The following is a 140,450-nucleotide window of genomic DNA, read 5'->3' as shown; positions in this document are numbered from 1 at the left end:
TAATTAGACTTTTTCAATAAACATTCAATCACAAAAAGTACTTGCTCCGCCGGGACAATTTTATATATATATATATATATATATATATATATATATATATAAATTTAATTTCAATAAATATTTTTGAGAGAGAGAGAGAGAGAGAGAAATAAACAAATATCATTATGTATAACATTTTTAAAACAAGTTATAATAATTCTTACACTCATGCTAATTTAAATAAGTTAATTTTTATTCTTAAATTCAAACAAATGGGTTTGACAAGCGGACATTTTAACAAATTAAAATGTATTACTACGGAATTCGGTTTCTACAATTAATTATTCAATGTGGGTTTTATTTAAGCATATGGTCGTTAATGTGACCCACTACAGAAAGTAATCTAATGGTGATAAATCATAAATGATAGCTGCTCTTCTACCTATCCAGCGATTGGGAAAGGGAATGGCGAGTACACATCCCTGAATACAAATGGCGAGTACACGTCGGAATAATCTAATGGTGATAGATCATAACTGATGGCTGCTCTTCTAACCTATCCAGCGATTGGGAAAGATGGCGAGTACACGTCACGGAATAATCTAATGGTGATAGATCCAAAATGATGGCTGCTCTTCAACCTATCCAGCGATTGGGAAAGATAATGGCGAGTACACATCCCTGGAATAATCTAATGGTGATAGATCCAAAATGATGGCTGCTCTTCTACGTATCCAGCGATTGGGAAAGAGAATGGCGAGTACACATCACGGAATAATCTAATGGTGATAGATCCAAAATGATGGCTGCTCTTCTACCTATCCAGCGATTGGGAAAGAGAATGGCGAGTACACGTCACGGAATAATCTAATGGTGATAGATCCAAAATGATGGCTGCTCTTCTACGTATCCAGCGATTGGGAAAGAGAATGGCGAGTACCCGTCACGGAATAATCTAATGCTGATAGATCATAAATGATGGCTGCTCTTCTACCTATCCAGCGATTGGGAAAGAGAATGGCGAGTACACGTCGCGGAATAATCTAATGGTGATAGATCATAAATGTTGGCTGCTCTTCTACGTATCCAGCGATTGGGAAAGAGAATGGCGAGTACACGTCACGGAATAATCTAATGGCGATAGATCCAAAATGATGGCTGCTCTTCTACCTATCCAGCGATTGGGAAAGAGAATGGCGAGTACACGTCACGGAATAATCTAATGGTGATAGATCCAAAATGATGGCTGCTCTTCTACCTATCCAGCGATTGGGAAAGAGAATGGCGAGTACACATCCCTGAATAATCTAATGGTGATAGATCTAAAATGATGGCTGCTCTTCTACCTATCCAGCGATTGGGAAAGAGAATGGCGAGTACACGTCACGGAATAATCTAATGGTGATAGATCATAAATGATAGCTGCTCTTCTACCTTTCCAGCGATTGGGAAAGAGAATGGCGAGTACACATCCCTGAATAATCTAATGGTGATAGATCCAAAATGATGGCTGCTCTTCTACCTATCCAGCGATTGGGAAAGAGAATGGCGAGTACACATCCCTGAATAATGTAATGGTGATAGATCTAAAATGATGGCTGCTCTTCTACCTATCCAGCGATTGGGAAAGAGAATGGCGAGTACACGTCACGGAATAATCTAATGGTAATAGATCATAAATGATAGCTGCTCTTCTACCTTTCCAGCGATTGGGAAAGAGAATGGCGAGTACACATCCCTGAATAATCTAATGGTGATATATCCAAAATGATGGCTGCTCTTCTACCTATCCAGCGATTGGGAAAGAGAATGGCGAGTACACATCACGGAATAATCTAATGGTGATAGATCCAAAATGATGGCTGCTCTTCTACCTTTCCAGCGATTGGGAAAGAGAATGGCGAGTACACATCCCTGAATAATCTAATGGTGATATATCCAAAATGATGGCTGCTCTTCTACCTATCCAGCGATTGGGAAAGAGAATGGCGAGTACACATCACGGAATAATCTAATGGTGATAGATCCAAAATGATGGCTGCTCTTCTACCTATCCAGCGATTGGGGAAGAGAATGGCGAGTACACGTCACGGAATAATCTAATGGTGATAGATCATAAATGTTGGCTGCTCTTCTACGTATCCAGCGATTGGGAAAGAGAATGGCGAGTACACGTCACGGAATAATCTAATGGTAATAGATCATAAATGATGGCTGCTCTTCTACCTATCCAGTGATTGGAAAAGAGAATGGCGAGTACACGTCACGGAATAATCTAATGGTAATAGATCATAAATGTTGGCTGCTCTTCTACGTATCCAGCGATTGGGAAAGAGAATGGCGAGTACACGTCACGGAATAATCTAATGGTAATAGATCATAAATGATGGCTGCTCTTCTACCTATCCAGTGATTGGAAAAGAGAATGGCGAGTACACGTCACGGAATAATCTAATGGTAATAGATCATAAATGTTGGCTGCTCTTCTACGTATCCAGCGATTGGGAAAGAGAATGGCGAGTACACGTCACGGAATAATCTAATGGTAATAGATCATAAATGATGGCTGCTCTTCTACCTATCCAGTGATTGGAAAAGAGAATGGTGAGTACACATCCCTGAATAATCTAATGGTGATAGATCCAAAATGATGGCTGCTCTTTTACCTATCCAGCGATTGGGAAAGAGAATGGCGAGTACACGTCGCGGAATAATCTAATGGTAATAGATCGTAAATGTTGGCTGCTCTTCTACGTATCCAGCGATTGGGAAAGAGAATGGCGAGTACCCGTCACGGAATAATCTAATGCTGATAGATCATAAATGATGGCTGCTCTTCTGCCTATCCAGCGATTGGGAAAGGTTTCAAGAGAATGGCGAGTACACGTCCCGGAATAGTTTAATTGTGATAGATAATAAAGTATATCTGCTCTTTTACCTATCTAGCGATTGGGAAAGGTTCCAAGAGAATGGCGAGTACACGTCCCGGAATAACCTATTGGTGATATATCATATATTATAGCAGTTCTTCTACCTATCCAGCGATTGGGAAAGGTGCTAAGAGAATGGCGAGTACATGTCCCGGAATAACCTATTGGTGATATATAATAAATTATAGGTGCTCTTCTACCTATCCAGCGATTGGGAAAGGTGCTAAGAGAAAGGCGAGTACACGTCCCGGAATAATCTGCTAGTGCAACATTCCCAGACATCGCGGAAGTTATGATGTATTCAATAAAAATGTCTCCAAAAGGTTGACCTCCTACAATGTCCAACCAAACGTTTAATTTTCCTGGACACTTCTTATGTTGCTCTCTCGTCCAGCGAGGGTTCACATAAGACAGTTGTGCCGGTTTACATTTCTGTGTAGCAAAAATTACGTTTCGTCTCTGAAAACGAATAAAAATATTATCAATATTTCTCATCTCTCTCAAAATTTGACTCGACGATCGAAGTCGTCCTCAGAAAGTTCAAGAGGTAAGTTGATGTGGTAGGTTTATTTTTTTTTTTTTTTTTATTGAGCAAAATTTCACATACTAACATTGCAAAACATCAAATTGACAATTTCATTACTATTGGCTGACTTTTGTCTCCCGGTTTTAGGAAGGGCCAAAACCTAGAACCTCTTCTTTGTCTTTCTTCAAAACGTCTTATGGTGTTTTGCACTCCTGATTTTAAAATAGGATTGCGATTTGCAAGGGTAATTGAGTACGTTTTTCACGTTATTTAAAGACGTAACCCGATCTACTCGCATCATTCAAATACAAGTTTTCTGTGCACGTAAACAAGTTTTTATTAATTACAATCCTAAACTAAGCTTCAAATAATGAGAAAAAGCCATTCAATAATGTCACAATTCTTATAATCAATTATCTTTAAGTTCAAAATGTATAATTTAAGGTTTTTTCTGTTGTTTCTTTTTCATTTGTCTCATATATTCCCTCCCAAGCTATAGAACGATACTTCGATGAATTTTAATGCTCTTGAGAGTGTTGATTGGTTTTAACTTTATTGACAAAGAATTGAAAGGTTTGGGTCCACAATAATATATTAAATTTGATCCAAGTGACGATTTGAATCCATTCCAAAATAGTAACATCCCTTTGCAATTAGTAGAGCTTTAAATATGAAGATGCTGCTTTAAATAACGCATCTCAAGCGTTTCCTGTCCGAGTCGAGTGGTATAACTCAGGACGTATATTGCTGAATTAAGCCGTGTGCTTAAGTTTTTGATTTGTGTATTCTGTTTAAATCCGGGTCATAGCTAATCGTTAAGAACTTAGTAGATGACACGTTTTTTAGTATTAGGTGATTGATAGAAAAGGGTATTGTGGTGATTTACTACTGAATTTTCATTAAATTTTTTCGATAAGTTGAGGAAAGTTTGTATGAATATAATTGGCAGATTACAAGTTTACTGAAGATACCGTTAAACATATCAACAAGATTGTTAAGAGGTTTATGATTATATTATAAAAATAATTTATTATGCAAAAAACGAAAAAAAATCCAACTATTTTTACAAGTTGAATTCATAACTTTAGAAAGATTGTTTATAAAATTTCAAATCAAAGAGAGCCAAGCACTGACTCCTGAGAAATTTCTGTTTAAAATAGATCAATCTGATTTTAACGGACCTTTTGTTCTATTTTGACATACTGAATGTAACTTTTAAAATCAAGCCTTAAACCATCGAAAGGTGATACCTCGAAAATCTTAATTTTTCCAGTTTACTAAGAAAGACTTCATTACCTACGATCACGCGCTCTCCCACATTTACATAATAAGCTTATAGTATGTTTACTAAAGTCTAAGGCAGGAGGCTGTGCCTAGACATAAACCACTCAGTAACTCTCAGTTGTGCACCTGATGAGACAATGAAAATTCTTCTCCATCTAGATTACACTATATTTTTGAGTCTCGGTGTCTCTTACGTTGGAAATGATGTGAAGAGTTCATTTTGAGCTTCTTCGCCGCCGACTTTTTGTGTCAGGTTCGTTATTTCTTCAGACGAGAATGACTCCAGATTCCAGGAGTCAAGTCTGTGACAGCGTCAGATTCCAGACTCTGGATTAAGAGGAAGGTGAGATAAGTGCCTGGGGCTATTCTCAACATTCAAATTTAACCAACCCATCCCACCTTATCAATATTATGTGAAGACATTGTTTCTCCAAATAGTTTTACAAAATGTTTAATAAAAACGATAATAGCATTGATTGATATAATTTAAATCACAGTATATTTTTATAATTCGTGTTGTATGCTTGTTCCTGAGTATACACAGAGTATATATTAGAACTATATGAGCAATAATAAAGAGACAAAATTCGACCAACCTAAATCACATACAGGAATGTATTGTGGTTTAGGAAGTAACAGGAATGTCAATTAAGCATATGATAATTTATTGTACTATTTCATTTTTTAAGTTTTAGGAAATAACAATAACGTGTTCATGTAAACCCCAAATTTTTTATCTGTGTAGTTTGAAACGATAAAATATTTTTGAAAATAAACTTCAACAATGTGCTTTTTTATTATATGGAACTCCAAAAAATGTGCCACATGGATTATGTTTAAACTTGAAAGTTGCGAGATTTGACCTTGGGAACTCCTGTTGTGGTACACATCATTCATAAAATTTGATGGGAAAAATTATTATTTATTTTAATTAGTCATACATTAGCTGTCATTTGGTGGTTAAATTTTTCGTTACGAATCTAATTTTCCTAACATACGGTTAGGTCACATGACTCATCTGTACTTTATTTGAGTTACTTTGATATATACTGGAATTACCTTCAATCTGTTTTTTTATAATCTGATCAATTAATAGATTAAAATTAAAGCCACAGCTATAATTTGCTGATATATGAATTTTTAATTATTATATTACGACGCGCCCATAAACCGGCGTGCCCCATGTAATATTTCATTTTTAAAACATTTTCACTGTAAAAAAAAACATTTAGACATGCAGTATAACATGTATTTTCAAAGTTTTAGTTATCCTTGCGAGAAGCAAGTCTACTTATTAATAATTTGTATCTAACAGAACCCATTTTTCTATTCTTGTAATGAAAAATGGTCAAGTTACAAACTAAGCAGGCTGTAGAAGTTTTCTAGATTAGAATAAATTTATTATAAAATACATAATTTTAGATCGTCACAATTTTGTGGCGGATATTCCCCTAAACAAAAAGTAAGTCACAGTATTATGCAAAATACGTATACATTAAAAAGATTTTATATGGTTTAAATTAAAATTATTTAGTGTTGAAATTCTGCAATAATTGGTATTTATTATTGAAAATCTGTGTTTATCTCATTTTCCATAACCCCTTGGATGGATGGTAAATTGGACTTTAGAAATTGGAGGTAGCATCGCCTAAGATTGTGTTCACGATTTCGAAACGTAATTCTTCAGCCACCATTTGGGTGATGTGAAAATGTGGTTAGTCACTCTAGCCTCCAGTGGCCAGATTTCCTTCCCTAGTGATTGTTTATTTGAAAAATTAGTCATCACGCAAGAATTTCAAATGGGTTTAATCTTATCTCCAATCTTTACAACCAGAGCAGAGCTGACTCAACTATTTAACTACGTAGTTAGCTGTCATATAAACCGATGAATCGGACAGACAAACAGGATGGTGCTAACAATCACGATGTGTAACTTTTTCGGGTTGGCAACACTACTTCTGTCCATAGCGGTGGCAGTGATGGGAACCAAAAAGTTGGTAAGAAATATTAATTATAATTATATATTTTCTTAACATTTAGAGTAACAAAATTATTTAAAATTTATTTTTGTTCAGTAACCCACATATGTTTAGTTCTCAAGGTCTCTTTACTGCAGTCAATAATTGCAAATCTACTATAGTTTTGTATTTATTAATGTAGCTTACACAATTTCAATTAGAACAAATTTTGAATTGTAAGTGTGCTTGAAATTTTATTTTAATGTATTCACATTTATATAGAGTTTATTAAAAACTGTTTCAAATATTTGGTAGTTTTAGTAACGCTGACAAAACGACCGATTGAGCAAATTACGCGTAATTTAACGTGAATTTGGCTCGTCCTTCTGGCCGAGGGTCGTTGCTGATCTGTACTATTCTATTCAAATGTTTCTTCTTGGTACTCAGTGAAAGAAAAGGAAAATATTAAAGGCATGACTATATTTTAAGGGTTCTTCATAGAACGTGCGAAAAAGCTCCTCAAAACAGTTTTGTCTTAGTTAGAATAAATTAACTAGTAAATCAATTTAAAATGAATGAGGTATACGCCTTTAGCCGAATCCGATCTTCTGTAAGGGAGAGACACAAATAGGAGTCTTTACAATCACATTTGATGCCATTACATATAATTTATTCATAAATATATAGACTTTTGAATATATTAAAAAGTGTTACAGCATTTTTTTACATCAAACACGAAACAGTATAATACTGATTGATGAATGAACTCTTAGATTTTGAATAGTGAACACTTGTACTTCATAAAAAATAATGTATCTTTACCTCCTCTGCTCTATTGTGACTGTACGTATACCCAACTTGTACGAATTTTGAAAAGCGTTTGAAAGAATTAGCGTGTATGTTATGTAAGACTTTAATCGTATTCATGGAATTTAGGCTTGTACTGCAGTTTCCTCCACATATATTACAAATGATATTGATCCTACGATAGTACCTTTTTTAAGCAATTTTATTTTCTTAAATTTAATACTGAGTAGTTTTTGAGGTATTTGCGAAAACCTGTAAAACTGTACCTATAAACACCCTCCCTCCCTTAGGCTGTAATGATGCTCCACTAAATTCCATAAATGGAGATTCTCCATCATTGAACTCATTCTTATCTTTAAAGAAATAAAGTTTCATGCAAAATTTAAAGTTAATCAATTAAATCATTCTCGAGATATCTTGCGAGTAATTAGGCTACATACGTTATTGTACTGTCAACTTAAAACGTCTCATAATTGTAGTCAATTTGTCTACATATTTAATCAGTCTGTGATTTTCTAACTGTCACTATGGTGACCCATAAGACCAATGAAAACATTTCAGCTACCCCATACGTATCAAACGCCAAAGAATTACATACACCATTATCGAACTCGTTGCCTATAAATAAACGAAGCTTCGTCCAAATTTCAAATTTATATACCAGGCTAGAGAATTGATTCCTTGTTTAAAGTTTGTTATTTACGATGGAATATTTTAAAGGATAATAGGATTTCGGGCATTTGCCATCGTTATGTTACAAAATGTATAACATTATGTTACTGCTATCTGATCTCTTCCTCAGGTGAATAAATAACCTAATACATAACTACAATCTGTTAAAATAAATAAATCATACCATAACAGTTTGGAGTCCAGTCCAGGCGTTGTTACTGCCAAGGATGAGATCAGATCCTGCGTTTTCACTGCGTCTCTCCGCGGATCTGGACCCGGAACCAGTAAACAAATCAGTGGACTTGGACTTGCACCTCAAGTCAACTAAGCATTCCAACCATCTAACCTTTTTAAATAAATGTTGGGATGACAATCTAATGCCCACTTGTTACTCTCTCAAAACGCAATTTTACAGTAAGAAATCCGGCAGAATTATTTATTCCACGCCTAAAATCGTTAATCTTTTTTAATTGAAAGAATCGCCGCCAGGAAAAACATCCTACAAACTAGTGTTGAAGTTAAAACAAAAATCCTCACAAATTTCATTTGGAACAAATTCATCAACATCCTTCAGAGCATCCAAAATAGATACAAACAAATTTCAGATTCAGATAAGAAAAATAAAATCACCCAACTTGAAACATCAACAAATATTTCCATCACAACAATAAAAACACGGATGGAAAGAATACAGAAAATGACCAAAATCTGTCATCTAGAGTACGGTACTAAGTCCAAAAGAACTGCTGTTTTATCCAAAGGGTACAACTTTGAACACTCGGAAGAAGTAAAATCGCTGGATTTCGTGACTGAAATCGAGTTGGCTGTTTCTCAGCTATCTGAGGACGTACCGACGGGACGCCACCGCTCAGTCCTTGTTCAGATGTCCAGCTTAATGTATCTGCTATAAGCTGTTTCTCAACCCACCGCACTAGGCGGTTTTTATGGGTTCCCCCTCTTAGTATTAGTATACTTAAACCTCTGTTTATAATGTTAAACATTATTACTTCTCAAAACCCCTTTTTCAACCCCTACAAACAATGATTGAGCAAGTGTTATAAGCAACATGACTTCTGAAGACTTCCGCGCGGGACTACCGCGACTGTTTTTTGTGAACCGACAATGTGCTTTATTCGTTCATCTGTACTCTCAGTTCTACATCTCATCAACCCCTTTGGACACTCTCCCTGGTGTGGACTCGGCTCACATTACTGGTGACAGACTGATCTATGGTCCTCCGAAATAAGGTACTGTTACTAACCCCTTTCAAGTATGCCCTATAATTGCATATCTCTTATTATTCTTATTTAAATATTTGTTCTCACGAAACATATACTATAATGATAATTAAAAAAATATTTCGTTTCATCAGAAGTATTTCATTACATGTTTGGAAACGTTGGTACACATTCTCTAAAATCCCTTTATATACCATTCATCCGATTTATTCAATGGCGTATTATATGATGGGTATGGGCCACCAACTGACATCACGGATGTACCACTGACAAAAACATGACTTTGCGTTACGTTGTGTGTTACTCCTGTGTGCTATGTATGGAACCCTACAGGTCCTACTAAAGCCGTGTCGTTGTCTATCCGTGCGATAATCCATGATAGGCCAGAAAGGTATTACAGACTTGAAACTCGATATATGGTTACCTCTCAATCCAAGGATAAACGCTATTTATTTTGGGGTCAAACGTTCAAAACTAAAGCTACAAAAATTCTACTTTGTATTTGTCTTATCCGTAACCGTGTTCGAAACGAGAAAATCGCAGACTAAACTAAACTAATCTTTAAATAGACTCAACAACAATTATACGAGATGGTATCATACATCATAGGTACAGATGTGGAAATTACTTTGATACTACTGTAACAAAACATGTAGTGGATACCCAAAGGTGTGGGAACGTACCTCGACTTTTATGTAACCTATTCTGCTGAAGCGACTTTATAATGTATTTTAAAATACTCTAGTCGATCAAATATTTTTGTATACTAAACTATAAATATACGTTTATTGCTCCTATTGAAATTTCATTAACATTATTCTGGTATTCTAGTTATGTAAATTAGATTATTTATCAGTATGGATTGATATTTGTTTTTAATATTAATCATTCATAATTCCACTAAATTTATGTAGGCCTTCCTGAATGGAAATTCTTTATTTAACACATTAAGTATTTCACAAACATTTTTTTTTCAGGATACTGCTTCAGTTGGACTGAAGGATAATAAAGCACCCAAAGCAGACGATGGGCCACTTACAATTTCCCGAAAGGTAATTTTATTACACATATTTTGTATAGTCAATTACTTGATAAGGCCTCGTTTTGATCTCAATCTCATACATCAGTCTTTAAATTCAAATATCTTGATTGCCCGAGATATAAAATTAAGTATAGACTAAGAATCGTCAGATTTTTTAAAATTTCTACGCAATTGTTTAAAACTCACAACATTCAAACATACACTATATGCTCTCATTCCCCACACATTCCTGCCAATATTCCCACATTCAGCGCTGGTTGTCAGTCAGCTGATTGTTCTATAACCCAGTCGTATGCAACACATTTGTCAGCACTATAAAATGTATGGAACACTAAAAAGCTATTAACGTCCTGTATAATTAACGTATGTATTAACGTCCTGGGCGTTGTCAGATTCTTTATTGAATTTAGCAACTCGTTGATAAAACGAACCTCTGCCGCTGAGTGTCCGAAAACAACCTTCCTGAGACTCCCAGTTCGGTAGTATCTACACCTCTTATCCCATATCCATGTACGAGTATATCTCGGCTCATTGTCAGGGCTCATTTAAACATACAAAATATCAACGTATTCTTCCCAAGATACTCTGAACTTAATAACTGTGCAACTAACCGAACTACTTTACTTTTGCGTTTTAAAAACTCTGAAGAACTCACCTTGTGTTGGCTCCCCACAACAAACCATAGGTGAGGTGTGGTGTGGAGAAATCAAACCACAATATGCCGTCTTCAGGTACTTAATACTCTATATTTCTCTAAATACTTTAAAACATAAGTACTCAATGCTTTTCAAAACATAAAAGTTAAAGGTGCATACGAGTATAGTAAAATACTACATTGCTTACGAGACATTTTGTGTACTATTATATACTATAATGCGTGATTGTTATATTTTCAGGAATTAGATATCATTTTCGGTGAAGGCATGTACAATAACTTTAATGAAAAAAAAGGAAAAGCTGTTAAACATCCTTCTCACAAGGTAAGTATGTACTTTTGTTGTTTATCTTATAACACCTTTTTGTTACCGTATTTTAATATACCTTAAGTGTGATTTTTTCTACAAATTATTCTTTAATTTTGTATATTTGTGAGTGATGTTTCTATATGGCCCTAACATTAATGAGGACGATGAGAAAAATTAAATAGCATTAAAACCAATTTTAGTACACGATATGACAGCTTCAATATTGATCGTTAATTACTTAAATCGTCCGATTCCCATACTTGGATATAGGTGGACAAGCCAATAAAAATCCCTCCTACAGAAAAGGTAAAACACATAAATAGGTTCTTTAGAAAACCTTAATGGGCCCGACTCATCCCTTTAAGAGGAATCCGACTCCCATAAGAACGCAATGTTAACTATATGTTGCATAACTTGAAAACTATGTAAGATAGCTTACTGCTTTTGGTTTTATTTTGAAGATTATGTATTTTTCTAGCGCCCTAGGAGAGATTTTTAATTTTTTTCTTTTAATAAATAAATTATGAATTTTTAAAATTTTTGTGTTTATAAATTTAAAATTTTTATATATAAATATTTTTAAATCAAATTAGGATAATTATATCCTAAAACCCTCTCCTAGGGCACTAGTATTTTAGCCAAGGAATGTGTGTTAAAAATTTCATTAAGATATCTCAATCGGTGTAGGTTTTATACAGTTACAGTTTTAAAAAATTTAAGTTTTGGTAAACATCAAAAAACAAAACAATATATGTAATAAATACATTTTCTTACTTTTAATAATGTCCAGCACAGTAACTAGGATTGTCTGGATCATCTTCTGCCTCATACAAGTACTCTAATTTCCTTTTGGCAACATTTCTTGACTGTCTAATTTGTTTTCCACATCGGAAACAGCTTTTTCAGCTTTGGAAACACGGTCGAAATCGAGACGTCTTGCAGTTTGAAGTAAATTCCTTCCAATTTGTAGGCCTAAGTGTTCCATTAATTTTACTTTAGCTAAGTGTCCACTGTTGAATGTCAAAACAGCTTCAAATACACCAATTTCAGGGTTTCAATATTTACAAATGTTCTTTTAGGTATTTTACTCCAGATAACATTTTCAAAGATTCATTGGGGTTTTGGGATTTACCTCTGAGACATTTTTGCAACAGTTCTGGCTTGGCAAGATCCTTGAATATAGGTATGATCTCTTGAAGTATCACCTCAGGCAAATGGAAGTGCTTGGTGTGGTCATAGGTATCATTTTCACGGGTTGCTTTTATGAGTCTGACTATAGTAGCGGGGCTGGATCGACTTTTTGGCGTGCAAGGTTATTTTAAATAATTTTTTTCACTTATTTAGAATTTTCTGTACCATATGTGTTATATATCGTTAGAAAGAGGAGATTCCAAAGAAAAATAAAGTCTTATAAACTAAAAATCACACAAAAGAAATTTCTTCGGTCAGACTGCCTTTAATAGTACTAAGAACTGCATATCTATAATATCGTATCATTTCCAACAGCTATTTAACGAGTCACAAATTTGAAATGCAGCTACATAGCTCTCATACACAAATCTGGATCAACTTCCAAAATCAACAATTACAGGCCGATTGACTGCTATCGCCAAAATGTAAAAAAAAAAATACACTATCAAAAGCATATTATATCCTAATCAATGTGTTATTATACCAGTGATGTCAATCTCGTTGAATATGGTTGTTCTCTGGTAGTATATTGTCAAATAATTAAAGGAAAACAAGCAAATTGACCATGTATACCATTCTTTATTGGTCAACAAATTGGAGTCATATATCATGCATGGGCAGCTTTTGGAAGGTAAATATAATCAGATGAACCAAAAGGTGTTTCAGTTTCAATTATGAACTGCAAATGAGATGTTGATATTTACGAACTTCTAGTTCGGAGCACGTAATAAATGTTGATTGTGCCATATAGACACCGAAGATCTATAAATAATTTTTTGGCCACAATATGTTAATTCCAAAATTATGACAGAAGTGGACCGTTATTTAACATTTAATTTTTCCTGTATTCTGTTGTTCAGGTCCAGCTAGGGGCACTAGGTCACGTGGCACCAGGTCATAGAGACAAGCCGCGTCGCAAGGACCAAGAGCTACCAAGGATGGTTCCTCATCATCCAAAAACCCAACCGAAGAAATTCGGCCTTCACACACGGAATTCTATTAACGACAACCGATTTGACAGGAAACATATGAAGAGGTCAAAAGGTCATTAATATTCCTTGTCACGTCAATGTGATATATTTTTGAAATGTTGATATTTGTAATATTAAATAATTACAATATAAATACTTTCGATGTTTGTGATGTTCATTAAGTTATATAAAGTGATTTTATTTAGAACTTAATTAATAAGCTGAGTCATCTTTCATTCATAACAAACTATGAAATCGAAACATCTAGATATGAATTCATAGAAGAGTATTATAGATTCTAGTTACGTGTTATTACATTTTTTTCAAATTATCAGTTACCATGACAAGTATAACAGTAAACATTATACAGTATAGCAGTACGAAACAAGTATAAAAAATCCACAACATAAGATTTTTGTAAATGAAAACTATGTTTAGTCGCCAAAACTGTTAGGGGATTTTTCATATTTTAATATTTAGATTTAACGAAGTACTTGGAACTAACCTATAAAAAAAATAAAAGGCAAGTCATATTAATAGTATCAAATAAGAGGAAATCCGATCTGGGTTTTGTTTTTTGTATTTCTGGTAAATAACCTAAATCAAAATCAAACTTGTCTAAATCGAGTTTTTAAGATGAAACAATTCTATAAATACATATGTTACACTTTTTTAACTTTAAATTTGCAACTGAAATGTCCACAATTTTTTTTGTTGTAAGGGGTTTTTATTAATGAAAATATTTATAAAACAGGTAAGCTTAAAATATAAAACGGAATGTATACCATCTAATGAAGGAGTGTGCTTGCTCTTGCGGCAGTCAACAACTGGAACATGAAAGTGGAACAACAGCCTGGTCTCATCTGGGTACGATGTCTTTGGCAGCGTGACCAATGATAGCATCATGATTGTGAAATCACAGTTTAACATGTGACACATTTGAACATGTTCTTATCGATCCAAGAAAAAATCTAATGGTTCTGGAATCAAAAATTCTTAATTAAAAGTAAAATTCTAAAATATTTACATTAGTCTTATGGATAACCATAATAACAACGAGAAACCCTCAGATTAAACAGATGGGTACAGAGAGTACAATCATGTAACATACATGTGCTGAAGGTTTTTTGTTGGCTTGGTTTACTAACCAATCTCTTACTAGATTTTTGTTATGTTCCGTGAGTTCTTTCTGTGCACATTTGTATCTGTATATTGGAGCAAAAGCTGTAATGAAAAACAAAAAAATCATAATCGTTTATATAAAATACTAAATACATTATTCCAATTGTGAATAAAAAAAGGTTTTCAATTTGTTTAAATCTCAAAACAAATTGATTGATTGATGTTAATGTTGCACATCTTGGATCAGCTGATGTGTTATGTGTGGTTTCCATAACACCTCCAAAAACTGAGCATTGTAGCATTTGTACTTAAGTAACATAAAGTTTAAATATGTAAAATGTTATAATATCCATGATGCAAATAACAAACGATGCAAATATGAAGAAAGATTGTAATCGTTGTGGAGTTGTAAACAAGAATAAACAGTCGATAAATATTGAGCAGAGAACCTTAATGTTCTCAACCTACCAAGACGTGATTATTATTGATTCCATATATTTCTCAGTACAAAACATTTTTTTCTTGAGCTGCATAGGTTGCGAGTCCTTGATTTTTTAGGGTAAGTGGCTTGGGGTATAAAAAACCACACCTCGATTACTTATTCCCTGTTTTTACTCATTTTTTTTAATTACTGTTAGAGGAGCGTTTTCTGGAATCATGATGTACACTAGGAAGATTTCCACAACAACTCTGATGCAACTTCAGTAATTGAAAATATTCCAATCACTAATTTTTCCAGGATTGTTCTAGGACGGACTTCGCATTGCCTCATATAGGGACGTTACTGGTCATTACTGCGAACAATGATATACTCCCTAAGATGTGAGGTTAGTGGTGTTGATTGAAAAAAAAACTCTCGGCAACTTAATTCGTCTCTCATGCCATATTTCAAAGGACTCTATAGCTGGAAAGCTTTCCACAGCAACTAAAATTCCAATCCCGAACTCAATCGCATTGCTCTATGACGGAATTTTTACACTGCCTTCACAATAGGAACGTTCATCCCGAGGCCAAATACGACACTTTATTACCTACCTAACATTTCTGAGATGTATTGGAATAATTTTTAGAATTCATCTATGCAGTTTCTTTGTCCACATGAAAAACTTCCTAAATGGTTTCTTGGCCATAACTGGCCCAAGACTTTAAGACCATAAATTGGGGCTACTGTGGCCTATTCCTTTTGCATTTTTTAAATAACTCGTCAAATTTAGTAATTTCAGACAGATCGATTTACATACGTAGAGCCAGAAACTATTGAATCGTAAGTTCCCTCTTTTTTGATATGTGTTAAATAACACACACCTACTGTATTGCCACCGTATGTTGCCCATACACTCTAAACAGCATTAGACAATGTACCCGTACGTATGTATCACTCACAGCGGCCGTGCTCTAGCCACGATACGGTGACGTGGTACTTCGTCCACGGAGCTTTGATTACAAATATTAGATTGTTTGTTATGAATGTGAGTACAAATGTCGACACTGAGACGCGGCGCCTTGCACCAAGCGCCGTGTGCACTTAAGCGCCGAAGTAATATATCTGATCTGTCGAATAATGTGATGAATCCAGCGCCGCACTGGTCACCTAGGCGTGAGGTTCAAGAACATGTACCAAATCTATTCCTTCAATGGTTATTTAGAATCTTTTATCTTCCAAACGTAAGAAACAGAGTATGGTACTGTTTCATGGGGTGGGAGAAGGGAAGGCTTAAATTTCAAGTTTAAAATTTTACTCGTCATTAAACATTATATCGTAAAAACTAAAATAAAGGGTGATAACATATGTTTCACGTCTATACAAGCGTAGAGCTTTTGTATTTACTAATAAAAATAAACTATTCTATTTATATAAATAAAAACCTGTGTGATTTCTAAATCTAGTAATCATACGATAATAAGTCCTTCACATTTTAGATTTACCATTCTCTAGATCTCTCAGATACGCAGACAGAAAAACACACATTATTGCTTTATAGATTTAGTGTAATTATTCTTCTTCAATTAACTTAAGTCATGAAAATGTTAGACTTCAACAAAATATTTAGTTTCTTAAAAATAAAAAGTTTAGATATTTCATTAAATGTTGAATAGAATTAATAAATTTCAATGCAATTAATTTTGTTTGCATGTATTTCTTTCTTTTTTTTATTTGATTTACCGAACAATGTGTAAAAACACTTCACTATCTAATAATAGAATGGGTACCTGAAATAATGTTTGTATGGTCTTGGCCTTTTAAAAAATCTAACAATTTCCAAACGCTGTGCTACGGTATACTTGGTGTACAATGGAAATAATGTTTCCACCTGGCTACTCATGAGAGTGCAGTAAGATTTGGAATATCGTAAAAAGGAGTTACACTGTTATTTAACTGCTGCTCTAAGTTGATTTCCTCTCAGTTCCATTTCTTCTTTCTTAACTTTTTCCTTATACTAAATCGTTGATTTTTATGACAGAGCAAATTAATAAAATATTCTTCAATACAGTTGCTATGATGTATTAACATATTTAAATAGCGTCTAACTATAATAATAATAATTACAATTATTTTAATGGTAAGTCCAAAAATGTAACTGATGACAACAGTGTAATGAGTGCGTTCATGATTTTACTTACATTGACTCAAGCTGCGAGGATTAGTGATTACAAAATATCATTTAAACCTAATCGTGAAAACTGTTTACCAATGCTAATATATAAAAAATTCACTTTAAAAAGATAAGGCAACATATTTACTCGTAATGGTGTTAAAGCAAATAAACAAGAAGAATTTAAGCCTATTAAATTGTTTGTAGGCACAAAAATATGAGTTCAACGCGTTACGGTATTCAATGGTAAGTTTTAAATATTTTTCTTAAATACAGGGTCACACTTACACGTTTCGCAGGCTAATTCCATTGTGTCCTCGGCCTGTAGCTTCGGGTAATAGACTACAACACTGAATAAAGAGACTCTACAGTACAATCAGTTGAAAATAATCTAGTTCTTAAGTTTGTAAATAATTAGAGATAAAATGAATGGCAGTGCCTTTAAGCAGATATCCTTGTTTCGAACTGAACACAAAACATACTAATGGAGTATTAAATAAGAGCATTATTAAAATAGCACACTATGGAATATTTTATATATATTGTATTTCCTATGACTAAGTTACAATGTGTCAAAAAATTAAAACTATACAAGGGTTTTTTTAATTAAAATAAACAAATGTGTGAATCATGGAAAACAGTATGTTACAGCACTAATGTGATAGATGTGACACTCGGGGGAATGGACTTAGTAACACACTAAATTTATCACTTTCGAATAACGACGTTGTTTGTCAGACTAAATGACTCATTGTGCAAGATAGTGTTTGCCAACATGAATTTCAAAATCTTCAAATCAAATATATTATATTGAACAATAACTACTAATTTATAAATGCAAATGTTCAATTGAGTTGAGAAAGTTATGACTATTGTAAGGTTTCTTTGATATCTATGTTTAGGCCATAGTTGGTTTAGTTGTTTTCAAATGTTATTGTAAAATTTATGTATTTAAAATTGTAATTTACGAGATTCTTCTTGTTACGGTAATTTATTGTATACGGTTTTTGCATGCATCGAAGTTTCATAATATATCTAAGTGTTCGATAGTGGCAATCGAATAATGAATCTAGGCCGCTTACTAAAGTCTCTCCCGAAAATATATTTATTCCCTTAAAAGCCAAGATACATTTTCTGATATTAGGTACATATTGCAGTGACTTCACTTATTATATAGTGTAGATAAACACTTTTTTCTTTATCAAATCGCTTATTCAGTGATATATTGGTGACAAAACCAAATTGATGAAACTTTTGAAATTACCTTCGGGAATTGATTTTAGGCTTACCTAAGATTGTTTATAATATTCAAAAATGTGTCAACAATCCAGTCACAATTTCGGCGAGTTAGGAATGGAGGTAGTCTATGTGCGCCTGCGGTCAGAATCCTTTCCCCAATAAGGTGTAAACTGCGTCTGTTTATTTAAGGAGTTAGTCATCACATAAGAATCTCATAGTACTTAAATTTAATCTTATCTGGAAAACTTTACAATCAGTACAGAGTACTCCCACTTATTGAAGAATATAGACTATCGCCAAATTAATTAAACAGAGAGAAATAATTCATCTATGTAAACTGATAGTGTTATGAATTTTCTGAATCAATGACTTAGCACTAATATATATAAGTGTAAACATTCAAACATGGTGCAAACGATCAAGATGTGTAACTTTGTCAGGATGGCGACACTACTTCTTGCCACAGCAACGGTGGTAAATATGGAAACTATTGGGGACAAAGTATTAGTAAGTAAATACTAAAGTATGGTTATATAATTTTTAATTTTGTAAGTATTAAGCCATCATGTATTTTCAACTCATTTCTGAATATATGTATTGCAGCCGACACGGCTTCAATACAACAACCTGTTCTAACATTTGTAACAATATGATTACAGGAAATTATTGTTAACGTATTCATTCTCTTACAAATTTAATTTAAAAACATTTTTCAAAGCTTTAGGAAAATTTTTGGGAGTATGTACAAACTCTAATTGTCTACCTTTATGAAAATGTTAAAGTCCCTCTAAGAATAGGTGGCAGCATCAACTACTGAGATTATTTATAAAAGAGCCGAACCTCCTCCTAATTGTCTTGAAGTATGAGCTAAAACTGTGTACCAATAATCAGAATGCCTTCTATAATGAGGTATAAACCAAGGCAGCGTTGCAAGGTGTGCAATCATGATCGTAAAATATTCTATAATTAGTTATTGTCTTACCATACAAGTAGGATAATTTAAAAAATCTTGAATTAGAAAATTATATTTTGACAGCAACATAACTCGAAGTTATACTACAACTTCCTTTTCAAAAACTGTAGTAAGTTGCATATACCATCACATTTTCCTTTTATTTCTGTTTTATAAATAATTTGATCATGGTATAGACTATGATGTGATTGAGCTAACAGCTAAATACAGTAATTAAACTGATCGTTACAATTTTTTTATATACGCGTACAATTCTTTAAAACGGACAAAAATAGTAAAACAATATGCCACATACAAAAATATGCAAAGAAAAATTTAAAAAAATATTTTTAAAATTAAAAACAAGTAACTTTGGGCATAGGAAACGAATACTTCATGCATGAATCATCACCAATCTTGCACCCACGCTCTTTTGTCTTGACGTGCGCACTTGGTTGGTGATTTATTATCCGTGCATAACGTACAGTTTTTATGCTTCTCGGTTTTATTGGTTGAAATATCATTACACATATTTAGTACAAAGAAAATGGTCTTATGAATCTGTTTGAATTTTAGAGAATTGAATTTAGTCCTTTTTCTGTTTTTCAGCTTGTTTATAAAATATTTTATTAATTCAGTAATTTTCGGTTTTTTAAGTGCTGTTTTATAATTTATTTTTTATTAAAATTAAAATAAAGTAGCAAAGAAATTAGTTTTTTTTAACATTTATATTTACTTCGATTTTGCAATAATTTAACATATTCAAATAAAAGAATTGAATGGTTAATTAAATTGTTCAGAACTAAATTTAAATGCGTATAAGGTTCAAACTGAAACTTACAGGTGAACCTGGCTAGTTCACAGTTAACAAACTTATCGTATAGCATTTCCTTGTGCATCTTTTGCATACGATTAGACACAAGTTGCGAAACCATGCAACTGAATAGAAACTACCTAGTGTGAGTTATTAATTAGTTGGCAGAAACTGATAAGTTATTTCAGGTGTTTCTTTACGTAACGTTGCCACGCTACTTGAAACTGTGGCAGTGTAATTCCATTACTGTAAATTATAGAAATTGTATTTTAATTTTGGAATACATTTATTTATAAATTATTATTATAGTATATGCGTGTGTTTTATACAAATAAATATTTGTTTATTATTGCATTGATTATAATTCTAAACTATGTTTACAATTTCAAGTCTCTAGTACGTTTAAAAGTGAGTTTGAAATTAATTGTACTCAGCAGATAGATAAGAAGTCGCATACCTACCCTACATGGGACCCATGCCTTGACCATCCCATTTTCACCAATAATCCCAATGAACAATCCACAATAAGAAATGGCGGGCCTTTGCGTCTAACTTGTAATGAAGGCAACATTGCGAGTTAAGTTAACAATGTTCAGGATTTACATGAAATTAACCCATCAAATAAATAACTTCATTGCATGTGTTGGAGACTTATTGAAAGTTTCATATGATCAACCTTCACAGAATACTCTGTTTACAAATTTGTATATCCTGCGTTTCTCTCGTCATCCACGTTGGTTACTTATAAGACCAATGTAAACATTTTAAAACGTTATTTTTATTTTAAAATATTTGTACTTGCATTATTATTTTATAATAATATGGCATTATCGTTCTGAGCTATGTTAAAAATGCCAAGTCTACATTTTCGCAAAGAAGACTTCTTAAAAATATCTAACTGAAAACGTTTTAAAAACAATACACCTTGTTATTCAAAACACACTTGGAATCAATGTCTGCCACAGAACCACGATGATGCAGTTTACTAATTACTAATTAATACGGTACTAATTAATCGGTCTCCGTAGAGATGTAGTTCACCTTTCACTCCTGCCCAGTGACACACAATGTCAATAAACAGTCCCTGTCTTGTAGAAACAATATGTTGGAAACAGTGGAATCAGCACCACCAGTGAAGGAAGTTACAATGGAACAAAGCATTTATTTTAGATGATGACGAAATATAGATCTAGATCATTTTATTTTGTTTAGTAATTTACTTAGTATTTTGTGCGCGCGTTCCTTGAAAATAAATAAAATGGTCTCTACGAGCAGAGAAACACGTAATGAAAGCAAATATTAATAAAGTGGTCGGATCTGTCTTGTTCAAACAAGTTGCTGGAAGTAGTAGGATCAGCTATAGAAGTGAAGTAACAGCGTAAGGACGTATTGATTTAGAGACTTAGATGATAACAAAATGTGTTTTATATCTTACCTTTTTATTTTTATTTTATTTTATTTTTAGTTTTATTTCTAATAGCAATTGGCTTAGTATTTGGTGCACGTACTCCCTGTAAATGGTATTGACGCATTTCCCATTCAGAACGAAATAAATGAAATGTAAGTGTAACGTAATAAATTTTTTTACATAATAAATTTTATTATGTAAAAAAATAGATTTCCTAATATATACTTGTAAGATATATCCAATGTTGGCAAAATAATCTATTTTTGTTCAATCCGGCAACCCTGAAACGAGCCAGCGGTCTTACTTCCGAGGCCGGCATCAGAGCAGCGATCAACCCAACTTGTGTTTCTCTTTGAGTTCTATTTCTACTCTCTAAATTCAGAATTTTGCAAGTTCGGTACCTATAAAAATAGAACAAAGACCAGAGGCAGAGCTTTTTTAGTCATATTGTGGCATCCTCATGAGTCAATGGTGTGTGAGAATCTTGTCAAACAGAATAAGGAGCACAGGTGATACATTACAGGATCGTAAAACAGACCTATGCAAGTCCAACATTCTCCAGACATCTCGGCCACCTACTCTTCTACTTATAGTGTTTTTTGTTTTTTTTTTTTTTTTTGTTTTTTTTTCTGTTCATAATTTTATCCGTATCAACAGTATTGTCCAGAACATAAACTCATTTATTCGATTTAATCGAATTTTTTGCAAACTGTGGATATTTTTAGAAACTGTGGATTTCCACATTAATTCCTAAATTAGTCAGATAATCTTGTTGCCTTCAATTAAAACAAATTTCAATAGTTCGTTTATATTATTATCTCAGAAACGCATGAAAACTGTATTTCTTGTAACATAAAAAATGAAATTGTGCAATTCCCATTGATTTATCCACTAATAATTCGTTTGATAAGGGCTGATAACAGATTGAATGTAAACATGACCATATTTCAAAAATAATCAGGAAGTCTTAAATTGTCTGATAATGTTATTTAATTAGTTCATATTGTTTAAAAATCAACCTATGTTACGTCAACCAGTTAATGACAGGGGGTTGAGAGACCTGTGTTACAAACTATAATTACATAAAATATTCTTTTTCAGAACTTTTCAATTTGTTAAACCATTTAGTTTTAAAAATCCCTTGCCTATAAAGTTATTCAATAGTAATTTTGATATTATTATAGAATAGTCATAAATATATTAGCAGTTACCCGCAGCTTCGAACGCAATTTCGTAGGCTTTGCAAGTGTAAGAGAACTCCTGTTTCGAGTCACCAATTTTGAGATTGACTTGTTGACACAATCAATAAAATATGTCAAAAACTTTATATTTATGATTATTGTAATTTTCTCCGGTCTTAGTTCTTTTCTTTGTATCATAGCTTTTCCAATAAAAAAATATGTATAAATGTCTGAAAGTCTACATCGGTCAAATACCGTGTACTAGCGGACATTGTAGTAAGATATTTCTGGTCCCATAATTGCATTCGCTTTGTTGTCCTGATCGAGAGGATAATATAATACACAGACATACACATATACACGTAGACATACACAGGTCTGAGAATCCTACATCAGTCAAAAAGACAACTAATAGTTTTATAACAGTCTTTAACTTTATTTTAAAAGTAAGATAGTAACTTTATCTTCTATAATATCTAGATTACAGTTCTGACCAAGCACTGCAAACCTAATATTTGCTACAATGTACAGTGAAAAGTATATTTATACTAAAACTTTTAATTTTCTTACCTGGATATTTCTAACTCTGTTATCAACAGCAGCTGCAGAAAAGGTTGAAATAAGAAGTGTTGTCATTATCAAACTAACTCTATGCTTTCAAGTATATCAATGTAAACAAATTGAGAATAGTGGTTAGATATATGGTTATGCTGTCATCAAACAATGTTTACACAAAACAGTTGATTACATTTAACAGGCTCTTTCAATTTATAATATTTTCTTGTTCTATTGTAATTTTAGAAAACAATATTGTATCTTTTCCTGACTTTAGAATCCAATGGGCGCACCTTCGAATTAACAATAGGCATATATTTTGACTAGGTACCTTGTGAATTTATATGTCAAATTTCAGTTAAATCGTTTGAATAGTTGCGCATAAAAACGTGGGACACAAACAAACTCACTTTCATATTTATAATACTATTACGATTAGGATTATAGAAATGTAAAGGATTGTGTAGAACAAATATCTCAACATTGTATTATTAACAAAAATAATAATACAAAATTATTAATCATAATAATCGTTTCAATAATGAACATAATGTTATTTAAGTGTTAAATGCTTTCAATATTGTTCATATTTCTTGTAAAAATTGGTACCCACTCGGTTCTTGGTTTCTTCATGTTGGGAATTATTGAGCAATCTCAAGATAATTATAGGAGTGCAAAATACTTATTTATTTTATTTGGAACAACTAAGATGTAATCACCTAAAGCTTCTTGATTTGGTGGTAGTCATTCTGCAGCCAATGCTTGCCTATTGTGCCGGCGACATTGGATGTTGGGTGGGGGCAGTCGGTATAAAGAGCAGGATTCGAGCGCATTTTGGAGTAGTTGTTGCTGTAAGTTGTATTGGATTATCAGTACAACCGTGTGTCATTTTACGTAAGTATTCAAAATGTGAAATAGTTTACCACTTTAAGTTATGTTAGTAATTCCTTTTGGTTTTGTCAGTGTTTAATTTAATTTTACACAGAAAAATAATTCAATTTAATTTAGCAGCTTATAGAAGGACATTCCATACTGTAAAATTTCGAATTTTACCGTAACAGTCAAGATATTATTTAAATATTCATTAGCTCATCATACATATTCATATATTGAAGGGAATTTACTATTTTGAATTAAATATTTAATTTTAAAAATGTGTATATACTTTATAACATCGACCCTTCTTGTTAATTATTTATGCCAACTCATTGATTCTGAATCGAAACTTGATTTAATAGAAATTTTAAAACTCAACCTCCACTGTATTCGGGACGAGTAGCGCCCAAATTGCATATAATATTTAAAATAGTCTGTGTGCGTGCGTCACAGAATAGAGAAGTTTCATGCATTTCACTATTTCTAAAGGTCAATGAGAAAACATTAAAAACACAATCTGTCTGTTTTGTTGCGTGCTTATGCTTATTACTATTAGTATGGGCTTATGTACTATAATATGGGCTTGAGAGCACACTAACAACCTTAATTATTAATAAATTCTGAATAAATTGCTTTAGAAATAGTGCTTGTGTACCGGCCGTTTGTTTCAAAGTTTTTATCTCGGCTACTGCCTAATATAAACACAAAACGACGTTGTTTTAGAAACTTTAGTTGATTCTAAAGTACTTATACTTGTTCAGATCTCTCAATATCGTTTTAGGTTTAAAGGTAACAACCGTCCAAATTTTTGAAAGGGGTGGTTTTGCATAAATCATTATACATCATATAGCGGAATGAATATTTTTTAATTCTCAGGCCAATTGCAATGATTTTTTCCATATATTTTATACCTCGTAAGGATGTATGATAGAAATCAAACCTAATTGAGAAGAAACAACTGGAACACGATTGGACACGATAATATACGTACATAGTTTCTAGCGAATTCAGACTGAATTTATTGCAAAGATAATACATATAGAGGGCCTTAGAATGTTCGCTATACAGCCTCAGCCAATAAAATTGGTGGGCCATTTACATTTGTTCAAAAGTTTTGTCTGAACTATTTCCCAACATAGACTCATAAGCAACTTTTATTTTTAGTAAGCAGAAACTAATAAGCAGCTGTATTTCGAGCCGTGATTTGTTGCCGCAACATAGCTATAGTTTTTTGTAACAGGGAAGATTATTTTGCAAAGCTTTCCTTGTTCATGTTTTGCTGTATAAACTATCTTACCCTAACGATTTGTAACAATTTCTCTGTATTTTGCCTTTCAGAACCCGGAATTAAAACGTTTGAGGGACAGGATGACTCATAAAATGCTGAATGAAGTAAACCCGAAGATTATCAGTCAAGAAGTTAGTGAAGAGGAGAAAACTAAACACCAGGTAATGGTCATATCTCCACTTGTACGGGCAGAATAGGCTGAGATACATAGTGCATTAACTTATAATATACAGATGTGAAATCTAGACTCAATGTAGAACATAGTGGTTTATTTCTAGGTATATTTATTGTGCCAATACATGACATATAATCCAGAGATTTTTACCAAGAAAAAACTAAACAAGTTTAATAAGAAACTTACTGCAGTATTTGGCAAGTTGGCACGAATACGGATGGAGGTTATTGCTTTAGTGAGGATATTCTTTATCTGCCGGCAGTGCTGGCCTGCTCCTATGGCCGTCCTAAACCCAGATTCATCGGGTTTCGCGCGCTGACAGGAATACAAAACATCCCTCGATATAGTACTCAAATATAGAAAATTATAGTATTCAAACTCAGGTCGCGTTAGCGCTCTAATTGCAATTGGTATTTCGTTGATTGATTAAATAAGATAAGGATAAATTTTCACTTTTATCCATCTATAGGCCCCCTATCACGGTCCGGACTGATTTGACAGTGTCCCGTGTATGGTAGTGATAACGTAAGGCCCCTGAACAACAATGGCTTTCCGACTCTTAATTTCATGTTTCTCGTCATACCAAAATATAAGAGACTAAGTTGACCCAACAATTCGTCATAAATACCCGTGTACATATAGATTACGCTTATCTATAATTCTTTTTTTATATTTTACTGACACATACAACAACAGAAGGTTTCGATAAATACAATAATTTAGCGTTGGATGCCCAAATATTTAGATACAATTTTTAGTTAATATAACTCAAATACTCGTATACTATAAATTTATTTACATTTCAACAATTTGTGAGCTCATCCCAGTGGCGCTAACAAAATGTGTAAATAATAAAAGCAGAGATATAAGAAACCGTAATATTTACAATTCAAACAAAGCAAGATTAAAGATACACAGGAAACAATAGAGTTATGAGGATAAAAGCCTAAAAATAGCACCGAAAGTTATCCTAAGCATATAAAAGCGATAACGTATCATATTGATAACGCAGGTCAAAACCATCATAACAAACATACTTCTTCGTGAGAGATAACACAAAACATATCTTGCAGTCTAAATTGTATACATCTTTCGTAATTGCAGAGATATTCTGAAAAAGACCAAAAGCTTTCAATATGGCGCCTGTTGTTTGTATCGGCTGCTTCAAAAATGTTTATTTATTTTAAGTGGTGTATTTTGCATTATTACATAATTTATTTAATGTATAAAGCAAAAGTATGAAGTGAACAACAAACACTACGTTTTTAGACACTATGTACTTGTGTTCTTGTTCATCATTAAAACCATAGGCCTACCCAGGGAGTGGTTTTGGGTTTTATAACCCCTCTCTCCCCATTGATACAAATATCCCAGATATATTCTATCTTGCGTTGCCCTGAAAGTATGCTCGTAGTCGAACAATGTATCATAATTCAATTTTGTTTTAATTCGTCTTGATATTTTAACTATAACAGCTGACATGTAGTAAACCACAATACTCATTCTTCGTAATTTTTCAGAATGACTCCGTATGCGACCCGTGGGGGTTGATAAATATAATGCATACTTCACTTCCCGCGCTTCGGGCGAGAGAGAGCGAGCAATGGCCAAGAACGCCTACCGGTCATCTCCTTGAACGGCTAATTTTCAATAGTCGACAATTATTGTGACAATTCTTGTCGCTTTTTGTTGTTGGCGCTAGTCGTGTATTACTGACGTGTTATTAATGAATACCGATAGTGGTAGTACTAGCAAAAATAAAAAACAAGTACAAACCTCTATGTTGCTGAATTTACCATATTAACATTCTTAAAAGTGATTATGTTTTACTTGCTGGTACTGTTACATTTCTCCGGTATTGTTTCAACTAGAATTGTGTAAGACGTATACAAAATTAAATGCTTATCAAAACGTGTTTTATAGTTTACCAATAAAATAATAATATTTCAACCCTTTGGTAGTAAACTTTTGATATACGAGTACCTGAGGTTATGGAATAACCGATTTGATTTATTTTATATTTTAATCAAATTTTCACAACAACCGTACGTTCACAGACAAAGTAAAAAAATGCCGTGGTCTTTAAACAATATCTGACTTAAGTTTGTAATGTTTTATTTTACTCACTAGAACATGTTTTCTTTACATCATACATCAATTGCAAGAATAAAACATATATAAATAATAACAAAATATAATGGGTGATAATTTTCTACATTACCCTCAAAGAGTTGCCAACAGTAACAATCAAGTCCCTGGCATGGTCAAATTTTACTCTAGCAATAATTTTTATGTTCAAACTCCTTTAATTTATAATATCTATTAATTCTGGTGGGCCATTGATATGTAAGCATCTTGTAGATCTCGTCTGTTAATTTGTAATTAAATGATTAAAACACTTTTGCTAAAAAAATTAATGATTTGTCTTTAGACATCTATTTTATTGAATATTTTTTCCCAATTTTCACGTTTCAACGTTCTTTAATACTTAAAATACTAAAAATTATCAGTTTATTTTTTTCAAGTTCAGCGTACTTGCTTCTAAGGAACTATTTTTTTATGTGAAATATTAACAAAAATTATGTCTACACCGTTCCTCCCTTTCCAGATCTCAGGCTGATTCTTATAATATGTCTATAAATGTAACCCAAAAGAATGTCTAATAATGGCAATAGAGTGTTATCACTAGCATGATGAAATTAAAATCACCTAAAAAGTATAATACATTTTTTTGGTTGATTTATATTCGTGTACGTTTATTAATTATTTTTTATGTTAAACTTTGTGTATAAAACCGAAAATTACACAACCAAAATAACGAAATATCGTGTTTTGTAAATAATATTTTTCGTGAAGTTCATATTTTGTATTTGTTTATATTTGTGCACCGCCTGCTTTGTACGTCGCCTGTTGCGTCTATGCTCAATGCACGTAGCTGACGTCAACCGCTCAGCCGCGGTAAAAACATAATTACCCATATTTTTAAGTAAAATATATGTATACTGGAAGCCCATATTAGAATGTATCAATTGTAGGTAAAAATTTGAGGATGTGTTTTTAAGTTCTTAAGATATAGCCAAATGGCTATATGGCCATCTTAAATGGAAATCCCGAGCCTCTGTTATTCTCATAATACTCATTGTCTTGTGTTATTCATCACATTTGTGTTATTGTGTTATCGGGTGTTATCTCCAAAAGGGAAAATTTTCTCTTATATTATAGCCGTTTGTATAAAACCTAAATTAAGTATACTAATAATGCTCTCAGACGGTTTTCTTAAACTTACATTTTTAATACTATTAGTATTTAACATATTACGGGTGAGGGGAATAGGGTAATCCCGTGCCCTAGCTTGACTGTAATTTCACTGTTTTAAACTACAATTTCAGCGAAATCACAAATAACATAAAAATTGTTGGTTTTGATGAATTAGTAGACAAATTGTCAATCTTAAAATTCTTCTTTTCATACAGACACATGCAAGTAATTGTTTATGTATCTCACTAGAGTCAGTAAAACAGTCCTTGTTTATGTTATGCCACATTATCGTAACTATTTGTTTGTATTTTGCTTTTCAGGACCTGGGAGCAATGTGTCCGAAGAGAATGATGGCTAATAAACAGATGAATACAGAAAATTTGAGGCTTCAAAGTCAAATAGTTAATCAAGAGGACAAACAGAAACAGCAGGTAACAGCAGTCACTTCCAAACAGTATGAAGTGGTATACAACTTTTGCTTATTAAAAGGATCGTGTTTTTTATTTTATTTTTTTATGACGATGGAGAAAATATGAATGTAACGTCAGCGTATTCGCGCCCACTAACAACTGCGTCGGAATTGTTCGTATTACTTCATGAGGGTTCCAACTTCGCCCGACAGAGAGTTCCTACAGTATCAGTCCATCTGATGGTCTGCAGAATTGAGGCTTTATTATCTTTATTTTAATTTCTTGGTTTCCAGCACCCCACTACATATACAGGGACACTGCCCCGAGCCCGTCTGTCATATTCTGAACAGCGCTGTCCTATGATAATTGGCCTATAGTATTCTATAGCCCCTTCTTTAGTCTTTCCCACCGCCTGCAGAATAAAACGTGAGGTTTGCGTCGTATTGCTCCTCGTCCCCATTGGAACTCTCCGAGCTTTAACACTTCCCTGGCTTAAACAGGTACGCTCGAAAATTTCAAGGACAATATATTGAACAGTGTATGATATCACTATTACATAATTATGTTACTACATTTTTTTTACAATATACCTATTTTACACAGTTCAAACATTTTTCTAGATATTATTATCTACCTAACTATACGAATATTTGTGATTGAATATTCATAAATGTCGAATTATTTTTTGTGCGATTAATTTATTCATAATATGAATAAACTATTATAATAATATATTATAAACTTTATTTCTGTTATCAATTTTTACAGTATTGATACATTTCTCTTCTCAAAGTGCTACTTGGTATTAATTATTTTTAACATTTCTAAATTTACATATGATTTATATGATGATTTTATTAGAAATCAAAGGATAAATAAAAGATTCGTATTAAATTTTTGTCAGAAAACTTTGAAAATATACATTTAGACAAATGTTTTTATATGAAAAAACTTCAAATTTTTTTTGTTTTTTCATATTTTTGGATTATAATATACTTATATAATTTAGTACTATATCGAAATCTATAATATTGTAGTTGAAAACTATTTACAGTAAAATAACTTGCTTTTGTTAGTAACATATTTAATAACAGGTTTCTTAATGACAAGAAATAGATAAATAGTATGTTTACCTAATGATAAAATTGTTTTTATTGCGTAATATTCTTTTCTTATTGTACCATTCTTTAACAACTCTTACAATTTGTACACAGATAATTATTTGAATGTTACAGGATTTATATGCACGAATCACAAAATCCTTCTTTATTGTAATTTACTTCAAAGTGTATTATGTATTTTGAATCTGGTATTTCAAGTTTGTTTAAAGTATCCTGAGTTTGAAAACTAATGGTTGATTTTGGTTAAATATTTCATCTTGAAGTTCTACCTTTTTATAAAATGTTTTAAATTGTTTGTTACTAAGAAGTCGTTCTTATAATACATTTCTAAATTTCTTTTTCTCTATCAATATTTTATTTAATTCACGGGTCTACTTGAAATTCTTTAAACAACTGTCTGGTTTTTTTATAATAATCGTTGTGTTAACATTTATGATGGTGTTTTAACAGCAAACAGTTTGAGATCTTAATGTTTCTATTTCAATAATCTTTCATTTGTCATCAAATAATTCACAAAACGGAGGCAAAGAATAACAGAATTTTATATTTGTTATTTGTACAATAAAAAGGGTTATAGATTTTTTTTGTTTATTGTAGACTCATTTGTAGTATTTTGGATTAGATTTTCCATAGATGTTCTGTTGCTGCTAAAGTAAGCTAGGAACGGCATTGTATTATCTACTCGCATAAAAGTATACCAAACTATAGGAAACTGTGTTCATCGTTTTTTTTTCATTACTTTTATAAAATAGTTAACAATTATTTGTATTTTTATGATTTTTTTTAAATAATGTTCAATGTTTTGAGCTGTTGTGTCCGAAGGCATTTCTAAATACATGTATGTACATATTAATAAAACTAATATTTTTTTATTGTATAGTACAAACGTTTGGTTGTGTAAGTAAAAGCCCATATTACTGTTTTTGTCAATTTTTAACATCTTAATCCATTGTTTAAAACTAAAATTTTAGTGAAATCACAAAGAAAATAAAAATGGTTGTTTTTATGTATTATTATATTAGTTAAAATGTCAGTCTTCAAATCCTCCTTTTGATACAGACAAAAGCAAATAATTATTTATATATTTCATTATACATTTCTTGTTTATGTTATGCCACATGAACTATCTTATCGTAAATATTTGTCCGCATTTTTCTTTTCAGAACCTGGGATCGATGTGTCCGAAGAAAATGATGGCCAATAAACAGCTGAATACAGAAAACCAGATGTTTCAAAGTCAAATAGTTAATGAAAGGGGCCAAAATATACGGCAGGTAATACTCACATCTAACATTATGAAGCTGTAGACGACTTTTACTTAGCAGGAGGTCCGTGTTGCTTTTTTACGGAGAAAATCACGAACGCGTATTCCGCTAGTGAGTGGGACTCACTATTAAAACCCGCATCGGTGCTCCCTCGGGATTCCTCTCCGTGTTACTTCATGAGGGTACCTAGTTCATCGGTTCGCAGATAGTTCGTTAAGTATTTGGGATTCAGAATGCCTCCTTTCTCTGCTTTGCCACCATATTTTGCCTGCCTATTTGTAGCACTGCTGACGTAGGTTCACTCTTATCACTCACCAGCGCCCGTCAGAAGCATGGAATACTTGACTGACATGAGCAACCACCGCTTACTCGCCACATGCATCCCAATATTGCTCTTCATCGGTTCAAAGTAACAAAAGCAGGCTTGTTTGCCGTGCCAGAACTCTGGTCCAAGAGCGTGAGCTTGGTGACAAGCTTCACGTTGAGATATGTTCCCAGCGCTCCTCCCGGCCCACCCAAATCTAGACGACGGTGTTTATCCTCCATCTGGTGAGAAGAACTATCTCTGTCTTCTTTGTTGCCAGATTTTATCGTGTGTGCTCATCCATCCAAGCTATTATTTGCAGAATAAAATTACTCTGTCAAGCAGCCATTTTTCCTCGTCGAAGATCCTCGCAGTGATTACCGCGGGAAAATCGTTGGCGTTGGCGTATCCGAAGAGGAAACTGTTTTTCAATTCTGTGGTTCTCGTCGAGTGATATTCCACAGGTTCAGTCTCAGGATCGAGCCCTGAGTAGGTTCTGTCGTGATCTCACAACAGCGTGTTTCGACAGCAGTTGTATGGGCCAGTTGCCTATTTCTGAGATAGCTGTTAAACATTCTCGGGAGTTAGGGCCCATCTGCTTGAGTTGGCTTTTTTGCACGTCCAGCGTGGCTAACATGGAAACGGAGTCTGCTCATTGCTACCCGGTAACACACTGTACATGAATTGTTGTTCATCCCCTCTGTTAAATTGTTCCATTTATCGCTTGCTCATATAGTGATTATTCGTTTCAGAGCCAGCCTCAATGTACGCGGCGGATTCGGGAACTCTTCGCCCTTTACACCGACCGCGGTTAATCATCCGTCTCAGACTGAAACACTTTCTGCGGAGCGGTGTGAGATGATATCATCGTTCCATTAGTACACTGGTGTTTTACCGTGTCCCGGGCGTGTTTCTGCATTGAGGTGCAGAATGAGTGCGTCCTTCAAAATGAGAATTGCTTTTATAGACTTCTTTTTTGAGTTAAAATTTGATAAAAATCTATTTTTTTATTCCTAAAAATACCAGTTTTAATTGAACATTGCTGTGCAGTAAATATTCCTCACAAACAGCGTGAATACGGATGCCTGGCTGACCCCTAGCTTCCGAAACAAGTAGCTTTGTCCTGGTTGGGACATAAGACACACGGACCAAGCAAGATGTCATCCGAAAGGGTTCCAGCCTGGGCCCTCCGTGGCCCGTAGGGGGTTTAGTGGGTAGTCCGCAAGGGAGTCCCACACTCCGTGCGCAAATGCATTCCCCCTACGTTAAATAAAATAATAAAAATAAAAAAATAAAATTCCTCACAAACATGTTTTGGGCTGTTGCGTTTGAAGACATGGTATTTTATGTACTTACTAAAAAAAATAATATTTAATTCAGTAATATTGTACAAAACTTTTGGTCGTGTAAGTAAAAGCTCGAATTACTATTTTTTCAATGTTTTAACATTTCAATACACTGTTGTAAACTACAATTTTAGTGAAATCACAATTAAAGATAATACCTATTTGGTTTTGATGTATTATTAGATAAAATACATGTGTTAAAATCCTCTTCTTGATACAGACACATGCAAGTCTAATATGCTATACAGCCGCATGTGAAACTGACTGACTGACTGATATATGTATACAAATTCTAACCTACTTCTAGAAGTGCTAGAAACTTGATATTTTGCACGCAGGTACCTTTTGCCGTATAACCAACAGGAAAAGTCTGAAAACCGGGAATTTTTCATTTTAAACCCCTCAAAAAAATTCGCAAAAAAACGCGCATTTTTTGTATGCGCGTATTTTGTAAGGCCTTGCAGGCCTTTTTTGTAAGCCCGATAGCGGGCGAACCATTGGAACTAGCTCGGATCTGATGAAAAATCGTTAGTCAGGAATGAAGTTATCTACAAAAAAGGTCTAGTGACTTTTTACTCTATTCTCCATGGTTAAGCGACAAAACGCTGGAATATTTGACATTACAGAGATTTTTTCGCTAAAAATAATGTTTTGAGCCCGATAGCGGCCGAACCGTTGGTCATAACTCAAATCTGATTGACCCAACAAATAAGCAAATTGCGCGATCTACAGGAAAGGTCTAGTGACTTTTTGCCCTATCTCCATTGGTTTGGCAGAAAAACGTGATTATGTGCATTTTTTTTTTTTTACGTGAAAATTTTGTTTTTGGGGTCGATAGCGGCGAGGTCAAAACAAAACAAAGGTTAGATTTAGGAAATAATGTGATCTACAAAAAAAGGTTAAGTGACTTTTTGCTCTATCTCCATTGGTTTGGCCGCAAAATGCTATTAAGTGAAAATATTTGGAAATTTTCCGGGCTTGATAGCAGCTAAACGGTTCGTCGTGGCTCAAAACATGTCATCTAATAAGTTTTAGTAAATGACGTGTTCTACAAAAAAGTCTTGTAACTTTTTGCCCTTTCCTAAATGGTCTGGCCGAAAAACCTCTTTAAATGGAAATATATTATAATTGTTACGTGAGAATTTTGTTTCTGGAGGCGGTAGCAGTCGAACCATTGGTCATAGTTAAAATCCTAAATTTTCAATATCTAGACAATGTAGGGATCTTAAAAAGGTTAGGTAGCTTTTTGTCGTATATCCTTACGTAAGCCCTATCTCTCTTAATGGCAAAATCTTGGTCGTAATTAGCAATTTCAGAAGTTGTAAATATGATGCGCCTATAATATGTGCAATCCGTTCAGGTTCCGGATTTAACTTGTGTTACTACGTTAACGAGTAACTACAACCCCACATCGTCAATTGTCTGAGCGTTAGCGAAGCGCCAATAGTAAATAGGGACAGAGTAGTGTTTAATTAATTTAATACTGATTCATTGTCAACATTCTGGTATGGAATGATAATTTCCTAAGTAATTTAAACCCTCTGATCAAGTTTTTATTTTGATAAAAATTACTGTACACATCCTCTTGTAGCACAGATACACATTTCCCATAAAAGTACTTTGCGTACTTATAGCCCCCCGATATCATAACCCCCCTCCCGCGAATTTCCTGGTAGATGAATTCCTGATTAAATTAAACCCCCTGATCAACTTAATAATCTGATAAAGGTAGTTTTTATTTTGTTTACACTAAACAATTCACCATAGCTGGCCAGTGCAGTCTTTTCTCCCAAGCTCTGTACTGCCTAAACCAGAGGTAGTAGCCTAAAATACGACAGCAGAATCGTACTTCAATTTTCAATTTCCTACAAGAAAGGTCCAGTCACTTTTTGTCGTATCTCTAATGGTTAAGCCTTAAAATGCCATTGAAGTAACAACTTTGTTTAAAGTTAAACACTCTACTTTCGTAAACGACTGACTATAAGTATACGTCTACTAGAGCACATCGCGATTGGCATTGCGTTACCGAAGGACAGTAGTAAGTAGGGACAGAGTGAATTTTAATTACGCTCACAAACACAACACCCTCCGAAAGAGACTCACGTGTGTCTTAACCCCCGGTAACACTAACCCCCCCTGGAATTTTCTTGTTTGACCAGATAACCTCCTGAGGAAATTAAACCCCCTGATGTCTTAACCCCCGGTAACATTAACCCCCCCTGGGAATTTCCTGGTATGACTACATTAACTCCTGAGCAAATTAAACCTCCTAAAAAACTTAAAAATACAGACTTAAGATCGGTATTTATTATATTTATACTAAATAAATCACGATAGCTGACCAGTGCAGACTTTCCTTCCTTGCTCTTTACCGCCTAAACCAGAGGTCGTAGCTCAAATCTGAGGTCACAATTGAAGGACAAAATTACATTTCCGACAAGAAAGGTCCAGTCACTCTTTGTCGTATCTCTAATGGTTAAGCTGCAAAATACCCTTAAAGTCAAAACTTTGATTAAAACTGGAAAATTCAACAAAATAGGTCTAATTTAATTCCGAATTCCGCTCATCCCTGAATTCGCCCAACATCCAAAAGGGGGCCTGGGGGCATAGCCCCCAGCGAGCCGAAGGCTAGTCATTATTTATGTAACTTATTTCTTTTCAAAGTCCAATATTTCATTAGAGGCAGTAAAACAGTCCTCGTTTATGTTATGCCACATTATCGTAAATATTTATTTGTATTTTGACTTTCAGGACCTGGGATCTATGTGTCCAAAGAAAATGATGGCCAATAAACAGTTGAATACAGAAACCCTGAGGCTTCAAAGTGAAGTAGTTAATGAAGAGGACAAAAAGAAACAGCAGGTAATAGTCACATCTAAACAGTACGAAATGGTATACCACTTTTACTTATTAAAAGGCGCTTTTTGGGGGGGGGGATGGGCAAAATTAAGGCATCCCCATTGGAACACTCCGGGTTTTGACACTTATCTGACTTGAACAGGTACGCTTGAAAATTGCAATGACAGCTGAGGGCCTTCCCTAGCTCAAACTGCAACTTGGTATTAATTATATTTAAAAATAACTATAAACGTAACAAAGTGTTCTACAAACAAATATTTTGCTTTCTATTTTATATTTCGAATTAATTATTACAAAATAGAAGGTTGCCATTTCAATACTTGTGAGTTAGAGATGATCCTCCTTCAGTGAATGTCTTCAAAACTTTGAACATGCCATAAAATAGTTTAGAAATACTTTCCATGTTTCCTTGTTTAATGACATTATTCAAAAATTATCAAGGAAGGAGTACACTGTATGTCTTAAACTAAAGTTTTCTTGTATTCTGTTGTTCAGATGCAGCAAGATATAAACCATCACATATCATCTGGTTTAAAACTGGTTCCTGCTAAACCAAAGATTGAAACCAATGTGTTTCGTCTATTCCCTCCTGAATGTATCAACCGATATGACGAAAAGTTGTTGAAAACATCAAAAACTTCTTGAAATAACTTATTAGCTTATAACTGTAATGTGCTTGTACTTACCATGTTTAATTAATGAAATAAAGTGATTTGAATTAGCATTTAATTAATAACCTATCATCTTTCATTCACAGGTATTATATCAGAAAACCTAGATACCAATTCTCTTCGGGAGCACTACAAATTCTAGTTTACTGTTACTGTGTAACAAGTTTATCAGTATAATATAATAATTACCCACCATTAATAATAACATATTGTCATAAAAAATAAAACTCAACTTTGAGTAAATTGTCCAAAATATATAACATTTTACATACTTCAGTATTTATAAATGGTTTACCCAGTGCAATAATAAGCAAGACCATCAAGAGAAATTTATATTTGTTTAGTTCACAGAGTAAAATATGATAAAAATTGAAGTACAAGTAGAATTAAAACTGGTCCACCCAAACATCTTAAAAATTTTTTCATTCATATACATTTCAAACATTACTGCAATGACAATAGTTTTTTGTATTATAACGAGTTTGTTAACAGCAATATAGGAAAACTGGACTTTTCCAAAGTATATATTAAAACTTATACTAAAGATTTGAGCCTGAGATGGAATTCTAGAAAGCTGCGCATCTGAGGCTCTGCTTTTAGCATGAGGCTAAAGTGTGAAACTGAGGTGTTCGTATGAATCTATTTGGAAAAAGCATTTTAACAACCCAAATAAGTAGATTGATAAACTTGTATAATGCTGGAAATAATAAGGAATTTTGAAGCAATAAATCTATTTTATTTCATAACAAAGATATCAACATTATTGAGGCTAACATGTAGGACATTATCTCTAAACTACGCAATGAAGTATTGCTTACTCTCACGCCATTTCAAATTATTTAGGGGAAGATAAACACGTTTGAGGGAGTTGCTGTTGTTTTCACGAGAGCATTTGGTAAACCCTTAGTGACAAACTGTGTGAGTTCTTACTTGACATACCAAAGGGAGGATGCTAGTACTGAAGATTATGGACTCATTACTAAACCTATATATTATACTGTAGTATATCAAATGACTATAACACTCCCTTTGAACAATTTACAAAAGATCTTCAGGAAAAAGGATGTAAACGTCTCATATTAGACTTGAACACTTCATTGATAATCTTGTCAAGTTGCAGCAAAAAACTGGTGATGTAATCGATATAATATCATACAGCTAAATTTCACACACGCTTGAACAAATTACTACACATGAGGGGTTTGTGAACAGAATAAAGGCTCTAATCAACAATAACTGCAACAGATATGATTTCTGGGAGTGATCTACAGTGTTTAACAATTCAGAAGGACGTTTCCCTGTTCTCAGACGGTTCTCTTTCACATGGAGGGTCAACTGTTGCGTCTGCATCCCACTTTGCTGGCTCAGCTGATTAAAGTTGCACCAGGTGAACTTTCCTATACAGAAGCAGTTTCATCTCAGTGTTTAGAGGGGGAAAGTCGGTTTGGTGAAGATCATCGGTCTGGGTCTGTGGGAGATGCAGTACTTTTCAGTGGGTATAGCATGGGTACTGTTGGCTGTTGAGGCGAGAAGCGACTTCTGACAGAGAAAGCAATCTCTTATTGAATCCAAAATAACAAAACATTTAGATATGCAAATAGTTAATTTTCTTAATCAACATAAAAATAAGTATATTACTATTTTTCATCAAAATATTCAACATCTCTTATCAAAAATTGACTCTTTAGTAATAACCATAGAAGAAATTAAACCACATAGTAATTCTCTCTTAGCACACGTTGTCCCTAAGTAATGTGGACAGGGTTATTATTCCAGGATATACTGTTGATGCTTGTTATGTGCGTCAATGTTACCAAGGAGGAGGAGTTCTGATTTTGGTTTCCAATAAAATAAATAAGGTGTAAATCTTTTATACAGTTAAATACTGATAAAGTCTGAGTGTTGTGCAGTTGAGATAAGTGTTACAAACTTCAAATTTATTACTTTCAGACAATGGAAATCTTTTTTCAAATTACATTACTATAAAGAAAAGGATACTTGTATTTATTTCTATGTGAAATGAAATTTTCATATTTTTGCTTTGTTATAATGTTTTATTTTTATAAACATTTTCCTAAAGCTAATAAGAAAAAATACACTGAAAATGCAAATAGCATGATGAGATAAAAATTAAAGAAATAAATTCATTAATAATCACTACAGTACTTATAAAAGCCAGTCGTTCAGGAAAAAATACAGACAACAAAGTAAAAATTACAAAACAATGTTACTTAAAAAAAGCATAGCTACTTTATAAAAAAATTAAAAAATCAGCCAACATTGTAAAAACTACCTGGCAATTAGTGAATTCTGAAATTGAAAACAAAAAAGGCAGATCAACCAATACCTTTTTTCTCTTAGGACAAGAAGCTTATATATTGCACTTAGTCCTGTAAAAACCTTTGCGCTGCTTTCGGAGTGACAGGATATTCAGGATAGATAAGGTTAGGGGGTAGGGGCCATCTCCTATCAAGATCCAAGAGGAAGAATTAGGGCACTAATCTCAGTCATGTCCTCCCAGAAGAAGGGGAGGATAACTCGGAACCAGTCTCACCAGTCAAAGCAGGCAGGGGGTGGCATACCCTTGTTGAGGCTAGCAAGAATCTCTGATATTTAGAGAAAAAACCCCACCAACTCCAGCAGTCATCTCCCGCAGTAGACTAGACCTATAGACCCTTGCGCCCCAGAATCTCAACATTTGCGGTTAGGGATGTGCCGCTCCTAGACATCCATAAGGTTGCCCAGATTTAAGTGACACATCGGTTTTTGCTGTGCCCAGTGGTAGGTTCAACTGGAAGGTACATACCGGACAGAAGTGATCCCTGCTACCATAACCAATACCATAGTTTTAAAAGTAAATTATGACTTTATTTGGGATCCAAGAGTTGTCATGTTAACGTGGTAAAAAATTGCACTAATCCAGAAATTTTCAGGAAAAATACTGAGTCTGTCATTAACATTGAACCTTGATCATTAATTTATTTTCGTTATACACGTTTGGATGAAACAAAATTGCTGACAATTATTGGTTCGATTATGCCTAAGTGGTCTTCTGAGTATGATGAGATATCCACAATGTTAGACTTACAACACAATGAAGTTCTTGTCAAACCTCTGGTACATGTAATAAATAGTTCTATTACATCTAACACATATCCTACAGAATTAAAAGTTTCTTAAACCATTACTTTGTTTAAGAAACGTGACAGCACTGATACCTACAACTAAAGACCTGTTGCAGTCCAGCCGGAACTATCATAAACTTTTGAAAAATACATGCTTAATTAATTAACTGAATTTTTTATAAAATCAAATATCACAGAAGCCTTAGATAAAGACAATAATGTCACTCCTGTTTTCTTGGATCTGACCAAGGCATTCGACAGTGTATCCCACAACGATTTACTAGACAAATTATCATATCTAGGAATAAAGAATAAGGAACTGTTATGGTTAAAATCTTATCTTGAGAATCGCCAACAAAATGTTGAAATAAAAACTCTTTAGCATAATTTTTTTACAAAATATAAAATCAAATATTAAAGAAACTACCCAGTTCTACAAGGATCGGGGTTGTGATCTTTTTTATTGTTGTGCTACATAACCAATATAAAACTTCTTTAAATTCTGTATCATGTATATTAAATTTATGTGTATGTATGCTGATGACATAAGCTTGTTACTTCATGATAAAAATCCTCTACTAGCAAAAACAAATGTAGAATCTATTAATAACTTTTTGGTAGACAAACATTTGCTGTTAAACCCAAGTAAATCAATATTTGTAAACTTTACTTTTAGGCTTTCTCTAAAGCAAAACAACAATGTAAATGTACCAGTATCATTTTTATTAAATAAGCAACCGGACTCCCAATCTGTATTTCTAGGCATTATCTTAGATGAAAACTTAAACTTCAGACTAAATATTGATAAAATATAGAATAAAATGAGTTCAGGACTGTTTGCTCTTTGGAGGATGTCACATGTGATTGTAACATAAGTGTTTCAAAACAATTTATTTTGCTCTCATACAACCTCATATACGTTACGGAATAGAGATGTATGGAAGTGCATCACAATCAAAATTGGATTGAATTTTACAATTACAAAAAAGTGCTATTAGAATAATTTTTAAACTTGACATAAGAGATTCTTGTAACACATTTTACTGGAGTGGGATTTTTAACTGTTTACTCCATATTCATATATAAAACTATTATACATTTTTAAAATAACTTGAATTTTTTGATAAACCAAAAGACATTCAAAATTATAATACAAGAGGAAAATATATCCCAACTTTTAAGATATCACATAAAAGTTTTTACTAATAAAAACAACTTTCTAGGTTTGAAATTTTATAAGCACTTACCACCTAATTAAAAAAAGAGCAAAAGATGAACAAATTTTAATAAAAATGTGAAACTATATCTAATAGGTAAGGCATTATACAGTATAGAAGAGTATTTTCTGTGACATTTAATTGTTGAATATTGTTATTGGTACATACACACATAATAATAAATTCTATAAATAATAAATTATGCAATATAATTATTTTATTTGTTTTAATTCATTGTTTTGGCGCTATTTGATCTATACAATCTTGTATATTGTATAAATAGATCTTCAATTCAATTCAATAGATTTCAGAACATGCAGTTTATGCCACAGTCTTTAAAGAATTTGGAAGTGTAAAAGATTGTCCACACAGTAGTAAGACTTAAACAACGACCTGAGATGAGATGGCTATTGATGTGCTTCAATGTTTTGTTGAATGATCCACACTTTTCACTTACAAAAGTTGCTACTGAGCATGACATAAGTAACAGTTCTTTGGTTAATATTTTAAAACGTAACAAATGCCACTCTTACAAAGTACAACTTGTACTTATTAACTATCTAAAGACGATTTTGATCGGCGTATCGAATAATGCAATACAACGATGCAAAAATTTGATGCAAATTAAAATGTTGTGAAAAACATACTTTTTACTGATGAAGCAAAATTTATGTTAAATGGAAATGTCAACTGACAAATCATTAGATATTAGGCTGATACAAACCCTCACTGGATGATAGAGGTCCACACCCTGCATCTTCAAAAGGTGAATGTGTGACATACAATTAAAACTTTCAAAGGTCTCTTCTTAAACCATTAGCGAATGTGGTGTAGTTATTCACAATTCAGAAAAGTTGTTTTCCGTACGCTGTGAGGTTTTTGAGGTTTCATTATTTTAACTAACACAAGAAATGACAACTAAGGTTTATTCCACGAGCTCAAGTTTGTGACTGTAAACCACTGCCATTTTGGCTAGAGTGAACCTTATGAGGTTGGATTTTTGGCATTGTGTTCTCCCAATAGAGAACTTCAATTTAATGAATAACTCAAGCTATTCTCTCATTTAAGATTTTCTTCTTTCTGGACCGTCCCCAGTATGATGGAACAATAGGTATTTGCTTAAAAATGTAGATTTTTAGGTATAGTACTTATGTGTAAATTTCCGTTGCTTAATCTGCGTATTTAAAAAAATGCAGTTTTAAGATTTGTAGTAGACTTTTTCAAAGTACTATACTACTCTAGTCCCATGTGGGATTAATTAAGAAAGCGGCTGTTGTACTTAAAATTGTAAATGCATCCAATTCAACCCACTGTGATATAGTAGATAAAACAATGCATAGGAAAGAATTACAACTGTAAAAATTTAAAGGTATATTTGTATAATTTATGACAAACATGTTACTATCACTCGGTTACAAAACTGTCACAAGCAGTTCAGTAGACAGGTCTATGTGTACAAGTCCCAGCTCCTTGGTCCTGTTTGGCTAGCGTAAAGTGAAACAAGGCTTCAGATCAACAATATTACAGGTTCCAACAATAAAAATCATACCTTTTCAATGTGAATGTGCAGAATAGTTTCATGTAAAACTATTTCTGCAATGGGCATCCGCAGCAAATGACCAATTTGGTTCTTAACCATCTAAAAAGCACAAATTATTTTTTTACATTTTAATAACAAATCTAAGTTTTATATTAAAGAATATTCTAGTTAGTTAACTTATATAATTGCTGTATTACAATTGTCAATAGATAATTTTATGAAGACTATGACACATTATAAAAGATTTTTAAATTAAACAAAAAGAAAGTGTATATAAATTAAACAAAGATCAATTTGGATGATACAAACCAAGAAATATCAAGTTAAATAAACTTAAAAGTAAATTTAATTTTGCATGTCTTGTTCATAATATGTTACACATAGTTATTTCTGTTACATGTCTGAAGAGCAAACTTTTTACTGCTGTTGAATAACCACTGAACTTGTGGCAATTCTCGTAAGTGAATCCAAGGTAAAGTACTTTCTTAGCAAGTAACATACATAATTTGTTGTTGATGCCATATTGCAATTAACATTGTAATGCAACTTCACAGGCTTCAAGTAAACTTTTTCTTCTACCTGTATTTCAACATTTAGAATATCAAAATATATATAACTACTTTAAATTAATTTTTTTAACCTCATATTTTTCTATGTTTAATCTTTAAATTAGCTGTTTTTAATATTTAAAAAAACTGTAATGAAAATGTATTGCAATTACAAATATATCAAAAACCCATAAAAAAGGTTGAAAATTATTGTATTTCCACAACTTTAACTTTAAAAATACTTTATGTACTCTTTAGAATTATTATACAAAATAGTAAAGTATAAAATCCTTAGCTGAAGAAGATATAATTAATATATTGATATCTTGGTAAAATTAATATAATATCAATAATTTTGCACACAAACTATAATTTTGCCTGTATCTTCTAACTACTTAATTAAAACGATGAGATAAAAGCAAAATTAATCTTTCAGTTATTGTATAATATATCAGCAGTTAGTTCCTGAACATACTCATTGCATATTCTGTGTAACTAAATTGTTTTTACTTGCTCAAACTACAAATATTTACTCACATGAAGAAGCGTTCTTGAGATACAACTAATACAATTTCTAGTTCCATTGGGCACAGGCATTACAGTTTAAGTACAAACAAATACAAGGTGTCACATGAAAATCTTGTACACCACTCAACATATAAATAATATCTATTTTTCAAATACTTTTTGCAATGTCTGTCTCCTGGATTGTTATTTTTTAATTGGAAATTTGTAAAATGTTTAAATAGTTTGAATGACAATTTTGTAATTTTTATAATTATTTCTCTCAAAAAACTGTAACTGCTTCATCAGCAGCTTGTTTAAAAACTATGATGTTAAATTCAAAGAATCTCAATATAACTACAAAAGTTTTCTAAAATATGAAAAAAAAACCAAAAACTAAATATTGGTATTACCTGTATCATAATACGGATTTTAAAAATCAAAAACCCTTTTGTTATTTTTGTCAAAACCAAATGAAAATAACTTTTTCATCTAACCACATTAATATTTGTGATATGTCTGATGAAGATAACCTTGCTATAAAAAATAATAACTTACAAAAATAAAAATGTATTAGTATTAGTTGGTGTGTTCTTAATGTAGTTAATAGCCAATACAAGCTCCATCTTCAACATTAAGAGTGTTCATAATGGAGTTTATCAATTCAAACAGTAAAATTAAATTTTTACAGTATTTCCAATTTTGTATTGACTGGAGTTTACTTTTTTTGTAAAATTTAATGACAAAGTTTTACAAATAATTGTCTTTACTTTTACCCTGAAGCAGAGCAGTTTAAAGACAGCCATACAATAAACTACAGCTCTTTTACTCAAGCTTTTTACGAGTATGAATTTTTAAATAAATGATAAATCGACAGACAGACATTTACCAAATATATATATATATATATATATATATATATATATATATATATATTGGTTGTATTTGTAGCTCCAAATTATGTTTAAAATATAGTTCTGTATAATGCTCTAAGTTTCTTGATTGACATATTTTATAGCTAATAATATATAACACAAAGACAACAATAGAGCAGATACAATATACAATCTAAAGATATAGATGGTGATCCAAAAAATTAAACCCTCAAGATAGGAGTATAGAAAATGGAAAGGCAGGACATATTCAAGATATTGAAGGAATGTCCCTGAAGAGGGAAAGTTCTGTTCAACTTAAGCTCTTCAAATGGTAGCTTCCTCGCCCATCACTTTGTTAATACCCAGGATACATCAATGAAAAGATATGTAAAAAATCAAGCATTAGCAAAAATAGATGATCTTTATTGTAATCCATTTTCAGATCATTTTAATTTTACGTATTTAAAAAGTCCTAATAGATGTTCTGAAAAAGGCAGAATAGATTGAGAAATGCTTAGTGTTTCTAGTACAACACACACTAAGAATTGATAATTCCCGACATAGAAAGTCTATTAAAAGTCAAGTTGTGGTGCCTCTGTTCGGAGTTAATAAAAGTAAAAGTAAAGTAAAGATGTCTTATTTTACCAGGCGAAGTTAGGGCTAAGAAGCCCTCTCTAACACTTAACCTGGGGACCAACGGCTTAAAGGTGACTTCCGAACCACCACCAATGGCCGGGCAGGCGGGCTGCTTGCAAGGACAGGATCGCTCAGCGGTCACCCATCCAAGCAGCAGCCACGCTCGACATTGCTTGATTCGGTTATCTTGCGATAACCGTTATACCACAGCGCTGTTATTTTTAAATCTATTAAATAGATCTAAAAGGGGTTTTTTCTCCGCTATTTTTATCTTAAAATGTTTGGTAATCATTTTTAAATCATATTTAAGCTTTTTCTGAGCAGTATTTAAAAATAGGACTTATGAATATATAAAAAAAGTCACAATACAATTCTTATTTTAAATTGAAAATGTATCACAATAAATACATTCAGTTTGCACCCAGTCTTAGTTATTTTTCACTCTCTGATTGTGCACCCCACAAAGGAGGAGGAGAGAGAGGAATTATTTGAAAATATATCTTGAATACACCAGAATGTAGTTATCACTGATATATTCCTTATAAGTTTCAAGTTGGTAGAGGAACAGACTCGTACATGTCACACTGTATAAGCCTTGTTTTAACTCAACACAGTGAAGAATAAATGGAAGTGATATGGTTATGATCCAAGGAAACCTGACTTACACTAGATACATATAAACCTTAATGCATTAGCCCCATCCTTTTACAAATTTGCATGTATAATAATAAACAACGATGTTTATTATTATGTAATCGAAGCGTAATCGTACTGTGAAGGGGTTAGTATTTACAACTATCATAAATTAACTTTTTACAATCCAGGGAAGGGCCCCAATATACAAATTAAAATTTTCAAAAAGCTATATACAACTGGTGTTTTCAATTAGCAGACACAACACATCGCCTGCCATTTGTGTGAAAATAGCATTTCAACAAACAGAAACAGGATCCTTTTCACAGTTGAGAAAGCCGAAGTCGATATAACTATAACATAAAAATCATCATTAAGAATACTAATTAAAATGTATAACTGTGATATAAAAGTACTTATTAGATAACACACTCACTGCTTTCTTTTTTTCTTTACTGTCCTGTGTATCTCCTTATCCAAATACTTAGTAATCCAACAGATTTTCCAAAAGTTCTAAATAGCTCTTTACTTTTTTACTTTTTAACCCTTTTTGACCCCATTATGTGGTTTGATGTCCACATAACGTGCAGTGATATCCCATCATGTGATTCTATATTGTGGCTATAAATCTTGAATTATTCCAACTAAATATCTATAAGAAAAGAGTTGTAAACAAAACAAGGAACATATTTTTGTATTGACGTTTATGTTGTTTTATTTCACTCAATATCATCAATATCCAGCAAAGTTTCTGTAAGCTGATTGCAGTTTTTTTTGTGGCATTACTAAACAAAGCAGTCATATTGTCCTACCGGGATGTATTGGTGGATAATTTACTTTCATGGAATTGATATTAATTTAGAAAAGTGTTTAATATTGTTATATGTTATGTCAAAGCTATATTAAGTTGTACAAAATGATGCTTAAGTTTAAGCATACAAAAATATTAAATAAAAATATTATTATACTAGAGTTATTGCAGGTTTCATTATGTATATTTAAACAGAAAAAAAACATTAGATCTGACCAGAATTAGCTATGATACGAGGGCCGTCCTGAACATAAGAGACGTTTTTGAATGGTGTGGCAGTGGTCAGTGCTACAGCCGCCATCTTGGTGTCAAAACACTCTTGACGTTAAGTAGGCTGTGATTAATTAAAATGTGTGCTGCAATTGAAAATCCCACCATTTGTGTGTTTGGTGATAACCAATCTAAATATCGCCAACTGTGTGAAGCTTATAGAATTGGAATAATGAGTAATAATGAGTGAAAACAGAGTAAGGAAGAGGTGTATTGACTTTAAAAATGGCCACACAAATGTTCATGACAATAGTTGCAGCGATCGGCGTAGCCTAGTGACAAGATTTGATGTTGAAAATCAATGACAAAGTTCATGAAAATCATCCGTTTCACAATGACTAAACTCTCAGAACATTTTCCACAAATTTCACAAAGTTTACTTCATGAAATTGTTGGATACCACAAATTTTGTGTCAGGTGGGTTCCAAAAATCCTTATGAAAGTTAAAAAACAGAGACTCGCTGAATCGTTACCTTTCTTTGATGAATACGACAAACATGGAAACGAACTTCTCGATCATATCATTACTGGTGATGAAACATGGGTGAAGCATGTCAATTATGAAACAAAATTGCAGTTTATGGAATGAGGACACATACATTATCCTAAAACCAAGAAAATGTCTCCAAACTGTAAGCGAGAAAGATTATGGCAACTGTTTTTTGGGATACTAAGGGTGTTATTCTGGTTAATTTCCTTAAATGAGGTTCAACAATCAATGCAGAGATGAACTGTGAAACATAGCAGAAGCTATAGCAAGTGATACAAAATATGCGTAGAGGTAATCTTTGGTCACAAATTTTGTCTTCCCACGAAAATGCACACCCCCATACAGCCAATCGTACACGACAAGTCATGGATGATTTTGATTGGGAAGTGTTTGATCATCCTCCTTATAGCCCAAAATCTGGCACCAAGCGACTACCATCTCTTTCCAGCGATGAAGACCTGGCTCATAACACAGCCCTTCGATAGTGACGCTGAACTTCACGCTGGCATTATACAGAGGTTAAGATCTCAGGCGGCAGATTGTTAACATGCTGGAATCGAAAAACTTGTGTCACGTTATGATAAATGTCTCAATTTGAACTGGAATTACGTTGAAAAAGCCTAAGAGTGTAGCTTTTAAATGGATATAATAAAATGTTCCTATTTCAGTTGGTTAATTTGTTATTTCTAAACACCTGTTACTTTCTAGATAGCCCTCGTATTTAGGCTTCACTATAATAGCTTTTTTCAAAAATGTCTTCCTTCACACTCAGGAACAACTGCGTCAAAGGGTTAATAAATAGGTATTTACCGCATAATCCATTTGTGTGTTATTTTTATTTGTAATACTAGTACATGATGTCAACTTCCTTATTACACTTCCAGGGAACAAATTTAAAGTTCATCTTCTACAAGGCTGTGTGAAACTTAAAAATTTTTGTTTCAATCTAAATCAGAATAGTAACACAAAACAGTTGCATGTGGTGGATGTAATATTAGGTGAACAGCAATGTTGCTTGATGCAATTGTCCTCAATAAAAATTAAAAGGAGATAAAGTGTGGGAGCATCTGGGGATTAGAGAATATCTCTCATTAAACAATGGGTACGGAGATCCACCCACGAAAAGTTTGTATTTCTGACCTGAAAAACTAAAGGATTTGAAATTAATTCCTATTTAAAATGCAGTTTGAAACTTAGCCCCATGTTAAAAGTGAAGCCTCAGATACTCGACCGGTAGCTGACTAGCCCTCCCTCTTAATATACAGAAAACATGTTACATCTTTTCTGAAGGTATTCTACGCCAATGTGAAATGTCATAATATACTTCAAACGACTCAGTAATTAATTTTAAATTAATATTTAAATTATTACACCACAGAATGTAAGACCAGGACATGAGTAAATTTATAAGCAGGTTTTCTCACTATGTGAATACAAGAAAAAAATATATTTCTGACCAACTTGACTTTTTCATTGTTATACACAAAATTGTGGATATTTTTATGGGTTTGTTATGATTACATAAGAAAAGGATATTTTTCTTTGATCCTCTCAGATATTTAGTTTTCAGGAGTTAAAATCTAGTTATTTAATCAATCTTCTATTTAAAATTAGAGTCAAACCTATTGTTATCATTAAAATCTAAATATGAATCCAGTTTTATTATTTAGTTTACTTTCTCTATTCTCATAACAACCAGATAAATACCTTTACTAAATAGACTCAAATTCAGATATTTCATGAATCTTTGATTAAGATTCTATTCAAACAGCCTTGAGAAAAGGAACATGGAAATGACTATTTCTGTGAGACTTACAACACTGAAGTGATACAGAGTGGGTTCAAGTCTAACAACACTTACTACCAGTACTGTCCACTTCGTGCTGTTCTTTGTCTTTCTACACAACTCCCTGGCTCATAAAGATTGCATAACGCCATCAAGGCTTTTATTTTTAAATAGCCAACTTTATGTCCTTCAAAGACATTTTGAATAATCACTGTATATTTTGTTAAGGACACCAAGAATCTAAATGAGCGGAGTAGTAATAATTGAATCATATTTTTTTACAAACTTGCACACACATAATTATATAACCCACAAACGGATTGTATCTAAGACCTTAGCACCCTGATACTTCAGCTTCTTACATCAATGTACATTTATGTAACTTAAATTTAATATTCATATTGAAAATATGACATCACTTCTTTTACTGACCTTTCTAGTAATCAATGAGATTAAAATTACAAATAAAAGATCTGGCATGATAAAAAACAGGAGAATAGATAAATCAGCATAGGCATAGTGTTACAATGGCACTTTCTGCACAAGAGGTAAGTAGACCACAAAGCATTTTACAGCACATGATGTCGTAATCAGTCTAACGGACATCTTATAGGGATAGGACAGCTTACAGTACAAACCAATTTAATGATGGTTTTACTTTGTTTACAATTTTAACACAGTGAATATAGAGTATATAATTAAGGAAAATTATACACTTAAATATTAATATCAAGACATAAAACTATATTAATTACGCTAAAAATATATTTCAGCAGTACTAATTAGAATTATTAACTTTTATTACTAATTTCTTCTGTAATATTTATCATAATTATAATATCTATTATAATTATTATCATCATTCTGGGACCAGTTTCATCATTGCATTGAGCCTTCTTTGCATATATTCCTCCACATCATTCTTTCTCTTATCACCTTCTTTATTCTTGTCTCACACAAATGTTTTTCTCTTCACAAAAAATGCCTTCACCCCCTTTGTTTATTCATCTACATCTTTCTCCTTACTCTAACTCTCACTTTTACTCTTCTATTTTTTTCTGCATCCTTAATCTTCCTTACATATCCAAACTATTTCATTCCATCCCTTTCTATTTAATATCAGAGTTTTTCATCCTACTACAGTAAACTGTTTATTACCTTATTCCTGCCTTCATCTTTAAAGCCCTATTTTTTACAACACAAAGGTGTCAAAAAAATTGCTTAGTAACACTATGTTCTACTTAACTAATAGAGTATAAGTAAAAAATTAATTTTTGTAGGATTATAATTATTAAAACAAGCAATTTCACTCTCTTGATGAGATTGGTCGCAAATCTAGCAAGAAATTGACACCTCTAATACCAATTTTGAACTTAATTTTCATGGCACAGTTGTTAACGTTTTAAAATGGAAAACTGGCCCTGGTTGAAACAAACGTACATACTGAATCCCTCATTGACACAAAACCAAACAGCCAACTAAATTTGTTTAAGAACAATCATATTCTTGTCAATCCAATTCATTATTTCCCAAAAGTTTACCAATATCATAGCCTGAGAGAATAAATTTGTGAAAAAAGTTTAGAAAAGAGAAATGAATAGAACGGCACTACTTTGGTTGGCATAAAAGGCTCACGTCATGGCACTGCCTCTATGGACCTAGCAACTTTAGTGCAAACTAAAGCAATCTTAAGTTGACTCACAAAATGAACAGGTGTGTCCTTCAGTATCAAAAAGGCAGTATAGAATTTAAAATATTATATATCAAAATATCATTTAGTACAATAACTTCATATTGCAAATACAAAGTAAAACCATCAAAGATTACTCCACAATTTACACTTACTCTATTGATAAAATTAAGTTTTAAAATATCAGACTTCAACTGTCGGTATTAAAAGCACCGACATAAAACACAACAACTTCTGCACAACGTAGAAAATATCAATACGCTAACATCACGCACAAACTTTATACGTATAGCAAAATATCCCATAATATTGTTTACTCCTTCAACTATCAACAGTACAATAATAATTACAATTAAATTTATAATAATAATAACTGTAATCTAACATTAAAGAAACACAAATAAATTTTCAGATAAACAAAAAACTCAGCATTGGTAACAAGATGGAAATCAAAAGTAAAGATACATATTGCTATTCGCTATAGGTTTCCCTCCCGCTAACGTAAGGATTTTGGCAGAAAATAACAAACCTACATTGTAGTAATAAATCTAATCTACTTTTACACAAAGGTGGTATATTTTTGCCTATTATAGTTATAGAAAATAAATGCAATTTTAGTTATTTATTTCATGGTGCGTTCATATGTGCTTACGTATTTGAAGACTGGCACGAGGAAAAAGTATTTTATTAAAACTATAATTAATCTTCTGCTGAATAAATGAATAATTTAAATCCTTCCAACATTTTAAAAACACTTTATAATTTTACAACACTACTTTTTTGTAAAAAAAGTCAAACTAACATGACACTTTAACTTATTTTAAAATGTGTCAACAAATTATACTAAACTCTCAATGGATGCCACCATAGTAATAATAAGAACAACATATACTCTCTTGCCAGTCTTTGAGAAATGAAAGGCAATTGTTTAGATCCTTTCAGGACAATATTATAAAAATACTCTCAATTTCACCGGCGCTTTCCAACTGTAAATACTGCTTCAAAACTAAGTGTTACCATTCTAAAACAGTATTACTTTAATTAGTTAAGGCTATAAGATAAATATTTATCTATACATTCAGAAATTTTACTTCATATCACTTAAAGTAAATTTTACTTCATATCTTAAATTAGTCATATCTCGATATGTAAGACACCTTGAAAATAACAATAAAACTATTTTATGTGAGCAGGAAACACATGAAACAGGAATATAAATAAAATATCGCTTAACTAAAGAGGGTAAAAGTAGGATAGGTTTGTAATGTGAAGGTTTGGCGAAGATGTGTTCATCTCAGGATCTCACGTGACACAGTTTGGAGGCACTGCATCCACAACAGGAAGCCCACTTGGTCTTGTCATCTCTACCAAACAAAAATGTATACATCAGAATGTTTTTATTATAATCCTATGTAAACAAAAAAAAATATATAAACAACAATAATATAAATATTTTTCATTTAAAATTTTAGGTAATTTTCCTCAAATCCCACAACATTTCTATTGTATACAAGGTAGGAGTACGCCACACAATGTGTTGCATAACAGGCTTCGCTGAAGTTGCATGCAAAATTTTAAATCTACAGCTCATTTCATTCTCAAGAAGAGAAATTTTTACATCCCCCAAGTAAAAGAGAAACTGTGTCAACCTACTGAGAGAAAGGTTCAAATGATGCTTAGCCAAATTGCATAATTGTACTTACACCATCACAGAACTCATTAGTGTCTATGTACAAATGAAGTTGAGTTAGGTTTTATAGTAGTGTTTAAAAGTTCTAAAACAGCAGCAATACAAGAGCACATTGAAATCAAATTATGTCACTGACTTTTAACATTAACTATCTACTCTATTATTTTTTCTCTTTACGATATGAATAATATATGTTACAATAACTACAAACTACATGTGTTAATATGTCACATGACAAAATATCATATGATTTGTACTTAACTTGTTTACAAATGTACTTATTCTGCAATTTTCTCGTTGCCATCATTGTTATCCAAAAGGTCAATGTAAAAATATTAGCTGTCACATACCGTTGAGTGACATGCACATTCGTCAAACTCATGTTGTCTGTATAGTAATGAAGCTTCATTTAACCCTTTGAACCCCAGGCGACGAAATGTCGTCGCGGAGAAAATATGCGAAGATCCCCGTGGCGCCAATGAAGATGCGAGAATCCCCGGGCGACGTAATATCGTCACCATGGTATATGCTTTTAATTCATATTTATTTGAAAAGGTAAAATACTTATTTTACGAGTATTAATACATATTTATGAGTATTTTAGTAAAATACAAATTTTTTGTTAGTAATATAGTGTATTTAAAATAACATCTATGCTCAACAAAATATATTACTCTTTGTTGCTACAGCTGTATTTGTTTACAAAGCGGTCTAACGTATATTGTCTTTGTGCATGTGAATTGAGTTAAATGTTGTAATTGAGGACTGGTTTTTGTCACTTTTTCTTTAGTTTTAATCTTATAGTATAATCAGTTCTGTGAACAATGAGTGACAACATTGTAAATCACCCGAGTGAATTGGACAGACAACTGGATGTTGACCTATCAGATGAAGATTGGTCTGACGTCTCATCAATTTTCAGTGATCCTACTTAAAGGCCAACTATCTCGGACTCAGATGACGAAGAAATGCCATTTAGTCAGCTATTTACTTCTCGCGGTAACGCCGCCGCTAGGCCTACTCCGGACAATGACCAACCGGCCTCAGTGAGATCGCGGTTACAAAATCTTTATCTTTAGAGACATCAATATAATTGTTTTTGTACATACATAAAACTAAATTTAGAAAAATAAAATGTGGGTGCCCATGGTAAAAATTTTTCTTATTTTTGAATTAAAAAATCTTAAAATCTATTTTTTTACCTAAAAATCTATAAACATATATTTTAAAGTTATTTTAATGTTGTTAAACAATTTTTTATACTTCAGACTAAACTTTTTCTGTGTACACAATTTCATTCTGAACATTTTGGTGTGTAATACAAGACAATAGCATAAAAAATAGCAAAAATATTAATTTTTTACGAACAGTATGCAATACAGCTGTTTCTGCTCCGGGGATTCTCTGTAGTTCTTAGGTCAAATGGTTTTGGTACGTTTTTCCCACCATCAATATTTTGGTCTGGGATTCAAAGGGTTTAACTTTCAAGTCTATAAGTCAGTTCATTTTCAATATATCGACTGGACAGATAGATAGACAGACAGAAATAAAATTTACCTCTCAAGTAATAGGCTTTGCTAACACTCAGCCAATAATTTAAAAATAGTGCTATTATTTTCAAATTGTTTTGATGAAAACTGAAACATTTATGTCTATTGTGCATTATTTCTAAGCTAGGATTATTAAAGGTAGACGAGACAGTACTGAAAAGTTGGTTCAGTAAAAGGAGTATTCAGTTTGTATGCCAGACAAACACAGTGCTCAGGACTCAGGAGTAAGTAAGATGCGTTTGACAGCTACCTATTGTAGCCGTCGGCCGCGAACACCATTATGATCACGGCTACCTATTGTAGCCGTCGGCCTTATAAAGGTTAAAAAGCTAACTATCAAAACTTTTAAGCAAATTTAGTTTATAACATGAAATGTATTCTTTGTTTGAAGTTTATTTTTGACGATGGAAGGATTGTGAAAGAAACGGGATTTTTCCGGACATTTGCCATCGTTCAGTGAAACAAAAAATCAGTAACACTATGTTTCGAGATCTGCAATATGATCTCTTCTTCAGGTAAATAACTAACCTAATACATAATTACAAACTAGGTTAAAATAAACAAATCATACCAAAGCGTTGTGGCACACCTATGGTGTATGTCAACTTCACTAACTCTAAAACACGCACTTAATAAAAAACTATACACAACACTAATCATTAAAACTGAACTACAGAATACAGATCACAATACGTCTGCATTCGTCTACCAACCATCTACGACTGAACAGAGGCCAATTAGCAAGTGGCAATCATCACGGCAGAAAGAAACAAGATGGCGGAAATAAAAAGGAAGGGGGACAGGAATGGGCCTTTTTATTATTATTATTATTATTATTGGTTCATGCTAGATGAATTTTTTAAAACCATATTGTGACTCCACATAGGTTTATTACAAATATCTGATCCGTTTGATACCTTTCGTTTTCTTTTGAGTTCATTTTTTAGAATTGGCAACCAAAGTGGCCCAATCTTGACTGATGGTTGACTGATTGGTTGGTCTATCAATTTAATGTATGTTGCCTCTATTACTTTCCTTTTGAAAAAATGTGGTTCCTGATGTATTATGTTGGCTTTATCCCAATTCATATGATGGTCACTATGGTGGTCTAACAAATTTCTTTGCTAACGATATGCAAGAAATTCAGAAAAATGATGATTCATTGCTAACACATATTTTTAGCTACTTAGTTTTTATCTTTGTGTCTTTCAATGTGACAACATAACACTGTGTATCTAATAATTTTTCTTTCTGTGATGTTTGGAAAATACATGTATACTATTCGAAAAAATAAAGAGAACAACAATTATCAACACAGTGCTATCGTGAGGCAGTGTGCAGTCCATTATTGTGGGTCAGATGTCTGCGGTGTACGAACTTTCGGTACGAGGCCACAACTTGGCCGATACACAAGGTCGGTTCGGTACAAGCAACAAATAAACCAAATACTTTCAACTGAGTTCTACTTTTAACTTTGAGGTTTTGTGGATAAAATAAGCATAGGAATACCTTACTACTTCAAAAGAGTCTGCAGAGATTCAGGGAAATGAATATATTTCTCTAAACTTTCAACTGAGTTCTACTTTTAACTTTGAGGTTTTGTGGATAAAATAAGCATAGGAATACCTTACTACTTCAAAAGAGTCTGCAGAGATTCAGGGAAATGAATATATTTTCTAAAGCCATATCCTCTACCTTCCCTTTTTTAACTATAGAAATGGCAGCTTATAAAATGAGCCTCCAGAATGTATTCTATTTAAGTAAAAATGTATGGATGTAATTTATATTTATATTGAATATATTTATGTACAACTGCATAAAGTGCGACCAATATATTAAATAAAAATTAGTGATCGCTGAGCAGCTAACATCTGCACATAGAACCAGCAGACACACTGACATTGACAAATATAGACATATAAATTATATTTTAACTGAAATTTGTATTTTTTATATCACTTTATTTTATTACTGTGTGTTTCTAAATCATTTTTATACACAAAGGCCAACAAAAACACGTTTAACCAATAAGTAGTTTTTGTAAGCTACTGCCCAATCAGTCGTTGTTCACGAATAGATGCAGCAGACTTCCAACGGTGCGCCAAAATAAATATAAAAAATACTAATTATAGCCAAAATATTCTACATATCTTAATACAGAAAGTACAAAATGTGTTAGCGATAGGTAATTTGTGTACTGCTGATCAGCTGTCTACCTAGATTCAAGATTCAGCTTTCACCATTACTAGTTGTTGTAATACTGTGAAATCGTGATTTTCCAAGAGTATTTTAAGCACTCTGGTTAGTATCAGAATAGAGTGAAAAGAACCATGGTATCGAGTATCAGTATCAATCCGTCCATAGTAAAAATTCTAGGGACATTATAAAAATTCACGCATAATCCATGCTTTTCAAGATTTTTATCTTTGGTGGCAGCCCTGGTTATAGTCCAGCAAAAATATTGTTTATACAAATATAATCCACTGCAGGCCAATATATGAAGAATGCATCAGAAGTTTTCTGCTACGGAAATTACCGAAGTGTGGTTAATTCACTATCTGTAGAATAAGTAGACACCAGTCCACAACAGTACCTTCCATAGCTGGCCCCAGAATACGAGCACAATTAATTTTATCAATTACTGGCTCTTAAATATAAAACCAGTTGAAATAAGTAAATAAACACATGAAAACCTGTGGTTCAAGTCAAATGTTTTGTTAGATTATTGACATAGACTACGAAACACAGGACGTAAGACTTCTCATAAATGTTCCACTATTTTGTTTGAACAGTTTGAATTGTCTGACTGATCGTCACATGTGTGGGTAAGTCGTTCAAATAATGGCTGATCGGAAAACTGATGGTATTTCCACCATGCGTCGTCCGGTCAATGCCGTCCTAACGATGAAAAGTGATATATGTGACAGATTTGATCGGTGACAATATTAAGATGTGTACACTACGAGAGCATTTACGCAACTACTGTCGCACAATGTGAATAAGATAACTACTTGCTACAGCTGTATCGCTGATTGTTGCGAGAGTCAATACGAAGTCTGTTTACAGACGACAGTGATGTTTATGATTGAAATTTTGATCGCCAACACTGCTATCCAGTTCTTGCAAAGAACTGTCTGATACTAGATGCGGTAGCGCTCGTGGCATCGCTCTAGCAATATTTACTGTCGGATACAAAAATTGCACAACTTTTTACCAGTGTACATGCAACTGGTCCAGTCAAGGTTAGACAATAGACAAAAGTCTTTATTCATGTTTGCACATTCTGTAAATTGAATAGTGTCAATTGATTGAAATAATAATTATTTATTAAAATTGTAAAACTCTATAAAAAATACATTTAAATCAAATCAAACAATTCTTTATTGTTAATTTCTTCAAGAAATAACATGGTGTCAAGCTTAAAATGCAATACATTATAAAGTACATACAATTGTACATTACAAAGTTGAGTCTTGCTTACAACAAACAAACAAAAAAACTTAACTTTTCTTTTAGTGTTTTTTAAGATAAAATACTAAAAAATTACTAACAGCAAAGTTCTTCTAAGGAATACAAAGCCTACCAACAATACAGTCCTTCAAAACTTTTCTAAATCTGTTTTTACCTTGTATGTCAGTAGTTTTAAGAGATATGTTTTAAAATATTTACTCCTGAATATGTGGTCTTTTTCTTGAAAAAAACTCTAGTTTGTGTCGAGGCAATACTGTATAAAAACTCTAGGTTAGGATGTGCCCAAGATGATATCATCACTTTTTTTATTACAACCAATGTAATCTGACACCAATCGGATCATGTGTGTGAGGAGCAATTGTTCATAAACAAAATCGAGCCCTCGCCTGCAATACAAGTGGTAAGCGTTTGAACAGTGACTTAGTTTTAATGTTTGTATTGTACATATGGAGAACACTTAACACTGGCTACGGTAGACGTGAAAGGTAGGGTGCACCACACAATGGTTTCGAGGACTGAATAAAACTTATAACACAAAAACACCACTTGAACCATGGTTACTACCGCTTTTCCGCTTTATCATTAACAGTGTACCGCAGGTACGTTAACAGCCGAGGACGACAGGTCAGCCAACTTTTTTTTTAATTCTCTAGGGAAAGAGAATTAAAAAAATTGCCTCCGCACACGTCCTAACAGGACCTTTGCACCTCCCTTACTTTGTCTGTGCCTTCAGAACCTGAGACTGTTACAGAAGCCAATCAAATTTGAGGGCTCCTGTTCTCTGATGTCATTGGGGCAGAGAAGATACGCCCCTCGTCGGCCGAATTTAATTTCCAACGGATTATTATGTGTTTGGAGGGGACTTGCCATGACACAGGAGAGATAAACTTCTCTACATTCGTGGAGGTATCACAAACTTGGATCAACCGCTGTCAGATGGAGCTGAAAAATACAATGTTCCCGGTTGCGTTAAATTCCTGGATTATTCCCGGTTTACCTTGTCGGATGGCACCCTGGGTTATCTTTAACTCTGGTACTACTAGTACCATATTTATGATAACCTAATCTAAACCTACTTATATAGCATAATAACAAATAATAGATAGGGATAAAGTGGCCTCCTTATCACCGACATCGCTTTCTTTTGGGAAGCAGAAAACAAGAAGCGATCGTCATAATGACATGTGAATTTCACAATTAATCAAATTAGGTTTTTCTTTCTAATAATGTAGTTTGTAAGTCCCCGGTAAGACACATTCTACCAAATATAGTTGCTCCGGAAAATATGAAAGTACCTAATGTAACTAACCTGCTGTCCGGTCTAGGAGTGGTAGGGTGTGACGTATGTGGCGGGGAAGAGTCCCTTTCTTGTTCCTATTTCTCCGTGCCACCAGTGCTGGTCCGTGCGGTCTGTCACCGTGATAACGTCTCCTCGTCGGAACTCCAGCTCTCCCGGCTCTTGTGGCGTGAAGTCATACAGCGCTTGTACCAAACACTACAACCACAGTATTACTATCAGTATCACACTGTAAGGGTGTCTTTCCAGAGAACATGCTTCAAGCTCTGTGGAATTCCACACATATACAGCCAACTGTCAATAAAATGTCAAAGTACAGTTATTGGGTGTCATTTTAAAAAGTCACAAATATGACCAATTTCTCAAGAAAAGTAATGGAAGGTAAATTGTGTTTTCCACAAGAAGAGATAGTAATTGAAAAGAGCCCAAATATTTACAAGGAATGAGCCAATTCCAACTTTTTGATTCTGATAACTAAATTAAATATTTCTGATTCTTTTCATATGGGATGCATGATTTTTTTAACCACTTTAAGAAGCTTTTTATAACTATATTCAAATATACTAAATAAACATTAATAAACTAAAACACAATTGAAGTTTGAGTACTTTTTTTATTAAATTACTTTGAGGAAAATCCTTCCATACATATTGATAAATATGTATAAATAAGACCTAAAATAGTGACAACTTTCTAAAATAATGACAAAAAAGGGACTTAATACGGATTATTAATGAGCGGCATATTAAATTTATTGATTCTATTATTTTTTTACTGGTATCACAGAATAAAATGTATTGTATACCTTTAAGTGCCAATATGTTATTTTATAACAGGACAGTTGATTTCACCTGAGAGCTGTGTCCATCTTACTTTTATAGCTACAGAGGAATAACAGTATATGTTAAAATCAAAACCACTACCAGTGAAGATGGATTAGACTAGTATATGAAAAACTGGCATGCTCACTGTTTGATTCAATTAAGTTGCAATAACCATTATGGGGGCTGAGCCTTAGAATATATCAAATCAATAATTAATTAATAACTCAGTTGTAATAATTGTTTTACATTGCTTACAATATTGGTAAGTGGTCTACCACATAAGTTTGGATTTCAAGATTTGATGAGTGTATACATCTTTGATCTTTTTACAAAGTTATACAAGAGATATTATTTTAAGCTTTTTGGCAAATGTCCTTTTAAATTTTGTATTTTTATAAAGAAGCAATGTTTACTTTGAAAATAACATGTTCCTACGATACAAAAGTGAACATGAATAAATAAACTTAAAATCAATACATTTTTTTTTGTTTTTAAAAAATTAAAACAGGATAGTAGTCCAATAATAAATATTTGAAAATTTTTACACAAATTAACGTGTTAGGTTATCATGAACACAACTCAGCATTTACAGTTTTGACCAACAATACACAAAATCACCATTATTAGGCCTAGTAATTTTAGTATAGAAATGCTAGTGAGATCAAGTTCCACCTGTGAACATTTTTTAATAGTATCCTATTAAGATCTTTTTTACTTGATTAAATTCTATAAAATCACGTGTCTGAATTTGTTTACCTACAACTAAAAAAATGTTGTAAGATCTTATATGAGAAGGAAATAACTTCTTTTAATAATTGAATAGCCATTATTACATTGGAGACTCAAGTCCAAATCACCGAACGAAGAATGTATTAATATCAATAAATTAACATTCTTGAACAAAATATCGTACATATGTATTTAAAATCAAACTACGAACATAAGTAACAGGTAGGAATATAAAATATAAATTGTTTTACTTTGTAGGCATTTGTTACCAGCAACCAGCCAATGTGTGGCTGACTGTTCTGCTTGTTAGCTACTTGCTCATTAAAATGCAGTTTGCAGTTGCATTTACAATCCAATAACTGTGTTTCAACGCAATTTTTTTCATGTTTACAATACCCATAATATAAAATAAAATTGTCAAAATCATCTTGGATTAGAACATACTGTAACAAAAAACTGGAAAAAATGTAGTAACAAATACATTTTTTATAAACAAACTCTTATTCAAAGAGATTACAGAGACCCAACTTTATAATGAAAAAAATGAAAATGTTCAACTAACAGAAATCTGGCAAGAAAACTAATTTTATTTCTTTTGTATGGGCAAGATTTGCTTAAAAATACAAATACATTTGTATAGCTCAGAGCAAAGAAAGAAAACATTTTGTATTATAAGAATAACATGTATTAGAACTTTTTATAGCACTTTATACAATGTTACAGATACATTTTTGTGTATTCAAAACATAATATACTTTTATAGCTTTAAGCATTACAAAACTGTTGTATAATGGTTTGTAAGTAGTACCCCATTATTTTTAAAATTTTGCCCAGACACAAGGCAGGATTACTGAGGCCAAGTTTTAATGTCAAGGAGGCATGAGGGGAGCCACAAAGCCTTATCTTGAGACTGATAACAAAGAACACTGATTGCCACAGCCATCTGCCACAACTTCCTCTCTCATCATTTTAGACTCTCAACTTTTCCAGAACTCCATTCTTGTAACCCAGTCATTCTCCTAACTTGAAAACTCAGACTGTGTTACACAATGTTGCATAATGTTATTATATTCCGAATTTAGTTAAATAATATTAATTAATACTTTAAGTTGTTAGCCTGGCACATCAATCAGCAAAATAAGGTTTAAATAAATCTTCTCTTAAAAAAAAACCATTAAATTAAAAACAACAAATAAAAAATTAATCATGAATTACTATTATTCTTGACATAATTTTTCCAGACATAAATAATTGTTTTATGAATAAAACAGGATTTTTCCACACATTTGTCATTGTTTGGTGATACAAAAAATCAGTAACACTGAACAATGGCAAATGTCAGGGAAAATCATGTTTCCTTCACAATCCTTCCATTGTCAAAAACAAAGTTCGAACAAAGAATTGTTGTATCTTGTAATAAAAGATGAAATTTAAATTGTAGACTGATACATTACATTTCAAAACAAAAATTGTTTAATATAAAACACAATTTTATTTCTTTCACAATACAATTTAATAACAAACGCCGGTTTTTCGCCGGTTAGGCATCATCAGTTAATGTAAACAGAAAACGTGTATAAAATAGAAAAAAAACATGATAAAGCAGTTAAAATAAGGTATTATCTAGAAAAATAGGGTTTACAATTCATAATTTTTTAACAGATATCTTAATTTACTAATGGTAGAAAATGGCAATGAAATGTACAGAAGGTTGGGAAGAAATTTCTAAGAAGAAATTTTAATTTGTAAGGCATGTTCTTCTAATTTGTTACAGGCAGAGAGGGGGTTCCAGAATTCATCTAGACGCTAGACCAAGATAAATTAAGTTTATAACCCTTTAATGGTATATCCGTCAAGCCCATGGAATCACAGACTATAGTTCCCTAACTTATGGAGACATCATTGATATTATTTGTTTTTAGTTCTTATTTCGTTAAGACATTTCTCCCCATGCCTGGAGAACTCAATCTTACTCTAACTAGGACAGACAAACAATTCTATATTTCGCAATAAATATAAAACAACAAATTGTGTGCACATTTCATACTTTTCTTCTGTAACCTTATAAAAATTGTTCTAAAAATATTTATTTAGAGTATCTCTAAAATGTTGAGGTCATTACAACATTTTGCTGTTTGTATGCTCATTAACGGGTGAAATTGATTGATTATTTGTATTTTTATTTATTTTCAATTTTTGAATTTAGAATGCAAGAGTGTACACAATATTTATGATTTAATTTTTTTACTGTCTGAATCCAAAGAATATCAGAGATTTGGTTAAAATTATAGGGGAATGCTCCAAACACATTGTATCATGAATGATGTATAAAATATTCAGTTGCTCTTTGCAAATGTATTACTGCATTCCTTACTTAAAAGTGATTTTAAAGAGACCTTTAAATAGCTAAACCATGTGGGTGAAAGTTTGAAGTGAGTTCTAATTTTGTTTAATGCTCATTGTAATGGATTTTAACAAAGCCACTCCTCAATTTCCAAGTTTAAATTTTGACCCTTAGATATTCATGCCAGGTTTCCCTAGCATGGGATTTATTAATCAGTTTCTGTACTTTGTAGTACTTAAGAAGTTTTGTAAAGATTATCAATATTTCACTGATCTAATATTTAGCCAATAAGAATTCATATTATTCTCAGGAGTTTGGTTTTAGAAAAGAACAAAGCACCAGAAAGAGTGATTAAAAACAAAGTTAATAAATTATATAGCGAAAGAATTGAATGTGTTCACCACACAAATTAAAGGATATAAGTTATCTGATTTAATCTTTAGAAAAGAAGAATACAAAGAACAATATTTGTTTAAAAAGAAGAAATTGTTATTTGTTTGTTGTAAAAATGTATAATGCTTGTAAAAAAACACTGAACCAGAGAGAAACGGCAAACCTAGTTTTTTCTAAAAACAGTAGTACAAATACTTTAATAATCCAAGTAATATATAACAAGAACACTATAAGCAATCAGTAGACATCTTCAAACAAAGTAAAATGTTAAGTAAAAAACAAAACAACAACATCCAGAGACTGAAAAATTCATATAAAATTGTAGAACATTCCAAACTGTCTAATCTCTTAACTGCTACAAAGGAAACTTGCTAAGAAACAGTACATCTTTGCTAGCAATAAGGGCATGCCTCAAATTCATAATTCATAAATACCTGTGCTACCCAGAAAGCAATTTAAGTGTTCATCAAGATAGAAAAGTAGTGCCAGAAACAACTGCCAATCTTTTTTTTATCACCAGTTCATAACTCAAAATAAATGCAATTGAAAATTATTGAGAAGATTTCTACGTTGGTTCTCAGTTCCACCAGTCATACAGCAATTTACAATCAAGATGTGGTCCTTCTTAGATAACATCCATCTTTATTCCACAATTGGTACATGAGTATTTGGTCCATGTATATTGTGCCACACCTGCCCACTCATAGCCACTGTTATATTTTTTATATTGAGCCATGACCAGAATCAATTTGATTTTCAAAATTGACAATATACTTGAATCAAAAATTTTAAATTACAAGTCTTTACACATTTGAGGCAAAGGGATGAAGTTCAAGGTTTAAATTTCCATTTAGATGTTTGGCAAAATCACAACAATCTTGCTCCTTCAAGTTTTTTTTTTCATAAACCACCCATTTAAAAATAATTTAATTATTAAAGAATCAATAAATTAATCCATGCCTTACTGTAACTTCTAATACAATGGTATGTAATAACAATAATTTTAACCCTTACCATGCATATTGCGGGAAATCTCGCGCTGTGAAAATGACTCTTCATGCGCATTACGGTAAATCTCGCAATCAAAGTTTTTATTTTAGTTCGTAAAACTGCCGATAGAAAGGGGTAGAATGTTGACCGAACCTCGTGACAACGATTGCACTCCATTCATTGTTCTCAGCCACCCGTTACCGATCCGAAACTGGTTGGCATCGCAACTGAATGCCATTCTGACCTGCAGACTGGCGCGTTTTACAGGATTTCCTGCGTGGTGAGGGCAACAGTGCTGTTCACGAGACCTCCGCGTAAGGTTGTTCCTGTTTTGAGGTGAGTGTTTTACATTATTTGTGAACAGTTTTACAGTGGTATTATTTCAACAATAATTAATTGTGGCAATATTATATTGTTTTAATTTCTTTATTAGTACAGTGCTATAGCCTTAATAGTAGGCCTATAACAATAAAACTACTTCACATTTTCTTACTTGTACACCCACTTGTAAAAAACACTAGGGTAGGTCATTCAATTCCAATCATTCAAATTTGCAAGAAAACTAATTTATACTAAGTATTTTTTTCTAGTGAGATATATTACTTGCCAAGTATATTTGTTCGAATTTCTAAAATGCCTGACACAACTAACTTGCATCATTCCATTATATTCTACCCGTCAAGACATCATACTTCATGGCATAATAAACATTGGCCACTGTGAGTTATTCTGAAAGTAAAAATCAAATTGCTGAGATAATTCCAAGTTTAGTGGATTCCATATGGTGTATACATTATGCTCTCCCTTACTATTCTCCAGGTTTATAACTTAAAGTTACTTTCTGGATAGTACTTCCAATTAAGGTGTTACTTAACCATAGGAGTGCAAATTAGTCAGTACCACACTAATTTTTTTTGCAAGTTCTGCTTATTGTCTTAATATTCAATAAACATTAGTTTCTTATCTTTAACTTTGGTGCTATTCAGAAATTAATGTAATGTTTTTTAACCCTGTGAGAACCAGCTGTGCATTTCATTGGACGATAAAATAATACGTTAAATATACCAGTCCGTTGATTTGTTGATGGCCATCACTTAAGGCAAATAATACCCGCCGTCCTAAAACTGCTTAACATTTTGAGTTATTTGTGTTGCCGTTATATTAAATGTTATTGTTTTCCAAATTATTACTAACTTCATTAATCTTGATTTAAAATATTGTTTCCAGTCAATATCCTGTAATTAGGATCATTATAATCTTTGTAATAAAGCGGTAACACAATTCAGACAGCATTAACAATGGCTCCCAACAGCTGCTTTCTATCTCAGTACTGTTGTCATGGTGATGTTTGATTTTGTTATTGCTCATAGATTAAACTTTTATTTGTTTAATTTTAAACATTTTTAAAATCAAGATTAGTGTGCAACAAACGTTATGAAGGATGCCATTAGCTTTACTTTGTCATGTAAATAAATGTAAACCAAATGTGCATGTAGCGTAAATAATTATTTAGTGTGTTTGATAAAATTAGTTGGAACATTTTGTACGACCTACAATTAAAAAATTTTAAATGACAATTTCATAATAAAGTGTTCAGCATATTTAATTTATAAGTTGCATTTCATAAACCATAATATTTTTTCAATTTGTAAAAATTATACCAATACTTTTTGATTATCCATATAACAAATTTTTTTAGTACGAGAAAAATAGTACTGTTTTGGATAGCACAAATTTTGTTGTTATATTTAAAAAAATATATTTTATATAAAAAATATTGGTAATATTTTAGCGAGTTCTACTTTTATTTTAGTATATTATTTTTCGTTTTAGGTTCCGAATTTAATTTTGAATATAACAGCACCAAAAACACAAAAATATATTGCATACAAATCAAGATTTGATTTTTTCCAAATGCATCTACTTTTTGAAGTCCCTCATTGAGTACAGTGCAGTTTTGGTAGAAAGTTCTTGAAAGACATAATGCAGTTATGGCATATACCAATTTTTTTTATTCTGATTTTTTTTAATGAGGTTGTTCTCCTTTTGAGCCTTATTCTGCCTATCCTTATGGGCTACTGGCCTGTGCAAGGATCCTATCAAACAGAATAAGGGGGAGAGTCGATACAGTACAAGGTCAATGGTACTGGTAAAAAGTGCTAGTCAGAGACAGGATGTGAACCTGTTATCTCTAACTCAGATTCAAAGTCCAACATCTTAGACTGCTCGGCACTCAGCACTCCCAGTCCTTAAAGGGTTAAGTCTGAGACTGATACAGCTGAGTATAAAGATGAGAGGATATACTTTAGAAAAAATATTAAATACTTAATTACTTTATTTCCATGTGTTATATTCAAATTTTTTGTCATAAAACTCTGTTTTGACATGTGAATTTCTTCTGTATTATGATATTAATGGAAATGAACACATATAAAAGGGCAATATGTGTTTTAAACTATTTATCTCCAATAAAAAGTATTTATGTGTTTTAAACAAAATGATAAACACAAACACTTAATTGTTTAAGATGTAACAGTTTTATTCATGAACCTACAACACTTAAAATGCTTATAAGCTACAAAAATTGTAACTTATGACTTCACAAGAAATAAATTTTAACCAGATATTTTATATGAGAATGTCACCACAGATACTCTTAAAACAAACAATTCAATACGATATATTTGCTTCTTTATACACTATGAAATATATTGGAGTGACAACTGGAATAGAATAACAATGTGTTTGAAAAAACACACTTTTTTTGTTCTTATTCCAAATAAGAGAAATGAACAGAAAAAATTCACAAAAATATACAACTGGATGGTAATTTATCTACACCAGCTAAGAAATAATAAGAAACATACTGAAGATTGTGATTAATACAACTCAATAACTTTGTGAAGAAAAATAGTCTTTTCAATGACGCAATACTGTTTCATAAATACAATTTTCAAATCATTTTTTTAATGTACATCCTTGTTATGAATACGCTACTCGATTCAACGTTTAATTGATTTGCAGTAGAAAATATGTGATCAAATTAGTAATTCTATGCCTTAGTGTAAAACTTTGAACTGCGTGGAATAGTTAAACACATAAAAGTGAGCTGTTCTTTATTATTAAATCTTAATCAATGTTTATAACGTGAGAAATTTTCAGATGTGTAAAGAAACTTAAGAAGATCCCAATCCGTTAGGCCAAGTTAATAATTGAGGACAAAGTCCATGAGTACAAGTGAAGGAAGGAGAAATTAGGCAAAATATATTATGAGAAACAAGATGAGAATAAAAATTGGAGAGGACTCAGTACCAAGTAGACACAGTGGAATGTTAGAGTATGATGCTTTACAGATTCTGATGCTGATGATATATCGTTACAACTGACCACTGAATAAACTATCAACTAACCAATAGGCACTCCCAGGGTTAAGTCTAAATTTAAAAGATTAAAAATAAACTAAGGGTTTTGTCATGTTTTTAGCAATGTCTCCACAGGGGTACAACACCTCTTCAGGCACCATGTCTCTCAGCTTGACGTCCTGGGAGCGTGATACAGATGCTGTCCTGTGATACTCCACCAGCTCATTGAGGCTGTTGAACTTCACCACCCATAGGAAGAACTTGCCCTGAGCGTCCCTCAGCACCTTGAAGTGTTGGACACCGTCACTGCACCTGTACGTCACGATCAAGTCAACTAGAATACTTCAAAATATCATTTTTAATTTGGTTGAAGTGTCTGCATTTGATTTTCAGAAACTGTTTACTTGAATATCAAGACTATTTCTCTTTAGTAAAAATACTCAATACAAAAACATAAAACTAATTGAAGTGTTTCCTAGAAGAATTAATAGCATTTCTTTTTAAGCGTAAAAGAATGTAAACTTACTGATTGAGAAAATAATCAAAATAGGAACTGCCAGAAAATTCTGGTAGTGTTTCTGTGTAAACGGTAATTGTGCTGTATAGTTTAGTATTGTCTACAAGTTGTTAATATACTCGCCACAGTTCTAAGGCATATTGTTCCAAATAACTACAAACTACAGCCAAGATCTTACCCATCCCTCCTGTCACAAAACAGTATCACTTCACAAAAATTCAGTATCAATTTCCTTTGGATAAAATTGTAAAAATACTGTGACTGAGATGCAAGAAAACCCTGTTTCTACAAAGACATATTTCTACAAAAATCAATTATTCAGTTGAGGCATAATGTGTAAGGCATAGATAACAATTTAATGAGTATGAATTTAGATGTTTTTTACATCACTGTATCTATATTTTCTTAAATAATTTTCAATAATGTACCTACTGCTTTGCAATAAAAACATCAATCAATTATTAGAAGATTAAGGTTTTGCTTCTGTGATTTGGAAATTGATAAATATATATATTTGGGGTGAATCACTTGAGTGTTTACTAGTACTAATGGAAATATGACCTGTTATGTTTCTTTTTCACACAGCTATTTTTTTATATTTTATGTTGTAAGCTTTAAAACATTTTCAGAACACTTTCTCTGACTAAATGGAAATTTGAATTGGATAAAAATCATATTATTTGTATTACATTTAATAACAGTGTAAAAATCAATTTATTTGGGAGAATTCTTATTTTGGGCCCTGATGTTAAGTTTTTGTAAAATTTAGCAACTTCCTTAGTTCTCATATTTAATTTAATACCCTGGATTAAGGAAACTTTCGAGAAGATAAACTATCCAGTGATATAAACTATTCTCGTTTGAAATTTCTCAACCTATGTGCTCACTCCTGATGAAATTGCTTCAGAGTTGGGTATCAGCCATGAAAATGGCAATAATAAAACCATCAAAAATTTTGTACAAGAACAAAAGACATGGTGTAGCCATCAGAGATGTCATTGTGTTTTAATATGATGCCAATCCTCACACAGCAGCTTTGACAAGGGATAAACTGGAGTGCTTGCGTTGTAAAATTTAATACATGGGAACGAGTCATGGCTGTAAGAAGCTACAGCCATGACCCGTTCCCATGTATCAAATTTTTTATTTGGGATCTTAAACAAAGCAGCAGCAGTAGTAAATTTGTTGATAGTCATGAGTGCACATGTGCGTATATATATATATATATATATACACACATACACACACACGTGCACTTGCTTGCACACTCATGACTATCAACAAATTATCTAACTCCTTTTATATATATATAGCTGAACACATCCAAAAGACGTATGACAGTGTCATCCTTAAAAGGACCATTGGGAACATTGGGAATTCATTATTTTAAACAATATATTAGCCATTTCATGTTTTTTTTTACAATGGAATAATGTACTTTATATTCAGTACATGGTTCTATTGTTTTCCAAGTAAGGTTTTTCTTTCAAGACCAATTTAATTCTTAACATGCTGTGTCAATAACAGCTGTGATTTGACCTTGAAAGTTGACACAATAGATTAGGCTAACAGACACGAGTCACACAACAAATCAGACATGTCCATGAGTTGATTGTACAACCGAACCAAACAATAAATTCAACGTGATCAGCACTACTATATGGATCAGTGAGCCTTCTTTGCCACAAAAAGAAGATGGTCCATTTTTTTATATCACAGACGTTGGAATATTCTTGATAGTCTAATTATTGAAGTCAAACTATAACTACATTCTTATTTATCATCATATTCTTTGGTTGCCATAAAATGTGAGAAACCTATAGCCACCATGTTTTGGAAATAGGCTATTGTACATCTGTCAAAACATACAAGTAGGCTATATGTTTGTTTGGAAAATTATTAAAAATAACAAATTATTCAAATGTGATGGGTTAAATTTAAATTTCCATTCAAAAAGGCAATATACTTTTATATTGTCAAATATTGGATATATAGATAATTAGCCTAAATTTGATGGCTATAGCATATTTATTTTGAAAATGTGCCCAATATATGGGTAAATAATCTATCAATAACTTGGTTTAAACCAAGAAGACACAAAGCTAGAAGTCCATTTACACAAATTATTTGCAAAACAAATAGCCCTTTTGCCTTAGACAGAAGTAGGTAGATTTTGGGACAGCAGGAACATTAAAAATGTATTTAGGATTTACATGTAATCTATATTTTGAAACTGTTAGATATACAAAAAGTTGTTATTTATACAAAATTTAGAAAATGTTATAAGCATTTCAGAACACTTTTTCTCTATGTTTAAAAATAATTTAGTTGTAAATTCTTATACAGTTTAAAAAGTAAACCATATTGGAATGAAAATGGCATACCAAGCTGGCCAACGAATCTAGCTGAGATATTTGTAACATTAATATTTGTATTGTTTCAACTTGTTTGGGCTTTTTGGAGCAGTTATCATTTCCACGAGCCATATTATATAGCATAGATATAAATATATATATAAACTTTGGAACAGGGAGTAGTTTTGGGTTCTGTATCATGTTTGGTGGTGAATTTATGAGGAAATTTTCCCCCATCCTTGGACCATTGTTGCTTCTTGTAGATCATTGAAATCATTGCTAAGAACAAAATCTTATCATCTCCTTCTAAATAAATACAAGCATACTATCAGAGCCCAGGTATCTTGTTGACTACCATCTGCATTAAAGTATAAAGTTACCATATCCTTGTTGTTTACCATGCTTCCTCACATCAAAAGAAACCTAAATCCTGCAAGATATTATTACGCTCAGAATTCAACAATGTTATGTTAAAATCAGCTGATTAGAGCAGTTAATACTGAAACCGCTGTTCGTTATGACTCACCAACAGTGCTTTCACATGACAGTGGGTGCATATTGTTTAGTACTCGGTTTTTTAACACTTTGTACCCTGGGCCCTTAATACATGTTTCGGCGTGGCTCCCTGGGGGTTTTATGATGCTTTTAAAAAAATTCTGTGTTATTACAGTAATTATGTTATAAACTCATACTATATATCTTTTTAAAGATAGAGATACATACTTTTTTTAAATGTATTCAAATATAAAGTTTATTTTCAAAATAAAATTATTACGTAATATTGAATTTTATTTTAAAAATACAAAAAAAGTTTTTGCTACATAACTTGTTAGTTCAGGTAGTTCACCGTAGTGTGGTAATTTTTAAAGCACAATGGTCTGAATCAAATACAGGATCTCGCACATTTTCGTTTAGATCGTTCATAAAATCAATATTTGGTCCCAGGTGTGTATCAAAATCATCGTCACTTTCCAACTCGGAGTCAAACAAAAGATCGCGAATAGCATCACTTTTGATTTCATCACCCATATTATTTAAACTCGAAAATAATAAGAATATAAAAGATAATCAACGGAAAGTCGAGAAGAAAGAACAAAGCAGGTGTAAATACAAAACAAAACACACGGATAACCTCACATTGCTTGCATTTGCCTTTACTCATTCAGTAAGAAACTAATGTTCTGATTATTTACAAACAGTTAAACTCACATTTAGAATACATTATAATAACATTTGCTTCAGTATTTGTCGGCTAGATTTGTAGAAAACTTAGTAAGACATCACTAAGACTCACAACAACACACAACGTGAAACACTAAAAAGCAAACTGACAGTACCGACGATCAGCCGCGGAGCCTACAATCAGCTGTCTAGACTCGCTTGTACTACGACGAAAAATATACGTATTTCATTACTAAAACGAGACCCAGGGATCTCAAAACCAACAAATACGAACTTAGACAACCAATGAACATAATCAAAATGTTTGAATCCAAAAATAAGATGACTGAGCTAAATAATACAATTAAATAACACGACCCGAGCTGTACTCGGGCGCCGGTAGCAGGTGCTGCCGACGCGGCCCGACCTATACTCGGGCTCAGGGTACAAAGTGTTAAAAGCATCATTGGATTTCTGATTAAATTGTCTAACCGAAATGTAATAACTGTGACTTTCTGATCATATTTTGATTTTAAGGCATTAACACTTATTGATTTTAAGAAGCCGCCATTTTGAAAATATTGCTTGTACAACATTTATAATTTTTTCTGTAATTAAACCTTTTGGTCATAAAGATATATATCAAATTTCAACTTAATACAACATGCCGTTCTCAAATTTAAAATAGTTAAATGAAAAAAACAAAATGGTGACTATTTAGGTAATTATTGAGTTTTAGAAAGTATGAATATGAAATTTTGATTTGAAATTGGTCCAAGAATAATACCAGAAAATATTGATACACAGTTCCCCCTCTATAGGACACCCTCTATATTTTAAGGATTTTAATGCGTTAATTTAGTCTTTTAAGGTTCACCACAAATCACCTGCCATAAAATTATGATGCAATGTGATGCTTAAGAGTAAATAAATAAATAATCGTTTACAGTAATAGAATGATTTACAAAGTCACAATCGCCCATCACTGTAGGCTGTGAATAACTGTAACTGTTGTAAATAGCTGCATCATTGTTATAACTGTGATCCAGTCCCAGAAAAAACTGGACAATCAGCCACTGTCTTTGTGCCTCATTTTTCCTCACATTCACTATTATATTTGTATAGGAAAAGATACCTTATTTGCTTTCCTGTATGTTTTCAATTAATATTTCCAAGTACTTAATAGGATTGAGCTAAGATATTGCTTTCTCTTACCCTCCTCTCCTCGCCCTCACACCCCTTGAATCTCACATCCCCCACTTCTCACCCTCCCCACTCATTCACCAATCAACAAATCCTTCACCATAGAAGTCAAATACTTCTTAATTAATATAAACCAGAATGTTAAACTTCAATTAAAATCAGCAAATGAAATTGAAAAACAGAAATTTGTTGAACATATTTTCCTCCAGAATCCTTCTGTATGTGTTTGATTGCAACAAAAAATCAAACTACAAGAATTTTCATTTGCCAACATGTGGTTGTTTGTTTAAAAGATCTTCATTGGATACTTTCATAACTACAGTAGTGTATTAAGTAATCAATTAAAAACCCACTGCTTACTTGACAGAAAGCGAAAAATCCCCAGGCGAACTCTCGCTAACTCTTATGAGAAAAGCGCCCTCATGTTTGTTTAGCAGCAACTTCTCAGCATCCGCCCTTGTGATTCTGCCATAGTACCAACTGTCAACAAAACACACATTCAACTACTAAAAGGCTAGTCTCTGAATAGTATAACTATTTTTACAGTCACTATCTTATTAATAGCGACTATCTGTGTCTTATAGTCATGACACTGGCAATGTAAGCTTGAGACATAAGCTCTCATTGGTAGGTTGGTATCATTGGTATTTAGGTCCAAAAAATGGTGTTGTATTGTAATTCAGCAATGTTACTGTTCTCACCATTTTAAATTATTACAAAAATTGGATAAGTACAGTAAACTTTCATTATGAGTGACCCACTCACAAGCCTCACACATCCTCTACCTTCCTGGACTGCTTCTGTTTGTCCCTCTGCACTGCAGATTATTGAGCAGAAAGTATTCTCCTACAGTGTTATCTGCCTAGATCTTGCTCACATATAGGAGCACATATTTTGTGACCTTTCCAAAGTGCTTGGCAAAATATTAACCTGTACAAAATGAAACGCATGATATATTATCCAATAAACTAAACAAAGTCTTAATAGAACCAGCTATTAGCTATTAGAACCAAATTAAGATTAAACAGTTTAAAAACTATTTATGATAAATGCTACCTAGGTAGCCTAATGTAATAAATATATTGGAAAATGGAGAAAAAGTTGATAAAATATTCTTATTACTAACACAAATAATAAGGGTACTAGTAAAAGAACTCCAAATATAAAAACTTTCTTCATAAACAATAATGTATTTCTAGATAAGCAAAGAATTATGAGTGTTAATTATCTGGTGAAATATCTTAAAATTCTTTCATCCAATTTGTGTCATTGTCAAGATCCAACAAAATTTGTGCGTATTGTAACGAAATAGAAACAAGTGAGGCTTTTTACACACTGTTGTACAAAACATCAGTCGTTGTATCATGTAGATTGTAGAGTGTGTCACATCTTTAGAAAACGACAGCAATCTCATATATCAAGGATAAATTGTGCATTGCATCTACCCATACATTCGTATGTTGGAGATACAACAAGTCACCTGATCCACTGACAATGACTCCAACAATGGCAGGCAGGTAGTACATGTTGAGCACATGTGTTGTTATCGTTAGCTTTAACTGTGTCTTCTTGGAGCTATGAATTTCTATACAGAAGTATTTATTTACTGATAAAATTGAGTAGTTTTCCTATTGGAAATATCGCTATTTTGCAGTACAGTTTTGAAAAGTTATAAACCATTATTTTTTTCATTTATATCAAAACTCCTGAGAGTTTGATTGCAAATGCCTCCAAAAATCAGTGTAGGCTACAAAAAAATTGTTGCAATAAAAATTAACTACACATTGTTCCTTAAATCAAATACTTGTGATTATTAGTTTTAGAAAAATACTGCCTAAAATATGGAACCAATTTGTCATCCAAAGACAGGAATAATGACTTAATCTAGAAAAAACACCTGATGAATAAAGTATTTAAAATTATAACTTATTAAGTAATGACATTGAAATAGCCATTTTTCTCATATTATGAGGTTCATTCTTTCAATATTTGGATGATCATTAACACCATATTAAATAATGATAAACAGTGAAATAAACTTTTTCCCCCTCAAAACAAAACACATGTCTCCTAAATATGTGCATTGAATCCATTTAAATGTGGTAATCAGTAAATGCAATCTATATATATAAAAATGAATGTTTGTATGTTTGTCCTTTATGGAATCGTGAACTATTGGACCGATCATGATGAAAATTTGTACGTATATGTATTTTTCCACGGAGAAGGTTTATAAGCTATGCCCATCCCTTTCCCGATTCAGGATTCCGCCCCACTGGTTACAGAAATACCCATAAGAAATGCATTGCAGCAAACATATGTTAACGTCTTTTCAAATTTTTAATCAGCTGTTCTTTGTAAACATATATTACACTTATAGTTTTAAAGCATAGAGTAAGCTTAAGAGAAACGACAAATTTTGTTTAAACTGTTTTTGCAATCACTGTTAAACATAGACTTTACTATCCAGATAATACAATTCAAATTTGACGTAAAAATTCACCTTTAACTGCAATATTTATTTAATATAAACCATGCTCATGCTTGATCAGAAGAGTAATGCAGATATCATAATTACTATCTTACGTTGGCTACAAATATAAAGAATGTTATAAAATCAACCTTAGTTGTTTTTTTTGACAGAAGTATGGTTCTCAAAACTCCGTGTGTACATATTCTCTCGATCGAGACAACAAAGCAAGCTCAATCGTGGCATCGGAGATATAACTAATTTAATCTAAAATTTATTATAGTAAAAAAAAAAATTTACTAAGTAATATAAGGACTTCGGTTCTTAAGATTTGCGTGCGAAGCCGTGGGTAACAGCTAGATAGAGGCAGGAATATGGTACATACCTTCATAATACGCCCAAGAGGCTCACGATGGAACGACTATCAATTATCTCAGCAATGTTTAGAATGTGATAGAAAAAGAATAAGTGAATATAGTGTACTGTTTTCAACGGGAAATTGCGTGCGAAGCCGCGGGCAACTTTTGCAAAAAATTATTGAAATGCGCAGCAAAGCGCGCCGGGCCCGCTAGTATTAATCAAAATTTGAAGTTATTATTTTTAAATGTTAATAAGGAACTATGGTTTGTTAAAAAAAACACACATAGACAGATAGTATTTTTGTAATTTTTAACTATGGTATGTATCTTCAAATTAATGCTGCTCAAGTTATCGTAAACTACTAATATGTGATACAAGTATTAAATACTGTTCTGTCATTTTTATACAGGGTGATTCATGAAGTTCTCCCCCCACTTCTACAGCACATTGTACTAGTAAAAATAATGAAAAAATGTTATATAAACATAGGTCCGAAAACGCTTCGTTAGCGAGTTACAGCTAGCGAAAGATTTCGCCTGAATTCCTGGGTAAAGAGTAAAATAAAGCCATACTGAACTTTTGGAAAGGTTAATTAAGCAAGAAATATTGTGGATTCTTATGTATTTTTACCTGATAAAGCTAATAAAATAGGTTTCAGAACTGTACCTGTAGTAGTTTTTGAGGGATTCAGGGTTAAATGCAAAAAATTGGGGCACGAAACAATGTAAAATCAACAAACATTAATTGTAGAGAATTTAATTCTGAAAAAAGTGATATAATCAAAGTCTAAAATAAAACAGAAATAAGTACCAAAACATCGATTTTATTCAGTATAATACATTACTAGTTTTAAGCAAAATTAATCAGGTTGGGCCAACCGTACGCACCTTTTTATAATAGATGTCCGAAAATGAGGCCATCATTATCAATACATTTTGCAGCACGTTTGTGTATTGCTTTTGTTGCGTTTCTTAATTTTTCAGGACTTCCCTGTATCTGCACAGCCGAATCCATAATACGGGCAATTAATTCATCACGAGAATTCACTTTTGTCTTGTATACAATGTCTTTCATCCATCCCCAGATGCAATAATCCACTGGAGATAGATCTGGTGATCTTGGTGGCCAAGGGTGAGGCCCTCCACGACCAATCCAGTGTCCAGGAAATTGATGATTTAAGTAAGCAGAAACGGCACGTGAAAAGTGGGGAGGTGTTCCGTCATGCTGGAAGTATAAATTTTTTCTGAGATGTAAAGGAACATTCTCTAACAGCTGCGGCAACTCTTCTTGAAGGAAATGCAAATAGAACTCAGCATTTAGGCGTCCAGGTAATATGAAAGGTCCAATCAGCCGATTGTGCAAAAGGCCACACCAGACATTGACGCTAAATCGGTGTTGAAAGTTCTGTTCCACTACCTCATGTGGATTTTCTTCTGCCCATGAGTGTTCATTGTGCAAGTTATTGACACCATCACGAGTGAATTGTGCCTCATCCGTAAACAAAATACGCTTGTAGAGTTGATTATTAATATTCAAAAAGTTGCAAAACTCCAAGCGAAGCGGACCATCCCCTAGCTGTAGATGTTGAACCTTTTTTTTATGAAACGGATAAAATTTGTTTCGATTAAGTGACCTCCACACCGTTGACTGCGAAACTCCTATCCGCCTAGAAATACGTCGTGTACTTACACCTGGACTGCGATGAACAGCATTAATAACAATATCATCATCAAGTTGGACAGCTCGTTCATAATTGGTTCTAGTACTTGGTAGTGATCCTGTTTCCCGAAGAGTACGAAAAGTTCCTGAAATTGTTTTGGTATCTGGAATCCTCCTATTAGGGTAACGTAGTTCATATTCTTCTACAGCAGCTCTAGCATTACCATTACAGTAACCCAAAATAAAAACCATATCAGCGTATTCCTCTGATGTAAATAAGTAAGGCATTTTTTCGCTGAATAAACAATCGAATTATAACTCACAGAAAAATTGCATTTAATAACACGATTCACAGAACCCGATCTCCTGCTGTAGCTTGCAAAACACCACTAATACACAGTTCTAACGTAACAGTACAGAATACCATTGTTGATCAGCTGTTATTCGTGCGTTACCAACTTAGAAATTAATAAAACAAAAAACTGCATTTCGATGATTAGTAAACCATAATGGGAAAATGTTTGCTTCATTTATTTTCGAACACTTGATGTAAATTTTTATTTAAAAAAAAAAATACAACGTAATAAAACATGATATTTTTATTTACAAACAAATTTATTTAACAGTTAATCTTGTTTTCTCAATTTATCTCATCATTAAGGAACAAACATTTTGTTTTTGTTTTATTTTAACTAAATACCGTACGGTATTTCTTTACAGCTAGTAATGTATTATACTGAATAAAATCGATTTTTTGGTACTTATTTCTGTTTTATTTTAGACTTTGATTATATCAATTTTCTCAGAATTAAATTCTCTACAATTAATGTTTGTTGATTTTATGTATTTATTACCAATTTAACAAAGTTATTGTACATCAAACTTAAAAAAACATTGTTTTGTGCCCCAATTTTTTGCATTTAACCCTGAATCCCTCAAAAACTACTACAGGTACAGTTCTGAAACCTATTTTATTAGCTTTATCAGGTAAAAATACATAAGAATCCACGATATTTCTTACTTAATTAACCTTTCCAAAAGTTCAGTATGGCTTTATTTTACTCTTTACCCAGGAATTCAGGCGAAATCTTTCGCTAGCTGTAACTCGCTAACGAAGCGTTTTCGGACCTATGTTTATATAACATTTTTTCATTTTTTTTACTAGTACAATGTGCTGTAGAAGTGGGGGGAGAACTTCATGAATCACCCTGTATAAGTTAAAAATCATGGTGTAATAAGCGAGGAACAAATATAGTAGGTTATCAAACGAACAAAATACTAAAACAAAAATGTATAGACCTACTAATTTTTTTTGTAACATTTTCAATTTGTAGAATGATGTCAAATTATTTTTTTAGCAAACATTTATATATGATAAGCATACTACATACAGCTAAAAGATTAGTATCCTACATACTATTTATGTAATAACGAACATTATATGAATAGTTATAGGATGAACAGACCACCTTCTTTTCAATCAATTAAAAAGATTAACCTATAAGCAGCATGTAACACAAATAGTATGATTCTGTATCTAAATATTACCTAGTTCTCACACTATCAGCCAGTCAGTAAAACAGATTCTTTGTCAGTAATTGTGGAAAAAAATGTGCAACATCTGAAACTTCTATTTTGATATATTTTTGCTGTACAACTAACAATCATCAGTTGTTCAATCACCTATCCACTAATGTTTACCTTTCAAGTGGATTTGTCACTTTCCAGGGACAATTTATTTGGTTTACAATGTACTGTGTTAAGTTATTTTTATTTTAGTTTGTGGTATCACCACTATAGAAAGTTGCATGACAATACTGAAAATTTGCACACTCTGTAGGAGCTATTTCTAACTATTTGGATTTTCATAAATGTTGAGAAACGTGGAGCTGCTACTAACTGCACAGATGGCCAAATTGTATTGAATTTTTCTTTGTTGTGAATAATAATGTTTTTAAGTTGAAATTGTTGTCATAAAGAAATGTTTATCAACACTAATAAAACCCAATTTGATATTTTACAGATTTATAGTAAGCATTAGGGCATGTTTTTAAACATCATCCCTTTGAAGGGACTATTCCACTCAAAGGATGCAAGGGATCAAATGTTTAGATCAGGTGTAACACAGATTGTGTTTTACTATTTTGAACAAATTATTGATCCTTTTAAAATCATCAGGTTTGATGGAAAAATCATCTCTAATTCTAGGTTCAAAAATTCTGGTTAGACCAGAAAATCCTTCATCTATTAAACCAAATGTCAAGTACCACCATGCATTACAATTCCATCAAAATAAATGTCTTCCGTGAACTTTATCTTATCAATGAACAATTGCTTTATATAATTTGATAGTTTTATGGTGTTTATTATAAAAACTCAAGAGAGTAAAACCCGAAAAATATATAACACATGACATTTATAAAGTAAAATCTTGCTATATTTAGATTTTATTACTAACTGTATAAAATAAACAATTATTTTATAACAGAACGTCTATTTTACTTATTTTGATCCTTAGATTACTACAAAATAATTAATTAAAATTCAAGCTCCATACTTCTAGTGGTAAAACAGTCCCTTACAAAGGACAATTCAATACCTCTTAACAAAATTGTCTTTAATATTTTTAAATTTAAGAAAAATAGGCAGAATTCTATGAAATCTACATACAATCACAGAATATCTGTGTTAAATTTCAGAATTTATGCACAAAAATTTAAAACTATTGCACTGAGAGGGTTAAGTTACTATTCAGCTTTAAAAGACAAATTTTATGTTCTCCTGTTTACTGAACTATAAATTTGACTTCAAAATTTGAGTTTGGTATCAAACTTTATGCCAAATACTTAATACATTTGGTTTCCTTGTTGTTAGTTTCCATGTGATCTAGAAATTTACTGCAACATCCTTAGTAATAATGTATTTTCTCTACTGTCTACAGATTATATATAACACTCATGCACCAGATGTCATTTATAAAGTGTAAGCTAAATGACATATTTGGTTTGTTTTGTTATTTTTATTTATATCCTACTAGCGGGCCCGGCGCGCTTTGCTGCGCATTTCAATAATTTTTTGCAAAAGTTGCCCGCGGCTTCGCACGCAATTTCCCGTTGAAAACAGTACACTATATTCACTTATTCTTTTTCTATCACATTCTAAACATTGCTGAGATAATTGATAGTCGTTCCATCGTGAGCCTCTTGGGCGTATTATGAAGGTATGTACCATATTCCTGCCTCTATCTAGCTGTTACCCACGGCTTCGCACGCAAATCTTAAGAACCGAAGTCCTTATATTACTTAGTAAATTTTTTTTTTTTACTATAATAAATTTTAGATTAAATTAGTTATATCTCCGATGCCACGATTGAGCTTGCTTTGTTGTCTCGATCGAGAGAATATGTACACACGGAGTTTTGATAACCATACTTCTGTCAAAAAAAACAACTAAGGTTGATTTTATAACATTCTTTATATTTGTAGCCAACGTAAGATAGTAATTATGATATCTGCATTACTCTTCTGATCAAGCATGAGCATGGTTTATATTAAATAAATATTGCAGTTAAAGGTGAATTTTTACGTCAAATTTGAATTGTATTATCTGGATAGTAAAGTCTATGTTTAACAGTGATTGCAAAAAACAGTTTAAACAAATTTTGTCGTTTCTCTTAAGCTTACTCTATGCTTTAAAACTATAAGTGTAATATATGTTTACAAAGAACAGCTGATTAAAAATTTGAAAAGACGTTAACATATGTTTGCTGCAATGCATTTCTTATGGGTATTTCTGTAACCAGTGGGGCGGAATCCTGAATCGGGAAAGGGATGGGCATAGCTTATAAACCTTCTCCGTGGAAAAATACATATACGTACAAATTTTCATCATGATCGGTCCAATAGTTCACGATTCCATAAAGGACAAACATACAAACATTCATTTTTATATATATAGATATCCTATTATTAATTCACTTATGAGAATCTTGTTGGTTTAATTTCAATAAGTATTTACTTCCCTGACCTAGATTCTCATCTTAATTGTAAAAGTCTTCCTTATTTACACTAATTACATTTTTATGAGTACTATACAAGAACTACAGAAGAACAAAACTGCTAATTAAATTCTCTTGACAGCAGAAAGCAGTTTCTTGAGAATGCAAACCTATAAAATTAATAATATATAATAATTCAATCTGCTTACTCATGGTTTTTCATTTCAATGTAGTTACTAGGAATCAGTCCCTCTTTCCCATCAAGTTCTGCTCTATACCAGTTCATGTCATCTTCCATGTTTAAAATCTGCAAAAAGAAACATTTGGTCAATAAACCATAATAGCATTTGTGAATTTTCTTTACACAGTGCAGTCTCTGTTAATATTAAATGTGGATGTTTGCCCACCTAACTTTTACCATTAATATCTAAATACAGTACTATGGTAGTCAAAATTAAGTTTTTAATAGAAACTTGATTTTCCTGTGTAACCCTCCAAGTGTTATCTGATCTATATCACTTTCAAATGCTGGCCCATTTTCAAGCATATGACATGGTTTTTTTTAAATTATGTTTTAAATACAAAAATGTGTTCAAATATCATACATTATACATCATAAAAATGTATAAGGTGAAGAAAAACAAATTACTTACCATTTTTGTTTAAAAGATGGTATTATTGACTGGCAAGTAATAATAGTCTACATTTTATTTAATTTATGAGGTGTAATTGTTTTTTAAAATGTACTTATACAAATTTCAAAATATACAAATCATTTCAAATTTCATTCTGAGTAAGATAAATGTAGCACCAAAGCATTTTGAACAAAAATTTAACAGAAAAATAATTGTTCGAAACAACCTTGTACCATAAGCCGAAATTCACAAATAATGTTTGGTACATTATAAGAACTTAGGCAATGGATCTTTCAAAATAAATAGCAACACTTTTTAAACATATGGATTCATTTTGATTAATTCCTATTACATTAAAAACAATATTTGGTTCAGCATCTTTTTTGGCAATTCTGACACAATACTATTTTAAGGTTCACTCACATCAGTACTTTTATATTCCATTTGCAGAACAATACTCACTAGTTACTAGCACCACAAAAGCGAAAGAACAGTATCTGAGTCTTGAAATTAACTAAGCAACAAAATGTAAAAACAATTTTTGGATATCTCAAACGGTTTTGGAGATATTATTATTATGTGTAAATCCATAAGAAACTTTTCTATCCCCTTTCTCCGTTATATATATAAACCTAGAGAAAAAATAAAACATGTTCTGGAATACTTTTTTAGATTATTTAATACAACGTTTTAACCAGCTATTATTTGGTATCTCAAAAAGGTTTTCAAGATAAGCTATTGATTACATGTAAATCTCATAACTTTTCTATCATTAAGAAGTAGCTATAGGAATGCTGAAACAAGTTCAAATTTGGTACAAAAACTGATCATTTAAAAATTGTTTGACTAAGTTCATTGGCAACCTTATACTATTTCTTTTCATTATGGTGACCATTTAATCTATTAATAAATTCACGTTATTTATGAACTTAGAGGAAGAACAAAAAATGTTTTGTAATGCTTATAATTTCCTGGACTTTTTTTATATAGACCTATACATTATTTAATAACTCAAACAGTTTCAGAGCTATTGAGTACATATAAATCTCATTCCAGTTGTCACAAAATCTACCAATTTCTTCCAACTGAATTGAACTTGGACTATAGTTATTTCAAATACAATCACCATGGTAAAAAATCTATTAGCTTATGTACATTAAAAAAACAAAAGTGTTCTTAAAAAAAAAGTCAAAACTTTTGTATAACTTGATGCAGAGATTTTTTTAAAATTACTTTTTACAGTCATCTGGTTTTGACGTTTGAAAACGACTTTTTTCCTCTATTTAAACTTTGAATATAAAATATTTATGTTAAATAAATTTGTTGTGGGCAGATATCTGTAGAACATACGAATTGCAAAAATAAATAACTCTCTAGGGTTTTGGCATAATGTGTTCAATCTATAATCAATTTAGTGAACTTCTAGAGCAGGGTACGATAAGCGGACCTGGTTTTTATATAGCTAATAAATTATTATAATAAATATTTTATATCTATAAGTCAATATCAATGTAATTATCTAAAATACTAAATAAGCCATTGTTTAAATTAATAGAAATAGTTTAAATAACTTCATAATCTCATAATTAATAAAGGAACTATCCATTAATCAAACGATAAAATGAAAACAGGTGATATAAAGAATAACATTTAAATAATAAAAAAAGGCAATAACAAAACAAACATCTTGAAACTAAGACAAACACAGTCTCTCCTCTTAATCCTCTTTTAATGTTATTTAGTGTAGTTTGATTAAATATCAATGGGTATAATTATTCAACATTGTTTGATAATTTTGATATAAAAGACTGGGTCCTCTATTGCACTCTACCCAACCTTTGCACAGAGGCAAAAATCAGCCTGGCACTCAGGGAAATTCTGATTGCCACTTCAATCAACCAGTTCTTAAACCTATTCTCCACACTCGATTCCTTGTCCTTTTCACCAGAATTCTGATCATAATGTCATCACCTCCTGTTACACAGCCTATCCCACCTTAGTTTGTTATCCTCACCTATCCAAAAACACTGATTCCGCCCAGTCTCCTAGATCGATAGATTAAGTTGAATTAAAATTTTTAACTTAATATGTATGAGAAATATAGTTTGCCAGTGTCTAAAAAATTGTCCTCAAAATAAATGTATACTAGTTAAGAAACCATTAAAAGTAGTCTTAGATCATTTTAGGCAACATGGCTAAATATTATACAAAATGAATATCAACAAATGATCTTTTACAAAATACTTATTATAGGTATGTAGTCCCTACAACCATGTCTATTTTGTGTCTATTTCAATACTTCTAGAATATTACTATGTCAAATGCATATTTGTGGCAAATTCAAATAAATATTTAGTGTCAATTATATGGAACAGACAAGTTCCATAGATAACAGCTCAAGATGGAACAGTTTAAATATGGAAGTCTAGTTATATTCTCTCCATATATTCTAAGACATACTTCTCTACAGCTACATATTTTGCAACTAAATAAATTAAACGTGGAAAATAATTCTATAATATAGTAAAAATATGACACTAATTACTGCAATGTGGAACATAGCCTATGAATCATGGTAAAAGAATTCAAGAGAAATAATGAGAATCATACCTTCAAGACTTGACCTTTTCTGAAACTTAGTTCATCATCTGCTGTAGCATTAAAATCGTGTTTAGCACTGGCTTCCATTTTATCTGTTAAGTAATAAAAACTAATATCCTAAATACTAGAACAAATAGGACTGTTTGTCCTTGGCCAAATAAAATAAGGTTAGGATTATAGTTTTCTGAATATACACCAATAGAACTAAAATCAATCAACACACTTCAACTAATTGATAAGACGTGATTATATTTATCAATTCATTTTACAAAACCACTGCACTTTGAATTACAATTAAATCTGGAAACTAATGATATATCTTCTTCAAGGCGAATACTGTCCCCCAACACTACTCGACAAGACCCATATCCAACACCATTTACAATTCGCCACAGAAGGAATCAACAAACAATATAATTGTTATGAATTAAAATTTTACATTAATGTTGGTCTTAAAGTAAATAATATATTTAATTTCCTTTTACTTTTCAATTACAAAACTATTTGAAGTATTATGTGACTGATTAGTTTTTAAAATGAGTTTTAAATTCGGGACTATTTTATTTGCGGATCATACTTCTTAGAGTTTGAAAGAAGTTTGTTTTCTAGTCTGCTTTTTGGATCACGATTTTCCTCAGTAGCAGCCGATTTGTTCATTACCAACACAACAAAGACACATTCAATCATCTAACTAATATTATTGCATATAAAATGTCATATTGAATTGAGATCTATTCCTTTTACTTTTAACCAGTGTAAAACACAGTAAACGGGAAAAGGAAAGGAATTTTATAAAGAGTGATAATATTCACAATACTGGACACTATTCACTCCAGGAAATAACACGTGAAATATACGTATATAATTTGTAGTTGTGGCAGTTATATTTTTATATCTTGAAAAAATGCATTTATAACTGTCCCAGAAAACCTGAAATTGAGTAAGAACTGTGGGTTATTTGATGAACTAACTACGAGTCAGGTTATTTCCAGTTTACCGCAGCGTCATTTCAAATATTTTTTGTGTCTAATGATACATTAGAAAAGTATTACAATAATCATCGGAATAATGTTTTTAGGACTTACAATTAATTGCGATATACTAAATATTAATCCTATTCAATAAGAATGACCTTCTTTCGAAATTCAAAAACTATGCATGTTTTTTCGTGTGTACAGATAAAGTTACAGAGCCTCTCAGTAACAGATTTATTGACCAAATTTATGAAAACTCTAATGATCAAACTTAAATGTATTCTCAAATTATAGAACCCCAAGTTTGTTATTATTATACAGTATTAGCTCGGTTGTAGGTTTAAAAGTGCACACAATATTCAATACCAGACTCATTTTACAATAAATGTGGTTGAGAAAATGGTGGGAAAGATCTTGGAAACTCAAACGAGGAACCTATTTTAGAGAGCGCTAGTATTAGTATTTCTGTTTATATTGAAATGCTGCACTTAGTGAGTTGCCGCAATCTGAAAAGGCTAAAAATAAACACAACCAATAAACATTAAAATCCTAGATAACCATTGCTTTCGTTACTTCAATTCGTTATCGAAATAAACTTAGTAAATCCTTTAAAAAAAAAACGCCGTTAAGCATGAAAACTCTAATGATCAAACTTAAATGTATTCTCAAATTATAGAACCCCAAGTTTGTTATTATTATTCAGTATTAGTTCGGTTGTAGGTTTAAAAGTGCACACAATATTCAATACCAGACTCATTTTACAATAAATGTGGTTGAGAAAATGGTGGGAAAGATCTTGGAAACTCAAACGAGGAACCTATTTTAGAGAGCGCTAGTATTAGTATTTCTGTTTATATTGAAATGCTGCACTTAGTGAGTTGCCGTAATCTGAAAAGGCTAAAAATAAACACAACCAATAAACATTAAAATCCTAGATAACCATTGCTTTCGTTACTTCAATTCGTTATCGAAATAAACTTAGTAAATCCTTTAAAAAAAACGCCGTTAAGCATGCGATTGCGGAAAAAAAATTATTTATTAGTGTAACATTTTAAATTGCATCATAAAACGAGTCATACTTTTTAATTATACTAATGAACTACTAAATCTGCAGTTAATACGAAAAAGTTCTGGGCGGTAGTAAATAAGGTAGTCCTCCGGTCATCTGAGGGAAAGTAATTTCCAATTAAGGTATTCTGAGATCCTGAATCCCTGTGATATATTCCTTTTTGTGAAGAATATCTGCGATTCTTCTAATAATTTCATCACTACATACCAGGGAGCTCCGTGGTGGTGGGCGACGCTTATCGCGCCGCGAATGCTGTAATTGATACTTTAGTTTCTCGTCAGGTAATTACCATTCTATAGGCCAGACCAATAGGAAACTCTTTGCCGGACTGGGGTACCATTTCAACAAAATTAGTTAAAAAAAGTAATCAAGACAATAAACAATATGTGTAACATATTGACACATATACTTTATGCGTGCAGTAAAAAAAAGTACATTGCATTACTAGTCCCAAAAGTGAACATTGTGGAGTGAGATTGTATTTACGCACGAGGCGAAGGCAAAAGTGGAAAATGCTATCGAGCCCCGCAATAGAACTTTCGAGGTGAGTTTTGAAAGGTACATTTATCACAATGAAAGAAACACATCAACCCTTATAAAAGATAATCTGACATTTCATAGTCTAGTAATTATTGTTTTAAAATTCAAATTTAAATTTGCTAAGATATATTTTACTAATATAATTTTGTAATAGAAATAAAAATTAGTAATTAAAAGTTTAATAAAAAATTTACTGTTTGTTTATTTTCTTTATTTTAAAACAAAGATTATTAGTACTCCTGGCCATACAGGAAGAGACATTTATATAGAAAAAGAATTGTTTAGATAGGAAAAGTAAGAGGGAAACTCAGCTGATTCCGTAAATCTCAGCTGTATTCGAAAGTAACCCATCACCATACACACAGGTGAAAAAATAATACAATGAATGTTAATGGTTAAAGGTGTTGGCAAAGTTTGATTTCAGTGCATTTTGCTTTGTGGTACACTCCCTAGCTCACGGAAACTTGTATTATTTACACTGATATAAAATCCAATGCAATAAACAAAAATATGATTGTAACATGTGGTGAGATATCTGAGGAATGATTTAATTTGTAAGCTTAAAAGTCTACATGAAACTTCACTTCTACGTAGAAAAGAATGAGTTCTATAATGGTGCATGTCCAACCAAGGAATTTGGCTGAGTATCATTAAAATCTATCACTCAGCCTGACACATTTTCTGTATATTGTCTATCTGTCTATGTCTTCGGAGAAAATCTTAAAAATGAAATAAGCTATAGACTTACCTGCAATCTCAGTGAAGCCTGTTTCGCGACACGTGGTGTGGTGTACTCCTGCTTTGCCCTATAATAGGTAACACCAAATGTTTACTACATCCTATCTCGCTACTGCAAGAAGGAATCCACTTAGCCTCTAAAAATTATCCAGAATATAATACAAACCACGAAACTTTGTAGCTGTATGTACAAAACCTAATGCAATAATATTTTAAATTTAAATTTTAAAACTATGTAGGCCTTCATTTACATATATTAGCACTCCAAGGCATGAATGGTTTTATGACAGAGTATTTGTTGTCTAACGGACAATTTAAACTATAAAACAATATTATTACGGAGATTTTTTTATCTTAACATATTCTGATTCCCCCAGTAGGATTCACTTTTGACCTGTTTATACCTACCGGTTGAACCCACACTGGGCACCACAAAATCCAATGTGTCACTCAAATCTGCGCAACCTTATGGATGTCCAGGAACGGCACGCACTAACCGCAAAGGTCGACATTCTGGGGTGCAAGGGTATTCGATGGGATCTATTCTGCTGCGGGAGATGACTGTTGGAGTTGGTGGGATTTGTTCCCTAATAGTCAAAGGTTCTTGCTAGTCTAGACATAAGGTTGTGCCATCCCCTGCCTGCTTTGACTGGAGAGGCTGGTTCAGAGCTGGCTCCCCCCTTCTTTCTAGAGAACATTACTTGAGATTAGTGCCCTGAATTCTTCCTCATGGATCTCGACAGGAGGCGGCCTCCACCCCCACTCTTACCCATCCAGAACATCCTGTCACTCCGGAAGTATTGCATAAGTCCTTATAGGACTTGATGCGTTTTTCTAAGCTTTTTGTCCTAAAAGAACAAAAAACAAATTCTGACGATGGAGTATCATCTCATACACATGGAGCTGACAGCAGTAGTATGTATAGAAAATTATTTAGAAGGGGGCTGATATATACCGGGTGGTTTAATAAGTATAAAATACCCTGCAAAAAGAGGGGTTCTTGAAGTATTCTAGCTTTATGAAACGACTAGGTGCAATTTTAATGTTTGTCTTTAAAAGTTTTGGGGGGGGCTTCATCCCTCTGAGCTCCCCCCTTCTATACACCCGTGAACTGACAAACATTTAATCATCACTTAATTGGACTTTATGGAGGTAAGAAAACTTAACTGATTGTAAGAAAATACACTGCTAATTGTATCTATACCTATAAAATCCAAATACCACTGACTGATCCACTCACTCACTCACTCACTCACTCATTCACTCACTCACTCATCGCTCTATCTCAACAACGACAAGACCCAGAATCCTTCAAATTTGGCATGGTGGTCGTACTTATGATGTAGATGTGCAATAAGGCTGGGTTTTCAAAAATCGTCTTTTAAGTGGTTTAAACGTGGATAGTTTGCAAACGAATTTTTGGACTGAATTTAGCCACTTTGAGCACTCCCAAAGTACTTTTATAGTTATTTCTCGAGTTTGGAACTGTAAAACCTATTAAAATAAACAGTATACTACAGTAAAAGTTAAAGAAATACTTAGGAAAGGCAATATTAGTGTTGTAAAACATCGCTAAAAGTAGCCAAATAAACGTTAGTTGGATTAATAATTGTGTGGCTATTTTTTACCATGCAACTTTAAAATCTACTAGAATAAATAGGAATCCATGGGAAATTTTAGAAAATATGTTAATAAGAATGCTATTTATGTTGACGTAGATCACTGAATGCTGCCAAATAAAACGTTAGTTGAATACGCTCTATTTGAATGTTGTACTTTTTGCCCTCTGAAAGTAAGCTCATCAGGGTTATTGGATTTTAATAATGTAGTAAAATATCGATAAGTGTGGCAAAATAAACATGTTCGCCCGATACGCTCTGTTAAAATACGCTACTTTATACCCTCTAAAAATAAATTTGTCTGGGCTCATTGCATTATGAAATTGACATCTCTATTGGAATAAATTAGATTCATTCGATAATATATAAAGTACTAAGAAATAAGTCATAGTTATGACTATTTGCTTAAAAAACCGTCCAATAACAATGCTCTCATTCACGACCTGTACACAGTTTACTATTGAAATTTACTTTCTATAATCTATAAATGCTTAATAAACCTGGTTTTCATAAAGGTACCAAATTAAATGGCAAGGAAGTCTCATTTTAACAGAGCGGACCAAATCAAAGGTGACTTTTGAACACAACCAGTGGTCTGACAGGGGGGGTGGAGGTAAGACAGGATGGCTAGGTATCTGAGATTGTCCATTACCAGTCGGTGGACTCTGTGGTGGAAATAGAAGATGCGGTACACTACCCAGTAGAGTTCTTGCACACGCTTAATCCTCCAGGCATTCCACCACATCATCTTTACCTCAAAGTTGGAGCTCAAATATGTTGCTTAGGAACCTGGTTCCACCTAAGCTCTGCAACGGAACTAGGCTACAAATCAAAGCGTTGCGCAGACACGTTATACAAGCCGTAATATACACTGGATGTGGCCAGGGAGAAGAGGTTTTTATCCCATGCATTCCCTTAATTCCATGGGATTACCATTTTCAGTTTAAAAGACTACAGTTCCCTGTCAAACTCTGCTTTGCTATAACGATAAATAAATCGCAAGGGCAGTCCTTAAAAATGGCCGGTGTTGATCTAAGGGAAGACTGCTTCTCTCATGGCCAGTTATATGTCGCTTGCTCACGAGTTAGCTCTGCTGATAGTTTAACTATCCTTCAGCCTCGTGGAAAAACAAAGAATGTTGTCTACAAAGAAGTATTGTAAGTTCCGTAAAGCAATCCAGCTTATGATTTAATAACTGTTGTGATATAATCCAGTGACTGTTAAAGTATTGAGTTAGGTAAAATCAGTACAAGAAAATTTAAAAAGGAGGAGTTGAAAACATTGAAGCAAAAGTAATGAGAAAAACGGCGAGTTAATAATATGAAAACTCATTTAATTAATTTGCATTTATAGAACTCCTGAAATCCTGCAGTAAGATTCATCATCACTTTTGCAAGATTCATCAATGATTTTCCCGTAGCGAAGCACGGGTATTCTGCTAGTTATTCATATAGTGAGGGATGCCATGTTTGCTATCACCAAAGACCTATTTCCTTCGAAAACATTTAATCTGAATGATTTCCTGAAAGTGTTGGAATAGAGGTTTACATACCTGAAGTCAAGAACTTATTGTCCTAACAATAACATTCTTCTATTGGTCATCAGAGTATCTTGGATACTTACCTCAACATTAGAGGAGAGATTGACTTCATGAAATATTATTATATCTTGATAGCCAAATTTAATGCTTTGTTATGATCGGGATAGGATTCTTAGCGTTCAGATGTAGCTTATCCAGGGCTAAACTATCTTATTTTTAAGGATTTATGGATTATTTTAAAGCTATAAAAGCTCAATAGAGTTCAGAATGAACCAAATTTATTCTCACATAATATAATCGATTAAACTCTTCTATCTGGTAGTGTTTACTGGGTCAAGGTTACCTCATCATGAAATGATTCCACACGAACTCAGAATAAAAATTATCAATGTTCGGTTATTAGTAACGCTTTCATCAAGTTTTATTAACAAACACTGAGAGCGCCAGCTACTGGGCCAACCTGTCTCATTGATGACCGCTCCAGCCCATCCATTTTATAGACCTATCCGCTTATCAGTGAACCAGTTTAATTGTCTCTGGCCGATTGATGCTTCCCAATTGAGAAACTTTTTAGTACCTAGACAAAGTGATTTAGTCATTTGTTTAACATTCAACAGACTTCTTTACTTAATTATATAAATTATTACTATTTATAATTATATGCAATAATTGGTAACACATCACGGACATTTCAGTGTTGGAGTGTTACAGTCTGTCCTCTTGCTTGTTTCTAAAAGAGATATTAAACTTAAATTGTAATGACTTTCACAATCGAACAATCTAGCTCCGGTAAACCGTGTCTGGTTATTGGAAGCTATAAGTATAGAGAATCACACGTACTGGCTAGTGGTGATGTCGCATGGAGGTGTCTCGGAAGTACGTGCAGAGCGTCAGTAAAAACAAACACTGATCGTACTTCTATACTGGTACACAAGGACGTCCACACAGGGCAGCATCCTCAAACATATCGCAACGTGTCCCCTGCTCATACTCAGACCAGGAAAACATCTACGGAATTACTGTCACCTGTTGATTCTCGTGACCTGCCATTCTCACCCTTAATCTCACAACAGATAAATAAGATTAGGTGTATAGAGAGAGCCGTACAGACTGAGGAAGAATGCCTAAAGTCTAAAGATGACCTTTTAGACAGAATCGCTGAGCTTACACAGTGACAATCATCTCTAATTGATAAAATTCAGAGTCTCCAGCTCGAGCTAGAAGCAGAGAAAATCGCTGCGAGATCTCGCTAGAGTCCGGAGGTGGTAAACGTGGCAGTAGGGTGCGAGCCAGAAAAAAATTGGATTCCACCATGCAGATGGACTTGTTTATTCCAATGTGTGAGCAATGCCCTGTATTAGAACAAAAGATCTGTCAGGCCGAGGGTATGATGAGAAACTGCATTTAAGTTTTACGGAATTGCATGTAAAACATAATTATTTACGAGAATCACATGAGCAGCTTCTCTATTTGCAAGGTACTTAAACCAGAAATGACGACAGTTTGGTAAATAGGCCCTTGGAAATTCACCCTGATGTGCCAGTTACTAATATGTTCAATGTACTTGGATCGAAAGATGACACTTTGATAGCAAACCGTAAGAACTGCTCTGGGTGGCAAACAACACCAAACCGAAAAAACAAACATTGCAGTAAGAAAAACTTCAATATTGAACAAAAAATATCTAAAATAAAACTACCTCAAATTAGAAGTAAATCAAATAAGAAGCAAAATACAAACAAAGAACATATCCGCTTAAAATTAGCCAAACATATCCATATTTATGGGAACAGTCACGCCAAGGGATTGTCTCAATACCTGCAAGAACAATTACAGAGAAGCACAAACGTGTTTGTTTGTTCTAATCCTAGTGCCACGTCTGATATTATTATTAACAACGCAAGTGACATGTCGGAGGACTTAACAAAAGGAGATATCGTTATTCTGATTACTGGAACGAATGATCTGTCAAGGTGTTCGTCAGGAAACTCTCAACCAACATTAGCACTGGCTGATCTTTCATCTTATAACTGAGCTGATATACTTCTTTCCCCTTATACTAACAGTCCGCAATGGATAATATAGTTTTGGTGCCTTCCTAACACACAAGTAGTAAAACAACTTGACATTAAAAAACGCTCATTTATTCAAACAAAATATAATTTTAAAACACATTTACCATTAGCAGACTAAACCAAGCACAAAACACGGAAATCTGTGAACAGCTTAATTTATTTAAAAAATGTATTAATAGTAAGAAACATGTGTTTCATGATAGTTTAAGCGAATAAAGAGATGAAAAGTTAATTGTTTTTCTAAATCTTATTATTTAGTTAACACTTTGAATTTAAGGCCAGATGTATTCTATAGTTCCACTTATTTCCAAGCAATTCTGCAAGGTTAGGTAAGATTTTTTTAAAGTTAAGAATACGTGTTTTTTAGTTTTCTTCCGAAATTAACTAAATTCAACACAAATCACTAAAAACAAACTCTAAATGAAATCTCTTCTAAGAAAAAGCAAAATTAATTCACAATTTTTTACCAATAATTTGGAAGTTTTTAAACGTTTATGGTGAAGGAAATATCTAAGTCAAAATCTTATACTTTATTGAAGAGTACACTTAATTTGATTTCTGTAAATTGCATTTGAGATCCATAAATATTTGTTTTTACTTACAATAGTATTTTGGAACCATGATCTTTTAACCACCGAAAAAAAGAATTTAAATACTATATCATCCTATTATCAGAAGCTCAATAAAACCAGAAGCGATACAAGCAATATGATCAGCAGGACTTAAATTACTGGTCATAACAACCCCAAGATCCCTCAACCGATCGACTCTGTCAAGGATCACACCTCCAACACGATAATTAAAGTTGAGATGCAAGGCAGCATGCGAGAAAGAAATTACCTGGCATTTTGAGATGTTCAGGACCATGGCATTTGCCTCACACCAATCCACAATATTGGAGAGCGACCTCTGAAGACCCTCCTGATCAAATGATGAAAGGACCCTAGTATAAATCTTCATATCATCCGCAATCAGAAGAAAGTTAACCCTCCATCAGGCGCTTAAAATTAGAAACACCATCAGACGCTCACGGAGGTTTCCTCCAGGTTAGCGAATAATGGATATCATAGTCGTTTAAACTGTTTTTATTTGTTTAAATATTCATACTGATTTAATTAAAATGTAATATATTCATTTTTAGAAATTAAATAAAAATTACTCTTATGTAATGAATTTTCCAAATAAGAAATTCAAAATCTTGAAAAATGTTATTGTATAATAACAACATGATTTATTTTAAAGAATAATGCAATTAATTGTAAAAATGTTTAACCTACTGTAATAATATATGGAAATTAACTTAGTTTTTAACTTCTTAAAAAAAAACAACTTACTTCAATTCTTGAGATATTGTACAATTGTAATGTCAATTATTACTCTGAAATAAAAATTTATTCTTTACTAAAAGTTTTTTTAAACACTACACAAAGTTTCAAAACATTTTCCTTCTGGTTCTTATAACGACAATGTTCACTCCATAAACAGTACTGAAATGTTCCCCAGCACACGCGTACTGTACTGACAAGTCTCTCTTCTTCATTCTCCATTTCACAAAATTCAAATAAAATATATTGTAAAACTAAAAAAGAAACCATCACAGGTCACACATTTAGGCGCACACGGATTATTACTCCATAAAAACTAAACACAATAAGGCGCTCACGGAGATTTCGTCCAAGCACTACAAACACAACATCGGGCGCTCATGGAGGAATCGTCCAGTCTCGCACGGAAGTAGACCTCATACTCACAGATTTTGACAAAGATAAGCGGGAGGCTATTGTTTCGCTTCCCCGAAAGATGCTCGTGAAGTACACTGCGGGAAACGACTGCCAACATCAGAAAAGTACTAATATTTTGATTAATAAAAAATACACGGAGGAAAACTCCGTTTAGCGCCCGATGTAGGGTTAACTGAGATAGTTTTTTTAAAATATCATTGATATATAAGATAAACAATAGAGGTCCTAAATGGGAGCACTGAGGGACACCAGACAGTACTGGGAAAGATGCAGAGACAGATCCATTACACTTTACAGACAGAATACGGTCGCCAAGGTAGCTCACCAACCATTTTAAAAGCTGGCCACCCACTCCATATCCAGCAAGCTTTGCAACCAGCAAGTCATGGTTTACCATGTCAAATGCCTTAGAGTAGTCCAAGTATATGCAATCAACTTGACACGATTTAAGGAAAGAACACAGAACAAAATCCTGAAACAGTAGGAGATTTAAGATAGTAGAGGGCCATGGAGAAAACCATGCTGATTCTCATGTATAAAGGGTTTCAGGTAAAAGAGTAGTTGATCGAGAACTAGTGCCTCGAAGATCTTTGCCAATGCAGACTGAATGACTATAGGTCTATAATTACTTATAACAGTACGGTCACCCTTTTTAAAAATTGGGACTACATATCCAATTTTCAAACAAGCAGGGATAATCCCAGCAGCCAGGAGTGGATTGAAAAATATTTACAAGTGTGCAGCAAGAATGGATGCGCAGTGTTTGAGTATAGCAGGAGGAATCTGATCAGAGCCTGCACTCTTGTTGTAATCAAGAGCTTCAAGTTTCTTTTGTACATCAGTGGCAGATAATGTAATCCGTGAGAAGGAATTACTCCATCCAAAATCAAATGAAGGGATATCCAATGCAGTATTTGAGAAGACTGAAGAAAAGTGTTGTGCAAACAGGTTACAGATACTTAGAGAGTAATCAGCCACAGATCCATTAAACTTCATTGTTAGTGGAAAGGAAGTGTCACTTTGCAGGTTGTTAATATGTGGAAGGATTTAATATTATGTGGAATGCTATCCTCAACCTTTACAATGTAGTTCCTATAACAGGCAGAAGCCAAGCATTTACAATCTCGCCTAAGTCTCACAAAGGTATCACGGTCACACCAACTCCCAGTAGTTTTAAGCTTAATAAAGTGTTTTATTCTGTCATTAAGTTTTCAGATAACAGCGGTACAAACCTTTGAATAATATACAGTATCATTACAGGAATAGTAGTGAACAAATGATTGGCATCATTTATAATCAATTCAAACTGAAGTTATACAGTGTTTGAGTAAGTTCTTCAGCTAGTCTCAACCAACACAAAGTTACAGGATGACGGCTACTCGAGGTTGTACAAAAGTTCAGTCTGGGATATTTTGCAACATAAATTTGAATTGAAACAGCATTTTAAGCAATTTAAAGCTACTTTTATTCTTAATCATTTTGATCAATAAAAGCGGCCGTTCAAAACTTTTAGAAATATACAAGAAAATCCATTCTTTATAATAATTCAATATAACAGCACCTGTGAAATCTACAACTAAGCCAGAAGAGAGATTTGGCCTTTTGACGGTGTTTTTTTTTTTTTTTTTAATGAATTTCTAAAAGGATGCATGCAAAACATGAAATAGTACCCTGCTACTTTAGAAATGACCAGATCAAGGGTTCAGGAGGATTGAGAGAGAGAAATGAGCAGGCGGGGCAGATCACTAATTACTGGTACTTGGAGTAGAGGGGAAATGGGACAGAGGGTTCGGTAACAAACAAGAAACGATGATGCTCCTGTGACCTATAGGTCAGAATGTGTGATACTGACACAAGCACAACCTTAAGCATTAGCACAGCTTGTCACTCATGGGGCTAAAAAATTTCATATTAACACATGTAGCCTAACTAACTCAGTATACAACTTCATTTCAGAGTAACTTGGTGTGTAAACTGTTATTATTCAAACACTGATACCAAACCAATTTAATGTAAATGTATCATGTGGCAAGAAATCTGACAAAAGATTTCATCTATAGTTTTAAAATTTTCAATGAAACTTCATTTCTGTATGGACAAGAATAAGTTCTATAGTGATGGACTTACAACCATAACATTTGGTAGTGTTGTTGAAGCCTGTGACTCAGTAGGCTGACACAATTTCTCTTTTGTTTGTCGGAGGAATTAAACATTCTTTTTCATATGATTGTCTGTTATTCTGTCAGTCAATAATAAAATGAGCTATATATTTGAAATTGAACCTCAGCAAAGCCCTGTTACACAACATGTGGTGTGGTGGTACTCTAATCCTGTAAGGTATAGTTATTTTAACTACCATACAACAAAACTTCAATAAAACTCAATCTTGTAACTCAATTTCTAGGAAATGCAATAAAAACACATTCAAATCTAATGAAATATACAACTTTATTTCAATGATCACACAGTTGCGTTCAACATATGAGACTTACAAACAAAATGAAGAAGTATGACAAACACAAATATATAAATAATCAATGACAAATTTTCTAATTACAAGGCTATGAAAAAGCCATACATAAATAATAAATGTAAGCCTATTTGATTCGTTCACTTAAGTACTTCCAGAATTATCTTAATTCTTTGTCTGCATAATAACTGATTTAAAATTGTGTTATTAATTTTAATCAGCACTAAAATAAAACAAAGTTACTTGTTGAAATAGAATTACATATAAAACTATATATTAAGTCTATAATTAACAGAACAAATAATACAAAAGATAAAAGTACATCATCAAATTTAAAAACCATTATTATGTACATAAAGCATTAACTAGAATGTTGAGAAATTGTATTAAAAATCACACAAATACATATTTAATTATGCAACGTATACGTTATTTAAACTCACATTTATATTGTACACTATAAATTGAATAAGTAAACCTATTTCATTCAAGACTCAGTTTTCTAGAAACAATAAAAAAAACTATGCCAAACTGCTTGCTGAAGCTGAATGAATTTTGAACTCATTTTCCTTGGGCATGTATGAATTTGGTATTTTTTAAATTCATTGGAGAGGGAAAAGTTGACTCAAGGCACGGTTTTAACCAGTATTTATTTTACCTGGAATCTAAACAAACCATTCCCAAACAAAAAATACCAAATATTTACCTCTTAAGTGAGAAATCCAAGATACTGGAATGTAGTACTTTAAATAAACAAATCAAATTGACAAACAACAAAAATGAAGAAAAAAGTTTAGAATTTCCAGTAGCATGGAGCACCATTTTATAAAACACAAGACAATCTAGCAACTAGTAATCTATACTTGTACTGCAGAAACCTTAACAAGGGTTTTAGAAGAGCGTTAACAAGTTGATGAGAAAACACAAGAACTATTAACAGCATTACCAACCGAATATCGATTGGGACAAAATTTCTCACCGACCACCGACAATAGCATAATGGTCAGCATCTATTCAAATAACAATCACCAATATTATGTGATATTTACAAAAATTTGTTATAAAAATCCTATTTTACCAGAGAAAGGTACGTGATCAGTGCGGTAATATAAGGGCTTCCATTTGCACAAATAGGGTAAAAAAATGAAAAAATACACGGGCAAAAACACTAAATAAACAGAAGTATATGCAGGTGCAAAAAATGGAATGTAATCAAAAAACTTCACCTGAAGACAAGACTCACTAATGACATTTTAGTGAAAAAGCTTAAAATTAATTTTTAGTATTAAAATCATACACCAATAGAACTCGTATAACCGAATCATTCACACACGGACTCACACGACTCTCAGAAAACCCTAAAATTAAACTAATCCTAAGTAAAGTAAGTGGTGTACAGAATGGGAACCTGAGCGAGAAACGCTTAGATGTCAAATCCGTTTAGCAACACGCACCTAGCCGTGTTGCACTACGATTGGCAAACACATATCTAGTCGTGTTGCTCTACCATTGGCGAGTGATCAGCCCACGGCAATTTGGAACATTCGACGGCGAGATTTTATGTAAATGCTGACAAAAAGTGTGCTAACGCTCATAAAACAAATGTCACACAGTAATTCTAATGAGTCTTAGAAAAATCAAAGTTCCGTATTTGGTTAGCACACGTTTCAAGAACATTTATATGAAGAGGTAGCCACAAAAGGCACAGTATCCCAAGCGTTTTCCTACTCCGGAACACAATTTGACTACCGTAATTGTTTTCTTTTCGGGTTAATTTAGCCATGTCTCCAAACACCGTATAAGCCATCCAATGTTTGTTGAAGGCCCCACTGGTTCGCCATTACAAGGGGAGTGTGAAGTTAATCCACACTCTTGAAAAACTGATGACATAAAAATCTTAATATTGGAATCATCATTTTTAGTGGTTACGTCTTAACGTACTGTCTTTTTTTTAATCTTACTTTCAAACACAAGACACATCGAGACCATAATATCATTAACCTAAATGCTAACAACAGATTGAGAGTAAAAACAAACGTTTTTATTAAAAACAACTGATTTCATCTAATCACACAAATAAAAATCGCCGCTTTACCACAAAATCTGTCATTGTAATAAAACACACATTGTATCCTATTACCACAAGAAAACACATTCGATTAAATATTAATCGAAATCTAACTCCCTGAGTAAATCAACTGCAGTCTCTCGTTAAGCTAGATCTGACTCAAGCGTATCAACAAGTCGGTATTTCTATTTGATCGTCGTTGGCGAACAAGTGAGGCTCATCCAATACGTTCATTAAAGCCGGACACCACTTCTGTTCTAAATATAAAAAAAAACAACTGTAAATGAGATTTAAAAGTAATGCTCAAACGGCGATGGTCACTTGACATCCGTTGCCTTTAGTTTCTTGGTGGGCGGCTCCTCCTGCAGACTGCAGCTATCCTGGTCTGATGTCTCCGGGTAGGAGGTGGTGGTTGTGTCATCTGCGGCATCCACCTTGCCATTGTCTCCATTCGCTTCCAGGTTGCTCTCATCAGAACACTCCAACCCGTCCTGTAACAGTCCTTTTGTTCTTTACCTAGATCGGTACACTGCAAGATTGAAATAACAAAAGAGCACAAATCATAGATTCCCTGTTTTTTCTGTTGGCTAATTATATCTCTAGGATAACATTAGAGACTTACATAGTCTTGTTTACTTACCGTAGTTGTCTCATCAGCGGGAATACTCAAGACCTCGGCAGGAGGGGAAGGCTGCGTGTCACCATTCTGATGGTGGACAGACCCGTTAGGCATCCCATCCAACAATTCCGGTTTGAGTTCACTGGCAACGTAATGGGTCCACAGCGCAAGCTCCACTCTGTGCGGACTCCACCATCCATTGCTTGCTGCAGCACCATCATGACAATTACAGACCCATAATTTTGTCTTAACATTACAGTATATGAAATTATAATTCTTATTTATAATGTTTGTAAATATCAAATGGTCTCCAAAAAGACATGTTTAAGATAAAACATAAGTCTTCCTATATATACTAGATATATATGACTAAATATATCAATGGAAACCAGTGTTCTTCTTCTTATATGGGGCGGCCTACTGCCATGAACTTAAGCCTCAATGTCCTTTTGCGTACCCTGGAAGCACACCATGAGGCCTACCAGTCTATGATTTCAGCAGTTCCACAAACCACCATTCACCACCCTTATCCAAACTACCAAAGATGTCATACTGCTCCCTTGCTACTGCAGGCAATCAAAGAGCAGGTGTTCGGCAATTTCATCCTGTCCATCACATATTCTACAGAGCAGATCCTCCTGAAGGATGCAAACTCTGTGAAGATGCTTCCTCAGGTGAGCATATTCCGTGATCAGACCTAAACTTGATAAGATATCGATCTATTTAGTGAGAGAAGGTCAGACACCACTCTGGAGGAAGGCGACTATAGTACCATTCTGCTCATTCTCATTCCAGGATGCAACCTCCACCTTCCCTCATGTTCAGCACGAATCCATTTCGAGAAGCCACAAAGGATTCACACCTTGGAATACAATAGACGGTTGAGGGCCTGTCATAATTGACGCTGAGCTCTGGTTTTCGAGAAGCCACAAAGGATTCACACCTTGGAATACCGTAGACGGTTGAGGGCCTGTCATAATTGACGCTGAGCCCCGGTTGGCTAAGGCATCAGCTCTTTCATTCCCAGGGATCCCCTTATGACCAGGAACCCAACAAACAGTCACATTGTTGATTCTGGCAAGGGAAGAAACTAGTTGATAGCAATCCCAGACGTTTACAAACACCACATATAAAGATTGTTATGGTGAGTCATTAATTTATTTTGAAATGATTTAGTGACACTCAACTAAGGATTAAAAATATTAGTGGCATTTTACTTTAGGATTAATTGGAGCAATTGAATGATAGGCCCTATTGATAACTAATTACAATGTAGTTTTAACTCTTCAGTAGTTTACCAAGCACATGGTTCAGCTAATTTAGTAAGATTTGAACAGTAATTAAAAATTTCTATAAAGATTACATTAGAAAAAGAAAATATGGATTAATATACATAATTTCATTCAGAACAGTCTATACAGTTTAAATGTGATCTCAAAATTAATTAAACGTGTAATTTAAAATTATTTTTTATCAGGTAGAGTACAAAAATATGTTATGCTACATTTCACATTCTGTTTCACTAAATAAAAACTAAATTTAAAGAAATCACTAAATAAAAATGCATAAATAAAAAAATTATGAAATAGCCTTTTATCAATTTTTTTTAAAACATGTACAAACTTCAGAACATTTACTAAATGGATAGTTACATATAGAAAACCAAATTAATGCACTATGTAGAACATTTGTATATGAAGAAGAGCTACTGCTGTTTGAATAGTTACATTTTATTTCCAGTATAACTCGGATACTAAAAGAAAAGACGAATATGCATTCTCTACCAACACTATATATCAAGTAGAACTTACTATAGATAAACCGCTCACAACAAAATCTGCACAGAAGCAAATATCTGAGTAGTCGAACACAGAAGGAACCCTCCTCCAGTGGTGAGGAGTGGGAAAAGCATCTCCTCGTCTGTTTTATCAGCTGTGTGTATTGTGTCTCGCTCGAACCATTTTGTTTACACTGCAACTACTTACCTTTTCTGTAACTATATTGTATCTTTGTGTGTAGGCCTATAAAAGTTTCACGGTCAAAGCGTAAAATATTATTTGAATACACTAATGTAGCCATAGACGAATCCATGGAGCTTGGGTTTTGGTGTGTGAGGTTAACTGCGAAGTGGCAGTGTCTCACAGTCAGGTCAGGGGATACTGGGAGAGGGCGGCATGTCAGCGGCGGAGAATTATTTAGCCCACCCAGCGTGAACTAAAATCGACCAGTGTCTTTTTGTAAGCGGTTTACCTACAAGTGAAGTATGTTGTAAACAGCTACAGCTGGATGTTTATACCGATGTCAAATTGACGATGCATCAACATTATTACCGACAACTATATTATATTAAAGCTATTAATAATCTTTACGTTGTTTTGTTAGCTAGAAAAGTTCAATTAGTGTATTAGTCTACTTTTGAAGTTAAATGTTAGAATGTATTTATTATAGGAATGGTCCACCGAACTGCTTATACTCACTCTCTTTGTTTAGCCTCTCGGCAGTGTTCTGTATGTGGTTGACGAAGTTGAGGTATTCCTTGGTCGTGTAGTCGATGCCTTCAATGTCTGGGATCGCCATCAGACATTCATCTGCCATGAAGGGTGCCTTCTCAGGGGCTGCAGCTGCCAGTAGAGCTGCCAACACAGCAAAATCAAATAATGAACAACAACACAAATAATTTTTAATACTTTCATAATGATAAAGTTCAGTAATTTTTTTGTTGCTAATCTTATTTTCAATAATACTGGGAAACTAATGTATTCACATAAAAGAGATTACTTTACAATGTAAAATTTTACTTAACTAAGAGTGATTAACCATATGTGAAATTTGACGGTCTGTATTATTATAATAAACCTCCATAATTACCCCACACGCCATGCCTCAAGGCTCACCCTACCTCAACACAGAACAGCTTTATACGAGAAGAAACCTTCATACATTGGCCGGAAATTTAAAAACCTTCTACCAGACTACCTCCGCAGCCTGACAGGAAACAGACTAAAGAACCTACTTCGAGAGTTTTTGCTGAAGAGACCTGTATACACCATTGAAGAGTTCCTGGAATCTGCTAACACTGTAACCACGTGATTTTAAAAATTGAAGCATAAACCTCCTAAACTCACAATGATGACACTATTAAACTGTAATTATCTAACTTTGCATTATGTATTATATTTTGACAAATTACTGTACTTAATGTTCACGTAATAAAGACATTTTGATTTTGATTTGATTTGATTTGATAAATAAATTATTTAAGATTGGTTACTGATCATTTTATAACGTAACTGGCACAAGAAAATTGCTATAACTTTCTTTTTAATTTTATGTCTGCACAATTTTCAAATCTACTGTCGGTTTTAGTACAAAATTAATTAAAAAACTTGTTATCATGTTTAATTCTTAAATGTGTTGACTGTAGCAGATACATTACGGCATATCATCATATTTATATTACTTGGTCTCAATCAGTAAAGAGCTGAAACTGCAGTACCATAGAGCTATAGTACATGTATAGCTAGATAGTTATTGTACAGTCGTTTTTAACACATTGACTATGGCAGACACTACAGCGCATAATCAGATTTATTATTAGACTTTCTCAGTAGAATTAAACATTTGAATATTTAACAAGCTGGCAACTAGGATTTTGATGAAAAAATTGTATTTTTATTAATGGTAGGTCTTTACAAATATAGCATATGTAATTTTTCTTTTAACATTATAGCAGAAATGATTACTTAGATACTTAGAAAATACTAACGTAAAAATCCATTTAGACAGATAAACAGAAAACTATGCATTTCAAGACATGCATTAACAGGATTTATTTTGGTTCTTTTAATGTGAAACTCTTCCCCAAGTTTTTTACATATTTTAGAATAGTCCTGTATAGGTAAGTGGGAGGTACATTTGAACAAGGCAACATTTTAATTTCTAAACGTTTGATGTGCTTGTTTTTCCCCACTTCTTCTAAGTGATGTCAATGTGTTCCTTCTATGCATCTGTTGACATTAGTTTATTTTATTATCTGTTTAAAGAGTATCCTTAAAGAGCAGGCTGAGTTTTGTTTCAGCTGCATTTTATTAATTTTTGTTGTCGTTACACTTAAGCCAATTTGGAGAATTTATAATTTTTATACAAGGAAAATGTGGGGGAGCAATTCTGAACACTGTTGGAGGGTACACAAGTCATTGGTGTGTGTATATATTTCATTCAATAAAAAATGTTTAAAAAACTATTAAAATCTAAAAATATTTACAACATAAAACATAAGCGTGTTTTTTTAATTAAAAACACTTTTTAGTTTTTGAGCAATCTATTTATTTTGTTAATATAGAAATTTTTTTTGTAAGTGTTACTTGTTAGTTCTATAATTATGACAAGTACATAATTATGGATCATCAATAGTGAAAACAATTAGAAAGGAAGTAAGCAAATATCTGAATTGAATTACTTTTTTGGGTCTGCTTAAATGTTTAGGATCAACTAAATGGAATAAATTACTCATTTAAAAATGCCCTACACCACTATGCATTAAAATGGACAGTTACACTATACAGTACCAGCACAATTGCATGATTACTATCATTGTTTGATGTTTATTTATAAATTTATACAATGAAAACAAAGAGATAAGAGATATTTCTTGTTTCTCCAAAACAGCAGTGGAAAACTAAATATACCAAAATGGTGAAATTACCACCTGGTTCTCACTGGCAATATAAGGATAACCAACTGGTCCTAAGAGAGTTAAACATACATGCTGGAAAAGCAAACAGAGAAATTTCACTTAGGTATATTATTCTGACTAATTTCAGAATAGAATTTTTTTATACACACTATTATAAAATGTCATCATAAAGGAATAAAAACCAAACTCACTAACATTAACTAAATAAAATATAGTACTGAATGAGTACCTGATGCCATGGTAGTACCAACGCCCTTGAGGTTGCTAAGGGCAGTGATTGCCTGCTCCAGGTTGGGCAGTTTGCGGAAAGCCTTCTTGGTTTCGGCCATGACAGCCCGCGGCGTGTTCACCTTCACCAGGTAATTCAGCTGAGGGTAGAACTTTCCTCGCTGCAACCATACAGTAACATCAAGTAGGGTACCAAGTACCACATGATTGGTAAATTTCCTATATGATATAAGACTAACAATTATGGAAAGTACTGACAGTAGAAAGGAGAAAAAGAAATTCTTTTTGCTTTCTTGGAGGAAAGTAGTTCCAAGTTCTGATTGCTATTAACACTTGCTAAAAAAAATGCTAGTGTTTAGGACAATGCCTGTAGAAACTTTATCTTCAAATATTACTTATATTTCTTTGTTTTGTTTTGTAAATAAATAGTTAAAGATTTTTATATAATAATAAAAACAAATATAAAAAAACCGTTCCAAGTACAGTAGAGTCCCGTTAATCCGACCTAATTGGGACCGAGCCCTATTCGGATTAGCCAGAATTACAGAAAAATACGGTTTTAACTTGAGAATGGGTCTAGTTTGTTATAGAATTATCAACATTGTTTATTAAAACATGTTTTCTGACTGTTGCATTGCATTTCTTGACAAATAAACGTGTTTGCGAATACTAAGCACATTTACCGTATTTAGTGTGAGAGTTCTATTGTTAAGCAATGTGAGTCATCCAATAAACTCTCTTCAATGCGACAGAAGACAATAACTGAATTTATGTCTTTTAACAATTAATATTGTACTCAATAATAATATCAGTACTGTACGTCCGATTTTTGTTTGATTTCACTTCTTAATACAATAATTTAACTCATACTTAACCTATAAGTTTCAATTTGGTACTGTATTTAACTTCATTATTTATGTACTGTACCGTACACAATTTGTCTTAATAAAATACCGTATGTCTATTTAATTAAAGTTTTATTTGTTTATGTACGAAATGATGCACCCATTTTCATTTTTTAAGTAATTAATTCCTATAACTGTTCATTATCGTTATAAATAATTCCTCCTGGACCTGTTCGGATTAACCGACGTTCGGATTACACGTGTTCGGATTAGCGGAACTCCACTGTATACAAAAATTAGTTTCTTTCCACAAAAAAGTTATTGAAGTTTAAAACAAAACAAATGACTTACGAATAATATTTATAAAATACCATATCCTATGGGCACTGAGATTTTTTTATGTGAAACTGCTACAAAAATTTTACATGAAGCACTTGCACTGCATTATTTGTACAAGTACAAACTGTACATATAAATGCACAGTATGTGTAAATAAAAAAATACAGCTGTTGTAAAGAATTAACAAATACAATGTATGTAAACGATGAAAGCTTGTGTGCAGAGTTCACACTGCTGTTTAGTAGCCTACAATGTTGTAATTATCAACACAATAGCCTGCAAAGTTAACATTTAATGATAATTTACAACTGAAACAGTTATTTCATGTAAAAACATTTCAATACACTAAATGCAAAACAAAACTCAAGTAGGTACCAGCATTCTGAAAAATATTGCCATGAATCTGTTAGATAATCACAACACTGGATTTTGGAATGCTGCCGAAAAATTGTAAAGCCTGTTAGAGACAATTTTCATTGTCTGCAAAACTTTCTTAACTCATTATTATAAATAAAAGATATATAAAAACAAAATAACACAACTTATGCAATAAACTAATGTCAACACTAGATTGTCAAAATTTGATGCACTTGGCCACAATACTGGAAACAATAAAACAAACAAAAACTATTTTTATGGAAACATCCAAATACCAATATTAATATTATCACACTAATAGATGTAATTTGTACACAATTTGTACAATTGCTGTATGATTTGATTTTACATCAAAGTACAATGAAGGATTTAAGTAAACAGTGTTACTAGCCTAATGCATAATCCGCATCTGACAAATTCATTGACTCACAGACCGTAACAATATAATACATAATTATCATTTGAAAGGCTTAGGGGAAGAAAAAAACATTAGTCAATACATTGAACCATATCGAATGCATCTATATGGTTACTTGGATATTTCAACTGCGTACTAAATACGGATCGCTGCGCTAATTGATGCCGGCAATTTACAAGGCTTTCAACACATCTAATATGCCGATACCGCAACACTCAAAGAGTTACTATATAATTGGGCCCTTGATACAAAGATCTGTAGTGTACACGGCCCAATCAAATGAACAAGCTAAAAAGATGGAAAAAAGGTTGTTGTGTCAATTAATTTTATAGTTTATGTGCTTATTTTCTTAATATGGATCATTGTCACAAAGCTTCGTAGAATAATCTGTATTATTTGAAATTTTATGGGAAAGGATCGTTAAGTCATCAATTAGTAGTGTAAAAAACGTATCACCATGATTGAAAATTATTTAAATAGGTTCTTTGAAACAAAAATACCTAGAGTAAACAACTGACCCCTGATTCGAGCACAGTAGTCCTTAATATTTTTTCAAATTTAAATGTAAACAGATATGTTGCAGCCTCTCTGGTGGACTGAAAGTGTCAACAGTGTCTACTGTGAATAAAACATTTGTTCCTGTGGTCATGTCACAGCTGAATTATAGAAATGAAAACACAAAATCGAATACTAGCTGAATGTGTTTAGCTGCACAAGATTTTAAGGCCATGTACAAAAAATGGTATGTAAAACAGTTCTCATAATAAAAATATCATAAACTTACCGTTTGTTTCCATTTCATCAGCTGTACCAGTTCCTCGTGGATCAAGTGTGCATCTTTCCCCCGAGACTTTATCTTTTTGGGTAGCTCATTTTGATACCTAAAAAACAAAGACAGTAGTTGTTACTAGTTTCATGATCATTGAAATAACCTAACTTTTGGTGTCTGTTAATTTTCAGCATTTTTAACATTCAGTTGATGATCAGCCAGTATATCTTATGGGTGTACATTATTGGCACGATGTTTTTTGGTAGATTGTGAACAAGAGGTACCCTGAGAGATTCCATGTGATCCTCCATATGGGTCCGACGATGCACAGTAGCCTACTTGTCATGTGGAGTGGAGGGAGAAGACGCTAGCTCAATCTGTAAGCCGTTTCCCCTCCACAGTTGCATCCTCTTCTTGCAGCCCCGGTTTCCCTTTCACGCATCTAAGAGACCACATGAAACCTCTCGGCCTGTATCTATACTGACCCTGTTCACGATAGCAGCCTAACAAAATTAATTTCATAGCTAAATATTCTAATAGAATTGTTGAATAAATTGCTTATAATAATAATAATAATAATACTGCAAATCTGTTTCTTAGACTTTTCCTAAGGGTGGGTCAATTGCAAAGCACTTGCATACCAAAAGCCTGTAACAACCCAGAAGAATAAAATAAAGTAAAGTAAAGTGCTGCTCGGTTTATAGTTTTAGCAGTCTAACAAAACACTGAAGATAGACTTCTTATTTGCTGAGCATTATCATGTCCTGACTAAGACAGCTGGGAATAGTAGAAACGTGTGTCCACCGCAGTCAATGTGTTAATTTCAAGTATGCATGATAAAGTGTAGCTCATACCACACAACCAACCTCAGGAACTTATCAGAAAATAAGACTCAAGAGAGAACTTTTAAATTTTCTAGTGACAATATACACTCTGTATAGTGTTCTTGACAATACAAAGTAGTGCAGTCAACTTATATGTTTGTTCATGACCCTATTACTGTAATTTATATTCATGTAGTAAAGAATTTAGAATGACTGATTGATTGAATTTCTGTATAGGCAACACTGAGTTCATTGTTGATGCGTGTCACTCCATGGAATTTGGCCAAACGCTAATAAATACTTTTACACTTGTCTTATGGGACGAGAAAATAGCAGAATAAATAATTATATTTGTAAACAAACTGAGTACAATCATATGAGATTTTAACATGTGAAGTATTGACACATAGCTTACTCATACAGTAATCAGTAAAAAGAAAGAGAGGAAGAAATAGAAATAAATAGAGGAAAGAAAATGTAAATGTGACAAGATATGATTCCAGCACACTCTTGCATAGTACAGTACATTCCCTACCTCACCAGAACTATTTAAACATTGCTATGAAACTTAACTCAATGAAGAAAATATTGTGAATGTATCATGTAACAAGATAGTTGAGAAATATTTCATCTGCAGACTTTCAATTTTGCATGAAACTTTATTTCTACACAGGCAAGAATGAGAAGGAAGGCAACACTCCCTTTTAACGATTTATCAATTTTTATTTCTTCTAGTTTTAATTTATAATGTTAAAAAACAGTTCCTTTGTATAAAAAAAGTTTATTATAGCAATAATAAATCATAAAACTAAAATGAAAATTAGATTCAAATTAAACCATTAGAATTTCTTGTACTTTGAACATGTTAGGAATAAGGTAGATTCCCTTAAATACATCTTTATATCTGCCCATTATCTCTGATCAAACGTAAATACCCACTGCAACTCTAAAAAAAAGACACTTTGGAACTTCCCAGTGACATCATACATACTATCAGTCACATATTACTTTCATCACTTGAATGAATAAATAAATAACTTATTTTGCATTCAATAAATTATTAATGGTGTTTCACTATTAACTTACATTTTTAATTAACTATAGGAGGTTCTTATTTTAATTGTAGCCTATTTAAATATTTGATGCTAAGAATAAGCTATTGCATTTGTATTTGCATAAATTTCAAAGCAGAACATTTTGTAAATTTTACATATTTACAACTATTTTGAGTTAGTCGGAAAACTGAACAGGCTGTGAATTCTTCCTAATCTTATCAATCACATGTTCAAAGTTTAGTTTCTCGTTGGCATAATTATTGGCATAATTATGTAAAATATTACTTTATCGCAACCTGCTGATGTTTGCAGGACATTCAATGAAAGCTAAATATAGTTCATTTAGGTCATTGAAAATATGAAAATGCTTTTCTCAAAAATATTTTTTGAGCTGACATAAGAAACTTACATATTTATATGTGACTGTGCAGTATTTATGTGTATGAATACTATATTTATATAGATGTGTGTTTACATAAGTATGTAATTCTCAACATATTTTTCATTTAACAAACATTTTTATAACGAGTTTTAAGTGTTTATAGTGTAAATCTGATGATGTTTTATAACTTAATATATTGTATAGACCACTAGTTTTGCAATTTGTTTCTAAAACCAGTAAACCACGAAAAATAGGAATTCCTAATATATGAAACATCATTAAATATTAGCGTTCCATGGGTTAATACAACAATGGATTTACAACCCAGTTTTGGGTGCAAGCCGGTTGGTCTACTGAAAAGCACGCATGTGGTATGTCCAGTTTTGCAGGTTTTATTTAGATCTCATTTTGTATTAGTTTTTAGAAATAAATAAATATATTTTGTTTTGTTTAATAATAGGCTACATTTAATTCTACAAAAGGATATTCAATAAAAAATATGATATACTACTTATGAAATTTACAAAATATTGTTAAAAACCATTATTGAAATTTTTAGTTTATTATATAAAGTCAAATATTTTAAGGATGAAAGCAAATTTTATCACAAAATTATTAAATTAAAATTAAGTAAATATGAAATAAGATACATATGGATTAAAAGCTACATGAGTAAACACTCAAAAAAGAGCTATTTTAATGTTTTTGCATGTTTCCTCATTCTATCACTAACTTATGAAATTTACCTAGTGGCAGTGTTTATCAAGTTTAAAAACCTAAAAAGAATGTAATTTTACTTTGATATATTATACTATCAAGTACCTAGCAATGTTCAGAATAAATGCCAATGAAAAATAGTTTTATTATTCATTCACAGCTTTCCTAATTTATTTGTTCATTACAAATTATTAACCGTCTTACATAAACTACTGTATGTGTGTGGATTAAGAACAAAAATGTTTGTTTATTTTATAACTCAATGTAGGCATTGACAATGTCATAAATTACAGCTTCCCTGCCAAGTTTGAGTAAAATGTGTATGAACATGTAATATAGTAAAAGATCTATACAAGTAATTTTTCTAATTGAGAAGTAAATAATTATTTTAAACATAGTTTCTGAAATATTTTACTAAATAATCTCCTAACTCACATTGTATTGCCTTTTTAAAATAAAGGACTGTTCAATTTATTTTTGATAAAATTTATCAAAATATTTGATTATGGAGAGCAAAAATAACAAATTGCCATGAGAAATTCCAAACATGGCAGTCTAGTTATTGTGATTTTGCATCCTTATACTATTTTCTATATAACACACCAAATACAGTTGTAATAAGCCCTTATTAAAAATACCACCATGTATTTATTTATAGGCTACATCGGGGTGTTTTGTAACTCAGTTTGGATAGTAAGTGAATTGTTTCTTGGATCAAAAACTAATAAATACTCATGCGTTAAAAAGTAATTATAAAGGAGAAAGGGAATTGATCCACATAATAAGCCCTGACCAAAATTCCAAGGAAAATATGAAAAGCAAAAATTGGTTGTCTGGGACAGGATCATTTTCAAAAATTTACAAAAAATGTATTACTGTCACTGTTAAACATAGAGTAGTTTTTTATTAATATCAAACTATAGTTTGATGGATTGTGTGCACAATTTTATAATGATCTTTGAATTTACTAATGACATACAAAACATAATCAATATTAATGTCATGCATATAGACGAGAAAAGTTTTAGTTATTCTATTCAACAAAATTGGAAATTACTGTTAAAAGTTGAGCATTTATTAATATTAGCCTATTCTGAGGGGGAGGATGGTTTAGTCATCATCGTGGGAGGTATCCTGACAGGCCCTAAACGCTCTGTAGGCGAAGGCGAAGCGACAAACAAACCACCAGCCACAGAATGGCATTGTATTATTTTTTATTTTCGCAGGGTTTTTCAAGACCTCAGTGCTGTCTCTGCGTTTGTTTCCTCTCCTTTCCAGCGGTCGCTGTCCAAGGCCGCCGGGCGAGCGAGTCGACTGTCGGGGTCGGCCCGTTCGGGTAACCTCGGCCCGGCCCGGAGACGCACGAAGTTTCTTATAAGTGCCGACCGGTTTGACTGACTCCCTTCGCCGCTCCGCGCCGCTTCGTCCCGACCGTAGAAATCGATATAAGCTCCCGCTCAGCCTTTGCTTGACGTGCTCCCCCAGACGGTTAAAAACTTTTCCAATTCAGCTGTGTTCACTCTACCGGTGTTCATCCACCAACCGCTTCATTAATGCTGACACTCTAATTTAAACATTAATACGATTTCACCTTGTAAATAGTAACAATAGACACGTAAAAGCTAATTCTTGTAAGTGTAATAAATATTATTGTGAAACGGTACTATAGACGTTTGACACTCAAAGATAGTAATATGAAGTATTGGAAACATGGCAATACATATTCTTGAGTATAATGTTTTTCGCAAGGCCAATAATTCGGTAGAAACAGATGTGGACCAATTTGTAATCATTAGAATTAGTACATTTACTAATGTGTTTACTTTATTCATCTTTAGCTCGATTGAATAATAATACAAGTTAATCTTGCCCAGCAAAGATCCTTGGTAAGATATTTTCACGTCACAATGGATTGAAATCTGAGAAACAAGAGTCCAAATACCCATTTCTGAATGCAAAATCTCAAAATGTGCGTTTATGACACCATATATTGGTTAATTTTCTTACGTCTAAAAAAGCTAAAAACTGTCGTGGTATCAAAACTCGTTATTCTTCAGTTTCGTAATAAAACTAAAATACTATCATATCCAGGGCCGTACTCAGCTTTGGTGAACCTCGGAAAAGATGTTCGGCCGGGCCCCGTCATGTCTAGAAAACGCAACACGGTCCCTTCAAATAGACGGGTGGAGGGGCCCGGCTCGGGCCTCGGTAAAATTGTCCGAAAACCGGTCTGAGTACGGGCCTGCCTAATCATATCACGAAGACAATACAAAATTATAACAATTAAACAGATATCCTACTTGAAACGTTTCCTACTAGCAGTAAAAAAAACTTTTTCTAAACGACGATTCTAAGTGACTTTTTAAACTGGCCAAATTGTTCAAATTTGTCAGTACAGTTTCACTACAAACGGTACAAATTTGGTAGTAATTTTTTAGTTCAGAAGATGCGTTTCCGGTAGTAATTGAGCCGGATTACACAATTTCCGGTAAACCGCGAAACCGGAACGCCCGGTTAACCGCGAATCAGAAAAAAGATAAAACGTTACGCGGCTGGTTAAAAACCTGTTACAAGAACCCAAGTATCTCCATAACCTCCATCATTATAACACTTTCTGCTTATGTGAATAGTAGTTTTTCTTGAACATAATGAAAATCATGTTATTACTTGGACATTAGGTAAATATACCGCATGACTTGTAAACAATGATACCGTGGAGGAGGAAAATTGGTATTAAATCGTAGAAACATAAGTTTTATATGAGCAGAAACTTACTCTTACTACTTTGCCATGCCCTCTGCGTCTAGATTCATCTCTCAGTATCAGTTTGGATACGGAGATACGATATCGTATAACGGCATTCGTCTACACATTTTGGCAATTGTAACTAAGCTACCACTATTAAAATATGAAGTACTAAAGATAAGTAATACTACATCCTACAAATAACTTCACCAAGGTTGTGGTGAGCACATTATTAAAATATTTTTCAAAACTATGCTAACAATAAAAATACTTTTATATTGGCTACCTAAACAACGAAAGAGACAATTGACAATGTCTGAAGGTTCAGAATCGATTCCATAAAGGTCATGGCGCTCTCAAATTCACAAGCATACAGAGTTAATCACGTGAAAGTATTACTTAAGAGGTTACAATTTTATCAAGGTACTTATTTAGTACGTATTTTTCTAGCTAGGCTGTTTGTAGGCTACATTTCAAAAAAGTAAATAGTTAATATTAGATGTTCAAAAAAGTAAATGCAGTAGTATTGTTTAACAGGAAGATACTTTTAATAAATTTAATATTTTTAAACTATCAGCGCTAATATCTTTGTTGAAATTAACAGATATTATAAAATTCTCAGGATGACTAATAATCAAGACGTAAATAGCGTCCGTGAAACTTGTGAAAGGGGATTACAGCCTAGTAACGGCGCCAACAAAGAAACCCTAGTGCATTTTCTTCGTACAGACAACTAAGGCGTTCCAAATCGAGTTTCTCTTCTATTATAGTTCAGAACCGGCGGTCTCAAGTCCTTTGTTGCACTCAGCGACGGGGTTTGCAGGTATATTTTTGCCCGGCGAGGGGTTGACAGCCCTCGGGGCGGGATGCCAAAGCGGCCCTACGAACTGGCAGACCCAGCAGGCACGCCGCCCTGCTGCGCCCTCGCTTGCAATATGTTACAACAGTCGTATGCACCATTCCAACTGTAACAAAACTCACAGCACAGCTATTCATAGAGCATCTATGCTTGATCATTTCTCACAGTAAAACCAGCTTTTTCTGAGCTTACCTGTTTCATACAATTTCTTTTAGCGCACGTAATTGAATAAACGTGTTTGCAAAAGTTGTGAAACGTGTTTTTGCAATAATATCACTCCTGACCAGTATGAGATGGAAATATCTTACTCTAAATTTTAAATTTCTAAACAAATCCATTTATTTTTATTAATTTCTGAAGGGTAATAATGACAATAAAAATGACATTAGAATTTACAATAAATAATAAGTAAGGAAATATATCCAAAAGTATCATTAAGGCGCAGCTCTACCGCTGTAGTCTACGTTTCAATATCTAAGATTACTTTTACTTAGAAATTTACTTCTGATCAAAAGGTTTTTATGATCAGTTCTGTCATTTCATAAAAACATTACAATGATTGCAGAACGGTTATTTTTAAAGACAAATACATACATGATTATATTTATTCAAACAAGATAAAATTTAATTTAATAATACAATATTTGTTTATAAAAATGAACCAGTCTTCTCCGCAATTTATTGATTAGTTACGAACGCGCCGCGGCGGGAAACGAAGAGCGCGCCCGCCTCTGACCAGCCCGCGGCGGTCTCACTCAACAAATACTGATGTAGCCGTCCTCTCCTCTGTGTTACCGGAGATGTTTGAACTACTTGGAAATGTGCAACAGATTACCCCCACCACGGCCACCCACACAGCTGGCTCTCAGCTGTTTGGAGTAAACAATCAATTGCTGTGACATACTGGGATCCCCTCCCCCCACTCCACCACGGACGTGTGTGTCGGTCGGTTATCAGCTGATCTTCCCTCTCTCTCTCGCTCTTCACTTGACAACCACGGACCGCCAAAGGTCAACAACTGCTTCCTTGATCCCAGATCTGGGTCATATAGGTGCAACTTGTAAACTGTTCCTGGCAGGGAACTGATATCAGCTGATAATGTTTTCATATCTGGCAAGTTGCAGTTTGATGAATTAATTTTATTATCAACATAATTTCATTATTTGACTGTTTAAATATAATTTATGTGAAAAGGAATAAGATTGTATCGTTCTTTAAAAATCAATGTACAATAATTATGAAACATAATACTTTTTTCATTAAGCTAAAAATAAAATAATTGATACATGAAAATGTTACTGTTTACTGGTTCTGGTGACTGAGTCAATCCAATACCCACTATTTACAAATGAGTCAAAAACAAGTGGGTGAGTCAGTGGGAGACTGGCTGTCAGTAGTAACTGTAAAAGCAGTGACTCAGAGGGAATTCAGGTGAATGTTGCACTTAAGAGAGGAGGGGAAAGTTCTTACTTCTGAAGTGGGATAGCTCCATACAATACCATACAAATTCTTAATGATGAGACTCATACACTACATAATACAGTAAAGTATACTATAAAAAATAAGTAATTAGTGCTCAACATTTAGTGAAAACATTCCACCTATATGTAGTACATACAAATCTAATCAAATAAATACATATTTAATTTCACAAATAATCTCATCAACACAATTTGGATTAAAAACACATCACATTAAAAATTAGGATGCATATTAGGTATACTTTAAAATTAGTCATCTCCCATAATTCAAGACCACACATAAGATTGTAAAAGTGTTTTGCTGTTTAAAACTGTTCTCGTGGGGCTATATATAATAAAGATGGCCATCACTAAAGCCAGCTCTTCAATAAGGATTGGTACTGTAATTTACTCCATCTGTAATTATGTAGCAACTTTTCCTTCTCAATTTCCATTAATTCTAGAATGCTTATAATAAACATAATACTAAACATCACATTTGATGTTTTTCATTATTAATTTTTTTAATACTTCATGTACTCTATTATTTTTGTTTAAGTTCTTTATTTATATATTAACTAAATAAAAAAATCATTACATCCTGTTTAACAAAACATATTTAATATAAAAATGATTTTTAAATTTGTCAACTCCTCATTTATCAAGACAGGTTGGAGTTTCAAATATAAGAATATCTACAATTAAAAGTTTTTTTTAAGTTTTGTACATTTTAGAATTTTAACAAAATACAATATAACTTTAGAATATTCAAAAGTGAGTAAAAATCTAACCTGGAGGAGTAAATAAATCTTATTGATTGATAGTATAATAAGTGAAGGAAGACTCCCTACTTCTATGCTGATAATTCTGATAGTCAGTTAACTCCTAACTGACAAAACATTACCATGCTTACATATATATATATATATATATACATATATATATATACATATATATATATATATATATATCTTATATATATATATATATATATCTTATATATATATATATATATCTTATATATATATATATATATCTTATATACATAAAAATCTTGAGTCACGATGTATGTTGCCAATAAACTCCAAAACGACTGAACCAATTTCAATCAAATTTCACATGTATCCGTAATTTAGTCTAACTTAGAAGATAGGATAGTTATTATCTGAATTATTCGCTTATGTCGTGAATATAAACGAATAAAATGAAGAAACGTTTTCAAAGCGCCTGCACATTATAACCTGCAATTACGAGATAGATACGTATATTAAACAGTGAAACACTATTTGAAGGCGCTAAGTTATGATGTATAATTGTCTAAACTAAATTTTTGGTTGAACTTAAAGGTTGAGTGGTAGACCACTTTGTAATAAAATACATTATGCATGTACAATACATTTTTGACATATTTTCTTGATCGTGACATCAAGGTAAAATCTACATCGGGGTTGGAAATATAATTTACTTCAACCAGAAATGCTCATACGCGGGCAAAACTTACGAAAAGCGTGCGAAGCCGCGGGAAACAGCTAGTATATATATATATATATATATATATATATATATATATATATATATCTCAAATAACAGAAATTCTCTAAGGAGTAGAAGGAACTGCCATACCAAGGGCATTTTTTGTGGCCTTCAGTAATTAAAGGTTGCTACAACTAATTAACCTTATCCTTCTTTTAATTAGTGTTTTATATAAGTTGAGGTTCCTTAGTTCCCTAGTGATCTTTATCTAGAGGCCATTCTATTTTGGACAGGTGGTCTGGTCTCTTGAGGGGAGGAGATGCTTATCATCATTTTAGCCTACTATGTCTGGGTGATAGAGCAGGTGTTTCCTTCTTTCAGAACAAAATTCACATATTTCAAAAACTCTAACCTCATTAGTAATCTTATTTGAGCCTAATCTCTTTAGGATTAATTCAATTAAAATCACTGGCTTACTTCTTAAAGTTGAAAAATTATTCTTTTGGAAAAGATATTGTTTAGAACATTATTTATAGCACATGGTCTAGTAAACTGTTTGAATTACTAATGTACTTTTAATTTTATATGGTTAAAAATTTTAAAAAGGTAACAGAAACAGATGGAACAACGTTAATTGAGAACAAATGTCTACCCGATTCCCTTACAAATATGGATGAAATATTATTTTCAATCATTAGGAGTGAAAGAGGGTGCAGGCTATCAACTACAAATTAATTTCACAAAAACGTCAAGGAATCAAAGCATAAGTGATGAATGCAGATGCTGTGCTAATTGTTTGGCATTACCTCAATTAGGACAGTATTCAATTAAAATTTGTTCACCATTTAGTAATTTGCTACCAATATCCCAGATATTAACCTTAGTCAAGAGAAATAATCCAAAAATATACATTTTAATTAAAATGTATATGAATGGATAATTATTTGACTATTTTAAACAATAATATTTGAATACCAGTGTCAGGTGATCTTTTAAGACATCATACTTAGGCACATAAATTGAAATTAAGAAATAAAGTTGTTATTGAATTTATACGTATTTACAACAAGTTGCAAGAATACATCAACAAACACACCTGCACTAACATCCCATTACTTCATTTAGCCAAATTACAACATTACATATAGATCCTACAGTTTGAGTTGTCTGTGCTGAAATTAAATTTATGTGGTAGTGTTTGCACACATAAGAATGTGCTTTTATAAGAATACTTTACTTAATCAATGCTAACATGCATTTGTAATAAGACCAACTTGTTATTTGGCATTCATTTTTTCAAATACCCACTAGTTATTAATATCAACACATTTTAAAATGTGCACCAAAATCATTTTTATCTTTAGTTTATTTCAACTTACTTAAAACAAAATTATAGTTCAAGAGTTTTAATTTTATCAAGAACCTTTTGGATGGTTTATCTATTGGATTATAGCGATTATATAAAAATTTCTCTAAATCAGTAAAATAGGATCAGATTTAAAACTTTCTCATTTCTCAAACCAATTAATGAATTGATGCTAATACTGTATATTATTTAAGATTACTTTTTTTAACTTGAAGAGAAGAGCATCCTATTTTATAGTCAATATATAGATGGAATTTAAAATCAAAATTGACCCCTTTAAGAAGTTGTTTTGTCATAAATCCAAGCACTGGTGTTATCTAGACAGTAGATTATTTAACAGCACTAATTGGTCGTTGAAAAACCCAAGTTATCGAAGAACTTGCACTCCTGATTGGCTCACAAATGGGACAAACAATACTAATGATGTTCATCGTGGAAGAAAAGCTACAGGTTAAACTTTAAAATTTACTTAAATCTACTAATTGTTACAAATGCCTTTTATCAATAATCCTAAGATGTCTATGCAACTTTCCAGAACAATCTAAAGGATATTCTCCACAGTTAATTATTCATTACTCATTGGCAAACCAACAAAAGGCAAATTACAACTATCTTATTAATATTTTTAGTTATGTTTTTGAAAAGTTGTACAATTTATTCAGAATAACTTAGAAGGATTTTGATGGTGTACGGGAAGATATCCTTGAATCTAAACTAGTCCTTTACTGGTTCAAATATAATGAATGTGATGATGAATTAATTATATTTAAAATTAATAACAATGCTAGTTATTTAAATGTTTTTAAACAACAACCGTTTCATTATCACGATTTATCATCTGTGACAAAGGCTCAGGAAACCATAGAAAGAGAATGTTAGACAGTACATTTTATTTACAAATCATTGAAATAACTCCTCATCAAAAAGTATTCAAGCAAACTCGGATGAGGATTTTCACATTCGACCCTCACTGAGTAATTTTTTTAAATCTTAGGATTTTTTTGTAATGAAAAATAAGAATCAACAAAAATCAAATACGATTAATACAAGAATTGTTGTAGAGTTCTAGATTTCATTGATGATAGGAATTTCCAGTTATGAATGGAATCCCATTTATTAGACATCAATTAAACGCTGAGAAGTGAGATTAAACACGATATTTTGGCGGGTGGCAACACTCAGTGCCATCTCCGCCAGCTGGCTTTTATTCAAAACACTCGGGACACGAACAAATCTGCCCCCAGCAAAGAGCATTTGCCTACTAGTAAAAATATCTGCACTTTTCCTTTCCACAAGTTGTAAAAAAGGTGATTTCTACAGAGTTCACAATACCACAGATTAAATACTAATGAAATTAACAAATTGCTTCATCGTACGGTTCCGACAGAGTATAAAATTTATTTTTACATTAATAATTTTATTTTACAATAATATTTTGACCTCTTATTTAATTTTACATTAAGAAAACTAATAATATTAACCTTATAGATAAAAATCCTTGATTTCGGTAGGCTTGCATGAATTTAAAATAATTTCAGAACTATACAAAAACTGTTAAAGCTACAAATCTGCAGCTAATTGAACTGATTATTGTGGAATTTTTAACTCTGTAAGTGGAACACTCTGCATATGCAGTGAATCAGACTTTTGTGGAAGTCTACTTGCCGCATATATGGCACATTTGCTTACTTTCATATTATGTACTGTTTGAATTAGAAAAGAGGAAATTAAACTTTATATAGTACCGAAATTTGTAAGAATTTCTGTTGTTTTAAAAAAAATAATTGTTCTTGTGTCAGCAGCTGGCACCTACAACAGCCACTTGTGAATCACATTTATTATACAGTCTTTTTTCAATTTGATAGAAGTCATTATTTTGGAATTGATTTCAGTGAATTAGTACTTAAATAATAATTTATAATTTATTTAAATTTCATAATAAAGAATAACTCTCTAACACTCTAAAACACAAACACAGAATATATGTGCAACAAATCATAAATTTACATAAAATTATAAAAGTTTATTTTATATCATATAAACAACTTTATTCTAAAAGTTCCTATTATATACCACTTTGAAAGCAGAAAGCATTTTTTGTGTAAGCCTTTTTAATATTTTCTAAAAGTGTAACCTGACTTTTACTAAAATCGCAATGCATAAAATACAAAATGGGACTTAGCTTTGAGAAATTGTCATTACTGAAGATAGCCAAGTGTTCTAGAGAACTATTAACTAAGACTAGGCACTGTGATAAGATATGACTACACTTGATGATGAGTGTCAAGCACCTGCAGATTACAAGGTAAGATTCACAACAACAAAGGAACTACAGTCAATAGACATGTTTATTTAGACAGTTATTTACAAAACAATCGGAAAACACGGGTACTGTACTACTACACTAACAGATGTTCCTCCATTCATGATGAGTCATGGATTAGACAATAATTTATGATAATGGATTAGACAATAATTTATGATAAGGAATAGTGCTATCAAAAAGCAAATTGATCATCGTTTTATTTATACTAAGAATGAATAAATTTATAGCACAATCATAATACAAAATATGGCAATTCATTGGAGACCATTGGTTCGTAAGAAAGGGAAATGGGTAACAATATCTTCATTGTTTTCACCTAGCATGCATGAATCCAACAAAAAGAGTTGGCGAATTTTAACCTATTTATTATTTTACAAATAATTCTTAATTTCTAAAAATTTATTTAAGTCCTCTTGTTCAATGGTTGCTGTTATATATTCCTCCTAATTAATTTAACCATGTCATTATTAATTACACTTCCTGTTTAGTGTACTGTTTTAAATTATATCTGAAGTAATACCATATGGGTTTTTTTCAGCTTTAACCTAATAATACATATGCATTACCCTAGAATTTATACACATTTGGATACTAATATTAATAAAAATTTAAATACTAATTTTAGAATTCCGTATTTTTAAATATCTGATTTTATAGTATTTTTAGCTATTCATATGTAGCCTACACATTTTAAGTATGTAATATTTATTAAATCGAATAAATATTATGTCCTCTTTCTGTAACCCTCTCTTTCTGAATTTGCCTGATGTTTAAAAACATTTCATTATATTACTGTATATATTTACCTGTAATTATATTCAGAATTTTTAAAATAGCCAAAATTTCATATGTTTTAATGCTTTGAAATTGTTTTGTGTGAGGCAAGACTATGTATCTAGTATTAAAAATAATTGTTTGGAAATTTAAATACTGATGGCATATTTTGACTCATATGAAATTATTCATGAAAGATTGTTTTCCAAGTGCATTTTATAAATGGCACATAAGAGAGCTTCCCTCACAAAACTGGGCAAATTATTTTATAATAAAATGTTAAAATGAGAACAACTGGAATTAATTAAGAAAAATTGTTTATTGTTAAAACCATTGTGTTTTGGAAAAGTTAACAGTTCAAACCATTTCAGTAAGAATAATTAGGTTTAGTTCTAGGAGTACTAAAACATTCTCCCTATAATTCCAGTTTTTAATAGACTCCCTTTGAGTATCCAAAAGAATTTGGGAAAAACTCCTATTATTTGACAAAAATTGTAATTACATATTTTACTCTATCAACATAAAATTATAACTTTAATTAAAAAAAAAATGTTCATTATGATCATCTTTTGTAACAGCATTGCAGAATGATGATTTTAATTTAAACTTGTGCAAGCCCATTAACAGTCTCAGATGAAAATATTTAACATGTCCGTATTGCAATAAATTAAATCTTGTGCTTTTTACCAAAACAAAGTGATATAAACCGTATATTTTTGAATTTGTGAAATATAAAACCTTAACTGTGACATGAGCCATGTACAGACTTTGAGACATGCAGAATAGTAGTAATGTGCATCTACTGCAGTCAATATATTGAACTATGGTACCTCTGTAGCTATATTATATGAAGCTACTTAGAAACTTTACAAATACAGAGAACAGGCAGGGAGTGAGACATAAAATTACAACTAGTTTCTCTTTTATTCTGACCTATCATCTGATATCTTTTGCTAAAAACAGATGATAAATTATACTGTATCAGATATCAATTAATTAACTGAAAACAAATGGAGTAAAATAAGTCTGCACTCTATTGGAAACAAAGGAATCTGTGTAAAAATATTTGTAGGAGTCTCAGCTATATTGTGTATGCGTTCAAAGGAACAATTATAAATCACAAAAGAGTAATATTGTTTAGTGCCAGCAGGCCCCACAGAACTATTGGTACTTGGTTTGTCAGGAATGTCTTATTCTCATACTCGCATGAAAAAAATTAAGTTGACCCAGTAATTAATCAGAATTACCCTAAAAAGATTTGTTATCTTAAAATATAATTAAATGGGTTGCCATAAAGCTTCTTAGCTTAATTTCACTTTCCCTTTCTATGTAGTTATTGCAAGCCTTTTCAGTATGTCAAATATCAAACACATTATTTTTGGTCGAAAACTAGGAGAGATGTCTCATTCTAAAGACAATATTAATATGCATATAAACATGCATATTTTGGATATTCAAACGATCATTCAAGTAATAAACATTTTCTGGCATGTTAAAACCATTGCACATAAATGGAATCTGACTTCATCCTTGGATACATCAGCTGGGAAAATGTCCAAGCAGTAAAAAACAGTAGTTAAAGCATTCAAGGCAATAGACGCTTAACTCTTCAACTAGCTATATAGTGACTTCTGTACTGGCAAGCATGTTTTGGCCATTTGTAAGTATTTAAATATTTATCGGTTTATCTAAACTGCTACAAAATGCACATGTACATACAAAGGTAAACTTATGTTTTTTTTTTTTTTCAAAAAAAGTAAGTCAAATTTGAATACTGAAAACATTACTTCACATACAAAAAATGTATCTTGTAAAAACTGGTGGTTGTTGAACAATTTGAATATAAAACCACAAATACTGAGTTCCCTGGACACAAAAGGTCTTTGCAAAATACTAAAGTAGGCAAAATACACAGAATTTATCATCAAAAAAGAAAACATGAAACACTAAGTTTGATGGTAAAATATATAATAGAAACAGAGACGACAACGACTCAATATAAGTTCCCTGACCAGTAGGAGGATTAATTAAGAGCCAGCTATAGAGAAACGACTCTGAATTTTATTCCAGAAGAACAATGTTTAACCTCAAACATTTTTAAACCCTTATTATTGGTCGTAAGTTATGGGACATGTATCATTTTAAAGATATGACCAATACAAACGTTTGGATTTTAAACAGCATCCATAATTTATACTTATTCTCGTAAAGTGTATGGGTACTTCTTGAGTAGCCTATAGAAACAAGACTGGACAAAGTCTTTTATAAGAACAACATATAAAAACATAAAAGAACTAAAATGTATTTGGATGTGTATTAATTATATCTTTAAAATACATTTTTCACAATTATGTAATTAAAATCAAGGGTTTAAGATTGTTTGAAATTTACTAGTTTCTCATGAACTGAAATCAAAATGACCGCCAGCTAGCTCAATGAAATTACAAAGTTCTGCCTCAATCAAAATTCATTTTGTGTACCATGGAACTAAATAAGATGTAATCCTCAGTAGACTAATGGTAATACTCTCAGCTCTCTAACCGAGAGATCATGGGTTCAAAACCCGTGGAAGGCCAATAATGTGTAGATATGATATATAATATATGTTGAAGAATAATAAAAACGGTGTACATAGAAGCTGGCATAGAACGACGAGGTTTAGAAGAGAGAGATAAAAAAATAAGGAGATAAAAGTAGCCTAGGCATCTAAACAGTGACCATGTTTTCTCTAGTTTTTTTACAACAAAACTTATAGGCCACCATACTGTAACTTGCTTATGATCATATCAAAACTCTATACTATTATAATTCTTGTTACGGTCTCATTGTAATACAATGGACAGCTTGCTTTATTTTTTCGCACTTCTGATCCATGTGCTTTAAAAATTATATAAAGTAACTCAAAATTAAGGTCAACTAAGAATCACTAGTAAAGTACTTTTGTGGTTATTGCACTAATACCAGTTCCTATTTCAAGGATTTTAACGGTCCTTAAATTGCTTCATTTTCTAATTTTTTTGTAATCAACGAATAAATGGATTAAAAATATAGGCTATTTACCAATAAAGATTTTGGTGTCAAAAGGGAAGATTTGATTAATGCTGTGTAAAACTGAACAAATTAGGCCTAACTCTGATGGGATAGCCTATTAATACTTGTGAAATTAGCCCCTAGAAGCAAATTTAAATCTACGGAACCAAATTCCTAGTTTTATACAATAAGCTTTATAATTTGATGAATAGACCTACTTCAGGTGGTTTGTTTCTTGGGTAGGCTTATCCTTCTCATAAATGTGACATACTAAATTGAAATGCCACATGTTTAACCTTGGACTACCTAGTATAAAACAGGTTTTCATTACTAGAATTAATGTATTCCCTATACACTAATTACCCTTCTAATATTTTTAATAAAACCTCGACCAGAAAATAATTACTTTCATGTCTAAAATTAGGGTAAAACTTTGGAAGGAAGATTTCAGTTTTCATGTGAAAGCATGGTTAGAGATCATCACATTCTTTACTTAATTTAACAAAGAAAACTGAAGAAAATTATACATATTTAGAAAAATTAAATATAGAAATTAATTTAGGAAGCCCTGTATCGAAATATAATTTACTTCTACTAGAATATTTTTTATTTGAGCAAGTGTCTTTGTAGAAATTATTCCGTCATGGTTCAATACTTCTAGTTCTTATGTGATGAAATTTTCTAAACATGTGAGACATTTCTAGCAAAAATAAAATTTAAAAATATCTGAACTATACTAACAAATCACACAATAACAAGACTCACTAAAAATCTTAAAATATTAATTTATATTTGAGCTTCAAAGTTAATATAAAATGTCTTTGTTTAGTCTCCATTTTGGTTCTCTGTTGGTTGGACCGAGTAGATAGAGCAACAAATGCCTAATATTACACATGTTCATATCGTTTTCAGTGAATCGAATAAAGCCAAAACGTAATATGAATATGCCACTCTAGTTTCCAATCATTAAAACTATAAAAATTACTCCTTATAACAACAAAATAAGAGAAAACTAGACATCAATTCCACCGCTAACGTCATCAACATGACGCCACCAACACCCGACCGCAAATAGCTGCTACGGTTCACTATTAATTTTAAAATTAGCGAGTCCGTAAGTTGACATTGATTCCCACGTGACACGTTTGGCATTTAATGACCGCCACCGCGCTAAAGATCGGGCAGTCTCAGGGGGGAAGCATTCCTTGATCGCTAGTAGTCTGCTACGTGCAGCGTAATACAAAGCAAGGTTCAATGACATTGTTCCCGAAATTTTCTCACTACAATTACAACGAATGTACTTACCAATTGTCCAATTTGATGAGTTCCTCTGGTTTTTTATTCTTCATTTCAGCTTTTAACCTGAGAGCTTGAGGATATAAACTTAAAACATGTTCAAATTGACTCGCAGAACCTTCAGTGAAGAAAGTTGCTGTGTCCCGCACGGAAGCCATTGTGATAACTACAGCGTTCGAAGTCGCCGCGAGAGAGCAGCACTGGCGTTTTGTCCCAGAACCATGTTTTACTTCAGCTTTCAAACGAGGTCTTATTATTCCAATATGTATACACTGAAACTGAATGCACGTTCACATAACATCAATATGTATGTTTTAATATGAAATAATTTTATACACTGAAAAATGCCAACCTATAAATATATGAAAGGCAGCGGGAATACATGGCGGGAGGGGAAGGAAAGCTGTATATCAAATGACCTCCCTCCCCTGCCTATTGTGTGGTACCTAAGTTCAAAGGGGCGAAGCCACATGCCTTTTAAAACCGTTGGGGTTTTTCCTAGCTATCTTCCTATTGCCTAAATAGTTTAAAATTGTTGTGAGCCAGGAAAATAACAGACTACACCCGAACTTCCTGGGGCGTTAAAACACAGTATTGTTACCAGTGAAGTCCACCATCTTAAAAAACATTATATAATAATAATTGTGTTTTCTATGTTGCAATACATTGATGAACTAAAGCAACATATTAACAACTGGTTGTTATTTAAAAATCCCTCCAACAATGAAGGCAACAATAAAAACCTCACGACCTGTTTTCGTCTGAGATCAATACGACCCGGGCGAGTTTTTTTATCCATAGCTTTAATAACTCTAGTATTGATTAAATGAGGGACCGAATCAACGTATTTATAATTAAAATTTCGTTTTAATCATCATAATACTCCTCTCTTTTACCGAGACAGTAATATTCAACTGTATGCAATCAAATGTTTAATTAATATTCAACAAATAACGACATTTTCATTTGAGAGATCGCTGGTTTGAACAGAGTTGTGAATAATTTAATTAATTCGGAACAATATGCATTTCTAAAGAGAAATCCATTTACGGTTGGCAGTTGTTTAATTTTTGTATTTCATAAGTCTGTTTTATAACAATACTATTAAGCATTATTTGTATTTTTCCAATAGAATAACAGTTAGATGTAGTCTATGTATTATTACATAAAAACATGTTTGCATTGATTTAAGAAATATGTTATAATTAAGCAATTAAAGTTGGCTTGTTAACCATTATCTGGGTAACATGTTTAATATACACATTGGAAAATGATTCCATTTTTATTTTCCATTTGGAAATTTGTTGTTTTGCTTATGGTTTATAATGACATCGTTTTTATATATCCAACAACAAAACACTACTTTTAGGTAACGAATGGACTATGTCCATCACTTTTATTTATTCCCCCTTCCTCTCCTCAACCCCAATTCTCCGACCCCCTTTTCATTCATCACATCCTCCACCCCCTTCAACCCACCCACCGATCCACGTTACGCACATGGTTTACAAATCACGCTACCCCCTCTTCCACAATCTCTTCTCCACCCCAAAGCATATTCACGTGTCCGTTGAGTGAACCCAAATAGCAATCCGGAAATAGACTTTGTTGTTCCACTTTCCGACTTCAGAAAGGAGATTTCCCCAGGAATGTTTATATTATTTGTTTACTTACTAGCGTTCGTATGTATTCTTTTTTCTCAAATATACTTAAATATGATGTTATTTGTATATAATATAAGTTCAACAGTGTACTAATAATTGAGTTGTGATCTCATAATTTTGTGTCGTTTTCATCATACAAAAGTAAAAATGCATGTTGTTGCCGTTACTAATAACTTTTACAAGTTGATCTAGAAATGTCAACCCCTCCACCATCATAAATTTTGAAATTATGAACATTTTAAGAATTTCATCATGTATTCCCAAATTGTACATGACGGATCATCTTGAAGAGACACAACTACAAGATGTATTGAAATATTGTAATGAGAGAAACACTTCAAGTTCACTAATCTATCTAAAATTAATATACATTCTCTTTTTCGTGTGGAAAATAAATATATAAGTTAAAACACTAACATTTTAACAATTACCTAACCAGGATTTTAGTTTGGGAGTTTGGGAGAAGCTGGAGAAAATATAGAATTTATATTTTTGGCGTAAACTGTTCTAAACAAAACAGCTACTTTTAATAATTAGAAGAAATAATTATTATAAGAAATACAATTGAAATAACACCATATGAACGAATCTACAGAGGGTTTAAAACTGGTGTCTCAGCATTATTACAATGCTCACCGTGTGTCCAACGCGTGCTTTTGCACCTTCACGACGCCTTCACATTCTGGACGCAATCCCGGCTTGAATTTTGTGACAGATGCGCCATCTATGATGTTAGTAAAATAGATCAATAAATATCTTATTTTTCCACAGCCACCCAGAATGTTTGCAAGGTATCTCCTTCTCCACTAGAAACCATTCACTCTTCAGGGCTTCTGAATCTCTCAACTACAGTGCTTGCACTCTCAATTTTGCATTTGGGACAGGGAGTTTTGTGCGGGATTGGTATTGACAATACTACAAAGCAGTGGTGTGCGCCCTTCTTTCTTATCGCGGATTCGCAGGAGCCAGTCCTTAACATTTCTTTCAGCCACAAACTTTTTTCTCTTACAGCATTGATTAATGTACATTAACATAGCATAATTGTTCTTGCTTTAATTATAGTTTATACGTAAAAATAATGTAAATATGACAATTTTAATTAATGCTTTTTCTAAAATAAACTATAATATAAAACAATTTATTATACGAGAGTGCAGCAAAGAAGGCAGTTGAGAGCGTGGCTACTACGGTCCGTCACTTAGCTGTTATTAATCAAGATTGTATATAAAAAGAAGCCGGAATAAGCATATTTTTCGCAATAAAATCATAACTCTAGGCTACAAATTAAGTACTCGTATCAATATTTTTATATTAACTCTTTATACCAATCTATATTTTTACATAAAACATTTTCTAACTTCCTGTAATGTTTTCATCTTGTATACAACATTAAAATTTGTTATCATTTTGAAATAATTGTATATTATTCTGATACTAAAATGACGCGAAAATATTATAAGATTTATTCCAATGATGTCTCAAAGTTTTAGAACATTGTTATACACTGTATTTTAAAAGATACTATTATAATTACTCATATTTCCTATTATTTATTTTTCTTACTTTTTAATAAATAAGAACAAAAGAATACATTTTACATAAGCAGGTATTTCTTAAGATTTGCTATTTTATGTTACCTGTAGGCTATTGTGAATTTATATTTTATATAGGGGAATATTAATATGCATACAGAGTGCAAAATGCGTGGAAATATTTTCAGGACACATGCATTATTAAAATATTAAATAAATCACCTTTATATTCAATGATATAGGTATACTATAATGGCAACCCACAAAAATTAAAATATCTTCGTATTTTATAGTAATTTTAAAATATTTTAATTAAAAGTGTAATGAAAGGTGTTTCATTATTTGTCATGTTGGTTCCAATGAAGGATTCGTGAATGGTGTTTTGCCAAGAGTGAGGTGACATGGTAACAGGGACTACGTACCGCGCCACTATATTGGCCAGACCACAACCAGCTTCTTTGCTGCTCCAGTGTGTAGTCACTTTTACTACGTTTTGTACCTACTATTTTTCCGACCACATCATACCTGTATTTTTGATGTACTCATAGTAATGAAATAATTCTCTTTAATATCCATACTTATATTAAGTGTTAATTACATTTTGAAGAAAATGTGTGGTTTTTTACAAAAACTTTAGTTGTAAGTACAACTTAAACCGGACACGTATGGCAGGCGAGACGAAGCGATTCCGCGGCGTTGCCAAACTTCAAAAACCAAAAGTAAAAGTTAGGATGCATGGAGTGTAACATCTTATATGGGCATCCTGCAGCCATCTTCATCGTCTTAACTGGAGTGCCCTCCGATCCTGGATTTACTCTTTGGTTGATCTAGCTGCTTTTGCACGTTCATCCAAGGCGAGCGAGGAGATCTCCATCTCAACAACTTCTTCATACTGCACTTTACTTTTGGTTGCTCCGAGAAGAAATCTATCACACAACGCATACTGATTTCCTTATATTAAAGACCCGTAGTGCGTGTTTCTGTTCATTCAGGATGGTTCTTCAAGTATCCCTGTCAGCTTCGAACTCCCACTTGGGCATTATTAGTATCTCCGCTCTGAACTGCCTGAATTTAACCTTTTCTGCGGCTGAACATATTTCTTCGGTCACGTTTTCTTCTTGCTCTAGAGAGAGACCCCCTTACGGTCATATACGATCGGCATCACCGCAGTCCACGTGTAGTAGGCCAGCTTCCTTTGCCCGAGTCCCCTTGGCCATATTATACTCCATCTGGTAACTTGGTAGTCAAACGTAGAATTGCTGTCAAAAATATAGAAATGACGAATACTACTTCCTTTAGAGGCTTAATGTCATTGGCGCGTAGCTTCCCTCCTCTTGAAAAAATATATACAGGTTGAAGTTCCTAGTAATCCATATGAATTTCGAAAAATATACTCATAATAGCCACTCAGTATTTTCTCACCCTCTTTATCCTTTCATCTATATCAGAGAGGTAACATTGCTTAACTTCTCTTTATGACAGTCTACTCTCTTGTATATAGCTATTTTGCAAAAGTAACCACATTTACTACGCACACAACCTTTGAAGTATAATCGAGCTGCGTGTTCTTCCTCAAGACACCGATCGTATCTTGGCCTCCCTTTGTGGATCTCTCTGAAAATAGAACCAGTCTATTTAAATTGTTTTTATGTTCGCTCCACTTGTCTTCCTTTTAATACTGGGTTGAGGCTTTCTGTATGTCAGTCTCTTCCAAATTTCTGCTCGGTGATTTGAACCATAGCTGCAACTTACCAAAGGATCTTTCAAAGTAAAGATCTTTTCATTAATTATTCATTCATCTTTTGTATCATCCCCACGTTTATGACGTGCAGGATCGCTTCCGTTTTGATGTGTCCATCGGGACTTAAGTTTTAAAACAATGACAAGTTTTTATTAGTGAATTATCTTTCCTCGCTTCCTTTTTTGATATGATAAACAATCAATTGCCGTTTGAAAAAGGTTACGGTGTCTCAAAATGACTGCTTTCTTGACTACCTTTACAATTGAGGTCGAAATAGGGAAATAGGCGTTCTAATAACGACCATTTCTTTTTCCATGTTCCGTCTCCCGACAACTTTAGAAATCTACATCTACGACTTCCTGTGCCCTCTCTTCACATGAATGTTTCTTCGACGTTACCATGGTTGGCTCTATAATCGTCGTTTTGAACTTAGCACTGATCTTTCTGAGTGAATTCTTTGAACTTTTCACTTCCACAAGCCTGATCAAAATTCCAACCCACATCCTTCTTATTTATTCCCTCAGTAATATTGGAAGAAGCAGTATTGATAGTCTATCTTGTTTAGTACAGAAGGTACCGCTTTCCCAGAATGTTTCCCAGAAGGGATAGTCTGTAACTGAAAGTCTAGTAGGGATTCTCCATATTAGCGAGCACCGTTATTTAATCCCTATTGAGTATTCATACAAAAATCACAAATTTGTTCACTTCACCCGTAAATATAAAAAATGAACTCTTTACAACAGAACTTAATAGTTTTGATGTATATTCAAAATATCTCCAATAATATACTGTACGGCTAAAAATAAGTGTTTGATGTTTATCATTGTTCTTATCGGGCAAAACTAAATGTCATTCCAGTAAAACCGGCAAGCTGTCGTAGAGTGGCTAAATTGCATTCTATTGTAAGGCTAAATTGCATTACAATATTTCTGTTGTAGTTTTATCGATATTTCTAATTTGAAAGATTACTCCATAATATGAAATCACTTATAAAATTGTAATATGATTCTACAGTTCATAAATATTGCCTGAGGAATACAACAGCCTCCACTGGAGCAAAGGGCGATCGAATTTCTTCGTGCTTTTTGTTTTGTGTTTGTTTATAATAAAGATTCTGTTGGAATGTGATTTAATTGACATATCTTATAATATTATAGTTTAAATTTTCCCTTTATCCTCTCATTTAGGAGAGGAATGGGTGATTTTGAACCCATAATAAACAACCTATGTTGTTGTTAATATATAAATTAGATTTATAAAAATCAAAAATAAAATAAAATTACGTTTGTTTTGCTAAATATGGAGTATTTGAATACAATAGAATTGCTTCATAATTCCTAACCAGCTAAACAAATAAAGAACTTGTTAATTGAATATACAGGGTGTTTACGAACTATCTGGTAGGCTAATATTTTGGGGAATTTATCTTCAAATCAAGGCAAACAAAACTTTTAATATAAATATGGATAATATGCTTAGTATACTGCATGTACGTTTGTATTTGTTTTTTAGATTTTATTTTTTATTCCAAAAACTAGTTAAAATAATAATTTAAATTTTTCACAATTGTTGTACTTACAGTCTCAAATCAATAGAAAATTAACATTATAATATCATGTTTTATGATGGCGGACGTTGACATTTTTAATACTTAATACAGTAAAATGTAAATGAAATGAAATGAACATTTTTTTATTTAAACAGGCAAAGGTAGTGAGATTATGAAAGATTAAAAGAACAATAACGTTTGCTAGATTAAGTAAAACATTTTTACATCTGGATCATAATAATCGTTCAATAAATAATTAGTATACAGTACAAACTTTTAACTACCTATTGTAAAGCGTGTTTAATGATGTCGTAAACGTGTAAAGAATAACAATTTCATTACAACAACTAAAAGCATATATTTACATCATTTATTGACATATTTTGTGATTTAGGTATCAGCATATTTTAATTAAAATTTTCAACTTCTATTATTCTTCCTATATTTTCATAATGTTGGTTGTTACAGTATATTACGGTGTATGTTTTAGTTTTTTCCTGATTGGAAACTGCAAGAACAATTAATAGTTATGCAAAATTTGTTCTGGTTTCCAAAATACAAATAAAATCTAAAATATGCATACCTGCAGTATTTTTGATCTATCTTGTATTACAGTTTATATTTACCTTGATTCGAAGAACAAATCCCTAAAATATAACCAGAGAGTTAGTAAACTCCATGTATGATTAAAACCATCTTATATTACAAAAAAATTAATATAACAAAATAATTAAAAGAAGTAGTTAAAATAATAAATAATATTTATTTTAGATTTAACATCCTACCTAAATATTGTATGGTAAATAATATTGAAAAGAAAAGAGCCTACATTTGTATTAATGGGTTTTGCGTATATTCTTAAAAAAAATCAAAGTTCAGTCAGGAAGAGATGGACAGCTTGATTACCCTTTATACGAGTCCTCGTACACCTGCTGTGAAGTACTCCAATTGGGTCCCAAAAATAACTTTTAATGTGTTTTTTTTTTTATAATACGATCAACACGTCTTTGCTTTTATTCTACACATCCTAGCTTATAGGTTTGTATGTGTATTAGCAATGACATGTCCATTGTACGGCACCGGAATTTGTGGAAACCAACAAATCAAAACAATTAGAGATGTACATACCATTAAATTCTAGTCTCAATCAAAACGAAATTTCCAAATTTTTTAAAGAGCTCGTTATGGTGGATAATGGACGATATGAAACTACAGATAGAATTATTAAGGACACGATTTATATATTTAAATTGTGTTGGTGAAGGTAATCTTTCATTAATTACTCTTCTGCAGACCGTGACGTTCTGGGCGGGGCATCATGTTCTTGAGATTCTTCTAAATGGCCACCTCAACTTAAGGAGTCCTGAGGGCAACTTGGTGTCCAAGTAACATAACCTTATTATGCTCCTGCTGGAGAAAACGAGCTTCCATGCCTGACGCAACAACGTGGGACAGGTAGCGGCGTCAGTCTCGCCCATCATCTCGGCTTCAGGATCGTTAAGGGCAACTTGACGTCCAAGTAACATAATCTTATTATGCTCCTACTGGAGAAAACGAGCTTCCAGGACTGACGCAACAACGTGGGACAGGTAGCGGCATCAGTCTCGCCACTTCGAATCATCATCTCGGCTTCAAGATCGCTAAGGGCAACATGGCGTCTAAGTAAAATGACCTTATTATGCTCCTGCTGGAGAAAACGAGCTTCCAGGCCTGACGCAACAACGTGGGACAGGTAGCGGCGTCAGTCTCGCCGCTACTAAATCATCATCTCGGCTTCAGGATCGTTAAGGGCAACTTTATGTCCAAGTAACATAACCTTGTTATGCTTCTGCTGGAGAAAACGAGCTTCCAGGCCTGACGTAACAACGTGGGACAGCTAGTGGCGTCAGTCTCGCCACTAATAAATCATCATCTCGGCTTCAGGATCGCTAAGGGCAACTTGATGTCCAAGTAACATAACCTTGTTATGCTTCTGCTGGAGAAAACGAGCTTCCAGGCCTGACGCAACCAAGTTGGACAGGTAGCGGCTGTCAGTCTCACCACTGACCACAATGATGATGGTTGCTCAAGGCCATCTCGCTCGCTATCTACAGGAATTATCTACAGTTCCTGGTCAGATGACCCTCGAAAAAGTGTACTACATAGTAAATAAAGAATACAGTTTGGACAGACTTGAGTGGTTTGACACGGTTGCTGCTGTCGTGACTTCTATGTGTGGGGCTTCTATTTAGTTCATGTTCAGTTCTTTGGTTGCAGACATTAGTAGGCCTAATACTGTCAAACATGTCACCCTAAGACAAATACGTACGTAAGCTTACATTGTAAGCCTGCCGTACACGTAAGTATATATATACATATTATAACTCGTTACTAGTTCCATTGTAATATAAGCTGCTACAGGAATTTGTTTTGCGTCGGTTATTATTATTAGAAAACCTGCAAACCAGACACTAAAACTGTCCCAATCAAAAAGTTGTTTCATAATATTAAATCATAACAGAAACTTAAAAGATACATACGGTGTTGATGAGCTTATTTTATTGCAAACCATTACGTCTCATCGTGTTCAATAAATAGTTTGAGTGTAAAATGTACACGGTAATAAGTAATATACGAGTACTTATTTAGTAAATCCTGTTCGTTGAACTTTAAATAGCCATGCGATAATTGCTGTTTGGATAATGAAATTTATTGGTATAACTAACAGCGCTTTTTACGTGTTATCGCGTGTCTTCTCTTCCTTATTACAAGGGCGTTAAAGGTACGCATTTTCAACGGCAATCAAAACATTTCCAGGGGAAATTAGCGCCATAATTCCCTGTTCGGAACCCCTCCTATGGCTAATTTATTTAATTTATAGCCCAGAGTATTGAAGTCGAAGCGTAAAGCCTGCCTTAGTGGGCACATACGATACAAGAATATTATGATCGCCTGCGAACAGTTTGAAGACACTTGCTTGATTGTATATTTACTTGTGAGATTTAGTGTCCAGGTAATTGTGATTTAACCTTTAAACCTTTTAGCCTTTAAACCTTTTAACCTGTAATGCCAGGGACCAAATGCTTTGATTGTGTAACAGTGTATGAGAAGCTATTGCATCCAGTGCCAACATATGTTTCATTTCAGATGTTTTGGTTGGGCTCTATCTAACTGCAAACGAAAGAAATAGTGATTCTATGTTACAGAAACCTATTATATTGAGTAAACTGATAATAATAATGAATTACCAACATTTTAAATTTAATTAATCAAAAACGTGATCATCAATATAAGATTTACATGATTACAATTTTAAACAAAATAGTTTACATGGTAGTGTTTTAAATAAATAACCGCAAATAACTAAATTTACAGCACACATGTTTTGCCACACAATACTCATATAGATGCAACTTTAGAAACTTTAAAAATTATTGGTTAGATACACATTTTCTAACCTAAAACGTACAAGATAAAATGAATGTCCATGGGATATGTAGAGGTTCAGTAGTATTGAATATTTTAGTATTTTTTATTGTCACTTTCGATCAACGTGACGAAGCCAAGTCAGATAAGACCTGCGATTTTAGTGAGCATATAAGAAATAACATTTCATAGTATTATGTCCAGTAGTTTCAGACGGTTAATAAGAATCTTATATTGAATTTTTCCGGAAATTATACGTTGGCCTTGAAGGATTACAGAACATTTACCATTGAATATACCCTAACACAGCTGGGCCCCGCAACAACTCTATCTGCTTGCCCTAAGTCATCGATACCGTTCGTGGCACACAGAAACTATTTTATACTGTATATCATTTTATAATATGTTATTTCCATGAAAAATACAGAAAATTTGTTTTACACAAGGCACAATTGAGATATGTTAAATACGTAATTGAATGACGATTTCAAAGAACTTTTAACCTGTTACAAGTTAGCTTTACTATTTCAAAAGTGCATTGTATAAGGCAAATTTCCTTTATTTTGTCATGAAGATTAGGCGAAATATGTAATAAAATTAACTGAATCTAATAAGAATTACTAACGGTAATCAACACACATAACATATGATAACACATGAGGGTAGGGCTGAGAGTACGCGTGCAAGAGCGCTTGGGGCCATCGCTCTGCGGACAGAGTATAAACACAAACAAAATATTGCAATTTACCGTAAAATATTTTCTATTAAATACTTCATATACCAGGTGTCCCACGAAGAGGTTTAAACCTTTAACTTTATATTACTTGTCCATTTATGCACCGAACATTTTCAAACTCTACACAATTCATTAAATAGGGTTTAAAAGTATTCTGTGAAAATTTGAGATCTGTAGCAATTGTTGAAACAAAATGGTGGCATTTTGAAAAACTATACTTTAAAAACAGTATTTTTGGTTTTGTAAAATTATTTGTTGTCATAATATTATAGAGAAATAAAGCATTTCGATCATAAAATTAGAACATAACCTATTAAAAACCTACAATATTACAGTCCACAATTATTCGAATCCATCCACAGTGACACACTGATAACAGCGCTTAACTAACGAATCGTAAGCTCTTAATAAGACATTCTGCGGTATCCGGAGAGGTTCCTCTTCAATTTATTGTTTTAATCCTCATAATTATTGAAGCTACGAAAATAAACTTGTTGCTTTGAGTAACCCCATAGAAAGAAATCACACACAGTTAAATCTGCTGATCGGGGTGGCCAATCTAAAAAATCACTTCCGCGACCAATTCAACGGCCATGAAAGTTGTCATTTAGTAATCGCTTGACAGGATTTGCGAAATGAGGAGGAGCACCATCTTGGTGGAAGATTGCTTGATACATTTCTGGAACCTTAAACTGAGGCAAGACTTGTACATTTAAAACCTATTCCCAGTCATTGTACTGTCTGAAATGTCGTAAGATAGCAGCACCCCATTACAACTGACAGCTTCCAAATCAGAGTACAGTCTGTTCAAGAATGTATGGATTATCGGTGTTGTAATAATTACAATTATGCCTATTTACAACACCATTGCGGTAGAAACTGGGTAGGCAACCTGAAATTGTCTAATTACTTCTGTAATGTTGCCAAAAGTAATAGCCCACGCATAATACTTCACTTTTTTCAACATTAAAAGCCATTTCTCGAACTTCAATATCAGTAAAACAGTAATGGAGGAGGTTGGGTTATGTTTTTATAGCACAAGCAATATTCTTCAATCAAACAGATGTTTTCAACAATGAGCGTTTTAAACAAGCGTTAAATGAGCTGTTCTTTAAAACTGCAACGCAGTAATCAAATAAGGTAATTCAAGAAATGAATTTTTAGAGGAAGCAAAATGGTAAAATTTTCAATCTGTCACCATTTTGTTTCTACAATTGTCAGGAAGCTTTAGTTTTTAAAACCTGCCTTATTAATTTTGTAGAGTTTGAAAACGTTCGGTGCATAAATGGGCAAGCAATATAAAATCAAACGTTTAAACCTCTTCGAGGGACACTCTGTATGAACCAGTATTAGACCATAATGTTTTATGTTGTAAACAGACTAGTGTAACGATACCTTTTATAAAAATAAAGTTTAGTTTTCAACAATTCTCAACAAAATTAGACTGTGAAAGGTTAAAAAAACTGTTTCTTTACGGTATACTTCGTTCTTAGCCTCAGAACCCGATATAGGTCTATAGGCTACAAATATATGTGATGTTAATAAATAACGTATAAGCGGCTTTCTGCGAATTCCTGCGAGTGAAGGTGTAGGCTACCATTATACCATTATAACTTAGTGCACGTACATATATTTGACGTTTGACAAACGCGCGTTAGCCAAGTACCTAGGAACAAATGGGATCGTTCACATGCAAACGCGCGTATTGAACCAACGTCGTCAAAATGGAACGCTTGTAATTTTCACTTCGACCGTTGCGTTTGTAGCGCGCTTCGAGTTCCTAGACTGGACATTGGAGCGTACACATGTGATCCGTCAAGCGCGCGCTTTTGCCCAGTTCACGTGGTGTCATCTTTGTGTGTTGTATACAATGGAGGGGAAGCGTTTAATAGTTTATTGGTGAAGTGGAATAAAAACATGCATCAGGGACATAGAGTGTCCAGATTATAAAAATAGAGTTTTGAAAAAGTCAGCTTGGCAGGACATTGTGGACATATTTGTAGAAGAAAACAGTACAAAAAAATAGAAGACAGCTTTAGGTAAATATACGTAGAATAAGTGTTAAAAAATTATTTACATTGCAATACCTTAACGTAATTCAATTAAGACAATGTCTTTGTACTACTACACAAAATAGTAACACATACCAGTGTGCATTGCACATAAACACTTACACCATTCGGTCTTGCCAAGGAAGTTTGCCATCCGTAACTAAGTACTGTGCAAACTTGTCCCTCACAGTTCTTACGTAGTTACCTGTCCGAGGAACTTGTCCTGTGCCATCAAAACTTTCAAATGGTGCTTGATAATAAGCCTCTTCTTCTCTGGAGCCATCTTTACGTCTAACGCAATTGTGTAGAAGGCAGCACGCCAATATAATTGACTTAGCAAAATCTATGTTAAAATTCAGGGCTCTGTGAAATACTCGCCACTTGTTTGCCATGATTTCCACGTGCACTCTATGTAGCGGCGAGCCCTTGAAAGTCTATAGTAAAGATTTTTTTACTTGGGGAAGCTGCTTTCCTACGTAAGGACACATGATGATTTTAGACAGGCCAAAAGCATCTTCACCAACAAATACATAAGGTAAACTAGTGATATCTACGTCTGTTATTGGTTTGGGTGCTGGGACGTTAAATGTTTCTTCAGATACGTGTTTGTAAAACAACGATTCTTTAAACATTGTGGTCATTACTTTTGCCATAAGACCCTGCGTTTACATATAGGACGCATTAGTTTGCATCACACACACCTAGAAGAATAGTTGAAAAATATGTGTGTAGTTGTGGTAAAGAGATCCAGTACCAGAAGGTTGCACAATCCTGATATGCTTTCCGTCCACTGCTCCCAAGCAGTTGGAGAAGTATGCATATTTAAGGAATTCATTGCTGATTTCTTTCAATCTTTATTCCGAGATAGGAAACATACATATAGGTTTTAAAACTCTCCATAGAGCTGAGCATACATGTCGCACTATATTTGAGATTGTTGATTTTCCCAACTTGTAGGTGTAATGGAGGTCAGTAAAGTATGTTCCTGTTGCCAAATACCTGGAAAAGTACAAAATTCCTGTAGTTTTATGATTTTTAGTATGCGAAGTGCAGATTCCTGTAGTCACACACCTGAATAATAAAAATAGCTTCTAATATGTGCGTTAACACTTTTTATTTTAGGAAATACGTTGCAGAAAAAATGGAAACATGTTCGAGACAACTATGCAAGAGAATTAAAGAGAAAAAAAATGGTTGAAATCTGGTTCTGGGGTAAGTAAGTCAAATCCATAAATATTCTTTCAACGTCTTCAGTTTCTGCAACCTACTGTAACAAACAAAACTGTCACTGATAACCTGGAAAACAGCAATCAATTAGCAGAGGAAACGGAATTGCAGGATCTATACTTACTTTCAGTGAACTCAGAACGAGTGCTGTTGATAGGAACGTTAATAGTAACAAAAAGTTTAAGATGAACCCTGTCGACAAGCAATTCATAGATATTTTAAATAAGTGTTGCTCTTAGGGAAAACAGACTTACGGAAGTTCCAAAGGAAGATGACAAACTATTTTGCTTGTCTTTGTATACGGAGCTGCAAAAAGGACCTGGACATGGACGGCTCCGTACAAAAATATAGTTATTAGAAGTACTTTAGAGGGCCCAA

At 32.8% G+C, this 140,450-nt stretch overlaps 4 protein-coding genes across 7 annotated transcripts; 2 read left to right on the top strand and 2 right to left on the bottom strand.

Moving 5' to 3' along the window:
* Positions 1 to 6,558: 6,558 nt before the first annotated feature.
* Positions 6,559 to 13,730, top strand: LOC124354077. Its single transcript, XM_046804267.1, has 4 exons — positions 6,559 to 6,716; positions 10,372 to 10,446; positions 11,333 to 11,416; positions 13,453 to 13,730. The coding sequence occupies exons 1-4, from the start codon at positions 6,627 to 6,629 to the stop codon at positions 13,642 to 13,644; spliced, it is 441 nt and encodes a 146-aa protein (XP_046660223.1). The 5' UTR covers positions 6,559 to 6,626; the 3' UTR covers positions 13,645 to 13,730.
* Positions 13,731 to 18,795: 5,065 nt separating this feature from the next.
* LOC124354075 lies at positions 18,796 to 37,059 on the top strand. Of its 3 annotated transcripts, none has more exons than XM_046804265.1 (6): positions 18,796 to 18,992; positions 25,643 to 25,753; positions 29,346 to 29,456; positions 31,720 to 31,830; positions 36,223 to 36,333; positions 36,826 to 37,059. In XM_046804265.1, exons 1-6 carry the CDS (start codon positions 18,924 to 18,926, stop codon positions 36,973 to 36,975), a joined length of 663 nt encoding a protein of 220 aa, XP_046660221.1. In that variant the 5' UTR covers positions 18,796 to 18,923; the 3' UTR covers positions 36,976 to 37,059. The 3 variants fall into 3 exon arrangements, with proteins under 3 accessions (XP_046660221.1, XP_046660220.1, XP_046660222.1); XM_046804264.1 differs by having other exon boundaries at positions 18,800 to 19,025; XM_046804266.1 differs by lacking the exon at positions 18,796 to 18,992 and adding an exon at positions 24,184 to 24,322.
* Positions 37,060 to 48,467: 11,408 nt separating this feature from the next.
* On the bottom strand, positions 48,468 to 85,270 carry LOC124354074 (growth factor receptor-bound protein 2). 2 transcript variants are annotated; one of them, XM_046804263.1, is made up of 6 exons: positions 84,743 to 85,270; positions 81,707 to 81,804; positions 73,372 to 73,491; positions 67,935 to 68,088; positions 59,147 to 59,332; positions 48,468 to 52,490 (listed from the first exon to the last, which is right to left on the bottom strand). In XM_046804263.1, exons 1-5 carry the CDS (start codon positions 84,818 to 84,820, stop codon positions 59,159 to 59,161), a joined length of 624 nt encoding a protein of 207 aa, XP_046660219.1. In that variant the 5' UTR covers positions 84,821 to 85,270; the 3' UTR covers positions 48,468 to 52,490; positions 59,147 to 59,158. The 2 variants fall into 2 exon arrangements, with proteins under 2 accessions (XP_046660219.1, XP_046660218.1); XM_046804262.1 differs by having other exon boundaries at positions 67,923 to 68,088; positions 84,743 to 85,183.
* A 12,189-nt stretch (positions 85,271 to 97,459) lies between these two features.
* Positions 97,460 to 126,348, bottom strand: LOC124354073. Its single transcript, XM_046804261.1, has 6 exons — positions 126,177 to 126,348; positions 107,876 to 107,972; positions 105,113 to 105,272; positions 102,665 to 102,820; positions 100,209 to 100,393; positions 97,460 to 100,059 (listed from the first exon to the last, which is right to left on the bottom strand). The coding sequence occupies exons 1-6, from the start codon at positions 126,323 to 126,325 to the stop codon at positions 99,886 to 99,888; spliced, it is 921 nt and encodes a 306-aa protein (XP_046660217.1). The 5' UTR covers positions 126,326 to 126,348; the 3' UTR covers positions 97,460 to 99,885.
* Positions 126,349 to 140,450: the final 14,102 nt, after the last annotated feature.

Source organism: Homalodisca vitripennis, chromosome 2, assembly GCF_021130785.1.
Source record: "Homalodisca vitripennis isolate AUS2020 chromosome 2, UT_GWSS_2.1, whole genome shotgun sequence".
Lineage (NCBI taxonomy): Eukaryota > Metazoa > Arthropoda > Insecta > Hemiptera > Cicadellidae > Homalodisca > Homalodisca vitripennis.
This window is presented reverse-complemented; position numbering and strand designations above follow the sequence as displayed.

Excerpts from the sequence above, each read along its gene's own strand:
- LOC124354073 (XM_046804261.1), bottom strand. The coding sequence starts at position 126,325 with ATGGCTTCCGTGCGGGACACAGCAACTTTCTTCACTGAAGGTTCTGCG. Across the intron at positions 105,273-107,875 it reads TGATGAAATGGAAACAAACG|CGAGGAAAGTTCTACCCTCA; the intron begins GTAAGTTTATGA and ends GTATGGTTGCAG. Across the intron at positions 102,821-105,112 it reads TGGTACTACCATGGCATCAG|CTCTACTGGCAGCTGCAGCC; the intron begins GTACTCATTCAG and ends CTGTGTTGGCAG.
- LOC124354075 (XM_046804264.1), top strand. The coding sequence starts at position 18,924 with ATGGTGCAAACGATCAAGATGTGTAACTTTGTCAGGATGGCGACACTA. Across the intron at positions 29,457-31,719 it reads AGGACAAACAGAAACAGCAG|AACCTGGGATCGATGTGTCC; the intron begins GTAACAGCAGTC and ends TTTTCTTTTCAG. Across the intron at positions 31,831-36,222 it reads GGGGCCAAAATATACGGCAG|GACCTGGGATCTATGTGTCC; the intron begins GTAATACTCACA and ends TTTGACTTTCAG.
- LOC124354077 (XM_046804267.1), top strand. The coding sequence starts at position 6,627 with ATGGTGCTAACAATCACGATGTGTAACTTTTTCGGGTTGGCAACACTA. Across the intron at positions 10,447-11,332 it reads CACTTACAATTTCCCGAAAG|GAATTAGATATCATTTTCGG; the intron begins GTAATTTTATTA and ends TTATATTTTCAG. Across the intron at positions 11,417-13,452 it reads TTAAACATCCTTCTCACAAG|GTCCAGCTAGGGGCACTAGG; the intron begins GTAAGTATGTAC and ends TCTGTTGTTCAG.
- LOC124354074 (XM_046804262.1), bottom strand. The coding sequence starts at position 84,820 with ATGGAAGCCAGTGCTAAACACGATTTTAATGCTACAGCAGATGATGAA. Across the intron at positions 73,492-81,706 it reads ATTGAAATGAAAAACCATGA|TTGGTACTATGGCAGAATCA; the intron begins GTAAGCAGATTG and ends TTTTGTTGACAG. Across the intron at positions 68,089-73,371 it reads GATTTTTCGCTTTCTGTCAA|GTGCAGTGACGGTGTCCAAC; the intron begins GTAAGCAGTGGG and ends CGTGACGTACAG.